At 40.7% G+C, this 121,973-nt stretch overlaps 2 non-coding genes and 1 pseudogene across 2 annotated transcripts; all 3 read left to right on the forward strand.

The window, feature by feature from the left end:
- The first annotated feature begins 4,196 nt into the window (after nucleotides 1-4,196).
- On the forward strand, nucleotides 4,197-120,386 carry LOC118556474 (annotated as a pseudogene).
- Nucleotides 65,178-65,259, forward strand: trnas-cga. Its single transcript has one exon. It is a non-coding gene; the product is annotated as a tRNA-Ser (tRNA).
- On the forward strand, nucleotides 65,742-65,823 carry trnas-cga. Its single transcript has one exon. It is a non-coding gene; the product is annotated as a tRNA-Ser (tRNA).
- Nucleotides 120,387-121,973: the final 1,587 nt, after the last annotated feature.

Consider the following 121,973-nt stretch of genomic DNA (forward strand, 5'->3'; position numbering starts at 1 on the left):
ATAATTAACTCTTTGTATACTGATCAACATTAAAGTCCTCACTGCAAAAACGGATCTAAAAATAAGCAAAATGTTCTTAAACATAGTGTTTTTGTCCTTGATCTGAGCAGGTACATATGATCATTTGCCAATGGAATGATTATTTTTGACCCCTAAATTAAGATTAGACATCCTGCACTTGAAATAAGATGATAGAGATGAATTGTTCCTATTTTAAGTGCACAAATCTTATTATATTGGCAGATAATCTTATTTACTTGCTCAAATCAAGGACAGATACACTAATTTTAGGAAATATTTACTTATTTTTAGTTCCATTTTTGCAGTGCTTTCAGTGTGGTTGACTACAAATCACAGGGGGGGGGGGGTATTTGATAGTAATGGCCCATGCAAGTACTCTTCCACATTTTTTCACTTCACTTGCTCAAACTTTGACATGTCTTATGGAAATCTTGGAATAACTCCAAAATTCAAAATAATTGTAAAAGTAGAAGGAAAATTATATGTGGTTCCTTTACATTTTTTAATTAGATTTTTGAAGTGTATATGTATTCAGCTACCCTGAGGAAACACAATGTAGAAATAGCTTTTGCTGCGTTTACAGCTGTTACTCTTTTGGGTTATGTCTCTTCAAGCTTTGCACATTTAAAGACTGAATTTTCTGTGCATTCTTATTTACAATATAGATTGAACTCATACTGGATAAAGTATGTCTAAACATCAACATTCAAGTCTTGCTACATATTATCAGGTGGATTTAAGATTTAAATCTACAATTCTCCATATTACTAAATTACTAGAGGAGATACACAATGCGATGTCATCTGTCTCTCTATCAACTTTGCATCAATAAACAGCAACAGTTGCTATGATGAATTGTGTATTTATGTTTACTTGAAGAGAGACAAAGTCAAGAGCTGGTTGTAGGGATAGTTTGAATGAATGTAAATAACAACACTGAAGTTATGCACAGATTATCTTGCAAAACTTCTCTTCTGGGTTCTCTACTTCACAACAAGAAGACAGTTCGTCTAGCTAGCACCAGAGCTATCCGGCAAATGTTTTCAGTGTGACAACAATCAACAGCTTTAACTCAGTTATTGGTTCTGTCTGCAACACTTGAAGTCTTAGTTCTTTGACGCATGAGCGCTTAACCTAATCACCTGTTAAATATGGCTTTGAAAGTGCTGTTTTTATAGATGGCACCACGGATACATCATATTGAATTTAGATAATGTTGGACTTCACTAAATTCAGAAAATGTTGCAAAGGTTTAAAAAATGTGTGATTATTTGCTGACAAACTTAGTAAAAAATTATTGTCTCCCAACCTCTAATACCTGGTTGTGCCACCCTTTGCAGAAATATTCTAATTTGGACACATGCCACAACATCTCAGTACTAAAGTACAACTGGTGACCACTCAAACATCTTCATTTTGTTAATTTCTTAGCCACTCAGATGTAGACTTTCTGGTGTGCTTTACATCACCCTCCTGCCGCATAACTAACGTGTGCTTGAGCTTAAGGTTAAAATGGCTGGACATTCTCCTGCAAGACATTCTAGAAGAGTGCATATTTTACATTAAAATTACACCAAGTTATCCAGGTCCTGCAGGGAAAAACAGCCCCAAACTCTTGTCCAACCTCCACCATGTTTGATTGATGGTTTGATGTCTTTTTGTCGAAAATCGATGTTTGTTTTACACCAGATGTAAGAGGAAACATGCCTTCCATAAAGTTAGACTTTTGATTTACAAGTCAACAATATGTTTTCCAAATTTTTTCCAAAATATGTATTTAACACATCTATTTTTTTTTCTAAACAAAAGAATGAATTTAAAATAAATGCAGTCGTGAATGCATTGTCATCGTGCTGCAATTTCACTCCCCTGCAGGGTCTCACTCCCCTTTAGTGTACACGTTCATGCTTATGATTTCTGGCACCCAATGAAATTAAGCTATATCATTATAAAAAGACATGTTTAGATATCTAGAACAACAAAAATTACAACTGATAGGATAACTGCGTTTCCACTGCTTTAATCGCTAAGACAACAATCATCTTTTTATCAACGTAATGAATCATCTTGGGAGTTTTTAGAATATTTTAGATTCAAAAGTGGTGTTTGATGTAAAGAACCTTACATATAGATGATTACATGCACACAAAAACAACAGAAATCACAACTATGAATGTCTGTATATGTAATGCAACTTCAGCAAAAGAGCTGCTCTGCTGAAGTTACAGAGGGACTGGGTAATTTGGCCTTTCACTCAAAGCTAATCAAATACTTAATCCAGCACTCCAAAACGTGCACCAGCACAATCAACAAGCCGTCTGCCTTATGATCAGTGTGATAGTATTTGTTTCACTAGTGCTTGGCGCTAAAGGTTGCTTGTTCATTTCAAGACAGCTCGAACTTTACCTTGAAATTTCAGTAAAATGAGATGGGTGGTGCACCCGTAGTACATAGAACTGCACATAGTACCTTCTTCCTCCAAGTCTTCTTATGGTAGCTGAAGTGTCCTTTTAGATGGGGGAAATGTTTGGGATGCTCACCTCTTTCAGTCATCACAGAACCTGAGCGGCTATATAAAGGTGAACAGCAGGAGGGGTCTTGATACTACGGTTGCACACGACCTGAAGGATTTGATCTCAACTTTCTCTCTGATGACACATACAAAAACAAAACACAAACCACCAACTCTGCAGGAATGGTATGACAGAGATTTTTGTGGTTTTGAAAGCATGACTTTTTCATATTGCGGTATACCGTGAAACCGGTAACCGACCCATGCCTAGTCGTAACTAAGTCAAGTTACGCCTGCCAAACTTTAGATGTTGTTCTCTGATATTTTTTTACCTCCTTCATAAGTAACCATGCTCTCTTGAAGTCACCTTTAGGAAGTGCATAGATTACCGCCCCCCTGTTGGCAGTCCTCCCAGTCCTTTACCCTGGACAAAGCGGTCTTCTTTTATTGATGACTTCTTCAGTAAGAAAAGCCCCTTGAGGCAGAAACTATACTTTAACACATTTAATCTAAACAAGCCAGAGAACTGGTACAGCTTCAGTACAGGACTCTCATATTGATCACGATGTAGGAAAAGGTAAAATGAAGACGTGAGAGCCCCGAACTGTTGGTGAGATCAATTTAAATATGGATCAGCAAGGACACGCCCCAGCAGGAGGCCTCTGAAAAGGCAACGTAACCCTCTCCAGACTGATGGGTTTCTATAAAATTATCTAAATGAAAACCAAAAAAATTAATTACTTGATCAACGCATCTCTATATCAAATTGTATAAGTTGCAAGCCACTTAGCAGTAAAAATCTGATCAGCATCTTTCTTTTCACACCTATGTTTGATACAATAGCGTGTACAATTGCTATTGATCCTGTGCTAATATACATTGAATTGCTGAACCTCTATTTTGTGGAGTACCTGAAGGGACAGTTCTTCATACCTTGCTTTTACCCCATATAATTACTCCCATTTGCTATTGATCTGTAAAAAAAAAAAAAAAAAAAAAAATCAGCTGGTCAGATCACCCCCCCCCCCCCTCCCAACCCCCATCGAAAAACAGAAAGATATTAAATAGCTTGATCAACATCTGTAGAGCAAACACACAAATGGTTGGTTGTGATCACATGGTAGAATCTCTAATCATCAATACCAACCCTTGTGACTACATAAAGATCTTGTTCAATTCAAATGTTCGAGTCTGTAAGACCAGGTTACATTAGATAGTGTTCCCGTCCCTGTGAATGGATCAAGAGGGAGTCAAAGTCCTGATATGTTTTAAAAGACAAACAGGAGGAGAAAACAGCTATCCTGTCCCAAACAGAGGAGTAAAAAAAGTACCAGCAAACCTTTCCCCAGCCAACCTTTTTTTTCCCCTCCTCATCTTGATGAAACTTCACAAACAAAAAGTGTGCGTTTCCCTTTAAGGAGCCCCCACCGTTCGCAGAACGGAGGGAGGAGGAGTAGGTCAGTGGAACAGCGACTGAGAAGTAGAAAAAAATCCAATAGCGGACGGTTTCAAGTCCCCCCAGTAGAAACTGTGCCTGATTTGTGGCCAATGTTGGAGATGTAAAAAAAAAAAAAAAAAAAAAAAAGAGAGAGGGGAAGGGAGGGAGGGAGAGGAGAGAGAAGGAGGAGGGAGGGGGGTGGGGAGGAGGGGGAGGAGGAGAAGAGGGGAGGAGGGGGGGAGGAAAAACACTAAAGGGGTAGCTATGGAGATGGAGCGTTTTCCTGGCTGCTTTCTTTGACAGGTGTTGAGTGGGGCAAAAGTCTTAAAACAGAATTCAGCATGTACGCCAAAGGTAAAGGAGCTGTCGTCCCTTCCGATAGCCAAGCGAGAGAAAAGTAAGTGGATTGTGTTGCTTTATTGCGAGACTTTTTATCTGCTTATCTGTGCGGGCGAGGGGGGCAGCGGAGGGGCGCACAACTTTCTAAACTAGGTAGTGTAATTTAAAAGGAGTGAGCTGGAGTAAAGTGCGCTCCTCCTCAACTCATCCGACCACCTTGGAGGTGCGTCTCTGAAACTTTTTCCTTCAAAAACGCGCCTCTCGCGTGTAATTATGCGCACGATATTGTCTGACAATGTGAGCGAACACCTCTGTAAGTTGTTGCGGGGCATCGGAAATGCGGACGGGTTGTGTTTTTTGTGTTTCTGGTTATTTTTCATAACGCGCACTTGTTCGGCGGCAAAAGTTGAGGAGGCATGGTCGTTGGGGGGTAAACGCGTGTGTCCGCGGATGCTTGGGCTGCTCGCTTGAAACTTTCAGGGATGAAGACGCCGGATGCTTTGAATGGATCCGGTGCTTTTTAGGGACGTGAAGCGCGCAGGCTGTGCGTTTTTTGGAGCGTAAAACACAAGGCGCAGGCACTTCAGGCGGCGAGGGGGGAAGCTCTGTCCCGTTCAGCAACCATACAATGGTGCTTAACTTTTAAACTGAAAAGCGCTGATTTGGTGTCAGAAGGAAACTTTATTCAACGTGTATGTTATCCAAAAAGATATATATAAAAAAACTGTGTTAGCAGTTCTAATTTTTAGTCTCACGCGAATTTGCTTCTTGGTGCGCTGCTCCACTTTTTTTGGTTTATTATGAGCAACTTTTAAATGTCACAGTCCCAACAGAGTGATGTCTGCCCTTTTCCTGCCAATCTTCAGTGGAGTAAAAAAAAAAAAAAGTTATTTCTTTACGGGAGCCTTCAGAGAGTTCTTTGGATCATCGTGGTGCTGTTTTGATCACCATTAGGACTCCTATTTTTACGCACCAAACGAGTGCGAGTTTGTGGAGCAGCGAGCCGGGCTCCCCATGGAGATGCAGTTGTAATCCCTAAAACAATGTCAAGTCCTGGGGGGCTGTGCTGCTACACGACCCCCGTCATACATATGTGATGGAAACCGAATTTCTTTTGAGACTCTCTTATTTGTTTAGATGCACCGTGGTGTCATATTCAATTGATTAAGCTTTCTAGTGATGTGAGTCGCTCATGCGCTTAGTGGAGGCTTCCTCGAGTACGACTTTGTTCACATTTGCTTGCAGGGAGCATTTGATTTCACCCTGGATTCACATGATTTTGTTGGAAAATTGAGTGTCGGTGTATATGCATTCGTGTTTGTGTGTGTGTTGATGTGGGGGAGTGAATCTTAAATGAAAACAGTCCCATGTGGCTTTATGAGCAGCAGCAGGCAGGCTGACCTTTGAACCAGCATATGATGCTTTAATATTGCATATGAAGCACTAGCATCTCCGTTTACACCTGTTTGTGGAGCGTGGGTTATTTACAGTATGGTGAAAAGCGATATATAATTTAACTGATGTGTCTTTAGTTAGTTTTTAGTTGCACCCCGCTTGTTCGGGGGACAGTGGATTATGTTGCATGTGTCACTGGGAGTGAAATCAGTGCAGAGGCAGGATGTATTTCAAATGATAGTGTAGGAGGAGGATTAATAATTTAACTCATAAGAACTACAAGTCTTTTGAGAAAAGCAGCAAATGATGAACGCGTCTGATTCTAGGCTGCTTATAAATTATAAAACCTCCTGTTTATTGTTTGCCCTCCTGTTTACTTCTATTCAAACATCTGTCACTTATTTGTAACAAGTTGCCTTTACTATTAAAGATTTCTGTCTTATCTTTACGTTTTTGTTTTTTTTACAGTGCTATGCAAAAACTTCCCATGCCTTTTTCAAAACTTTTTCCATGTTTTGTCACATTACAAGCACCAGTGCTATTTTTTTTTCTAAGAATTATGCAATAAGTAAGTAAGTAATAAGTGCATAAGTGTGAAGTGGAAGGAACACAATACTGATGAGAGTTTGAAAGGCAGGGCATACATACAGTATATCTTCAGACAGGTTTTTATGTCCTTTAAATTCTCAATTGGTTTCATGTCTGGACTTTCATATCTGGGCCATTCTAAGAGATGCATATGATTTGATTTAAACCAATAACATTGTAGGAATGTGAACTTCCTGCCCGGTGTCCATTCCAAGTCTGACCAGCTTCCCTGAAACTGCTGAAAAAAAAGCATTGCCACAGCATGATGCAGCCACCACCATTTATCACCTTGTTAGTTAGTTGTTTGGGATATTTTGCAGTATTTTAGTTTTTCTGCCACATCTATTATTTTTGCATGATCACCAAAACGAATGTTCAGTATTGAAGACCAGCGTTCACACTTGAAGATTTAATACACAGAACTGAAAGCTCTTTTACTAATACACTTGATATCATTTATAACCATTAGCATAAAGGGATTTGAACACAAGGTCACATTTTTCTGATTTTTACTTGTAAAACATTATTTCGATCTCACGTATAACTTTCCTTCCACTTCCCTATTATGCACTACTTCATGTCGCCTATTACGTAAAATCCCAACAAAATACAATCAGGTTTTTGGTTGTAACTCATCAAACTGTTTCGCAAAGCACTGTACTTGGTTTGTCTAAACGTTACAGGCCAGCAGGTAACGTCCACACATCGCAGGAGAGGCTCGGCCTCTCCCCTCACCTGTCTTGTCACCCTAGCTCGCCCCGCAGGGCTAACACATGTTCCCTTGTAACTGCGGAGCTCACAATGGTGGCCTCGTGGAATTATCATATTCATATTTACATATTCATTCAACTCTTTACATATTGGCCTAATGAAAGGTCGGCACTCCAGATGGACATATATGCCAATAAAACAAGAGCTTTGTATCAAAGCTGCTGCTCCTTCTGTGAGGATTCAACATCAGGTTTTTCTAATTTAATAACGCGTACGGAAATTTTTAGGACGCGAAGCCGAGCTGAGACCAGAGAGCAAAAGTAAGCTAGAAACACAATGCAGCTGCTGCACTAACATGTTTTTCTTGGTGTTGTTTTAATGAAGAACAGGTGATGCAATGTTTCAGGGAGAAACGCAAAACTTGTTGACGCCACCGTTTAAGAAATACAGCATCAGTGTAGAGAAATGTTTCGCTTGCACAGCTGGAGGGAGTCAGACCACATGGGTGTGGACAGAAGATGTGAGTTACACTAGAGCATTAATGTTTCATAGAAAAACTTGTGGAATGAAATATTAATGGTTACGTCTATAAACATTTTAATAAACTGCCTCCTTGTGTTGCTCTTGCAGTGCAGTTTTATAATTTTTCCATCTTTATATTTTAAAACAACAAGAAGTGCTGTTGACTTAATTTTTCATTTTTTATTTTTTTTCAGATGTCCATCTGTTATGTGCAGGAACTTACCTTTGCCTCTAAAAATCTTCAGTCGACTAGTTTGATAGTTTCTTTAATGTTGTTTAAAGTTTCTGTCTCCCTTAACAGACAAAGAACGTGACTAGCATGCAGTATGGTGTCACTCTTTGGGTTGTTGTGCAACTTTTTTTTTTTCTTTTTTAAATAACCATTGCTACCATATTAATGCTTAATTTTAGGTATGCCTAGTGAGGGCGGGGCAGTTGTTGGTATTTTGCAGGTAGTCTGGTGTGTGCAATGCGTAAAGTGGTGGATTTTGAATGTGAGGCGCAAGGAAAGAAAGGGTTTACAGTACTGAACGGCTCAGTTACATACTGTGGAGCTCAGGCTTAGTGTACAAAATGTTCCTAGATACAAGCTCAACTGTGTGCTTAAGTGTGTATAGGATGCTGTGCTTGACAGTGTTGGATTTTTACAAAAAGAAATCCTGTAAAACCTTGAAACGGAGTCTTGATTTTGTTCAGAAATGCAACACAACACAGACAGCCACGCAAACAATTAGATGGATTCCTCCACACGACCAAGGCCCCGCCATATAAGTGGAATGCAGCCGGCTGGCCTTGCTTTCCTCAGATCACAGGTAGCAGGAGTGTAGGGGGTAGGGACAGCTTTACACAAGATCCTTGTTTAAGGTTATTATTCATAAGGCCTTTTGTGTGAGCAGAACAGATTTAGTGTGATAGTAAATTGAGAGAAAGATCTGATGCATATAGTCGTATCAATTTATTGTTATTCTTCTCTTTTTTCTTAGCCTTTTAACTAGCACTAATCGGTCAACCAGAGATCAGAATCAGACGGTATTCCCTTGATTGGCTCTGATTAATGATTTGCGAGTCAGTTGCTGAGAAATGTGAGTTTTCTTTTACTATTTGCCTCAAAACTAAGAATTCCCACCATTTAAGTCTATAAATGCATCGACCATCAGCATTTATTCTGATTCAGTTTAGTTTGCTGTGGTAAGAATCTAATAAAAGTTAATTTAATTTAATGTGATGCGTAAATTAGTACAACCTTGTAATGCTTTAATTTTCTCTAGGATGCAAAACGGCTATATTTAAGAAATAACCTGCACATCATCTTTTTTTGTGTGTATTATTATTCATAAAAGCGAAATCAGAATCCGTCTAAACTGGAATCAGCAAGCCAGAACATAGAGAAAGCCAGTGACTGGTGTTGGCCAGGAAAAGTCTGCTCAGTGCAGTTCTAATTAAAGTGTATTTTGAAAAGAGTAAAAAACAGAATCATGTCAGCAGATGTTAAGGCAGCAACAAGGTCCTGGGTTTGATTTCCGGCTGGGACTTTCTGCTTACAGTTTGCATGTTTTCTCCCAGCCTCCTCACACCATCCAAAAGCATGTATGTCAGGTTGATTGGCCACCGTAAATTTCCCTGTGGTGTGCTTGGATGTCTGTCCTGTTTGTCTCTTTGCTGTTCTTTGATGGACTTTTAACTTGTTCAGTGTTGATCTTGCTTCCTCCCCCCCTATAAACTGCTCTGTATAGATCCCAGACTCTGCCAGGACCAGAAGAAGCAGGAAATGTAAAATTAAAGAGCAGCGTTACATTTTGTTTGTTTTTTTATATAATAAACTTTTTTCAACTTGTAAATCTGGGAAACTAAATAGAAGGTCCCATTCACAAAAAAAAAAAACGTTTGTTCAAAAAGCTTGATCAAATATGTTTTCTTCAAAAGGACCATATTTAGGGCTTGGTGAGCAAAATCATTTTTAATACTTTCCAGTGTTTTGGTGTTATTTCAAGTGATTCTAGATTTGTTTGGGTGAAGAACTTCAAGTGCAAAGTTAATCAGTTTGTTTTGAATGCCAGTTTCTTTACATCCTCCGCTCCTCCTCTGGCCCCTCCCACCTATTTACATGCCATTTAACAGGGATCTTCAGGTCTGAATGCATGGTTTTGAGTCTACACAGATGGCGCAGTCATCTGCATTTTAGTCTTTTGAAGGAAGCATAAAGAACAGCACAGGAACACGAGCAGAAACAGTATTCGCAAAGTAAAGAAACCCTTGATTTACCCCCAGCGCCCTTTGGGGTGACGGCGCTCCCATTCAGATGTGTCAACAGTCAATTAATGCCGCCTGTTGTCAGCCGCTTTTGGTGCATCCGCACAAATTTGTTGCCCTTCGCACTTGAAATAAAGTAGGCAGTATAAATATTGAAGCTCTGTGCCTGAAGTTGTTAATCAGTTTGGCAACACTGCACACAGAGCAGAACAGTTTGTCTCTTATTAACATACAGAGGAAAGCATCTGTGCGTACAGCAATGAGGTGAGTGTCAGGTGATGATAGGAAACAGATGAGTGTTTTGAATATTTGGACTAATTGCTTCATGGTAGGTTATGTCATTGTTGCCCTCATTAACTACTCGTTGATGAAACTCATTAATGGGAAATTTTTACTAGTAATATGAGAAAATACTTCTCATCTCAAATCTTCAGAAATGCCTCCGATGTGTCTCTGAGGGAGAAGGAGATTATCAGACTTGAAATGGGTACCAGTGAGATGATCATGCTGTATTTATGCGTTCATCTGAATGCGGATGCGTTTCATGCGCATGTGTGAAGAATGTCTGGATTAACCCGTGGCTAAAGCCGTTTGTGTTTACATGCTCATTGACGCTGATTTGTTTTGACAAAGGAACTGCCAGAACAAAGGCTGGCAAACAGAAACGGCGTGCGCGGTGGGAATAAGCTCCAGTGGAACATCTCCACAGCATCACTGGGGTCCATAACAGGCACCGAGCATCTCACTCGTCTCCATCTGACTTTATTTATCTCTTCGTTTCTGTTGCCCGCCTTATTATCTATGGTTACCTTTCCGCATTTTATCATTTTACAGATTAAGTTGTGTAGAAGTTTTAGACAAGGTCAGGTTATGAAACTGATATCTGCACTGTAAACATCTCACAGAGTATTGCTCAATTCCTTATTTAAAAAAAGAAAAGATGTGGGACACAGACAAGGAGATCAATTATTCAATTTAATTTTATGTAGATAGCACCAATTCACAACACGTCAAATCAAGGCACTTCACAAGGTTAAATTCAGTCAAATCATACAGAAGATGTATCAAAACGTTTCCCATCTAAGGAAACCCAGCAGTTTGCATCGAGTCTTGATGCAGCATTCACTCCTCCTGGAAGAACACTGAAGTCTTTGCAGCATTCCCTCATTCTGTGCATGCATTAAGCGACAGTGGAGAGGAAAACTCCTCTGTAACAGGAAGAAAAACCTCCAGCCGAACCAGCCTTAATATGAACACACTGATTCGGGAATCAGAAGACAATTGTGAGATGATCAGCCCACCTGCATGGTAGTGATCAGGGTGGCAGCCAAGAGGCCCTTTGGTAACTCTAGAGGAGCTGCAGATATGCACGGCTCAGGTGTGAGAATCCTGCAGTGTGTCATGCTCTCCCCAAATCTGGCAATTATTTCAGAATGATAAGAACATGATTAAATACAGGGCAACTTGGGAAGCAAGCATGTTGGAGGCTCACCTCGCAGTGTAACAGCAACTCTAAACATACAGCCAGAAACAATGGAATGGTTCAGATCAGAACACGGTCATGTATTAGGATGGTCAAAGCCTGGAGCTTAATACTATTGAGAATCTGTGACAAGACTTCACTTATGCATTTCTTCCAAGTTTACTGGGATATAAATATTTCTGCCAAGGAGTCAAAAACCTCTAGATGTGCAAAACTATTTGACACAAACCCCCCCAAAAGACTTGCAGCTGTAATTAGATGAAGTGGTGTGCAGGATATTCACTCAGGGAGTATCTAATGCAAAGTAACAATTAACTAATTTATTGACTTCTAAACACAGTTGGCTGCCCCTGATTTAATGATGGGGTAATAGAATAAAGCGTGTTGAATACCTTTATACATTATGTGGCGCTTTATGTCACAGTGTCACATTTAAAAGTTGACAAAATGTGAAAAAGGTCAAGGAATTTGATCAGTTTGGCAAGCACTGTGTCTGTATCCCTTTATTTTATCTCTCGCTAAAAGCAAAAACCGCTTCAGTTTATTGCTCCATCACCTTTTTGCACACCTTACCTCACTCCGACACTGTGATCTCTGCTGAATTATTCAAACCAAGACATGAAAGTTAATTTTCGAACTGTCTGTGCTTTAGCTGGCTAAACTCAGCTGGGATGCCCTCATCTCTGGAGGCGACTGAAGGGAAGGGAAGGTTGGCTGGGACGGCCTGAGGCTAAATGTCAGGTTTGCTCCTCAAGACGAGGCAGGCGGAGAGATCTTCTTGATGAATAGATGTGAAACAAAGAGCTGTCTCGCTTGCATGAAAAGGAAGACCTAAAAAAAAGGGAGAAGATCACAAAGAGGCTAGTAGATGTTTTTTTTTTTTTTTTTGTCCTCTGGCTACAATCCTGCTCAATGAGTATGGAGTAAAAATAGATGCACGTGATCCTGCAGCTAAAAGAGCATGACAGACAGATGTTCAGTGAACCTGCTATCATGGGCCGTGATGTTGAGTCAGTTTCAGGTCAAACGAGCCTCCTCCCACTCAGTCTGATCTCCCACGTCCCAGCATACGATTTGCATCAGCTTTTTTTCTTTGTTGCATTTCATCAGCAGATATGAGAGAGTGAAAGCCAGTGTAGAAGAAACGAGAGACACTGAGAAGGCTGCATGTGGCTTGTCTTGTAAGCATCTCATCTTTTATTCCTGAATGACACGTGTAAGCAGTAGCAGGGTCACTAAAGAGGAATTTAGGTTTATGGTGTCCGCAGAGGAAAAAAGAACCAGGGGCTAACCTTCGGTTTCCGTCTATTACCAATGTGGTACTGTACATGGTTCTTTAAAAAAAGAAAAAGGCATTATTGGCTTGCAAAGAAGCTCCTGTTCTGCAAAGTTACACTTACTGCTTCTGACAGAGTAACAAAAGGTGTCCCCTGAAGCCTGGATTGAATGAGTGTTTTTAAATAATGCATTGCAGCCGAGGCAGGTGCCCATCGCTGGTGTGCAGCGCCCCTCAGATCACACCGGCCTCCACCATGAAAATTTCATTGCCCCAGAACTCATGGGAATCTCTGTGCGATCCTGTACAGTGCAAAAAATGGGGTATATAGGAACTGACGCTCGCTGCTGGGTCCTTCACACCGCAAATAAGGGCTCAATTTTTCACATTACTGGAGTGGACTCCCCCTGCTTTCACCATAACGTCACTGCCATCTGAACTGTTTAGGCTGACACAATGGAAACAGAGGATAACATGTGAAAATAACAGAGGAAAGAAGGAGGGAAAAAAAACACAGATCACAAAAACAAAGGCCTATGTTTTCATAAGGCCTTGATTTACGTGGATTCAGATTTTCAGTCTATTTTCAGAAATAATAAGTCAACATATACATGCTGGAACACCTCTTACATACGTTTAATGCTACTTAATAGAGCAATGCATCAAGTTGTTTCACTCTTTTGCTCACTGTGCATGTAGACAGCAGCAAGAAACCTTTCTGAACATCTTTTTTTATGTAAAGACATTAAGGCATTTTAAAGCCAAATTGACAGTAAATGTATAACATAAACTATGTTTAAAAACACTTTAGTGCCAAATGTTTACAAGTTATTAGTAGTTGGAGGTGCATAAAAAAACCTATGTGTGCCTGCCAATTGCTATTCAGAACCAATTCAAGAAACAAATAAATAAATATCATGCAATAAAAATGAAGTTCTTTTTAAATACACTCAAAGAAGGCTCCAACAACTTTTAAGATTTGTTAATGGGGCCTTCGGCAGACTTGCTACTGTTGATACAGAAGTGCATGGCTCTACAATCAGAAAGAGACTGCACGTGTTTGACTTTTAAAGAGGTTGTGCAAGGAAGACAGAGCTAAACTTCTGGGATAATGTTCTTTGGATATTTTAGTTTAAAATTTAGTTATTTACAACACTAGCATGGAGGAGATTTTTGGCATAAACAAAACACAGCACTCCAGGAAGAAAACGTCATACTAACTGTGAAGGATGGAGGTGGTGGTGCCATAGTATGGGGATGCTTTGCTGTAGCAGGCCTGCTCACCTCATCATAATAAAACCCACTATAAATTCTGCCACATTCGAGGAAAATATCTGTAAGATAATCGGGGAAGAATTAGGAAATATAAACTCCTGGATGTTGATTTACTTGAGATGATGTGGGGGCGACTTGAAATGGGCTGAACACACAAGAAACCCTTTAAACATTTCAGACGGATGTGGAAGACTGGTAAATGAGTTCAAGCAGCATCTCAAGCAAGTTATTTCAACACTAGCTATTAAGTGGTAGGGTGTCCTAAAATTTCTCAGCTAAAAAATACATTATTGAAGCCTGAAGGAAAGTAGGAAGCAAAATGTAGTGGTAAAGGGTGGAACATGGCAATTCATACATGAGGTGCAGGACACGTTAAATACAAAAATGGCCCCTTTTTCCCCGATGCTGCTTGCTCATGTCTCGATGTCTTTTAGGCTTCTTGGGAAGCAGAGGCAGCATATCTCTCTTACGACATGTAGCCAGAGAGCTGTAAGGGCAATCATAAGGGGAAAAAATCACCAGTAAAATTTGGTAATTTAATGTAAATGTTTTTTTTTTTTTTTTGGTCTTCCTATAAAGATTTAGATAAGTGTAGTAATTGTTTGTTCCATATCAGTGTTATCCAACTCTGAGTTCCTCCCAGAACCACTCTCAAACCCTGAGGAAGGGGCTGATGAACAAAGGACTTTACAGACACCAGGAACGTAAAGCTGCGCCACTATCTTTCCTTTTTTTTTAATATATGTTGTAATGTTAATTTTAATTTTATTATAAATTGGCCGATTGGGGATGAAATTAAAAAGCGATGTACGTTCCCTGTGTGGTGAGATACTTGTTAGCCAACTTAGTCAGCTGCAGTTGCAGTGCTGCAGCACTGATATGGCGACATTTCTAACCTCCAAGGAAGACACAGGAGCCTGGCATATGTGGTGATGAAACTGTGTATGCTTCTGTGTCAAATAGATAATTTCTAATGTGATTGTGTCTTCCTGCGCCCTATAATGTCCGGAGCATCACAGGAACAGAGCAAAGGCTCCCATTTGTTTATACTTCAAGTCATATAGCCAAAAGATATCTATACTAACCCTAACCCATAAATGTACCACAAAAAAAACTAAGTACAATAAATATTCACGTGTTGTACATAATTAGCTTTTTTATAAATACTAAAAAAAATTACAACAAGTAGAACCAGTGGTGGGTAAAAGTATCGACTCATCAATGCATTTCAGTATATTTTTTCCCAGCTCAAATTTAAGTCAGAAAATCCTGTGAATCGATTGGATTCCCTGACCAGTGGATTTGCACCATGGTGAGAAACTCTTTCATGTGATTAAAAACAACATGGCGATTGAAGCAAGTCGCAGCAACATAAAGCCAGCACCTTCCCCTTTAAAAGCTGACATTTTGAGATTTTTTTTTTGAATTCCTGTGAAATCTGCAACCTGACCTTTGCTCCTCATTACTAACTTTGCCTGCAAGCTGAATTCTAGCTGTTTTTGTGCGCACAAGAAACCATCTGGTCCTGCCCCTGCCTCAACGGTTCACGTAGCGACCCAGCACGAGTCGGCCAATCATGTTGCAGTATTTTGGTTTAAGGCGGGACATACAGCTGTGACGAATGCAAGAGCTGCCGAACCCACAGCCGAACCAAATTAAACATTGCAGCGCAGTAGGCACAGATGTGTAGCTGCTGCTGTCATCACATCTGTTGTCAGAATCCTTTGTGCATTTTTATACCGTAATTGACTAAAAGCAACCTTTGGTAGGCGGGGCATTAGGTGTCGCTTCTACCAATCGGTTTTGAAATTTCTCCTGAATGTCGCTCCTATCCCTGAATGGATTTGATGGCAGAAGCCCCAGACTGATACTAAACTGAACTAAACCAAGAGTGCTACACATTATCAGCCTGGCTTACTTTTATAGTACCGTTTAAACCCTTATGTTGCACATTCAAAGCCAACACTCCTACCTGTTACTTAGTTTGATTTTCTATTTTGATTAGCTGTAGTAGTGATTAAATTTACTGAACTGAAACCACCCAGCTATTGCTTACAAACAGGGAGTCGTGTCAGAAAATCAGCTCATCTTTAAGGAGCTTATATTTTTGCAAATGATTAGAAATAGATGCTTTTGCGATTTCAAAAAGAGAAAGGCTGGTGATAATATTTGTTTAAGCAAATGTGGGCCAGCTGTACTAAATTGTTCTCCTTTCAGCAGGTGGATCTCAGTATGACTGAGTTGCAATAAGTCCTAAAGGTCCAAAGCAAATAAATAAATAAATAAACCTGGTTGTTCAACTTTTGGTCTAGATCAATATTGATTCATTCAGCATTACCCAGCATCCTCCCAAACAACATATCTGTTGGTGCTGGCCTGAATGCATGTGACCTGCATATAAATAGTCGTTCACTAAACACAAAAAGTATTGCAGCGCTGCTGAAATCAGAATATTTCTATTGCAGATTGTCATTGGGAGATGTGTCTGTACATGCTCTAAAACTATTAAGTTGTTTGTTGTGGTGTAAATGTGTTTTGCCCTTGATTGTTTGAAGAGAATGATGCAGTTTTGTTGGAGTCTGAAAAGTTCAGTTAACTGTGGGCGACAGCATTTGAGTTACTTGGGTTGATAGCCTTGAGCTTTCTGAAGTCTGGGCCAGCTATACTTGTCAAGATCCCTTCTAGTGACTCTGTGATGTGCACTAATAAGGAAAAGGCAGTGACAAGTAACATGGATGAGTCAGCTATAGAGAGAAAGTAACAATTTGTTCTTCTGGAAAAGGAGCGTTTGCATTCACAGGTACATCTCAGAAACATAGAATATTGTGTAAAAGTGCAGTATTATTTGAGAGTCGTCTCAGAACGTGAAAGTTTTCTATTATCTAGAATGATTACACATAGGGGGATCAATTCCAAGCCTTTATTTCTTGTAATTATGTTTATTATGGTTTACACATATTCGGAAAATTAGAGTGCTGTGACAAAGTTCATTGTTGTGAACTCATAGTGTCACGCCCTAATCAGCTAATCAACTCAAAACACATGCAAAGGTTTCCTGAGCCTTTAAACAGCCTCTCACTCTAGATCAGTAGGCGGCACAATCCTGGGAAGACTGATTGTTTGTAAAGGGTTATTAACACCCTTTCCAAACATGGGAAGCCACAAGAGGCCATTGCTGAAGCACCTGGTTGTTCACAGAGTTCTGTATCCAAGCATATTAACAGGAAATTAAGTGGAAGGAAGACGTATGGTAGGAAAAGGTGCACCAGCAACATGGAGAACTACAGCCTTGAGAGAATTGTTAGGCAAAATCCATTCAAGAATTTGGGGGAGCTTCACACGGTGTGGACTGAGGCTGGAGTCAATGCATCACTATGCACAGAGGAATACTAGACATGGGCTAGAAGCATCTTCGGCTAAGGAAAAAAATTACCTGGACTGAACTGTTGCTCAGTGGTCCATAGTCCTATTTTCAGATTCATGAAAATTTTGTATTATGTTTGGAAATCAAGGTCCCAGAGTCTGGAGGAAGAGTGGAGAGGCACAGAATCCACATTGCTTAAAGTCCAGTGTGGGGTGCCATGTCATCTGGTGGTGTTGGTCCACTGTTTTTTCTTTTCAGTATGGGACCTGCCGATCACTAGTATGAGCTGGTCAACAGTGGCTGAATGTTTAGTGGATCAAACTCAATACAAAATTGTCAGAATCAGATTGTAAAATAGATATTTAAGTACCATGGGAAAGATAGTCTTAATTAAATTATCTTCATGGTGTTCTATTTATTTATTGGAGGAAGATAACAGCTTTAAGCTATCCCATTAGTTCTTAGATGAACATCACAATCAGTTTTCTGCTGCATGAATGTAAGTTTGTTTAGATTCTTTTGAAAGAAAATAAACTGCACATTAGAAAGACGTTTTAATATTGTGGAACAGTGAGGTATGATTGGAACATGAAATGATGTTACAGAAAAAATATCGTGTGTTGTTTTGTTTTTTTTTCTTCACAGTTAAACTGTTGAAGTTGCAGGTCTAACGAACAGTTACGTTATTTCTCATCTCAGCTGCAATTTTCACCATTACTCTGTGTGATTACATCTCACAGCAAGACAGATCTGAATTTCATTCAGAGGGCTGAAAGGGGCTTGATGTGGGCAATTTGTTTGTCCTTCCTTACTGTGGGAGTCCCAATGCTTTGATTTGACTCAGTATAATAAAAACATGGTAAGGTCTGGCAAGCCAGCAACTTTTTGGCTCCATTCACACCGTTTGTGATCACTTGTGAGAGCACCTGGCTGACAGGATGTGTCTCCTTTTTGATCAACACTGGAAACTTTTAATCAGAGCTAAAAGGTTTTACTTTGGCATAAAGTATTACTCTTTTCCAACTATGAGACCAATTGTCATAGACTACTGACATGATGCTTCAGCATTTCTCATTTCCTATTTTTTGATTTGCTGCCAGGATTGTCATACAAAAAAAAATTATTAAAAGGCTTGTTTCCAGTATGCTTCCCTAACACTTTATCTTAATTTATCCTTATTATCCTAATAACCCTGAACCCTCTTTTTCCCCTGTGTTGTTTGTTGTCTATTAGAGTTTATCAGCATTTGAACTCAAATACAAACTGCACAGTTTGCAGGAGTTTGCATTGAAACACAATCCTGACAATATTCTTACAATCCAAAAATGTTTAGTTCACTCCCTTCCACAATTCTTCTGCCTAAAGATTCTGTGTCATTTCAAAAGCACCACCCGGTGTTTTCTTTGGTGAATTTCCTCCTTGGTGATCTGTTTTCACCTTGCTAAAAGCAGCAGAAACAAATGTTAATGGTTCTACTTCAGGATCATACATTTATGATGCGTTACACCAGTATGTTTCAGGATTTCCTGAAATCTGAAGTATTAATGAGGAGAACTAAAATGAATTTTTTTTCTTAAGTTAACTAATAAACAGCATGTAAAGTTTGGCCTTACTTCTTTCAGTGCACTAGTTTAGTTATAAAAGCAATTTCATGTTGTTCATGTTGTTTCTAGTTAGCTAACATTACATATTATAAACACAGCATCTTTCTCAATTGCTGATAAATAAAGAAAATGTCTTCATGGCAGGTATGAACGCTGTATTTGCCATGTAAATATAGGCATGATTTTGCTCTTTTATTAAAATTTTGTGTTAGCCCTTGTGCATTTTCACTGTTTTCGCATTGTATCTCTGTTGACATATGGCAAAAAGTTTAAATTTAAAGAGATGCAGAATATTAATTATTCTAAAAGGCTAAAGACATACCTTATATTTTCAAGTATTTTGTAAGGGAAAAGGCCTGAAGAATTTGTCTGTCCTTTTTGGGTTCTGAACCAAGTCAGAAATGAAATGGTAATTTTGTACGTTATGGTCAAAATTATTGATAAGGTGATACTAAAAGTTTGCTTTTTCGAGACAGAATGGAGACTTTACGTTAAACAATTAGATTACATTTATTTGGTTCCTCTAGCAGTTTTTCAGTGGTATGCCTAATTAAATACATGCAGCAAACAAAAGTAAAAATACTGTGCTACTATTAGCAAATGCTGCACTAAAAAGCGAAGATCCAATTAAGCTTCCAGTTTATAGCTTATGGTGTGAAGACTTACTGTATACTGACTGAAGAGTATAACTCTGATGATTCTACAATAGAAAGACAATGTATAAAAACACATGTTGTGATCTTACAGATCTTTTCTCTATTTGAGAAAACTAGAGCTGCACAATTTTAGCAAAAATATGTAACTGCAATACTATTACTAAAGTTTGAAATGATAACATTGTTGTCTGTCTGGCTGTTGTAAAGGGCTATATAAATAAGCAAATGAAGTGAAACACTAATAACGATTAACTTAGATTTTCTTGACACTTTTCTTTCTTAATCATTAAACAGTGTCCAGCCATTCTCCATGAGCACCTAGCCTTTAAAAACACATCTGATGTGGGCGTTGAAGGCAGAGAAAGTCTCTCAAACAAATGAAAAATATTATTGGCATGCAGAATTTGCATGCATGACTCTCGAATTCTGAAATTCTACCAAATATTGTATTCAGGCAATCCTAGACATTTGCAATATTAAACATTAATATGGCGATTAACATTGCAATTTGAGAAATTATGCAGCTTCAGAAGGGTATTTCACAGCAATTTCTAGCTTTCTTACTACCAAGATCCTGCTCAAAAACTAGAGTACTCAGAGAAATTAAACCTTAATTTAATTTCTCTGTGAACTCTAGTCTAAATTTATGAAAATTTGTGAAATTGTATTATTCTTTTTTTTTTTTTTTTGCCTTTTGTTGTGTTGTGCGGTAAAAGTATTGCTACAGCCATAGGTTTTGTTGAGCTGAACAGTGTCAAGTTATGGTTTTGATACATGGTTAGCATCAACCTTTAAATAATGCTACATGCATGTGATCGCAACAAAAGCTGCATGTGAACACAGACACCAGTAACAAGCACATAGCTATTGGACAATATCTAAAATTTGATTATGTTATGTCATAAAGAGGTAGGTATTTCACTTCCTGACATGATGTAGATGTGGGCCGACAGATCCCCGTTAACAAGCAGTGTGGTGATGTCAGTGTCATGTCCGAGCTCACAGCTCCTCTCCCCTGCCCCGTGTTCCTCAGAGTTTCTACACTGTTTTGTTTTCAGTGTCTCGACCTCAACGGCAGACGGCCCAAAACCACAGGGATATGGCCGAGTGCCACCAAAGCTCTTTAGCTCTTCGCTGCAGAGCCTTATATCATGCATTTACAACCTCGCCACAATGTATACGATCTTCAGACGGTGAAAGTCTTGTTCAACTGAGCTCCTTGTCACGCGAACAGTGAGGATTTTGTGGTGCTTTTATTCAAAAGTCGGACCGTCCTGTTTGATTGCTTTCTTAATGAAAGAAGTGTGAATCCTTGAATGAGCTTGTTTTCAACAATTTTGAGATGATCTAAAACAAAAACAAAACTCTGAATGAATCTGAGAAGTGACCCTCCCGTCTTTCTCTCTGCTTTGTTTTCCAGGTTAGCTTTATACGTCTATGAGTATTTACTCCATGTCGGCGCCCAGAAATCCGCACAGACCTTCCTGTCAGAGGTAAGATGCACTCCTAATGAAACTTCCTGCTTGAAAAGGATGAGTGTGATTCCCCTTCTATTGTATGAACACCAGTGGAATTTACATTGAAGGTTTTTCCGGGCTCAGCAATTATTGTTTAACCTACAGCTGACCTTTCTCACAGCCAACTGTGTACTTTAGCCTGAAGAAAATTGCAAACATTGGTCAGTCTACTTAATGTGATTAACTACCCCTCTATATTAGGTTTAACTTGCAATCATAAACTGTGTGATTAGAGCACTCTAATACACCGTGAGGACATCTTGTTTGTGTTCTGTTTTGATATTTGATATTTGATAAGGGAAGCCCTTGCATGCCAAGTTAAACCTTGATTGTTTGAAGGCAGTGCAATCCTAACAACTTGCCCAAGGTCTACTGGATATATTAGCCTCCTATTAGGCCTCCGCTCTGTCGAAGTCGTATGGCCTCTAATGTGTTGCATCCTTTTCCTAATGGACATCCTTCCTGCTAATGGTTCCATGTTCAGGCTTGCTGCAGCTGGAAATGTCTCCTGCACACTGGATTTTTTTTCAGTCCTATGAACGATACTCACTTGCAGTGAAAGCCAAGGCAGGTCGACTTCTGACCGCTTTAATCCAGGACAAATTCATCTGCCACATTATTCTGTTATCTCTGGTCAGAGTGACACTGACAGCGCTATTTGAACCCATGCTCCCTATTTGAATTTAGGCTCTAAAAAAAAAAAGCCTTGTACACACAGTTGACAAGAACAGTATTTATTGGACATATAAACTTATGTTATCTCAAGATTAAGATCAAGGATAATATGGAAACTTTTAAACGGCAAAACCTACCAAAGATTTCGCGATGCAAAATTTGCAGAACCTCAGTTGAGATCAATTTGGAAACTAGTTTGCACCAGTTCCACCAAACACTGATTTCTGTCCAAGCATGCTTTATGTTGCTCAATAAACTCTCATGCAGGCAAATCATTTCTTACAATTTAAACAGTAGGACAAAACTCTTTAAATATAGAATTAGTCCGTTTCTGAATATAAAAATCGATACAGAATAAAATAGTTCTGATACCAGGTATCAGAGCAGTGAATCTCTAAAGGTGATTGCACATATTGATCATTTGATGTTATGTTCAGATTGAGTTAAAATCTGCCATATAAAAACAGAACCAAGAAAGTAGTTGTTGGTGTTTTTTATTAAAGAGCCTATACTAAAATACACCTAAGTATAATCTGGATTAAATTGGCACTTGATATTATATCCATGAATAATGTTTTTATGGTATGTGAGGAAAAAGAAGGGGACCAAGGACTAAACCTTGAGGTACCCCACAATTAAGTCTGTAAAATATCAGCAGTAAAACAGTACAACTCATTTTAAAATGATCAGTAAGAACTAAGTCTGTTATTCTAACAAAAGTGGTTGCGAAAATCTTCTAGAGATGTGCTGAGCAGACTTATTTAGGACTGACCTTCTCAGTTGGATTTTCCTTCTAGATACTTTAACATAAAATGATTTGTTTAGATGCTGTTTTAAATGCAACAAACATCAACCATTAAAAGGAAAAGGGCAGTGAGTTCATTACTAGAGGTGGTAGTTTCAAATATTTGTTTTGATGCATAGATGGACCTAAAACAGAATTATGTCCATGTATGCATTGAAGCAAATGCCACTAACCCTTATCTCAGTTGTATGTAACTCAAAACAACATGCATCAGAGAGCATGCTGTGTGCTGATGCATTTACTGATAGAAAGAATACGAAAGACAAAAAAACATCTTCGTCCACTGATACAAATCAGAAACAACTATACAGTGTGAAAAAAACATGCAGCAGTTGCCAGTGAACGTACTTACACCAAGCTCTGTTAGAGCTTGAAGCAGACAGATGCGAATGTTGATAGCACTCTGTTCAGTAGATAGGAAGTTACGGTGGTAAGCTGGGGTAGAAAAGCACAACATTTGAACTAAAGAAGATAGTTACATTTGTTTTTGTTTCTGCATCACACAGAGAAACCATCTTACCCAGCTCTTAGGCTACTGGCTTTACATCTTGGTGTTGATCATAAAAACCTCAAAACATTATGTTATTTCTCATCTACCCGTAGCTATAAGAACGTTGCATTAAATGTTCCATTGTTCCTTCAGGATTCTGCACCCCTTGAAAATTAAAAAAGTTATTTTTTTTCAAATTCAATGAATAGAAATTATAATTTTTACAAACCAGGCAAAAATATCTGCTTTTATGTCAATGAAATTGAAACGACCATTGCTTCTTTTTTGATTAGGGGGAAAAAAGATTTTGATTTTATTTTTTAATATAAATATGAAAAACTCAAATCCATGTTATGATGGGGAGAGGAGCACTGTGAGATAAAACAGTCGGGCTGCAGAAAGCCTTGATAATTTCACACGCCTTACAGGTGAATCCTCTCCCAGAGATTTAAGTTTTATCGTTGGGGTGCTGGAAAGGGATTAAATTCATTGTGGTGGGCAAGCAGAAGCACACAAATACAGAATCAAAATTAAAACCACATATGCACAGATCAACTCACATGCAGTACATTTGCACACAGGGCATTTAGGCTAAGTCTGTTTGATGGAGTTGTCCCAAATGTCGTGCCTGCAACACTAAGCTCCTAAATGAGTCTGTTACCATCAACCATGTCTTTATTTTTATTTACGGTTCAGTTTGTGCACAGCAGCGCTAGGGTTCATCAGCGTCAAATTGTTGATACTGTAAAGCTTCCTAAAATATTTCCGGAGTTTTATCATTTGTTTAGAAAGGCTTTTGAGGCTGTGTTGCTGCTGCATGTAATTTGGAGTGTTTTAGGGCTTTCTAATAAGGTTTTTAACCTAATACCCCTGTCAAACTATCGCATATATCACATTGACATTGTAGCATAAACAAACTGATCCTCACCTAAACTGGAATGACACAGATTTTTTTCAACACTTTTAGAAGTTGAAAAATTGTGCCACAGCTCTCACTTGTCATGCACAGTTTTGCCAAATTGGGCGGGTTTCCACCCAGTTGGGCTTCTTTTGAACATGTTGGACTGGGAAAAAAATAACTTTGGGTGGGTTCTTAAAATTTGGCTGCTTTTTTCAACATTTTGCAGGTTTTTAGGAAGTATTCACAGAAAACTTGTCAATGAGTGGCAGGAAAGTAAAACACTGTGTACATTGTAATAAAATGCCATTTTATTACAATATTTTATTAGTTCATTTATTTTAAAATCTCTATAGTCTGTCAAACCTCACATCATCAATATTTAATTAGTCTGGCTAATCAAATTTCGCTGTGAACTGGTATCGGTCAGTGTCAATTGTAAACGGCCTAAATAAAGTTAAGAGTTCAACTGGTCAACTTGTTTCATGGTTGCCGTTATGTGTGAAAGAGAAATGTTGATCTAGAGCAGCCTTTTTGAAACTGAGAGCTACTTCATTGGTGTAGTCTCATACGAAGGGCTACCAGTACTGACCGTTGAACTAGTCAGAGTTCATCTTAACTTTAGATAAAATTAACCCATTTTTCCTGGTTTGTTATAGGTATTGTCATTTTTACATCTATATAAATGCAAGTGTAAATAAACAGGAAGAGCATCTGAATAAAATAAAGTTTTAGATGCAGCTCACTGGTGGATTGTGATTTTAAAACAGACTTGTGGCCGCCACATGGCCGCGGGGACCATGTTGGTGACCCTATATGAAAGAAATAACCTTTTTTTTCCCAGTTAGATGTACAACTGGTGTTAGGAGGCTATTGATAACTTTAGCCCGTTGCTATGAAAAGTGATTGTGAAAGTGATCTTAGTGTGTAGGTTATTTGGTTGCCTGATAGCACATTTTGTGGAGATACATATACATTTGCATAATTTTCCTTTGCTTTAGAGCTGTTGTTTGCTAATGGTGTGGTCTTTATTAAGTGCGTAATAGGTATGTCAATAATGCAATATTTCAACGCTTTTAAAACAGACATGTTTGAAATTTGGTCTGTTTGTTTATTTATTTTTTAGTTGGGCTGGGTTTACTTTGTGTTTGGGCTGGACACTGTCAGTCAGATCTTGCAACCATGGTCAGGTACACCAGCAACTGCATTTACACAGAATTGTTACAACTATTACTCAGATATCCCAGCAATGACCCAATAATAATATGACTTAATTTCATGCTACGTACTCCACTTAGTTCACTGATTGTGGCAAGGCGAACGCTTAAAACTGGACATGTGACCGAAGAGTATGACCTCCTTTTAAATTAATGTAGGTAATATTTACCTGACCACTTGGGGGACCTCATATTACATTGAAATTGTATTCCCAGTCAGTCAATCCTCTAATATCCATCTATACATCCATCCATTATCTACACCAGCTTATCTGTGCAGGCTCGAGGGAGGGTGCCTATCTCCAGCAGTCATCAGGCGAGAGGCGGGGTACACCCTGGACAGGTTGCCAGTCAATCACAGGATCCTCTAATATGAAAATAAACACACTACAAGATGGCGATCAGACAGCATAAGTGAACCTTGAACCCGTATAGACATAGACTATTCCGAACATATAAGCATCACACACACTTACTAACCTGATTTTTCACAGATACTAGTAAAGAAACCATTACAATAACCGATTTTATATTGTAGTTAAGACATAGATCTAAGTTGTCTTGCATTCTCTGTGGTCTTTAGCCCCATTTAGCATAGTTAAGCATTAATCTCTATCTTTGCATTTTTGTCTTATCTGCATATTATTATTACTGACCCACCTATTTACAGTAGTGGGCTTTGGTATTGTGGTGATGCCGGTATATATATACATACATACATACATATATATATATATATATATATATATATATATATATATAGAGAGAGAGAGAGAGAGAGAGAGAGAGAGAGAGAGAGAGAGAGATATAGATATATCTATATCTATATACATAGATAAATATATATATATATATATATATATATATATATATATATATATATATATATATATATATATATATATATATATATATATATATATATACTGGTATATATGTAGAACTCAACAATGTGGAGTAGGGGGATCATGTTGATGTTAAACAAAAGTTGCCTAAGAATGGACCCTTGAGAAACCCCACAATTGATTTTTATTTGCTCAGATTTATAATTATCAACTGCATGGGCCGCTGCTGAAGAGGCAGGCAGTGCATCAAGCTCATTCGATAGGGATGCGCAGGTGGCAGGATGATTAGCCGTTAACAGGCATACTACTGCAATGCCTTTTCCTGTGAGTGTTTATACCTTGGATCTCCATGGCAATGTCTCTAAATCCAGCTGGACATGCAAGCATGACATTTGCTTTAAAACCTAAATATGTTGATGCTGTGGTACACATCTGAACCCTAAAGAGGTATTGTGCTGGCGATTGCTGCCACCCATCAGCCAGGACAAGCAGCTGGGCGGAGACACATTGTTGACCGAGTCCACCTGTTGCTTGTGTGTCAGGAAATGTGAAAGTTGTAACTATGCTCTCAAGTGCCGTTTGTCCTACTGATATCTGAAGGAAGATTTTGATTCACCCAGACAAGAAAAACACACTTTTGTTTCATCATATAAACTCACTTTAAAGTGACAACTAAAGTATGTTTTGCTTACCTTGAAGCTAGCCATGCCTTGCAAGTTGCTATCACCGTTATTTGTATAGCATGTTTTATGAAGTCTTTCAACAGAAATGACGTTGTGTGGTGGCCATGTGGACTTGTACAAATATGTTTTTACTAGATTAGGGATTTTTATAGTTGCAGATGAACTTAAGGTCCCACACAGGTTCGCTTGCTCATCTAATGAGAACGCTATCACCGGGGCTCTCCGGCCTTAATTAGCCTCTGTTGGTCCTCTAGCGGGACGCGCACGCACTCGCTCACGTTTATAGTATCCACACAACGTGCTCCCGGTCCCTGAGAGGACTTCGCCGCACTCTGCTCTCCTGCACAGTGCAGCACTCAGCTCTTTAGCAGCATTAAATCAACAGGCCCACAACAACACGTCGCACATCACATCATTATAAGTGGCACTGGGGAAATCTGTAGGATAGACACTTTAATAGAAACCTGGGGCTTGTATCTGTTTTTTTTTTTTCTTATTTTTTGATACTGAGCACATATGGGAAAAAAAATTGAGAAATCTCGGCCCTGTCATGCTGTCTTCACACACTCTTAGACTGTATATAAAAGCCCTGAATCTGTGCTGTTTATGTGTGTAGAGTCATGTTAGTGGTAGTGTGTACAGCAGGCAGCTGGTGGGCTATCTCTCATTGGATCTTATCTCAGAGTCCAGATAGAGGCAGGAGCTCGGCTGGTTTTCTGAGGGCAGCAGAGAGGACTGCTGCTTCAAGACAGTCACACTTTCTTACCCACGAACTATTCTGCTCTGCGCTATAGATCATTCCCTGGCCGATTATTTCTCTCCCTGAGTGTCGCTCTGTCAGCCTAAAGTTGGGAGGAACGTTAAGCAAAATGGTTACATTATGAATAAAACATGCTGCGGTATCTAATTTTTCATTCTTCTCCTTTGTCTCTTCCCCTGAATGTTCTTCCTCCTTCCCTATTTTTCACAGATCCGATGGGAGAAGAATATCACACTTGGGGAACCGCCAGGATTTTTACACTCATGGTGGTGGTACGTGTTCATTCATCCTCTTGTCTTTTCTTCCTTTACTCGGCCACACACACGGTTCCTGTTAAACATCTCATGTTTATACTAAAGAGGTAGTCTACCAGGATTGAAGTAATGTGCAGGGGTGAATGGAGACAGTAATTGCAGGTACTGCTGGCTGCATGGCCTGCCGGTGCCCTGATTGACAACTGAGCTGTTATTTGAAGTTCTTTTCATAGCCTTCTCTCTATGAACTGTTCAATGTTTAGCCACTGTCAGAAATTAGCGACTGGTCTTCCGATCATTTTGGTGTACAAACTGTTGTGACTGAACCCCGATACCTCCCCAGACCCACCTCTGAAAGGGGCAGATGTTACATTACGGCAAATTTGTAATGAAAAAAAAGTTAATTGAAGTCTTTTTGCTTATAAATGCACATAAGGGCACATTGGTCACACAGGGATAGAGCACACGACCCATGTTTGGAGGCCTCAGTCCCTACAAGGTTTGAGTCCTGGCCTGTGGACGTTGTCCTCCCCGTCATTCCCAATCCCATTTCTAAGAAAAATGAAATGCACATAAAAACTACAACTAACACTAACTCTTAATCATATCACTCCTGGAAATGTCTATGTTTCACAGGAATTACAGTTTTACAGTCTAAGCTATACAAATACTAGGCTGTAGTAAAGTACTTACAGTATATTTCCAAAATAACCTGTTGTGAAAGCCCTGGTATGGAGCATGATTGCAGTATGTTGCATTAAAGAGGATCGCATATTTTTACGCATATTTTCATGTTTCAATCCAATCCAGGTCATTTATACATCTTCAGTTCATAACTAATGTCATATCAAGGCCAACTACAGCAACAAAAAAAAACCAAAAACAAAAACAGGTCCAATCATTTCCAGTCATGCAGAGTCATGTTCAGTCCAAAATCAGTTCAGATCAATTTAGTTTATTTATATCTAATCCAATCATATAGTTGAATTCAGATCTAATTGAAAACAGTCAAATTCTTTCCCAATCATCAGTCAGGCTCAATTGAGCAAAAGCTAAAAAGGTATCTATCTTAAGAAATCCAGGTGATTGCATTGATTCGGTAGCTTTGTAGCAATCCCTCGCCCTGAGAAACCATGTGGTGACAGTGAAGAGGCTCCCTTTTTACTGGGTCAATGGCAGAACCAACATGACGCTGATCTGTCATCTGCTGTGAAGGGTTGAGGGGACAGAAATGAGACAAATAGAACAAAACACCAAAGTACTAAGGCAGGAGTACCTTCAGTGTGAAAGAGTAACAAAACACACAAAGCTAATGGAAGCAATAGCTCGTTTATTCGCCCAGATAGAAAAGTTGTTGGACTACACTGTCCTGTTTCTAACACAAGGACAAAATAAACGTAACTTTTATATTGAATTAACTTACTTGGTTTATTGCTGCTAGCGTGTACTCCGGGCGCCTTCCCTGAATGCACGTCTAGTTTAGACATTACAATCAGGCAGTCTTGTAGACAGCTCTGGGGTCTGATCAGGTAGTGACACAGTGTACCGTAATGCTCCGAATATCCACTGAGCGGAGCGGCTTTGTTGCTTACCAATGTTGTACTTACACATTTTAACATATTTATGAGCTCATTGTACCACATTAAATCGGTCAGTAAGCATGAGTACGGTAATCATATATAACTTGCACCTGATTATAAGACGCACCATAAATTGGTAGTGTGTAAGAGTGATTAAGAGATCCTTCAGCAGCCAAAGCCTGCAGCAACCCAATCACAAAGATTACTAGGGAAAACCTTTAAACTTGATCAGAAAAGAAAGTTTTAAGCCTCATCTCTTTCATGTCAGCATCACAGACTAAAACCAGGAGATGATTCCACAGGAGAAGAGCCTGGTACCCTGAACATCTGCCTGCTATTTTAGTTTTAGACACTCTATGAACCAATATTTGGCTACCGTCAACCACAGTGTAATATTGCTCGATTCTTCTAATGGTTGCTCCTTTTTCTATCACTCAAAAGCCGACTCTAGTCTTCCTGGAACAACTCGAGTCCCAAGAGGTTTGAGTTTGTCTTCCCATTCAATTAAAACCTCAAGTGGCATGATTTTAACAATTAGTGCACGTCATTTGTAAGTGCAAAGACCTCTGACATGTATGATTGCTACCTGCAGGGCAACAAATGTAAGAAATAAGAATGGAAACACAGATAACCTTTAGTAGTCGGGAGAAAACAGAGACGGAGGTTTTAGAAGGATCCCAAATAGGGTAGCAAAGCTAAAAATAGCTGGGAAATCAAAAATGACTTGCTTCTCTTTCACTACTGCCCATCATCTCATGATGTGAAGTGCTTGTGAATACCAAAGAGTTGGTTTCTGAAAACAGTCAGTACACTAACCCTTTGGGATTTCTTTATGGTTTTGTAGTGGATATTTCATTTTTCAATGTTTTACAAGAAAATAATGCCTCCCCAAACCCGTGTGTCCAGTCCTTAATGATTGCTGTAACTGCTGGCCATGTTATGGAGGTTGCACGAACTGCTTAGTCAACCAAGGTCTGCTGTTGTTTGCAGAGGGTTTAACGCACCTGTTCCTGTCACTGTGTATTCCCCTCATGGCTGGAAAACCGCTGCTCCATCATCAGAGCTTCAGACTTTAACCCACAGCCCTGTCTCATAAAACAAAGCCTTTCTTGTGGATTTATATCTGTTCAGACTCTTCAAATAAATCTGTCAAACTGCTTAATGCTGCACAAACAGGGAAATGTGTGTTTCTGTCAGCTAGGAAGAGCCGGGTCAATGGACTTAAGAGACTGACACAAATGTTCATCTTAAGTGGGAGACAAAAAACACGCACTGATTCTAGGTTTTTGTAAAGTTTTGTCTTAAATATTGAATTTAGCAAATTATAATTACTCTTTAAGAACATCAATATAAGGATATAAAAGTTCAAGAATTTTGAAAGAAAACAAAATGTTTGTTGCATATATTTCAAGTTGCAATTGGCATCTTATGTGAGCATTCAGCATAGTTAGTCTCGCTATCACTAAAGTTCTAGTTTTTCTTTTATATTGCGTAGAGAAGGCAGTTTATTACGTCTGAAATTTCCAAAACGCTGCCATCATTTTCATATCCAGCCTGTCCTTTGAGGGGTGGACATCTCACAATGGTACTGGGCTACTTCTGTACGCCCAACATTTTGTGAAAAACATAAAAAACATGTTTGCCATATCCATGTCTGATATGTGAATAATGCATACAGGTGAGGTTATGCTTAAAACATAATCTAAACATGGATATGGCAAACGTGTTCTGCACAAGGATTATAAAATGTTGTCTGAACTGTAGTTGCCCTGTAACATTTTGAGCTTGAATAAACTATTTTATCCATATCAAAAAAAGTGTAGGCTGCATGGCGGTGCAGTCGGTAACCTTGGTGGATTGCAGCAAGCTGGCCCTGGGTGTGAATCCTGACCTGGACTCCTTCTGCATGCAGTTTGTTTGTTTATGTAGGTTCTCTTCCTCCCACAGTACAAAAACATGACTGTCAGGTTAACCGGCCTCTCTAATTTGCCCTTGGGTGTAAGTGGTGTGCGTGCATGGTTAATTGTCTCTGTGTTGCCCTGTGATGGACTTGTGACCTGTCCAGAGTGCACCCTGCCTCCATCTCCATCCATCTCTATATGTATTATCGAATTCTGCTTGACTTACAAGATTACAGCTGATTCGACTAGTATAGTCAAGGGCATACTTCACGCAGTTGTTTTCCTGGTTTTACATGATCATGTAAAAAACCTGTAGAGAATTACAGCCTTAAAAGAAGGAAGTTAAAAGCTTATTTTGTTGCATAGCTGTTAGCGTTACATGACCTGATCACGCTAGCACAATCGTAGAGCTCAAAAGGGTAAACGTCTAATTTAATATCGAGCATATTTTACTGTGGGGCATCCTTACTTAATAAAACATTGTACATTGAAGTGTGTTTTTCCCCAGTGTGACCTGGTAGCACTTCTGTACGGTGTGGAAAAACATTTCTGGTTTGTCTGACTGATCTGAGAGGAGCTGAAAATCGTCCAGTTCTGGTCAACACACCATTTCTCAGAGCAAAAGAGAAAGTAGAAAATGTATCTGTCAGATTGAGAGACAAGTTTTTTTTGGGGGGAAACAGAAGAAAAACAGGCAGGACAGAAAAAAAGGAGCAGGAACTGGTGCAGACAAAGAATCCGGCTGGCAGAAAAGGCAGGGAGCTTGAATCCTCCGCCAGGCAGCACGAGAGCCGAGGAGAGGGGATAAGAGCTTTGACAGTGTCCGCTTTGTTTGTCATTCATGCCATCCCGCTCATCCCCAAAGCCCCCCGGCCAACCCTGTGTAATAAACCCGGACATGCGGCTTCATTCATTCATCCTCTCCAGCCCCCGTGTGTGTTGTGATTGTGCAGCCTGTTGACACGGCTCATAATGGCCCTTAAAGAGCCTGGCTTCTCTCAATCTGACAGCTACCAGTTATACTGACAGAATGACATTCGCAAACACACAGCGCAGCATTAGTTTGCTCTCGACTCTGCCGCACACTGTGTGCGTGCGTGTGCGTGTGTGCGTGCGCGTGTGTGTGTGAAAGCAGGAAGCAGAAAGGAAAACCAAGCGCTCTGCGCGTGTGTCCTGGCTGTAGTGATGTATTTCATCGGTGTGGGAGATGACATTGGCCTGGGAGTGGATGGAGAATAGGCTGATGATTATCTGGGCTATAGAGGGCAGACTCCAGTGTAGTATGACCTAGCTAAGGGGCATCTGTCTGGACCACAGAGCACGTGGACCAGACTCCGTCTTGGGCGTGCGTGGGGTCTGGGGAGTGGAGGGTTGCTTGCTTGAGGAGGACAGGAGGCGGAGCCCCCTCTCCACCTCTGTGCCACCCGGCTCACCCCCTTTCAACCTCCAGCATCCCTCAAAACAAAAGCTCCAGATGGCAGAAAAGCCACCAACCTCCCTCATCCCTCACCCGCCGCTCCTCCTCCCTCAACCTTTGTCTGAAGGCCCGTCCCTTTGTTTGCGGAAGAGAGACCCCCAAACGGATTAACTCTTTGCATTCCAGCCTCTTTTGTGTTAAACAGTCAAATCTAAGAGGCCGACCCCACCATCACCCTGGCCCCACCCCCACTGTCTCCTCCTCAGCTCCTTGGTTTGCGGCTTCTTTTCTCAATCGCTGTTTTCTCCAGGACGGTAAAGGTGGGTGGGAGGGGTCCCACAAGAGAGAAAAAGTGGAGACCTTGGGAGAGGGGGTGCTGGTGGGGGGTCACTCATCCACATCTGTTGTTATGGGTGGAGGGATAAAGGAAAGGCTCAGTTAGGGCTGCAGGTGTTGATTGTGTCATTAGCTCCCTCTCTATTGGCCGATGCTGGTTGTCTCCTTTTTATCCCAGAATCGATCTCTTTAACCAGTTTCCACTGGATGGCCTCTGAATCTTCAACACCCTCCCCCCCTCCCTGACCCCTGCCCTCGTAAACACTCACTCACAACCCTCCACCATAAACCACAGACCAACAACCGTAGGTAGATATCTCTCTTTGATTGCCTCTCGCAGACATTCTTACTTGTGAGGATCAGAGACATCAGTGAGCATTCTCTGCTTCCAGGTGTCTGGAAGAATTGGACTCCATGTCTTTCTCCTTGCCCAATTTATTATCTCATTCTACTTATTTTTGCGTCTTTTTGTTGTTAAATAAGTGGTGATCCCATCTTAGAGGCGGATCAGCACTGGCTGGTCCGGTCCCACAGCGTTCCTGTATTTTGCTCTTGTTAAACACAATCATCAGAAAATATTTTGCCCTTTTTTCATCTTTACAAACTAAAGGTACAAATATTTTTGTACAATTATATGAACAAAAACTATTTGCCTCTTTATAGATTTCTGGTTTTAACCATTTTTTCACAGGGGGATTTTTTCAGAACCTCTTTTAATAAAAGCTCACCTGAAAAATAGAAACATTTGTTTTAAAATAATTGTTTGATTTATTAAGAGAGAGAGAAAAACAATCTAGCCAGAAATATTGTGGCCCTATTTAGAAATGTAGGGTTAGGCTCTTCTTGTTAAATGTAATTAACTAGATTTTTGGGCTCTGCTTTGTAAGCATTTATGTCCCATCTGGTTCATAAAAAACTAACTCAGCATTTCTGAAAAACAAAACAAAAAAAAAAACATCATAGGGACACTGAGACATGGTGGTAGTAGTGGGATGGTCTGGCATTAGCAGAAATGTCTCAACATAATTTTGCAACCATAAGTTCACAGGTTTAAAGCTTTACTTCCACCAAATATGAATTAACCAGCATATAAAATAAATTAGGAAAAATACGTATTTCAAAAATGTTGTTTTTTTTAAATCACATTTGTACCAGGCGGTGAAAACGCTCATCCTTGCCAAATCTGGAAAACAAAGATTGATCTTAAATATCTCATGTGACTGCAACTTTTAATACCATCAGTTTATGTGCATAGGTGCGTGGTTTCAAATTGGGTAAACCAATTCTTTGTGCATTTAAATTATTGTATCATATTTGAGTTCTTGGAATATACCGCATGCTTGGACATTCAAAAATGTTGATAAAAGATACTATCAGGTGGAATATTGTCTTCCACAAACATACAGTGACACTACTGGGTAATGAAATATGAATTTGCATGTCATGTTTACTAAATATTGCAACAAGAGACACAAGAAATGAGCTGATAAATTAGCCATTCCTGAACACTTGAGGTGTTTGAACCAATTCTGAATTTGACTGAAAATGAGTAAATAAATAAAAAAAAATTGAGAAAAATGCAAATGCCAATATTTGAAAGAACTCCAATCTGTTGCCTTGTGCCTGCTGTGATGTCACCACAGGAAGATGGGTTTGTTTTTTGGGAGGCGTACATCTTATCTTTATTAGACAATGATTTACTCCAGGATAACTATGATAAGCTATAAATAAAGTACATTTTTATCACAAATTATAGGTATTGGCTTTAAAATATTTTCTCATTAGTGCTAATTTAAATAAACTATACAATACAAAGCCCTAAGCATAACCTACAATGTCTCCTTCTTTTGTTATATCACCACCTCACCAACGTTTGCTCATTTATTTTAAAGTCGGCAGTTCTCCCGTTGTGTCATTTACTGAATATATTACCTAAAATGTAACGGTAGTTTCCCCTTATTTTTATGTTACAGTATTGGTATTGCTTCCACCTATGTCCTGAATGATATACCAGCAGGAGAGTATTGGCTGTTCCGGCCTCTGAGAAGAATTGGAGGGGTTGTGTTTCTCCACCTCCTCTCTTTGATTCGAACATTTTGTCCCATTAAGAAGAGTCTGTTCTGATAAGATGAGCTCCGTTGGCTCCGTGTAATTTTATTTCACTGGTTCTTCCATTCATGCTCTGCCTGCCTCCTTATCTCCATCTGTCTCCACCTTCCTCTTAATGTCTGCTTCTCTTTCTGCTGACTGACCAGCTGACACAGACAGGATTATCATATGCACGCGCCTGCTTGACTGTCCCTTTCCATCTTTGTTTATTCTCCTTGTTATAATGGAAAAAGTGCACTGTAACCGCTGGCTTTGACAGGCCGCAGTTAATTACCAATAATTATCATGATGGCATTTCATTTCCAGTAATTGTCTTCTCCTGGATGCACGGACGCTAATCCCCTTCTTCCTCTGTCCTCGAAGCAAAGTGCATATGTGTGCGCTCACTGACATAGCTATCTTATACTTAATTTTCATCTGAATAAAGGAGCCGGATTCCAATCTCTCCCGTAGCACTTCAAAGTAAAGAGCAGTTAAACTTTTCACCCTCAAAGCAGAGTTGTGTGGCTCAAACACCAGTTACGTCCCTTAAGACCAGAGAGAGCTTCCCATGATGAGATGATTAGATTGAGATGATTAGATAATTGGATAGAAATGTTGCCATTACAAGGGTGTGCAGGAGTACCAGATTTCTTGTTGATTGCTGGTGCTAATTAACTGTGAATGTTGACTTCCCTGATAATTTCTGCAGATTAGCGTCTCTTTAAAAGGATGTGACAACAACTTTGACACAGGTTCTCCCTCTCAATGTTGCTGCCATTGTCAGGTTGGTGGTGAAAGGATTCAGGCCCTTTATAGAGTCTGACATGCACTGGAAAAGTATTAATAATGCTTGATATTTTTGCTGCATTTTTTTTTTTTTTTTTCCCATTTGTGTATTTTAATGGGATTTTTTTCAGGTGATAGTGCTGAATTGTGGAGAGGAAGGAAATGGATTTGTGGTTTTCAACTGTTTTTTTGTTTTTTTTTTAAAGAATAAAAATCTGAAAAGTGGGGCTTGCATTTATATTCAGCTGCTCTTGGTCATTGCTACAATTAGGCTACGTTCAGACTGCAGGGAAATGCGACCCAAATCCAATCTTTTTGCACATATGCAACCCATATCCGTCTTTTTCATGGCAGATATGTATCGGATATGTAAGATCACCGTCACGTCGCATTTTATCCATGTTTTATGTCACTGTCCTGTCTCTGACTACACATCCACACACAGCAGTAGCAGCTAGCGCTCCATAAAAGGCCGCTGTTAATAGCTGTGCTGCTTTCTTCTTACCTTATTTGGTCTTGCTATGATGTGGTTTTAATATTGTTGGTTCCCATTGCTTAACAGCTGTCTAATAATAACAAGGAGAGACGCTGGCCTGTATCCACATTTGTTTATTTATTTATTCTTTTACAAAACTTTATTGAACACTCCTAGAAATAATTACATTCACCATTACTTCAGCAAACAGTGCTCTGCTGTGCGACATCTCCTTCTGTTGTTTTCACTTGCGGTCTTGAACCGATCAGACTGATGACGGTCACATTTAATGGTAGAATGAACAGCCACCTAAAAAAAAAATCTAATTTCAGCAAAAAATCGGAATTGGGCATCAAGACCCGCAGTGTGAATGTAGCCTTATAGCTGCAAGTCTTTAGGGTTTTTCTTCACCAGCCTTACACCTGTAGAAACAGAAATGTTTCACTGAATCATCTGTTTTCAAATCTATTCCCAGATTCTCCTTCAGATCTTTATTTTCTAATACTGGAATATGCTTTAATCTCTGTTTGTATGCTTGATTTCGCTGTCCTGCTATGTGAATATTTTGCAGTCTCTAGCAGGTTTACTTTCAGGATTGTCTTGTATTTGTGTCCATCCAAATTCCCAATGAATAAAACCATCGCCAAAGCATGATGGTGCCACAACCACATTTCACCGTAGGGCTTAATGTGGTCAGAGCAATGTTGCTTTTCTTGAGATACTGTTCTGCATATTGGTAGGAAAGCTAAGTTTTTAATCTTGTGTAAGCATAGCGCCTGTTTCCACATTTTGCTGTGTCCACCACATGGTTTTTGTCAAACTTTAAACTAAATTTCTCATCTATTTCTTTCCACTTTGGCTTCCTTCTTGCATTCTTCATAAAGTTCAGATATCATTGAGTGCTGAAATAACAGCATTCTTGTCATCGTATTTTCCAACCTGAACTGGGGATCTCTGCAGCTCCTATGGAGTTACAATGGGGCTTTTTTTTTGGGGTTACCATGGGGCAGTCTTTGGGTTCAGCCAACACGGTTCATGTCTTGCTAGGGTTGTACTTGATGGTTTGAACAGCGACCCAATAGTCGTCACAAGCTCGGGGTCTTGTTTCATGAGCTAACTCTGCTTTAAAGTTCCCTACAACTTTATCCGTGACCTCTCGGCTGTGGTCCTTTTTAGATCGCAATGCCGTTTGTCGACTAATGTTCTCGTAGATGGGTTTTATACCGAGATTAAGTTACACACAGCTTGACTCTATTTTACTAATTAAACGGGTTCTAAAGGCAATTGGTTGCGCTGTACTTTATCTAGGGGTATCAGAGCTCTGCAGCACTGCCAGCGCTGCTCAGGTCAGCTGCAGTTTAGAAATAGCTGAGTATAAGGCCTAAGGCGGTTTAACCAAAAGCTGAAGATCTCCATTCACTAGTCCACTTATGTTCCAACCTTCCCTTATGGACATTAGATATGGATCATGACCGAAAGAACAAGATCCTAAATGCAAACAACCGAATTGAGCTCGCTCTCTAGACTGGCCAGACTCTGGCTTAGAGGTGGAGGAGGTCCAAGTTCAGCCTCTGCTCCTCATCATCAAAAGCACTCAGCTGAAGGTGGATCTGTGTCTCACAGGGAAGAGTCCCCAGAACTGTTTATCCCCTCATGCCTGTGGGATCCCCCGGAGCTCCTTGGAGTTTTTGTTACTTTGTTTTGGTCTCATCCCATTTCAATACACCAAGTGTAGAGAGGTTAAACTTTCGTTAGGCCCTTTGATTTCTCCTCTCCCCTGAAATCTCCTTTCACCTCCCTCACTTCCCATTCTGGCTCTGTGGAAAAATGTCAACCTCTCAAAACAATATCAGAATAATGAAAGTCTCGGTTTGTCCGTTTACTCTCATTCTAACAGTGATTCTTCCTCAGATTACGCAGAGACGTGCGGCGTGTATGAGATTTCCCTGCGAGGCGTAGAGGCACTCAGGTCAGCTGTTCAAATTGCAATATATTATCGACTTCACAGGCCAGGAGGTGTTAAATCACCTTACACTCCGCTGCACCACCGACCCAGTGGTGTCTTCCCCGTAACAAACTCTAACCCGAGTCGCATTTCATTTCCCAGAGAGCCGATTGGATTTGCGATGGTCGCGCCTCCTCGCCGTGGCTCGTCTCAGACGGAGCAGCAATCTCTTTAACGCCGACCGATAGATATGATAATGTACGCTGGCTTTATTGTGCAGTGACAGGAGAGCAGCGCAGCACACAATGCACGCTCTCGCTCTCTGTTCTTCAGCGTCCCTCGTTGTCTGGAAAGGTCTCCGGTGCCCGCTAAGCACCCAAGGGCAATAACTCTCTTTTGAAATCTTTAAATACTTTAATGACACGTGTCTATTTTAGTTATTTTTGAGACGTTGGTATGATGTGCTGCAGGGTTAAGATGGGATGTTCATCAATCTTTTATTGACAGTTATTGTTGCTTCTTTGTATTTTTGATGCCTTCAAATAGCATAAAAAAAATCTAGACAATAAAGCAAAGTGTAAATCAGCCATCTTTGTTTTTATTACCAGTACGTCAAAGAAAGATAATAAGAAACAAATGTTAGAGTGTTCCTGAGTCACTCTCTGACAATTATGGGTGATTGATTATTTTCTCTCTTTTGTCAAATATCATGGCACCATCTTTCCCTCAGCAGAGATAGGACAGCTAGCAGCTTATTTGCACCTTCAAGACACCATGTATTCTCCTAATTCATGGTCCATAAAATCAATATGGTGAGGAAGGAGATCTGCTTTATATGGACTGCCTTACCAAGTACTTAATTTCAGTGCAGTAATTAAGGGCCCATTTGGAGTGGGACCTTGTGGCCCTTGTTGCCCTGGAGGACTGGACCTGCTCTAGTTAAATTATATGTGGACGGCTGATTGGGCAGTAAGTAACGTAATCAGAGCTGATTGGTCAGTAACCTGCAGGTCGGCAGACCAGGCTGAGCATCTGGAGGTCCTTCATGATAACGGCTCTTCTGAGCTCACTCGAAGTTTTTGAAGTGAGAAAAATTGGAAATGGAATAAAAAAAAAAACAGATTGGCATAAGATTCCGGTGTTTGTTAGTCAAACTTTTCAAAACAGACTTTAATGTACTTTTAGATGGAGGTTTCACACACTGTGAAGATATGGAAGCAGGAGTGGAGAATTTCAGAGATTGTATGCTTAAACACATGAAGCATGATTAAAATGCTGTTTTTTGCTGTTATTACCACTGTTGCTACTATTACTACTACTACTACTACTACTACTACTACTACTACTACTACTACTACTACTACTACTGCTACTACTGACTATTGCTATTCTTACTACTGTTACTGGAACTTTTCTTTTGCTATAACTAGTATTGTTATACCTATTTTACTGCTACAGTTTTTAGTACTGTTATTTCTCATAATATAACTATTATAACTACTGTCACTTTTATTGCTTCTAAATGGTAAATAGTACATTTTCCAGGTCATATTGACCACACAGTCATACACTCACAAATTTTCTATTATTACAAAATTATATTTATATTTCTGAAGTCATCACTATTAATACTACTACTATTACTACTGCTATTAGTACTGTTATTGCTGTGTCTGCTAATATTGTACCTATTATTACGATCATTACTTTTCTACTTCTTCTATTGCTTCTGTTAAAATGCTACAGTTCATCCCAGTGTTATTACTACTACTAGCAGTGCTGTTATTCTATTATTATTAACTATTAACTATCTAACTATTACTAACACTATTCAGAATACTACTGATACTATATTGTTACTCTAATTCTTATTATATAGAAAGCTGAAAATTCGATGAGACACCTTTGTAAGCAAATTAAATTAAACAAGTTTGGTTGTTTCCTGATTTCAGTTTCCTGGGAAACAATTTAATGTGTGACTGAAACAATTAAGACTGTTTTAGAAGATTATTACAGTCTTAAGTAAAAACAAACTTTGTTTTACCTACAAGAGGCTAATGCCAACTGCAGATTATCTCTTCCTCCTGGATAGTAAATCAACAGACAGTATTTCGATACAAACTAAACCTTTGCAATCTAATGAAGTTACTTTTTTCCTTCCATGTTCACTCTACAATTAATATCATTTAGATTGAGTGAAACACCAGGTTTTAATAATTTCTGGATTTACATTTTGGGTTTCTTTTCTATCAGAATTATACAAAGTTAGACAAATGTAGGTAAAAAGTCAAATCACAGCAACAATTTGTAAATTCATGAACTTTTTTGCCCAGTCCTGAGTCTTCTATGCAAATTTCCATGATCATTGAGGTTTGTTGCATCTTCCTGTGGTTTATACACAGACTTGTCTGCATCAGACACAGGAAATGTGTGTAGATGTTCAGAGCGGTGTCTGACTGTTGTCCCTGTCTTGTCCCGTGTGCACAGTGTATTCTGGGATCTGTACTGCGCCGCCCCAGACCGGAGGGAGACATGCGAACATTCCAGCGAGGCCAAGGCTTTCCATGACTATGTGAGTGAACGCCACTAATACGGTTGCAGCAGGACCCCCACGCATACAGACACATGTTTATACGCACACATGCAGAGTTTTGCTGTAATTGTTGTCATGATGCTGCTGCTGCTGCTGCTGTTTCATCTTTCCTGACATGTTTATAAGGCGCGGTCTTGACGTTGGATGGGACAGACTGTGAGACAGACGGCTGAAATATTCCGCTTTTAAAAATGTATGACCCAAGATCACCCGCTCCATATTTCATGGAAAAACCCTCAGAGTCCCATCTTTGAATGTTTGCCACTTCACGAAAAGCATGCCGCCATCAGAGCAAATTTTTTCCCGCTGCTGCTACATCGGCGTAACTTTGCCGCTCAGCTGTTGGCTGCTCCGGTGCCTTTGGTCCCAGCCACTATCTGCTTCCTGGGGTGAAAGGCCGGGGCAATGCCCGGCTACTTATTGTCCCACCCAGGGCCTCGGTAAAGGTCGCGTCACACAAAGCAGCTGGCTGATCACACAACCACGTTAACACCCACCGTCACACACACACAATGCATGAGACGCTGCCAGACCGCGCCTGTTATGGCTACAGGGGTTGGACTTGGTGATGAGAAAGGTCAGCGTCCGCATCCCCTCCTTGTCCTCACATTTTTCGTAGAGTTACACCTTGAAGACCTTCTCAAATATCGTAAAATGACTATTTTGATGTAAAACTCGTCTTTTATCTTGAGTGTCTTCTCTGTCAGCCTGTCAGAGAAGACAGTGATAAACATTTGCTGTATGCTACCTGGTGTATGTTTGATAGTGGATTACATAGGTGTGCGGATGTGGACGCAACGATCTGCCTCAGCTGTGAGATTATCATCGTATGAGGGCAGGAGTTAAAGCTGAAATGGATTAAAGGTGCTATTCTTACCACAGGCTCCTCATTCAGGCTGTTTTAGCTCGTAGCCATTCACCCATTCAGCTGAACTCTCTTGTGAGGTTTGACAGAAAAAAAGTGCGAGCCGCTTGTCGGCTGAGCAGATTACATTTGCTGCACATGAACTATTCATATCTATGTGGGCACTAGTTGAGTGTATGCGTTTGCCTCCGTGCCTGTCTGCGCGTGTACATGTGTTGGACCACCATAAGATTAATTACATGGTTAATTAAACCGAGTAGTTAATTAAATCTGACAACTGTGTCTAATTAATCTAAATGCCATATAATTTCCTACACCTTTCTCCAGAGGTAGGCCAGCTGGATTCCTGCGTGTCAGCTCTTTAATGGCTGCGGTTTGACAGCGCTGGTCAGTATATGGCTTAATGTGTAGGTTTGAGTTCTGCTGTTGTTTCAGGGCCCTTAGATGTGTAGAAGTCCTCCACTGCGTAAAATTAGCCAGCCAAGAGACACGTAAGATTTGTCAAATTAAACTTTAGGAGGGCCTCTCTCACGCCAGAGCTGATTGTCGATCTTTAAACGGTCTGTCGGAGTTAAGATGAGCTCTGGTGTGGACCAAACAACCAAGCTCCAACGTGAGATCTTCATTCGATTACAAGGTAACACTGGTGAGGTTTGGTTATGGGAAAGCATACAGACCCACTAGTGAACCAAAGAAAAGAGCTGATGGATAAAATGTGATCTGAAAACATTGCAATCCTTGCAATACCTGGCTCTGCATCTGACGTCATGCTGTGTCTCGCTTTTCTGCTGCCTTTTTCTGTTTTGCTGCATTTGACTGGACTGATGTAGGCGAGAGACTCAGAGGTCCAATTGTATTCTATCTATACAGACAAACACGGAGGTGACTGACTAAGTATAGCTTGACCTGTAATCTGGTTTTAGTTAAGAATGTCAGAGTTGTCATATGTTTGACTTGTGAATAAAGTGATCTGTCAAAACTGTAAAAACTCGTTTGCCTTACAGCATGAAGGTCCAGTGTTTGTATCCTTGCTTGGAGGTTTCTGTGTGGAGTTTGAACATTCACCCTGTGCAGGTTTTGGGTTTGGGTTGCTGCTTCCTCCCACAATGCAAAATCAAGCATCTTAGATTAACTGACTTGTAATTGGCATGATAATCTACCCTGTGTGTTGCCGGACTGGCGACCCGTCCAGTGCGCACCCCAACCCTCAGCCAATGAGCGCTGGAGTTGAACACCATCTCAGTGAAACCTTGCGAGGACTGAATGGGTTTCATGAACGAACGGATGTTTGATTTTCATCTACTGAGAAAAAAAAGGTGAGGTTAAGATTGCTTGTATGATGTGAATGACACAAGTAATCTTAAAAGAGGGGCTGGAAATGGGATCAGAAAGAGGGGCTTCAGTTAAGCTTGATTTTCTCTGGTCGTCTGCTGATTTTTGATGTTGAACTTAATCTGAAGTAAGAGCTCAGAGGGTGAGGCAGAGTTCCTGCTGATGGCAAAGAGAGAAGGTGAAGGTCTGAGTGAGCATCCGTGCGTTTGCAACTGTGTGTCTGTGCGACAGCCAGAGATGGAGAGGGAGTCAGGGTCACAGTGTGTGAATCCTCGGGGTAATGAGGGGTCTGTCGGTCTCTGATTAACTTCAGCTCCCCGGTCCCTGCAGACAGGCGGCCTGATCGAGTCCCAATCGCGGGCCCCTTGCTGATAACGGATCCCCACGTTCCCCTGAGTCTGCCCGGATTACAGAGTGAAAAACAACACGGCTCCCAGGAGCTGCACATGCTTCGCTCTGCATGTGGAAGAACGGCAAAAGGAGAATGTGTGCAGGAGAGATCAGGACTTGTCCTTTAAATGTAATCTGGCTTCTTCTCTGGGAAATCTGCATGAGAGAATGGCGAGGAAATCTCAGCGGCGCGCTGTAAAATGAACATTTAGATCCGCAGTTTGTTTATTTGTTCCCCTAAAACTAATTTGGTTGCCAGGGAACATAAAGCCAGCGTACAGTCTTAGTTACAGATCTGGACTCTCACGTCTCGGTTTGGCTCAATTCGCAGCCCTCGTCTTACGTCCCTCACTGACAACAGCGACGTAGACTTGATCCAGACTCTCCAGTTTGGGTGAGAGATACTGGAAAATAACTTGCTAATCCTCAAATCTGGGGGGCTGGTTGACAACTAATCCAGGCGAGTGCGCTGGAATTGGATCTCTGGCCGCAGTCCCAGAGCTAGAGCCCTCTGACTCATTGGGGAGCTGGTGGGCTTCACCTTTAAATCAGGAATTTTGTGTTTACCACTTTACAGGTTGCATGTAAACACTCCCACATGCAGCAAGGCTTATGTGTATATCACACACCCACACTCTTATGCAAATCAATATGCACACTCAACGTGAGTGAGGTAGTGTATCATAAAGAGCCCGAAGTCTTGTAAAGTAATCTGTTCCTCTCCTCTTTAATTGTTGGATTTGTATTTCAGGCTTCCTCTTCACATTGCCTTTTAATCATGTTTATTTCCTAAAAGAGATTGGCACATCTTGTAGTCCCCTTTCTCTTTGGGAATTTGGACGATCCTCAAAAGAGTGCTTTGTGGAGGAAATGTGTTTGATTATAAGAGCTTGTCTTTTGTAATGCAATATGAGTGATTAAAGCGCGCAAAGCTTTGTGATGAAAAAAGCAAACATGTTTACGATTGAACAGGAACTCGCGTCCGCGCGCGCACACGCTCCTGCAGTCTTGTCCGCATTAAAAGAAAGAGCCTCTTGTTTTCCGAGCGCTCGCAGTCCAGGACAATCCGAGTCTTTCAGGAAGCGTTGTTGCAGACTTTTTTTTTGCTTCGCCCCAGCTGGAGGTCGCGACCCCAAACATCTGCGACTCACGCAAGCCCGGGTTCAGCGCCCGCGGAGAGTCACAGATTTAGTGCCACGAGTGCGTCACAAACGTCGCAGCACGTTACTGACTCCACTGAGCTCTTGGTCGACTGATGAAGATGATGGCAGCTGGCAGAAAAGTCATGAGGAAATCAAAAAAAGTGTTTTCTGTCAAGCAGAAATTTGTCTCACATGTTTTGTTCTTTTATTCAAGCTTAAAGGAAATACAGATTTACCCATAACTTCTATAAATGTACGGACAAGAATGTATTTCCAGTATTTTTCCAGGTATAGATGTATACGAGTATGAAAAACAGAATGCAGAAAGGCTTTCATGACAATTTTAGTCTTTGAATGATGAAAATCAGATTTTCTAATTAAGTAAATTGCTCAAAGTGTGTTTCACAATGGTTTTATAGGGGTTTTATTATGATGTCACTTATTGGATCATCAACCACATTAAACCTGGAGTTTCAGGTTTTATTTTTTTGCTGAATAGAATTGCCTCGATCAAGTATTTACTAACTAATAGTTATTTCTAGTTATCTTTGATTTTTAACGCAGTTGTATTTTGGTAAATAAATCTTGTTCTGCAATGTTTTTTTGTTCTTCATTTAATGGCAATAATTTGTTATATCTTTACTTTTTTTCATTAGGAAAGCCCAACTGTGGAATGGAAATACACATTAGCCGCTAGCCAGAAGGCCGATGTACAGGTCAATAGTTACTTTGTAACAATAATAAACCTGAAAAAAATTACTTCAGATTTTCTTTCTAAGAACTATAACACAAACAAAATGATTTGCATAAGCTTAGCACTTTTTGCAAGAGTTAAACTGACCGTAAATAGAACAAAAGCAGCTGCAAAATAGATGTAGGGATTCTGAATCCAACAAAAAACGAAGGAATTAAAAGATTAGCCGTATTTATCTGTTCATGCTTAGGTCTCTGACCTTGGTCAGATTTTTACAAAACTCTGAAAACAAGGTGCAGCAAAGGACATACTGTTTGTTGATGTGTTTGCTGGCATACAAAAGTCTTACAATTTTCAGTTTTAGTGCATTTAATAAAAAGGGAAATACAATCTGGATTTTTAGCATTTGACCTGAAGTAACAGTGAGAGGCTATCAAGTAAAATAGGCTGATTTCAATCACTGTCGAAAGATCAGTACGAGCTTTATCGAGGTATACCAAGGATTTTATAGTTTAAAGCCAAGAAAGGTGCTAAAGTAAGCAGAGTTTTCTCCATCTTTATGAATCTTAGAGTAATACGGTTCTTACCTTCCCCACACCTGTTGCTGTCTCTGTGTTTGTCATTATGTCTAAGTTCTTTTGTCAAACGTTTAATAACCATTGAATGTTGGGATTAAAAGTAAAACTAGTAGTGAATATTTGCCATTGATCTGTTGAAAGTGTTTTTAAGCTTCAGTTTCATATAATAGCAATTAGATTATGTTTTACATTTTCTGAATGTTTCTGAAAACAGTGTAATTCCCTCTCATCCATTTTTCAAACACAGTCTGTGCTTTTCTAAGTAACATTAATTGAATTACTTTTAAATGTTTACATTTACTGTACGTGTTTATAATGAGACATCAAGAACTGTGTAACACTAGGACATTTTCAAGCAAGACATTTTAAGAAAGCTGAAAAATTAGATTTTACTACGGATTATTTTCTTCAGATATTTACCAGTCCAATGTTTGTTTTTCAGCGATAATATAGAAGCAAGAGAGGTTTTTTTTGTTTTAGAAGATGTCTTAAATATCAGAAAATGTTTAATATCATAACACAACAGAAATATTAGTCAAGCCTTTTAATTAGAAAAGCCCGTCTGGCACGTTCACCTGTAACTAAGCCGTAAAGATGAAGTAGTTGGTGATATATGTTCAATTAGTCGACCAATTGATCAAGCAGAAGCGGTGCAGCTCCTGATCAATTAGTCCATATAAATAGATAAAGGGAAATAGGTGTGCTGAACGGCCCCGGGCTTAGCTTCTCAGCGCTGACAGACTGTGGATGGATGGAGATGCTCTGCTGGCTGTTGCTGGGGGACTCTTTGAGAGGGTTAAACATTTGTTCGGCTCAACCACAGTAACAGGTGGCAGAAGGGGAGGAGCCGCGCTCTGTAAACAACCGCTGATGGCCGAGGCTTTGTCTGGACGCCGTGTGCAGTGTTCTGTGTGTTTTCCATCAATGCCGCTCGCTGTGTTGCTGCGCCAGGTGCTCAATTTCAACCAGCCTCGGCTTTTTCTATGTCAGCCTTTGCTCTTCTTTCAAAGACACAATTTACTCATCCCACACCATCTTCCCTGCCTCACTTTCTCTCAGGTCTTTTTCCCCTACCCGTCCTCAAACCCTCTCCTGCTGCTCTTTCTTTCTTTCTTTCTTTTCTTCTCTGTTCCACGCTCTCTTTCTTACTCCTTCCAGCCTCCCTCCTTCTCGTCGGAGATTGATTGGCTAATCTGGCTAGATGCCAGCGGTACCCGCTTCCTCGCTCGAGGGAAGGAGCGAAGCGGCATGACGACATGCAGGAATAATAATAACACCCATACTGCAGGAGCAGTGGGTATGGACAGGGGATGCAACCTGGAGTCGGCTTGTTTTGATATCTTCTTCATACAGATTCTCCTGGCTATTTTCAGCTTAAATACAGCCTTGGACGCAAGCATCTCGCCACAATGCTGTGTCCGTTCCCATCCGTCCTCCGACCGTCCCCTCTGCCACCTCTCCTCCTCCATTCACGCCTGTTTTGTCTTTTAATATCAAACAGCGCGTGGAGTGCGGGCTGCAAGCAGAGCGAGAGGACGCTGCCTTTGTGCGGCGTTGTTTACCGTTGTTACAGTCTAAATGAAAAAGGCCAGTCGGCTCCTGCGTGTGTGTGTATACCTTCCTCCATCTGAGGAAGGCAACAAAGCCTGAAAGTGCTGCCCTCAAGCTGTGTCTGTGTGCGGAGGTCTAGAAGTGACAGAAGCACGAGATCAAATATTGTTTACGGTTGCCTCCCCCTTGCAGGTTCATTCTGTGCAGGCTTACACTGAGCTGTTGTTTAGCATTTGATCTCAACCCTGGGAGGACAAGCTGCTGGATCTCTTTTTGACAGAGACAGACATGGAGATGGACACATGAAGATCGCGGAATGACACAGGGTGGTAGGGAGAGCGAGGGAAGCGAGCACAAAAAAAAAAGGAGCAGGAGATGTAACGACGTGCAGGTAGAAAATAGAGTCCGAAGATACCGGGGACTCCTTCTGAAGTCTGCGTTTTTTCCTACTTTATCTGACTTTCGGTGTCAGCTAAAGTTATTACGCCGTTATTACCAGCCAAGGCAAGGTTATTGTGGAGGCGGAGTCCTGCAGAATTTACTTACCCCATTCCCGTTTCATTTCCCTAACCCAATTATCCATAAATACCTCCTCAGATGCAGCTTCATCAATCCATAACGTTTAAACTAACTATTTGAATGAACGCCACATTTTGGGAAACAGTACCAACTCATTTGAGGGCTCCCATTTCCACTTCAGTTTATTACTTTCAGGAATTAAAGTGAGCTTAAAAAATGTAAAAAAAAAAAATAAAAAATAAAAATGCAACCTTTAACAAATCGTTGCTAACTGTAATTATGGAACACTAACCTTCACAAATGGCAAAAAATTACTCTACTTTTAAAGCTTTATTTCTGTTCTTTGCACTTCAACTTTCATACTTAAATTGCTTAAAATTGCACAGCGTCACCAAGTAAATTTCTTTTCAGTGAATCAACTTTTTTCAGCTATGAAGCTCAGTGTCTTTTATCCTCCCTGTGAACAAGAAACGGGCTTGGTGCTTTCTATTACTGCCATTCCGTATTAGATCTAAAGCTATGATGATAGTTAGAGGGATTGTCAGTCAAATCCCAGGAAGCAGAAACTATCTTTAAACATACACTCCTGTAGGTTAACTCCCTCAGACAGATCAGAGGCCATTTCCTTCGTTTACGTCAGGTTCCTAAATTAAAATAGCTCAGCCTGGAGCTCATATATGTACATAGATATGAGAATTATTTGACTGTTATTTGAAGCAGATCTATAATTGTTCTCTACTAAGAATTTAAAGAATGACAAATAAAACAAAGGTGTAGTTCTCACACATTTTGTGAATAAAATATGTCCTTTTATTCCTCTGCTCGTGGTTTTTCGCTGCTGTACGTTTAGCATCCCTATTTATTGTTTTATGGAGGGCCAAAGAGTCTGCAGAAACGTAGGACCACTAGCGTCGGAGAAATCACAAATTAAGCCAGCAATATCCTGCGCAGGGATGAGCTTTCAAAAATCAAGCTGGCAGTGCAGAACCAAAGGAGGACCAGAGTCCAAATGAGTGTGGTTGAAAGAGAGCATTTCGTGTAATAGTTTGGACAGACCTTTTCGAACCATTTTGAAAGGGTTAAACACAACCATAATGTGACACCATTTCCAGTTTTGTTTTATTCTTAAGTATCCCCCTTCTGCTAATAGAAACCCAAAATAATTCTGTAATGTCCCTGATGCCCACCCGTAGTGAATATGTTCTTTGAAACTTGTGCCATTGTAAGAGTAAGCGCGTACCGCTTTGACGTACATGAGATGTAAAGAGGTCTAAGTCTTCACCTTGAAGTGTTTTGGAAAGGAAGCCATTGTTTAGAAATTATATTTGTTGATGAACAAACCTATAAAAGAAAGAAGAGTTGTTTTTTGTTACAAAATAATCCACACTAATAAATCAGGTCTGATGCAAATTTGTAGCTTCTTTAGCTGAGTTTTTCTTCATCGTGTTTTGTGCTACAATAATTGCGTTTCCATTGACCAACAAATTGCGAAAATTGTAATTACGAAAATAAATTAGTTTAATGGAAACACGGCAGTTTTGAAAATACTCCTATTTTTCGAGAAAAGGTCTTTGCGCTAGGATGGGGTGGTTTTTCAGCCATATAGAAACTGGTATAGAAACTGCAATGGAAACAGTTTTTACGCTTCACACGAGTCCCGTGATCAACAACCGGACGTTGGTGAAATAGGCAAAGAAGACGACAGGATTTAAATTCTAGAGGAGGCGGCATATTTTCTACATTTAGTTTAGTTTGTGACAGGGATATTACCAACATACTAGATTCAAAACAGCAAAGAAATGTGGGCATTTAACAAGATCTTGAAGCGGCCATGAAGGAAGCGGGGCTCCTCAAGCCGTGGCAAATCTTATGTTCAAAATGGAAAACTCTGAAATAAAAATACCTGGCGGAGAAGAGAAAGCTAAAAGATAAAACCTGTTTCAAATACTTCTCCCTCACGGACGAGATACTCGTGTGAATAAACGTATTAATGTATGATCTTAATTGCATTTCTTAAATGGAAACACCGTAATTGCAAAAATGTGTTTTATCGAAATTAACAGATTATCGATGATTTTTTGCGCACATTTCTAATGTAAACGCGACTTATGAGATGCACAGTGAGAAAGGTAAACTGGCTCATCTGTCTGAGTTGAGCTGTAGAAATGAGGTAGCCAAAGTAATAAAAGTTATCCTTGGAAAAAAAATATAACAAAAAAAAAAAATAGGACTAAGATGAAAAACAGTCTGGCACCTCATCCTTTTCCTTTTCTTGCTCCGCTCTTACTTTGCTCCTCTCCCTCTGTTAAACTCTGCTTGGCCCTCCTCTTTAGACTGAGTCTGTTTTCGTAACAGTGGGCAGGCTTGTTGTTGGCAGACGCTGCAGCCTGGCGCTGTGTGTCCCTGGCACTCAGCATGTGTCTGTGTGTGAGAGCATCTTCTGTCTGCCACTGCTCTGCCAGTCCACCAGTCTCAAGTACCAGCTGGGCACCCAAACTCACCACCAAAATAAACTGGCTACCCCAAGCTTTTCAGTTCAAGTGCTGTGTAGGAGTGCGTCTACCAGTGTCACTGCATATGTATATGTTGACGTGTGTGTCTGTGTGTGTGTGTGTGTGTGTGTGTGTGCAGAAAGCTAGCTGGACCCCTTATTCATTAGTGTCATTGAACCAAGATGCTCTTCGCATTACAGTGGGGCCCTCCCTGCTTGGATTAAAGACTAAAACAATTACAAAGCCATATTTGCAATTTAAATTCTGCTAAATGCAGACCTAATCCTCCGATTTTCTAAAGGCAGCTATGCTGAGAGGCAGAAAAAAAATGTGTGAAAGAGATCCAGTTGAGGCTTTTGTTGGGGTTTCTGTTGCTAAAATAACACTTATAAGTTTTACGGAAGGGGTTGAGGGGGGTGGTAATAGTTGTGCTTTGAGCTATTTGGATTATATTCGGAGAACAGCATATTATTATTATTATATTATGGTAAACGGCAGCTAATCATCAGGTAAGGCTTGGATCTTCTCACCATTTGTGCAGAAAAATCCCAGCCGCAGAAATGTTTGCATTAATGTCATTTGCATATGTGCGTATTTAGCTATTCAACCATGTGTGCTTCACGGTGCACGGGCCACCATGAGCGCGTTTTACTGCCGCCCTGGGCATATTTACAGACAGTGACTTTAATGCAGCGTAATGATTATTTTTATTCCAGGTACTTTGGCAGCGCACTCGCCATGAAAGGAATGACTCCCCGTTGGTGTACTCATTACCTCTGCGACATCCACCACACCTGGCTCCTTTAGTTCTCCAAACTACTCCCTATTATAACCTCAGCCCCCAGCTTTCATCACCACGCCTCCTGTTCCTCCCTATTTGGGTACTTATTGACTGAATCCATCTGTAGGCTGAACCTTCATCTTTTTACAGTGGCTTTTTAATTTAAAAACACTGTCATCATCAAAACTGGTATATATATATATATATATATATATATATATATATATATATATATACATACATATATATATAAAGACCAATTGTCTCACCAAGCAGCTGAAAGTAACCATCCACCATTTTCACACTGCAAAAATGGATCTAGAAATAAGTAAAATGTTCTTAAAGTTAGTGTATTTATCCTTGATTTGAGTAGGTAAATAAGATTATCTGCCAATGGAATGAGTATTTTTACCCCTAAAATAAGATAATTAGACATCCTGCACTTGAAATAAGATGATTGAGATGAATTGTTCCTATTTTAAGTGCAAAAATCTTATTCCATTGGCAAATTATCTTATTTACCTGCTCAAATCAAGGACAAATACACTCATTTTAGGAAAAATTTACTTATTTCTAGTTGTGTTTTTGCAGTGCACACCCATAGTAGCAGAGAATATAACATGCCTCCTGCAAACCACCTGTCCTAATCTGTATGGACTATTTGGGCACCCAGCTAGATAGGACAAACACCCCCAGATTGTGCATAGACTGATTGAGGTAACAAGTGTATTTTTCAGGCTGCAGTTAATTTGCTAAATAAATTTCTCAGGCTGTTAAAAAAAAGGCCCTTGTGCTGTAGTTCATAATGAGGACGCAAACTGGGAACAACAAAAGACAGAAAGAAATAAATAACTAAAAAAGGTTCTAGCAGTAATTTAGGGAGTTCGCAATATAGTTTTACAATAGTCTCAGCATAGCTCCTGAAGAACAACGTGGTGTGATCAGCTCACAGTGAAGAATGAAAACAGATTTTTTTGTGGGGGTCAAAAATCCAAACATTTTAGCGCGGTATTTGCTAAATACAGCACAATCAACTGTTTTTGCAAGCATGTGAAACTGCAGTTACTTGAGTCCCCATCCAAAACATCAAGTGCTGGTATAGAGAGAATTAAAAGCTTATACAATGTAAAAGAGCTTGTATAGAAGGGACATTGTGCAACTTTCTCAGCTACTACCCCAGTTAGGCTTCTGTCAGAGGTCAGAGGGGGAACTGAGTTATAACATCTGACACCTCGGTGAACGATAGCAAAAGGCTTTTATAGCAATTCTGCCTTTTTGAAACTCGGAGCACTTGTTGAAACTTGAAGAATACAAAATAGCAGGCAGCAGGTCTTGAAACATGGCTTTTTTTTCTTCTTAGTTTCAATCAAACCAAATACTGTTTGACACAAAGACTTATGTCAAAACAGACTTTAAATGTTTCATTTCATTCCTGAATAGTAAACTACAGACTGTCGCCTCATTGCAGGGACCTCGCTGTTTTGTTTACAGCGTATTGGCTATGATGAATGAGGGTATACTAAATATCACTATATCATTGACTTTTAGGAATGGAGGGATATTACGACAGTATACATAATAGTAGGGAAAGAAAATTAGACAACAGAATAAAACAGTAAAGGTCAGTTTCTAATTAGTTTTTGTATCTTCTGTGCTCAGATTACAATGGCAAGTCAACACCTTTTTGTTTGCCATTTTCTGTCTATGATTATCTTCCTTTTTGAGGTCCTTGTTCTCCCTCATTTGTCTTGTTCCATTTTCTGTCTTTTTTGAACTTTCTCTCTTGTTTGGTTGTAGAGGAATGGGAGTTGTTGAAGCAACGTTGCCCTTGAGCTGCTGCTATTTTAAGCTTTCAGTACTTGAGTGAGTCCAGGCTGAAAGTTGGGCTTTTAGATTTACTGACGAGTGAAATATCTAATAATAACCCTTGTCATTGTTCCTCAGTTGCTGGTTAAGGAACATTTTAGAAACCCATGTAATAATTGCATATTTGTTTGGACGATCTTCGAAGTCTCATTTCAGACAAGCCTTACAATACAGGATCTTGTATTCCACTCATGGCTGAAATAATTTGCAAAATTAGTTTTTCTTAACCTCACATGTTGACAAACCATCTTTAGCAGTGATCAGTTCTTATTAAGGAACTGTGGTAACTTTTTCTAACACATAACAAATCAATTTGATGAATTGTTTGCAAAGCCCCCTTTTAGGTTTTGTCATGCCAAACTCTTTATGACCCAACACAGCGGGGTTAAATTCTGTTTTAAAGATGATATTAGCAGATCTCTTTATGTTTCGTAACCTGGTCCATTTTTAAAGCAGCAAAGCCAGTGGCCAGCCAAAACACTGTAAAGCTGAATGCATAAGTCATGCAGCCTTAAATGGCCATCTCGGATTGTTCCCACAGTTTTAAAGCGGCTTGTGAAAAGCTGCTAATGGCTCAGACAGTGGGTAGATGTGGATGAGCTGGGTTTATACTAAAAGGACAATAAGAATGGGTTGTTGCTTCTGCCTGTTGAATGTGCAAACACTAATGTGGAGCTCAAAGACATTATAACCAAAAACTTAAATGTGGATTTTAATGTGATAGAGCATCATATATAGAAACACATTGTGCAGCATTTGCTTTTGTAGATATGTCTCCATTAGTTTTGCAAATCTACCAGTAGAAATATTTACCTATTCTTCTTTGTAAACGAGCCCAAGCTCAGTCACATTGGATGAAGAGCATTTGTTAGCATCAGTTTACAAATGTTGCTACGGCTTTTCAATTGTATTAATGTCTGGACTTTGACTGGGCCGTTCTAACGCATAAATATGTTTTGATTTAAGCCGTTACATTGTAGCTGTGGTTGCGTGTTTCAGTTTTCTCCTTGAGGGACAACTTCTGTTGTAGTCTCAAGGCTTTAACAGCCTCTTGCGGGTTTTCTTCTTGCTTTACCTTCAAGGGTTGTGTACAGAGTACAAGTTGGTGTGTTTGATTTTGCATCAGACCAGAGTAAAGTGTAAATTGGATTTCTTCTGCTTTTCTCTCAGCAAACGACTTTCCTCTTCCCTCACTTAACCAATGGCCGGATATTTAGTACTGCTTAAGACTTAATAGTTGTCCTTTTCGACAGATTCCACCTGAGCTGTGGAACTCTGCAGCTCCTCCAGAATTACCATTCATTGCTTGGCTGCTTCTAAAATAATTGCTCTTGTTGTCCAGACAGTCAGTTTAGGTGGATGGTTGTGTCTTGGTTAGTTTTCTTACTCTTGATTTGTGGATAATGGAGTTCAAAACTGTATAATATTTCATAACTTAACCCCTGCCCTAAACTTCACTGAGCAACAAAGGTGTGTGTCCTGGTTTTTGTTTGACTGATTGCTCACTAATGTTTTCTCTAAGGTCTTCAGCACAATTTATACTCAGTTTAAAATCCACACATTCAGACTCTATTCATTTATTTAGGGGTGTCAGATTAAAGGGAGTAGAATACAAATGCACTAAAGACCATTCAGCGCTGATTTTACCGTTTCTGTATTTCCCACAGCTACAATCGCTTAGAGATAATGATTTGCTCCTTAAAATTTGAGACGAGTGTGTGTTTGTGTGCATTTGATGCCGTTCCACTGAATGAGCTGTGAAGCAGCAGTCAGACAGCCCTGAGGTCAGCGCATGGGCGTGCAGGCTGCCCTGCTGCTGTTTGGGGTTAATAACTCTAAAAAAAAAATCACAAAAATCCACCTCGTGTTCTTAACAACTGCACTCTGTGAACTTCCAACCTCGACTTGTCTGTCTGGATGTAAGCCCTCAGATCAGTTATTTATATCTCTTATGATTAAGTTCAGCGGATAAATAGGGCACCACATCTGCTTCGGTGTTGAGTGGATGTTTGAAGTTGTTTTAGCTCTGTTTTTTTTTCTCTGTTCATGGATGCATGGTGTGTATGCAAAACCACATTTTCAAAAAAAAATGAAATAAAATAGACTGTTGGTTAACGCGGCACACGAGTTAGTCCCCTCCATGAGTCCGGTCTGCTGTGTCCCACTGAGCCCGATCACATCTTCAGTGTGAAAATTGACATTTGGAATAGAGATGCACTACAGCGAACTGCTCTGCACGCTGTTGCCTCCTGAAAAGGTCAGCTTGCTCTGAAGGATCGTGTGCTCCCAGCCGTTGTTCTGTGAGTTTGAGAGAAACAGGAGGCTTCGGCTGCTCGCTTCGAGTTTTTCTCGTTAGGCTGCTTTGTGTTGTTTTGGCCGATCACCCAGGGTGCCCCTCTCCCTGTCAGAGAAGCAGTTGCTGAACCCAACTGAGCCGCTCTCCTGTTTGCCGAACTGTTCTGCTGGATGCTGTAATCTCTTCAGTGCCTGGCCAGATTACTGTCTGCTCCATATTGTCTGGTGGCCGGCCTCAGGATGGACGGGGAAGGGAGGCTCTCCTTGGATCTGCTGCTACAGATTACCTTTTTATTAATGTACCCATCTGGGCATGTTGTATATTTGGTTGTTTGCCGCTTCCATTTTTGGGAGAAGCTGTAAAAATGTTATAAGAATTCGGTCTTAATAAATACAAACTGAGATAAGGTAGGTGTGTTGTTTCTTAAGAGTGGTCTATCGGAGGCCATAATCACACAATTACATGTTAAGATAATGCTCCTGTTTTAGTGAGGAATACTTTCTAATACGATAAATTGTTGTGCAATTTTGTTGTAAATTATTTTTGGGAATGGAATAATTTTCAATAAAGAAATTTCTCTATTCATTGAGGCCTGCCACCCCCCCCTCACACACACACACACACACACACACATCCACACATCCACGCACACACTTCCACCCCCCTTCCATGCTTCTTCCTTTCCGTCTCCTTCTGTCTCCTGTGCACGCCATGCAGAAATGATTTCCATTCCTGCTGAATTAATGAGGTTCTGCTGAACTGAGAAAAGGCAAGGGAAATGTGTATACACACACACACACACACACACACACACACACGCACACGTATATATATGTCCACAGTCTTGTTTCAGTCTGCATTCACACTCACTGAAGCTTGGCCACTTTCTCTCTGTTTCAAAGCGTGAACGCCGCATTGTTTTGTTTTGTTTTGTTTTAATGTAACTTTCTAGAAATGAGGACTGGGATGTAGCTGGGCACCAATCAGATCTGAATGTGTTACATCATCACACTGCTGCATATCTGCCTTTTTATGGCTTGTAAAGATGCACCGATAAAATTATTTAATGCACCAGCATTTCCTTTCTAAGCATGTGATAGTGTAGCATATGTAATGTGATCTGCAGCTAAGCCCGGCTACAACAAAATTTTGAGAACATGTCGAAAAATAATACAGTGTACAAATCCCCACTCAGAGAGGCAAAATATAGCAGACATGCACATACACCACTGCTCCTTAATTTGTATTATTGTGACAAAAAGTGGTAGCATTTCCCTGACAACAACCTCATTTCATCTCATGCTACGCCATGCAGACACTCAGTGTACCCCAATAAAGACTGACTTGCGACGGCATCCCGAATGACTGGAGTGGCTAAGACGGCTGGGCCGCTGCACTTATTTTCTGATCGAATCAATCATCTTGGGGCACCCATTAACTCGATGCATCCTCAGTTATGAGCCCGGATAATATATTGATTTAATATATTTTTAATGTTTTTTATTGACATTGTTGTGCAATGCAATGTTTAAATATGAATGTTAAAGTTTTTGAATAATCAGCTGTCAAAATTAATACTTTTAGCTGTTCAAGACGTTGCTGTTTCTATTGGCCCTGCACAATAGGTTGCACATCTGTCGTCATCGCAATGTATCTATGCCATATGGATATCGTGAAGAACTAATTGGACTGCAATAGGTGCTTATCGCCTGCAATATATTTGGTGACACTTGTTGTTCAATGTAGGATAAAAAGGTTTTAGAAGACAAAGAGTGGGTGAAGTCATTAATAAACCACAACAGCAGACGCTTTTGCAATAAAGCCGAGTTGTTGAGTTGGAATAGTCTATATAGAAACGTATAGAACTGGTGCTGTGCACGTAATTGGCCAATCGCTGAAGCAAGTTTGGTGGAAAAGTCCCTTCTGAAGCTGAAATAATTCCACATGTGGCTTCTGAGTGTCGCACAACCATAAAGGCACACTCTCTGACATAAATCACCCCCAGGTCTGGCCCCAGCCACCATGGAAACACTCCAATGTGTGTATTAAACATTACAGCACTTTGGGATTGTTGATGTTCTCTCCTTTATACTCTTGAATCAAAGAAAGCCATTCAGAGGTTGGGTGTCTCCCACTCGTGAATCAATCTCCACTCCCTGAGTCTCATTTTCATTGACTGAAAAGCTCCACGTATAAGAGCCCAACAAACACGCAGCCCGACGTGACTACGGCCAGCTCCAGTCAGCCTTGTTAATTATGAACACAGACAGTGGAAAAAGGCACATGAAGGAGGATGCAGTCAAAGGCATGTAATTGCGGTACGAGAAGCTGTAGTTTTTTTGCGCCAGTCAGCGCGCTTCTTGGAGGCTCTGTCGAGAATCCTCCCAACAAAGACGAGCAGAAAAGCGCTGGTTGATTTCTGGTCAGATTCTTTCTCTCTGCTTCATTGTGAAGTCTTCAGGTGTGCAGCAGAGACATAAACACAAAAACTGACTGTATAGTGGGGTATTTTTCTTTCGGTAATACCGCTTTTTCCGCCTTTTTTTTACTTCCCTTCTTCATTAAATGCACATGATCATACACATTCATCTCAGGACTCTATACGAGCAACTTTTCTCCTCCTCGCTCTCTGCTGTCTCAGTGTTTTTCTTCCCCATTTATCATCACCCAGCTTAAAAAAAACAGCTTTAATGTTTTCTTATTTTTATTCCCATTCCTCTATTTGCTTATTTCTTCGTCGCTCTCTTTCTCCCCCCTCTCTCTCTCTGTTTTGATCCCAGGCAACCAGTCAGCAGTCAATAATCTGTTAAACAGCATTGATCTCCACCATTTAGTTTCCTGGCCAGCTACTTAGGTTGGAAAGCTGATCAATGGCTTTGAATGGGAACCACCAAGATAGACGATTGACTGCTGGGACGCGCTCTGCAATCATATCATTTGTCTTCATTTGCTGTTCAATTATTTGTGGTAATGGCTGCTGTCAAAAACGGCTTCATGCTGGTCCCGCAATGGCATGCCTAGTCTGAAAGTGCCAGCATGCCACGCTCACCTTCCTCCTTTTGTCTCACCCGTGGTAGGAAGACAAGGAGGAAAATGCATTATATAATAAACAGCATGAGAGGAGCCGTATCACATGTCAGAAGTATGGGATCAAGTTCCTGTGTGTGTGTGTAGGAGGGCTCTCACACACACTGACCTCATAGAGTGTGACCTATGAGTGCATACAGATGGTGCCATGGATGGATGTGTATAAGAAGTCTGACCCAGACTGGATTTCCTCTTCCCCAGAGCGCCTTCCTGAATTCATCAATCAACTTCTTGTAGGATGCAGCAGTGTGTGCCCTATGCATGCAGGGATTTTTTTCCCAGTTTTAGTAAGTTTTAGCTTGAAATACTAAAAACAAAATAGGGTTGCAAAAAAAAAAAAAAACTTCAGCTAACCTTTTAAATCTTGTTACATTGGAAAGTTTTTCTCTTGTTCAATTCTGTCCACTGGGACAGTATGAAGTACTCTGAGATGGAGAAACCCGAAGGGGCATTTTGTTGTTCCAAATTATCGGCCATTATATGCACAAGATTAAACAAGCCGTTAATGAAACAGTCAGCATCCTAGCACAGAATCAAAAGGTTTGCGAATTAACTTAAAGGAATTAACTTATATTTCTGATGCGGGAAAGCCTTTTAAACAGGCGTCACGGTATCAGGAGTATTTAGCTTCACAGATATTTTTCACTGTTACGTACCTTAAAAATGTGGAATTTCTCCAATAAATTATTCAAGTAATCTAAAATTTCTTAGCTTTTCACGTTGATTATCCATAAGAAATGTAGCGTGCAGGGTTATCCTTCATCCACCAAGTCAAGGCTTGAGTTAAAAATTTTGTTTGCAAATCTTGAGCCACAGATTTCTCCTGAGCCCCTTAAGGGTCATTGAAGAGCCATAAAAAATAAACATTCTTGTGCGCACCAGTTTCTTTCTGTATCTGGCGCGGCCGAGAAGGTATCCAGAGCGCACCTAATACTTTTAAAAATTTCTCTTCAATGTCTCTTTTGGGGCTCTGTACATTTCTTCATTTTTTTTAGCAGAAAAGGTTTGCCATCTTTTGAGCTCAGCCTGTGCTATTTTTGTTTTCAATTTGAAATTTACAATAAATGTGTGTATTTGATCCCCAATAGGCACCCTTTAATATTGATTAAAAATAATCTTTTTTTTATTTATTTACATTTAGTCACATGAGCCTATTTAGCAATCATAATAGTTTTTTTTCTGATTTTGTGATTTATGTGCACCTGATAAAAGTAGTTGGGACACAAACAAAGATTTGTTTGAAGAATTTGAATAATAGTACAGAGTATGGATTGAGCACATGCAAGTCGATAAAATAGTGCCTGTTGCCAGACTTTCGTAGAGTAAAAGATCTTGCTAAAAAAAAGATAAGTTACATACATAAAGAAATAAACAGAATAGATTAACAAATTATTTGTTGTTTCACCATCTTTCTGATGTGTTTTTCTCTTTCTCTTTAAGTTTAGGTTGCATTTGAACATTAAAGAAGCCCCCCTGCTGATTTCTGTCTGCAGCACGCAGGTTCACTCTCAACTATTTCAACTTTGGGGGGGTTTTATGATGCTCCATCAGAGGAGGAATCCCACTTTACACCCTGCCACTATATGGATCATCATCTGGCACCATTTCCCTCCAACTCTCCTCCTTGCTACTGTAACTCTTTCTTAAAGTCTTGCTCTTTTCTTCTCCCTCTTCTACCTCCCCTGGTTTTATTAGGGGAAGGGTGTACCCCCCACCCTCCCACTTGTTTGAAGTAGCCTGCTCATATATCACAGCCTTTTCCATCCAGGATATCCTCCCTCTTCCTGTCTGTCCTCTCTCTTTCTCCCCCCATCTCTAGGGTGATTAACCGGGGGGTCAGTTTGGGGGTGGGGGAACCTGTTAACTCTATTTTGTTTCTACACTTTAACACTCTTCCCATACACCCTGTAGACCAGCTCCCCCTCACACACAGTCTGCAGGCTCTGCGTGTTTTACCACTGGGATGAGACCTCAGTTTTAGTAATCATAGTTGTTTTAGAGTTTGATGAAATGAAGTGCAAGCGTTTTTCACAACGTAGTTGATTTTGCTGATCATATTTGGAATGAAAAAGTTTGACTTTTTCATTCGTTTGACTTTTTCAACGTATGAATCGTAGCTTAATGTGTTTGCACTGATTATTTTAATTTCAGCTGGCTGAAGTGATCTGATGTTGCTCCACTTTACACTTTTGTCCTGAAATTCAGCAAATTCACATGAAATTAGGCTTTAACTGGCAGCAGGCAACTCTCTGATTATTGAAACTGTCATATGCACAAATTGACTTGATTATCCTATTTGCATAAAGGTCGTAATTGTAGCTAAACTCGATTAAAAGGATGAGATGCTCATCAGTGAGGCGAATAACTCTTTCTGTCATTGCTTTAATTTTGCACTAGGCCCCCCGTGGCCAGAGCTGATGGCAAGAAATTATTATTGCTTTCATGTAAGAGTGTTTATAACAGTCGTCCTTTTTTAAGTTTACTTTTGTGGAAAGTTTCTTTGTTGCAGGTATTTTATTGCATATTCCATGGTTGTTGGTTTTACCAACAACTGAAAAATTAGCACATTAAGTGTAGGAACAGACCTATATTGAATTTTTACCTTTGTTCTCCACAAGCAACTTCTCTTTTGCCAACATCTACTCTTTTTTAAATCAGCTTTACTTATAACTGAGTATATTGTTCTATTCTAAGATTTATAGTTATAATAATAGTATAACTATTATAAAAATAAACTATACTAAAAATACTATATATATTTTTCCTGAGCAAAAGGGGGAAAAAGAGCAGATTGAGCGTGTTCAAACTAAGCATCTGCTAATTGAAGGAAGAATGAGAAGCTCAACACATCTGGCATTGCTCTGTTTCCAAAGACAGCATTCTGACAACGTTGTGGTTCCATTTGCATTAACTGTGGTCATTTATATTCAATAAATGGTAAATGGACTGAATTTAAATAGCGCTTTTCTAGTCATACTGACCACTCAAAGCACTTTATACTATAGCCACATTCACCCAATCGCACTCACAGTCATACACCAATACGCAGATCGTAGGCAACTTGGGGTTAAGTGCCTTACCCAGGGATACATTGACCAGGTGATAGGGGAAAGCTGGAATCAAACTCACAACCTTCCAATTGCAAAATGAGTACTCTATCCATTAAGCCACAGCTGCCCCAATAAAGAGCTATAATAAAGTTATGTCAGTGTATTTACTTCAGTTTATTTAAAATTGGGTTTGAATGTCTTTATCAAGACCAAAATTCAGTTCACACAGATTAAAACTGAATTCATTCACGTGCCGTGTTCTCCACCTAAACATTTGAACGGATTTTTAAAGTATAACTCCCGTATGATACATTTAGAGTTTGGGTAACGGTCCCACAATGAACAGTTTCTTAGTCAGGAAAGAGAGAGAAATACATACAAACTGGTCTAGGATTACTTTCTGTGGGAATTAGTACGCAGAATTAACGGCAGCAACAGCTCCGTCAATGACTCAGTCCAGGAAGGAGGTACGACTAAACACAGAATCACTTGGCCGGTAGTACTTTGAAGGAAAAGTAAACAAGAGACTACACAGAGTTAATTGCAGCAGTATTTCTGTCAATAGCCCTGTCAAGGAAATAGATACAGTAAACACAGAATCACTGGACCAGGAGTACTTTCCCAGGAAGGTAAAACAAAGAAAGGGCCTCGTAAATTCAAGCAATAGCATTATCAAAAACTCCGTTCAGGAAAAAAATCAACTCCCAGACCCCGAAGCTTTCTGGTCAGGTGTACCATCTATGGAAAGAGAAAGAGTGAGAGAAGACGTTAAAATTAACAACAAATAGAGTATTTAATTCAATTTTATTTGTATAGCGACAATTCCCAACACATGTCATCTCGAGGCACTTTACAAAGTCAAATTTAATCAGATCATTCAGACAGATTGGTCAAAAAGTTTCCTCTGTAAGGAAACCCAGTAGATTTCATGAAGTCTTGACAAGCAGCATTCAATCCGCCTGGATGAGCGTAGAGCAACAGGGACGGTCTCTGCATTGTCCATGGCTTTGCAGCAATCCCTGAAGTGACAGTGGAGGGGAAAACTCCCCTTTAACAGGGAGGCAAACCTCCAGCAGAAGCAGGCTCAGTGTGAACGGTCATCTGCCTCGACCGACTGGGGGTTAGAGAAGACAGAGCAGAGACACAGAAAGCACAGAAGCACATTGATCCAGGAGTACTTTCTATGTTATATGGTAATGGAAGAAGATCTTTCCTCCTGGATGATGTCACAGCTAATAGAACGGCAGACCAGGTGTACCTACTATGAAGTAAAAAATGTTTTAAGTTGAAATAACAACAATCAATGCAAATTGGAGAACAGTAGGAGAACTCAGCAGAGTGAGAGAAATAGACCCTGATGTCCTCCAGCAGCCTCAGCCTGCAGCAGCATGACTATAGAGGTAGCTCAAAGTAACCTAAGCCTCTCTAACTGTAAGCTTTGTCAAAAAGCAAAGTTTTAAGCCTAGTCTTAAAAGTAGGACCTTAGAACATGTACTTGTTATTAACACCCACGTCGTCTAAGCCACAAATCGATTCTAAAATTTGCTGGTGTTGTGATTGATTATCCATCACGTTGCAAAGCACTGCTATGAAACTCACTGGCAGCAGAGCATTTACATTATTACAACTTTGTGATAACGCCCACTGATGTTTCAGCTGTGACCGGACAGTTTAATCTATCCCATCACAGTCCATCGTTCCGACTCCATTGATGAGCTCCAAGCACGACTTCCTTTCATCTCCCGTGCTTTTTGTTGTTAGAGTAAATGGTCGAAAATAGGGGAAGTCAGGGAGCAGCAGTTTCAGGTCAAAACAAAACAAGGTAAATGATTCGAAACTGATGAGCCATGAGGGAAATGAGACTTTTTTCCTTGAAATTTCATACAGAATAAATTTCATCATTGCAACAATACAAAGGCGTACTTTGGTGTAGCTTCCTGTTTATTTGTAGCCAGCGTTGCCCCGCTGTCCTTCATCATTCCCTCTTGTAACACAGTTTATTTGACTCTCATTCGTCCTTATTATCTGGTCCTTTATGTGATTCATTATTCCCGTCACCTCTTTTCATTCTCCTTTAATGCAGATGCCTCTCTCCACTTTTTCCTAGTTTCCCTCCTTTTTTCCATCTCCTTGCTTTTCCTCTCTCCATGCCCTTGTTGTCATTTAGCTACTTCCCCCAGTCTCGCTGCCTTACTTATTTCTCTTCCCTTTTCGCTGTCTTTTCTTTGTCTTCATCATTCTTTTTATTCCTCCACCAAGCCCTCCTCCTTTTTCTCCTCTGCATCCCTCCATCCCTCGCGCTCTTTAGCTCAGGACAAGGAGGTGAAAGCCAAGCGGATTACAGTGGCAGTTTAATCTGGCTGACCCACCAAGGGATTGCTCTCTACTTTGCAGGGAGGTTGCAGGGCTGGAGGGCAACAGGGCTGGGTTTGTGGGTGCACAGAGGGGAGGGGGGCGGGTGGGGGGGCGTTGGGGGAGAAAGGAAGGGTATCGGGTAGTGGGGCGAGAGGGTGGTAGAAAAAAAGGTGTAGGAGAGAAGATGGGTTGAATTTGAATAACTACCCTTCTAGGGAAATGCTTTCCAGTACAGTATTATTTGTGTGTGTGTGTGTGTGTGTGTGTGTGTGTGTGTGTGTGTGTGTGTGTGTGTGTGTGTGTGTGTGTGTGTGTGTGTGTGTGTGTGTGTGTGTGTGTGTGTGTGTGTGTGTGATGCTGTAGAGGTGGGGGAAGGGCCCTGGTTGTTATTAAGAGATGGAATATTAATGCTACTTTGCCTCTAATTTCTTTCCATCTGTCATCAAGTTGTCCTCTACATGGTTGTGCGTGTGCGTGTGTGTGTATGTGTGTGTGTTTGAGAGCCCAAAGATGCTCTTCAGATATTAGCAGACAATTAGTCTGTTCTGGGTTTCAAAGACAAGCTACAAAAATGTCCTTGGTGTTTTTTTTTTTTTCTTCTAAAAGCCTCAAAATCTTATTTTACTCCGTCGTGTCAAAGTCATTCAGTCTCTCACGGCTTTGATTTACATTTGGAGCTCAGGCTGAGGTCTCGAGAAATTTATCAGCTATGGGTCATTTGTGTGTTTTAAAGCTATTTTTAATCTCATTAAATTTGAACATGAAGCGCAGGCATAAACAGTATGGGTGCATATTAAGCATCTGGTTTTGGTTTTACATCTGGGTAAGGGTCTGGGGTTCAGATGTAGTCAGAAAATCTTCACATTAAAAGATACAAAAAATCAAGTTTTCTACAGTATAGTGATCTGAGAACGCGCTTTTTTGTTGTTGACTAAACACGTCCCCCTCCGTTAACTGACTGGGTTAGGCTAGTAAGTCTAATTAAGGTTTTATTTTCAAAAGTGGTTTTATATATTTATTTTATCAGCCCAAAACACTTATAAATAAACAACAATATACAAAATGAACTCAAATGTTTTTGCTGAGTTTAGATTTTTAAACGAAAAACTATTTTTTAATATATATATATGAAACCAGTACCCAGCCAACAACTGTCAGAAACATATTCTGAAGCCACAGTGCGTGGTAGTGCATAGTGGTGAAAGCTACGTTTAAATAATAACTTCTCTGTAATTCAGTAATTGCTCTGAAGTTTTAACATTTAACATGGTATATATATATATATATATATATATATATATATATATATATATATATATATATATATATATATATATATATATATATTTATTTATTTTTTATTTATTTTTTATTTTTTTTCCAACAGTTCCAACAGCTGGAACCACCCAAGAGTGGCTTCCTTTGAGCGCTGACCTAAGTCCTATTGAAGAACCTGAGACAACTTGAGCAGTTTGTAGTCACGGTGGCCGAGAGGTTAAGGCGTTGGACTCGAAATCCAATAGGGTTTCCCTGCACAGGTTCGAAACCTGTTCGTGACGAAGTTTCATTTATTGATGGGAGTGGTGGCCTTGTGGCTAGTTCTGGGTTCAAATCCCATGTACTGGATCCTTGAGCAAGACCCTTAACCCCAGGTGCTGCACAGCAAAATATAAGTAATGGGGGAGTGGTGGTTGAGTGTTTAGAGCAGCGCGCTTGCGCTCTGAGAAGGTTGCAAGTACCCGGTTTGATCCCCACAGGGCATGGGTTAAGATGCAGAAGTGAATTTCTTCAATGTGAGATCAATTATTATTATTATATACAGACAACTCTTGCAGGATTCACTCAAGGCATTCTGGAGAGGAATGTGCTGCCTAGTGTAAGAACGCTTGGTCTCAGTTGTAGGTTATGGGTCTTCCAACAGCATAATGACCCAAAACACACATCTGGAACCACCTAAGATTGTCTTCCTATGAGCTCTGATCTAAGTCCTATTAAACATCTATAGGAGGAGCTGAAACAGGAGCAACAGGAGCAGTTTGTAGTCACGGTGGCCGAGAGGTTAAGGCGTTGGACTTGAAATCCAATAGGGTTTCCCTGCACAGGTTCGAATCCTGTTCGTGACGAAATTTCTTTTACTGACGGGAGTGGTAGCCTTGTGGCTAGTGCTGGGTTCAAATCTTATGTACTGGATCCTTGAGCAAGACCCTTAATCCCAGGTGCTGCACAGCAAAATATAAAGTTACAGCTGCCATAATGTTTGTCCAGACCTGTTTCAATGATTCTGTCGGACCCCAATTCAAAAGCAATGTCTGATTTTCATTCCATTGGTTTATTTTCAGTAAGTCTTTATACTATATTTTGTAATTTCAGTGGTCTTTGTGGGATTTTCTTTGATTAACAGAGGGGTGCCGACAATTTTGTCCATGACTGTATCTATAATAATCAATATCCTTCTGCTTGGACTCCTGTGAAAAAAAAAACAAAAAAAAAACTAGGGAGTATGTTTAAGTGTGACGCCTTTTTCAAGAGCTATATGTTAAGTCATTTTTCTTTTATAAAACCAATTTTTCTTCAAAACTCCTGGTCATTGAACTAAACTAATGTATCATATTTACTATACTAAAACATGACAAAGATATAAAATCCAAACTCTTTTAAACTAGGCTTTTAATTGCGGGAAGTTTACTATCTCCATCAATAACTTTATAACTTTTAAATACAGAAACAATAATAAAGTGGTTCAACACAGTCGGCTGGAGACATTTTAGATATAAGTTTTGCTGCATGTACTATTCACACCAGCTCCAGAGTAGATCTGTGTTGTCGAGTGTACACAAAAAAAAGTAACCTGCCTGTATGGGGAAGCCCTGGCACATGGGCAGCATGACTGCAATCAGTAGAAATTAATGCGCACAGTTGAACTTCGTCGTATGACTAGACATTTGAGTCCCTGCCATATTGAAAGTTTATTTAGTTAGGATGTCTTTTAAAGCAGGGAGTGTTTGTACACATGCACACATGTCGGAGAGCATTAATGAACATACCATCTACTTGTAGATGTGTTAACAGAAACAGAAAAACAATCCTGTGTTTAATGGATCGTTGTCGTGTCCACAGGGTTTAGAGCGTAGAGCTTGGCTGCATGCTGAGGAGGTAATTCAAGCATTTGATCCAGGTATGTTGGAACAGATACGCATCAAAAAAGTTGCAGGACCCGGCCGGCCTCAAAGACTGGAGCTTGAGTCCCCTGCTGTCAAGGCTTTGTTGTGTCATATAAATGTAAACGGGCATGAAACCCTCGCTGATCCAGTCAGTGCATCTACCCTAACAAGCCATATGTTTCCTAACAGCTCCACTAATGCACCCCAGGCAGCTATTTTTAATTAATCTATGATGTTTGGACAGCTTGAAACAAAAAGTTTACTCTTTTTGCTCCAACTGGAGCTAATTTTGTCTCTACACCTCCCTGACCAATAGAGAGAGAGAGAGAGAGAGGTGTCCCAGTCAAGGGGATTGGCTTTGATCAAGCAGGATGCTAGTTAAGCAGTTGTTAGAACACAAAGTGATCACGGTTCAGACTTAAAGTGTCTTAACCGGCGCGTCAAGTGGCAGCAGACAAAACGCGGCAGCCTTTGGCATATAGAAGCGGCTCTGACGACCGTGCGGTTTTAATGTCTTAAATGGCTTCTTGTACAGTGCTGAACGCAGCGCGGGGGTCTCAGGCAAGCTGTGTCTGCAGCTCTGTGTGCCTCGACAATGCCTTTCATGTCCCTCATATCAGCCTGCCTTTCATCAGTCCACCCCCTGCCGGGCTGTTTCAGAGGAGGGGTCCAGTCGGCGAGCCGGATTAGCTTCTGACTGGTGCTTGTCCAGATTCTGATTCTAAAGGGGGGCTTAAACTGAGCTTGCCTCAGAAAAAAAATGAGAAGAGTGAACGGAGGGTAAGAAAATGGCTCTTCTGAGGGGAAAAGAGGGGGGGGGCATTCATCTTGAGTTGTTTACCTTGCAATTAATGTGCTGGATTGTCTTGTGAAAGAGAGAAAAAAGTCAAGTGTGTTGAATATTAGGCCGCCACTTATGAAGATCAAGAATTTGTGCGGCTTATTACAAGTCAGTAAGGCTTAAAGAGCTGCTCACCGCCTTAAATATTGATGTAGGCTCGTGCTGAAGTTTCCATCGCAAAGGTCAGGATTAGGATTGGGTGAAAATTATATAGTGATATTTGAGGAAAACTGGTAATAATGACACCTAAACCAATTCGCCTGATTGCAGCTTGCAGGTCGCATCTTATTATGCTTATTGCACATGAATGACTGTTGTCTTTTGTTTTCTGTGTATGATGAGGTTATGAATATTTTACTTCATGGTGTTTTGAAAAAAAAAAAGTAAATCTTTTCCTGCTCGGTCCACTGTAAACACTGAAGTGTTCCTGATGGTGTTTGCCCAGCAGATCTTTGGAAACGCAGAAATCATTTAACCTTGCAGCTGTACAGGAGAATGCAAAGTACCGTCAGCTAGTAGAAGCTGAACTGCAGTTTTCACAAATAGAATACACAAAGAGTAACAATACAAACAACGCTCTCTCAAAAAAACAAACACGACTTCATAGGTGTAATAGTCTTGGCCAAACAACATGAGTAATTTCCATAAACGGCTTGGATTTTCTGTTATTCAAATGCTGCTAACAGTCGCTGCTGTGATGCTTTGTTCAATCATTGAATTTGTTACCCCACATGTCCTTTTGACTCCTTGTTGGATGCTTTGCGAACCGTCTGGTTGTTTTCGGTGGACTCAAGGTTGATTTGCTCCTTTTGTTCTCTCACCTCAAACCCTACCGTTGACATTTTGTCCTCACCTAAAACCATTTCGTCCCCGTTTCCTTACCTCTGGACAGCCATGTTCTCAGAAAGTGCTGAAATCAAAGGTGTGGTGTGCGTGTGTATTCAACTTCCTTTGGCCTTGTATTTGGGGCAGCTGTAAATGTGTGGGAAGAGGAGTTGAGTTGCAGTCAAAAAGTTTTTTGGTTAAAATCCACATGCTCTGTCTCCCCGTGTTCGCTGTCAATTTTTGCTTATGGGTGTATGAATGTTGGTCAGTGTGGCTGGATGAGGGGGTCGTAGAGCAAAAGTGCCTCGAGTGGTCCGTGTGAATCGTATAGACCACGTATGTCTATGTAAGTCTATACCCCATACTAAAAGTCCGTCTTTGTGTCATTTAATCTCAGTCTAAATCCAGCTGTTCCATGAGCGGCACAAATACACATTTCAGGCTCAACAGTGTTGATTGCGCAACTTTTCTTTTTCTCAACTTGTCTTCTCCACAAATTTGGCCTTGATGGAAGAGTGTCTAGATAGAGGGAAGCCTCTTTTATACAAACAAGCCAAATAAAAAAAACACACATTAAGACATACTGCTTGCAGTTTGCCCCACATAGAAGAAGAGGCTCTGGTCTATAGGGTTAAGAGTGATCATTTCGGCCTGCGTCCTGAAACACACCATCATGCAGTGGAGATGCCTTCTTTCAGCTGGGACAGGGAAACTGGTGAGAGTTGACAGGAAGATACCTTCTTTTTTGGTTAAAATTTGCCAATTTTAAAACTATTGTTTCTGAACATGTGAGACAGGCCAGTTTTAAATACCCTTTTTTAACAATGAACACGTTGGAGTCTTTTCAGTCTAGATATAAAGTGTCCATCTGCTCTCTTAGAGAACGAGCAGTTACAGACAGCAGTTTTGAGTTTCATCACTCTCTCGCTTATAGTTTTATATTCTCAGCTCTGTGTGTGTGTGTGTGTGTCTGTTTGTTTCTGCAGACTGCCTTCTCTCTGCAGGAACAGCCAGCCGGTGCGCCGACTCTGGCCGTAAACGACAAATACTGCTGCAGTGCAACTGTCGTAAAGGCTGGAAAAGCCGCACCGCTCAAAATGTAAAAACAGAAATATTTAGCTGAAATCAAACAGCTGAAATGAATCCAGATATTATCCACGGTGAGTTATTTGGTGTGAGAGTGGCACAGTGTGGTTACTGCTGAGGCTCTGTCACTGTTTCCCCACTCCGTGGCCGCCCGAGGACCTTATTTTAGGTCACGCCAGGTGCAAGCGTTTTGGGTTGGTTACATGATCTTAAGCCAATGCGCGTGTTTGTTTGTGCATGCATGCATGCTTATGAAGAGCCGTGATTGTGTACGGGGTCAAGCCTGTGTGAGTGTGCCTGCTGGGGTCCAGGAAAGGTCAGAGATTGGGTGGAGGTGCCAGGAATAGGGGTGTGAGATGCCTGGGTGTCTGTAAGGCCATGTGACACACACACATGGACACAGAGGCACACACCCACAAACACATGACTGAACACACTAAAAACAAAGCTTCTGAACCAAAAGACAAAAGCTGGTTAAAGTGGAAGAATTATTATAATTTTTTTAATCGTCTGTTTTCTCCATCTCCTCCGTCTGCTGCCTCTGACACACATCTATCCACAGCCCTGTTCTCTCCTCTCCTCCGGTCTCACGTAAACACCACGGCGTTCTCTGGATCTGGGATGCCTGAGGGACAGAGTGCAGACAGGAGCCCCGTCACCATGACAACAGCTTCTCTGAGATGCCATTGGCTGAAGGCTGTTGAGGGAGGGGGAGGAGAAATAGAGTGAGAGAAGTGGGAGTAAGTTAAGCAAGGGGTAGAAAGACAGAAGGGGGCATGGCTCTGTGCGTGTGTGTGTGTGTGTGTGTGTGTGTGTGTGTGTGTGTGTGTGTGTGTGTGTGTGTGTGTGTGTGTGTGTGTGTGGTAGTAGAAAGGAGATAACGGAGGCAAACGACCCCATTTCTCCTCATGGGGCTGTATGCGTGTGTGTATGTGTTCATGCTTGCATGTGTGTGTGTGCGTCCAGGTTCTTGTGCCGAAGCAGAAATGGTAAAAGGGGGTGGGAGAGAGGGCAGAGAGGAGATGCGGGGAAGGGGGGATGAGGAGAATGAAGGGGCCAGTGGGAGTGTTAAAAGGGCGTGGAAGCATGTGTGTAAATGATCTTTTCTGGGTCGTATAATAAAAGCTGCTGGTCCAGGTTGTGTGTAAATGGGTGCATACATGCGTGCATATATGCACGGCTGCATGCTTCACTCTACTCAACGTCTCCCACACCGTTAGAATTTCTGCAGGTCTCTTTTGCATTGGCGCTGTTTGTCATCGGTGACGTTTTACTGGTAAATTACATACTGGATATTTGAAAATATACAGCAAGGTGGTAAATACACGTGGTTGCATAGGAGGAAAATGTTTCCTTATATACCCCGAAAGGCATTTACACAATAAGCATATTTAGGTCCTGAAACTCGAAACTGAAATGTAAATGCTTTTATTTTATTGTTTTAATCGGCACTTGAATTTAGTTGTCTTTCAGTTTGAAGACTGAAGGTTTGATCTCTGCCCCTCCTGTGTGGCAAACTGTCTTGGAGCAAGATGCCGATGCACTCGTTGCTTGTGAGATTTTCTTACTTGTTTCTGAATTAGTGAAAAATCTCTCATATTTTTTTTTTAAAGAAGATAGTTTTTTTTTTTAGAAGTGTCGGAGCCAAACGGCTGTTTCTAAAAGCACACTGTAGTATATCGTGTGACTTTTTAAACAATCTCAACTACCGCGCAGCGAGAGCGAGCTTTTGTTTCCGCGTCGAAGGCTCAGCTCGCTGCTTCTGCTTTGTTCGGCTGGTGGCAGAGAGCGACAGCGAATGAACACGTATTCAGAGCTTTTTTTCTATCTCATTACTAAGACAATGGAGGCTGTGTTGGGAAAACCACAACAAAGGTTTCATGTAACATGTAACATTAGAAAATATTTAAATTATTTCAAAGAAGAAAGCAAAGTGTGGTTTTTACCCTCATTTGTGAAATGTAAAATTTTTGACAGGCTTCGTGAGCACTTGGCAAGTCTTACTGTTATCTACTGTATGTCGTTAACACAAAAAAATTGTATATATATATATATATATATATATATATATATATATATATATATATATATATATATATATATATATATATACATTGGAAAGCATAGGTTATCATAGATGTATAACATTAAGGAGTCACCCGCTTACCAGACACGCTGCCTAAAGCTTGCCAGCGGTTGTTTCCAAAGAGTGTCGCCTTAGCAAGACCTATGATTGTCCAAAAAATGTCATAGCAGGTAAATTAGTCTTTCCTGTAAGTGCAGGAATAGTGCAGGAGCTTTCCTTCAGCAAGCTGATTGGCAGGATGAAGCAACAGGTGGGAGAGGGGCAGTGCTGCTTTGCCTTATGCATCCATTGAAAAAGAAAAAAATACACACCTGGAAGTCAAAACCCTGACCACTGTGCCCTTTTCCCGGGGACCTTATAATTATGACTTGTTGGAAATGAAACTTTTAAAACCTTCGCTACACCACTCTTTATGGGAGAATGCACTGTAGCATAATCGCACGTAGTGATGCAATGTAAAACAGATGAACAGAAAATCACTACAGACCCGACTATAGACCATAGACCCCCTGATCCGCCCTGCCAGCCCCTGACTGGTCTGAAATTTAAAAATCTGATCATTTTCCAACCAGCGAACACACCATAGCAAAGTACTACCAGCTCGAGGTGACAACGCTCCTCAGTGTGGATGCTGTTACTGCAGGAAGGCTTACAATTAGCTATTTATCAGTATCACTTAAGCCAGAGGAAGCAAACAGATGTAAAGCGCCTTTTCAAAGGGAACTGTGTTTTCTGCCAAATGTATCCACAAGGAACTTTGCAGCTACCTCAAACAGCATCATCCCTTCAAGTCTGTTGGGTTTGCAGCTGCACCTATCCACAGATACATTCTTCCTATCTAGTATGATCGTCGTGGATAGCTGTAATTGAGAAGGTCAGACATCTATAATTTAAATGGGGGTGGGAGAGACAGATACACGCTTGCTGCTCATACTGGGCAGCCACTTGTAAAAGTGCCCCAAAAGAGTCACTGTTGCATCTCCACGACTTTGTCTAAGGGGTTTGGTTCCCGTTTAACAGTGCGGTGTACGAGTGAACCATACCAAAATCACTTAAACTAAGTCCCTAAGCCTATCCTGTGTACAACTGACTGTTCAGCGGTACCTGCATGTTGTAGAGGTTAGCTTTGCTGTCCTCTCTTAATTAACCTCTCAGGTTGCTTTGACCGCTGTCTACTGCAGATAAGATACAATCTTGTCCACACAGTGTCTCCTTTATTCATAAATGCTTTTAGCTCATATCCAAATTTGCCTCTTTGGAGCTTCACAGTCTCGCGCAGCGAAACAACATGCCTTTTAGACTCTGAGCCTGGATGGAGAAGAAAAACTCCCATTAATGGCCAAAGATGGAAACATGGAAATGAACTGCAGTTTGACTGGTGGGCGGAGGCATGCAACCGTGAGGCGGTAATTTGAGTTTACAGTATGAAGCGTCTGCTTCTTCGCCTTGATTGGAGGACACACAGCATCCTCTAATGTTTTCCCTCCTCGCCCGTGTGATTTGTTACTGAAAGCGCCGGATCTACTGAATTCGGGGTTTGCATTACTGTACCTGCAGAAGGGCTGCGAAAGGCACTGCACCAAATTTATGTGAAGCTTGGCAACCTGCCATCTTGGGAGACAGACAAATGAAAAATGTGTGATTTCTTTTTCATTTCTTCCGTGTGTGTGTGTGTGTGTGTGTGTGTGTGTAGCAGAGGGAGAGGAGAAGGTTTGTGTGTCCGTATCCGTATCTGTAGCTCCGTGTGGAGTGGGTCTTCCTGCTGTTCTGTGATCACTGGCATATTTAGACTAATCATGGAAGAAGGGGGAGCGTGAATGTGATCTCGGGTGCTCCACGCTGCTCGTTCATGTGTTTGTGCCTGCATACGTGTATTTGTGATTGTGTTACCACAACTCACACAGGCTCTGGGTGGTGTTGGTGTTGGGGGTGGGAGGGGGGGGGCTAAACGTCTCAGGCTGTGCTTGCACATGTGTCGGTGTGAGGAATTTACACACACACACACACATGCTCACACAAACATGCTGAGTGAGGGAGAGCGAGGTGTGCTCAGGAGGAGGAGAAGGAGAAAGGAGGTTGCTTCTAAATGAGAACCAGAGGTTGGGACTGGGTGATGGAGCGGAGGCTCAGATGGAAATGGGGGAGTTGGTATGTGTGTGTGTGTGTGTGTGTCACTGTGCTGCTCTGGTCTGTGTGTCTGAGTGTCGAGGTAAGGGGTGGAGGGGAAAGTTTGGTGGGTGGGGGAACAGGACGGAAACCATAATCATGTTTCACCTCGGCCGTTAATTCTGAACTGGAAGAATGCCGGCACCGTCGTCGTCTTTATTGTAATCGTTACATTTCCTTCTCCCTGTTTCTCAGCCCTTTCTATTTATTTGCTCTGTTTCCCTCCTCCTTGTTTCTATCCTCTCGCTCGCTGTCTCCTTCAGCCTTTATCTCCGCGCTGTACGCTCTCCCTCCCTCTCTCTGTGCGTGCCACTGCTGGCGGAGTCTATGCTGGGGATATTTCTGTCAGTCCCTGTTTATTTATTGATGGCAGTGCTGGTGAGAGCGCGCCTGCCCACATGCAAGCTTCTGTCTGGAGAAAAGCGAGGTGTTCTCCGGAAGTCTTTACCTCCTTTTCCTCTTCCGTTACTCCGCCAGAGTCAATATTTGACAAGCTCTGTCCTAACGACATCCGCCAAATCCGACCCCGTCAAGTGTTCGCTCTCTGACCTCTCCGGGGTCTCTGGCTTTTGTCATGAGAGGGAGATGAAAGGCCGGTGTCACTGCAGTGGAAGTTTAAATCATCCTTTAAAGTGCTTTTCTCCAACACCGCAGTCTCCGACGAGGAGCCATTTACCAGCCGTGAACCGTGCAGCCCTTCTCCAGCGCGCTTCTGGGGAGCAAAAATGCAAATAGAGAACATTAATGTCAAATGTCACTGTATTTTAGACCCCACTGAACTCTGGGAGTCTGTCAGCTGGTGGTCCAGAGGTCAGCACCGAAGCCATTTATTTCCTGCCGTGTCTCCCAGGATCATACAGAGCAAGGAGTGTGTGAAAGTGGGATGACTGGGAAAGGGGAGTGTTTAATGTTGCAGAGTATCCCTGTTGTGAACGACTGACCTTCTGTCAACTATGTTGTTCAAACGGCGCCCTGTCATTATGTCCAATGTAGTAAGAAGAGTGTGTCTTGGGTTTTTATACATTTTTCTCTATGGTGAAGGGGTAAAGTTAATTAAACCCTAAAATAAATTAATTTCGACAAAGCTATTTCAGAGACCTACCTGTTTTAAAACAATAACTCCCTTAAAACCTGCTGCATTAAGTTACTATGCTGCTAAAAATGCAAATGCGCGGAAAACAGGAAATATTGTTTTAAAAAAATGTAAAGGTGCTAAAAACTGTTTAAGTGTCCCATATGTTTTTTCATAATGCAAACAAAATGCAGAAAAAAAATATATATGTATATATATATATATATATAGATAGATAGATAGATAGATAGATAGATAGATAGATAGATAGATAGATAGATAGATAGATAGATAGATAGATAGATAGATAGATAGATAGATAGATAGATAGATAGATAGATATTCCCCTCATGAAATGCAAATGCAAAAATCTCTTATGATCCAATAAATTAAGAAAAAACAGGCTATTACTGGAATGGATCCAAAATATGTTGATTTTAGAAAATGTATCATGTATCTGGCAATAAACGTTTAGGTGTAATTGGGGTTATTCGGGTGGCTCATTGGTAGACTGTCTATAACACATAGACATAACAGGACGTTTCTCAAATTATTCCATATTTGGACCAAAGACAGCCCAGTTGGTCGGACAAGCTGAGTACAAACTACAGTGGCAACAACCACGATACCAATTAATTTTGAAACGTGACGACGTCCTAGGAGCTTCATTTCAACATGTTTTAAGCGAGAAACCCAGCTTAGAACAGGTTAAACGTTGTTTGAAATGTAGAAGCCTCAAAATGAGTGGAAAGAAAACAGTATTAATATAAAGGGAGGGGAGGCTGTCCCATCCTCTCTCTCGACTGATCAAAGGTGAGAAAGAAATCCGCTGAATCCACATAGAATTACAGCTAATACTAAGAAAGAATATATTTATTATTACAGCCTGTTTTAAATCATTATTGGGCTTATTGCAAAAAACTGACTTAAAAACAGCTTCTTTTGTAAAGTTGCAGTCAGTCATCACGCTGCAATCACACAATATCTGACACACACACACATATATATAACCAGAAAAAGGGGTTGAGTCGGATAAAAGCAAAGCTGCTCACGAAAGTTGCAAGTGACTTTAGAGAAAAACAAGCTGTGAAAATAAGCTGTGCAACACTGAATCTCACATAAACACCCTTCATGGATTGAATGATGATTTCATTCCGCTGAGAAAAAGCCAAATAGATGTAGCCTACCTGCACAGACACTGCAGTCGCTGGTATTAGTTCAGGACATCCAAGAGTTGGCTCCTTACCACAGAGGAAATGTAGACAGCACATAGGTGTCTTTGGTCAGATTCCACATTAAAGTCCTCCCACTTCCAAGCTCGTATCCAACATGGACATTTCTCTGCAATCCTTCGGGGTTTTGGAAAATCAATGTAAAAAAAAAAAAAAACTCCCTCTTTGTGATCACCATTGTCGTTTCAGCAGATACCAACACAGTAGCGTTTTATTGTTGCTATAATATGTATCTTGAGACAATATTCAGAACAGATCTGTTCATGATTTGACTCATACAAGTAAACTTTTCAAGCATTACCGCTCTGTGCGACCCCCAAAATGGCCACTACACGTGCGCACTGTGCTGTTCTAAATTTAGCAATTTAACATCATGACGTTAGGCAGGTGTTGAGCGGTCCCTGTTGTTCTCGAGAAATGGTACTTCAGTGGAGTTTAGGCCAAAAAAAAGTACTCTTTTGGTTTCTAAAGACTACCGGTTGAGATTTTTGTCAGTTCTGGTCTGACCATCTCTAAGATTTGTTACTGTAAAATCCAAGCAGACCGTAGTATCCTCCTGGACACTACAACAACAAGGACTTATTTATTCAGTGTGTTAGTGATGGTTGACCTACTGGGTGACAATAGCTGCATTGTTACAAGCGACCATTGGAGCTCCATTTAGTGACCATTCAGTTCTTGGTCACCTTTCAGTGATTTGCAAAGGGAGCCAGATCTACGGAGGTCATGGTGGTTCTAGACCTCCTCCACTTCCAGTTGGTAGAGACCACAGGGTGTTTTGGACGTTCAGTGTTGCCGTAATCTTTTTAATTGATTCCCCCCAAATTAGTGCCTTCACAAAGTCTAGTGAATAAGTTTTAAAGCAATTCCTTTGACTTGATTGCTTATTATCTGCTCTGATATGCAGAGTAAGACCAGCCGATTCTGTCCGTCCATTTATCCACGTTCAAACAGCTGAATTTACCAATCAGGTTATGAAAAACCTAACTATAATCTTGCTAGATGTTATAATAAATTTAATGTCTCTTCTATGGTGAGAAAAGTTAAATATATAAGCTTTTGTTTAATAGTGGTAATTTGTGTGCATGAAACAATCTCCAAACAAAGCACACCTCATGAAGGAGAGGGGAGGAGTACAGCTCAGAGTCTCACAAGACTTTCTTTAGATCAGGACATTTTGTGTGGCTTTCTGGCATCTTTTAGCCAACTTCATGTTGTCATGCTGCTAAATAATATTTAATTATTATTTAGCAGCTGCTAAAAAAAAGATTGAAAGGCAACTGTTGTTCAGTTCTGATCGTTTTACATCCACTAATCATTGTGATATTCTCTTTTTCACACATGGCAAAAATTATACCTAGGCCCTCACTAATATTTAGTGAAGGCTAGGCAAGTTTATTTCTATGGCACCATTCATAAACAGGATAATTTACAGTGTTTTACAGTAAAAACACAGGAACAGAGATAAAAAAAAACTACCTCATACCTCCAAAACATGAATGACGCATCACATAAAAATATGAGATATAAACACACAGAGGACAGAAATGTTAAAATGACTATATTCACGCAAATAAAAAGCTAGGTAATAATAGAAATGACGGAGACATGTTTAAAATGAGAAAAGTTTCTGAATAGATCAGGGCTTCAGGCAGATGTTTCCAGAGCTGAGGAGCATAAAAAGGAAATGCTGCCTCCCCGTGCTTACTTCTCATCATAGGAACAAAGAGTGAAGCGGTTACTGATAAGCTAAAGGATCTGCAACATTCATAAATGACCAGCAACTCTAAAAGGCATCTAGATCCAAGACTATTTGGTAAAAACACACCTTTTCCTGAAAGGCCCCAGAGGCTACAGCACCACTAAGCAGGAGGCATCGCACCATGAAGACCAAGGAGCTCTCCAGACAAGTCAGGGACCAAAGGAAACCCTGAAGGAGCCGCAGAGCTCCTCAGCAGAGCCTGGAGGATCCGTCCATAGCATCACGATAAGACTTACTCTCCATAGAGCTGGACTTTATGGTAGAGCGTCCAGAAAAAAGGAACTTCCTGTTAAGAATAGGAAGAACAAGATGTGGCGAGCTCACAGAGACTGATTCAGAGCAACCTGCTGCTGGTGTTGCTGCAAAAGTTGGCTTTACAAAGTACTGATTTCATAGGGGGGGTGAACAGTTACTTGTGCTGAAGTTTTCTGTTAGTTTGTTCTATTTGTTGTTTGCTTCACTGTAAAGAAAAAAATCTTTGAAGTTGTTGGCAGGTTCTGTAAATTAAATGGTGCAAACACGCAATCCATTTTAATTCCAGTTTGTCAGGCAACAAAACATAAGCATCCCAAGGGTGGGGTGGGGGGTGAAAACACTTGCAGGCTGCTGTACCTTTAAACTGTACGGACCTTAAATGAGTTGAAGTCACGGCTTTGGGGAAGGCTGTTTAAGAGTAAGCGTTGACGGGTTTTATTTATTTGAAAAGTTTCGTTTTTTGAGGGGAGGTGTCGACAACTGGTGCAGCGTTGCTCGGTTTAATGCCTTACCTTTGCTCCTTCAAACATTGTTCAGCTGACCAATGAAAGTAGCTCATACACGGTTGCTTTGAATCTGCTTGATGAACAGCGGAGCTCTATACTTTTGAAACGTGTTCAGCAAAAATAGAGCGTCCTGTTTTCACCTGATCGGTTTTCTATAATGTTTCCCCAAATCTCCTTCTTACACCGCCTCCCTATCGTATGTTCTCCCCTCCTTTTACCTTCCTGTTCCTCAATATTCTTTATTTTGCCTTTCATTGCTCCCTTTTCTTATTCTTGAAGCCTTCTTTCTACCCTGTGTCCTTCTTTTTTTTTCTCCCCCCCTCTCCCTTCTTGTTTTCAACATGCCTCTGGGTCCTCAGAGTTTCAGTGTGCTCCACAGACCATCCATTGTCTTGGGAATGCGGTTTGGCCGTCTCCACTCACCTCCGCCGCCTCCTCCCGTCTGACGTGAGACAATGTAAGGTGGTGTTCGCCTCCTGGGTCCTCAAGGCCACTTGGTTTAAATGTTCTAACCTTTGTGACCTCGGGACCCGGGCCAGGACAGCTGATTGGTCTAAACTTGGCTTTGACCAGAGGCTAAAAGCTTAAACACTATTTAAAAAAAAAAAAAAACAGCAGGTGGCACTCTGCATCGGTGTTCATCTTCTACTAAAGTACGCTTTAAATATTCTTCTTAAAACATACTGCTGATTGCTTCTGTGTGAGAATTTCTTAAATACAGAAGCATTAAATAAAGACACATCCTGTACAGATCTGCACAGGGCGCATGCGAGGGCCTCATGGGAATTTCTATATTTATCAAAATATTGGAAGCCGATCTCATCGGCTGTGACTCATGAGGTGGAGGTGGTGTACATGGTGGTGCCTGTGGGATGCAAAATGAAAATTGGTAGCGTGTGCCTCATTTGTGTGTCTCAGAGAGAGGCTGTGTGTGTGTGTGTGTCTTACATACCTCCCCCCTCAAACCCCCGCCTCCCAATGTCTGGCACTCAGGAGGACTGCTCCTTTGGGAATGCCTTTCCTGCTTGGCCCTAAACACATGAACACACACACACACACACACACACACATAGAGGCACACACCCAGAATCATGTATGCTTTAAAATAGAAACGGGGCGAGTGGATCAGACCGGCTTGAGATGGTTTTAAATGTCTGGATGTTTCTGCTGGTTGCTAAACATAATCGCGAGATGCACGGATTTAGCGCCGTAGATGGGTGTGAATTTGGGCCGAATGTCAAATGTTGCCTTACAACACTGGCTGTGAGGCCGGGCTTCATCGCCCTCTTTACTCAACTCAATTTCCCCTAAGACCACATTATGCAGAACATTATATGGCAATTCTTTTAACCGTCGGCAGCTAAAGACGTCTGGCTTTGAGGTCCGTGGCGTTCCTTTAGGCATTATGGCGTGCGCGTAGCCCGGCTCTACCTCTCTGTCTGCTCCGTATTTTTCGTTTTCATGGTACAAAAGCACCGGCGCTTCCCGCTCCTTTTCATCTGGCACCTCCTCAGCTCGGCAGAAATATATAGTTGTCTGAGCGCAACAAGAAACGAAGAAGTGCGCGGAGGAAAATGAAGAAATGCCAAAGAATTAAGGAGGAGGTAGATGTTGCTAACGGGGTTACCAGAGAGTCTTTTCATTTTTAATAGTCCCACAGGAGGTCTGGCTGGTAAAAAAGGAGTTAGATTTTATTATTAAATCTTGGCAAAGTTTGAAGTGCAATAGACTTTTAACAGTAGCTGCTTTGAAGTGTCTACTATCTTTGAAAACACAGGTCTGATGAGCTTTACATTCAAGTATAAATGTAATGGAAGTAAATCATTTCTTAATTGGCAAGCGCTCTAAGTAGCTTCTGTGTTTTCATACGTTTCTGTCGAGCGCAGACTTTTTGCTGTAAAAGTTACAGGTGAAATTACATTTTAAACACTGAAGCTTGAACGTTTACCAAAACATGCCAGGACAAAGATGTGCTTAGCACTGAGCAGCAAAAATGCTTTTTATTAATTAAAACAATAAAACCAAAAAATTAGCTTTCAGATCTTTTTTTTATAATTATTGCTGCTGTTAACTAACCTCAGTACCACTCCTGAAACTTGACTGCAATGACAGTGAGGTAGCTCAGCTGTTGAAAGCCCTGGTCTCATTAACACTGTAGGGCTGAGTATCTTTATATAAGGTGATGGCATGTGTAATTGTCTTTAAATGAGTGGATCCACCCTTATATAAAGTTTCTTACCACGTTTGTAACATTTGGTAGGATATTATGTTTCCTGTGCCATACATGCATATTCTACATGCCAATTATACTGTATATTTAGCCTGCCTCGACGCACACAGTGGCCGTCCAGTTGTCTAAAGATAATGTTGATCGCATTGTGATGAAGGAAACATAGAAAATAGAGGTTAATCATAATTGAATCGATTTGTCTACAATATTCAGCAATAGTATCACAATTACATGTTCTGCTAAGATCCTGCAACCCTACTGCAGACACACATAAAATGACAAACATTCGGGCTTTTAACCGTACATGTTTAAACATGTACTGTCCCCTCAGTCAGTGGAATAAGTGATGTGTGGGTTTTTTGCACACTTGAGGTTAGCTTGTAGGCTTGTAAAGACCTGATCGGTTATGTTAAAACTCTAGGATTGACAGTGGTCATGTTTTCTTTCTACCATCACTGCATAATGTCATTTTGAACTCACAAGAGATTGCTATAGTAGATGTTCATTTTATAAAGAGCTTCGGCCAAGGACTCTTGGTTATTTCACGTTTTTGGTAAAAGGAAATGATCATGTTTAGCTTGTCGGGTGAAGACTTATGGTGACTCTAATCTAATTTAATATTCAAGTTTTGCTATGGGTTTACACATGCATACCTTCAGTAACGCCATTATTTTTTCCTCAAACCGAAGGATTGGTGTCAGGCGATGGAAATGTGACCCACCAGTAAACCTCACCTTCCATGTTGTTGCTACTTGATGATCCCTTTTCAAATAAAACCAAGCATTCTTCTTCTTTTTTTTTACCCGATGTTCAGAAACATGATGAGTATGTTGGTTAAGATTTGGCGCTCTCACTGCTGCGGCCTGGGTTCGATTCCCGGTCAGGGAAGCTGTACCATTTCTTTAAGGGGAGTGGTTAGAGCACAGAGCTTCAGTCCCAGAGGTTCTGAGTTCAACTCCCACAAGCTGCCATTCTGGGTCCCTGAGCAAGACCATTAACCCCCAATGGCTCCCCAGGCTCCGCACAGTGGCAGCCCACTGCTCCCCAAGGGGATGGGTTAAGATGCAGAAGTGAATTTCTCCATTGTGAGATCAATAAAGTTCAATTATTATTATTATTATGAAAGACACCATGTTGGCTGGAAAATTGCATCATGGCCACCGTTGTTGCTGTTTGATGCATATTGCTGCTCCATGTTGTTGAAAATAAACACTGTTTGAAATTGAAACAATGGACATGCAAACAATTTTGAGAATTACGCTGAAATTATTGCACACACCTAAAAAAGGTGAATTTGCAATGCAGTGTCGCTCCCTTACGCAGTCCCTCTAAATTAATGCTATTAGCGGAAACCACCTTAATCGGTTATCAACAGTACGCAGAAACCAGAACAGAAGGTCTCCCTCCTTACCCACCAGTGCATAGATGGTGAAGCCCCCCACACATCTCAACACTTACCCTCCAATCTCAACTTTTCTCCTGAAACTTAGTCTGTGGAACGCTCTCCCGGACCATGAGAGGACCCCACAGACAGCGGAGGCTTTTAAACGTGGCCTAAACCCACCTTTTCATGATTGAAAAGGTGGGTTTTGATTGAACTTTTGATTGAACTCTTGCTCCTTTTCCTTATCACTTCTGTTTATTTTATCTTTTTATTTTCATGCACTCCATGTGTTTTTATTTTTAGACTTTACCTGTTTTATCATGTAGCACTTTGTGATTTGCCTAAATATAAAGTGCGTTACAAATTAAATGTATTACTAAGAATCTGTCTCGTAACATTTATGAAGCTTGGCATTAACAGCACCTGGAAAGATAAAACAGAAAGTTGCAATAAAGAGCCTATACTTCATAAGTTTTAAAAGTGCTTCTTGCATCATTTCCACTGAGCCGTGCCGTCTTTATGTCGCCATTTAAAACTTCTTCCTTGAATTCTTGTAAGTTCAGCAGTTTCTCCAAAGTGCGTTTGATTGGAATGGGTGAGGATTTACCCATAAGAGGAGCACCAGTTGTCTAAGCAAGCAGAAGTAACTCATAATGTATTAAATCCTTAGTATCTGCGGTCGAGTTGTGTCAATGACTGTCAGAATGTGAACATAATTGTGGCGAGTAAATATTTAGAGGCATGTAAATGTCAGTTTTACTCACTAAATGTCAGTGTGCGGTATGTTTTCAGCAAAGCTGCTTCAGATTGTTTTCTGTTGTTTGTTTCTGTGCAATTTACACTTGCTCTAGATCCCTCAGTAGTTTATGTTGATTTTCCATATTTACATACACATGTACGTCTTTGAGTTACTCTTCCTCTCGGCTTCCCTCTGAAAAATGTATTCTGCACAGCCCAGACAGAAGCTGTGAACCTGTTGTGAGATTTCTCTTCGTGTAGGTGGAGGAGTTAAAAGTGTGAGTTGAGGTTTTGTGGCTGAAAACAAGGAGCATCTCGCCCGCTCTGCGTTTCGGCTGCGTTTGTGGAGGCTGAGGCGTCTGAGCCTCTCTTTTTCTCAGATTTCTCTTTATATTACTGTCGAACGTTGGTGTAAAAAGGAGCGGCCGATGAAAGACGGTCTTGCCGGTGGATTCTGAGTTACCGACATAAAACACCTGACAAGGCTGATGTGTTAAACTGCTGAGCATTTATCCAAGCAACAACAAGAAGGAAAATACATTGCAGTATGCCTGAGAATGCCGCGTATTTCTCCATTTAAAGCTTTTTTTTAATTTATTTAAGCGTTTGAAGGTGTTTTAGGGTGTCTGCACAGGCTTTTAGGTCATCACCTGTAAATTGGCTTTTTTTCAGGGAGTTATCGACTGCCTCAGTCTCACCTGAGTTGAGAGTCTAGACTGAAGAGCGCGTGATTAAATTTCCCTTCATTCTAAACAATCATGTCGCTCGCATTAAGTTTTGTTTCCAAGCATCGAGCTTTCTAATATCCTCTAATTAGCACCATTTATAATTGTGAATTAGGCATGTAACATTATGCATGTGTAGGTCTGCGTCTTTCTTTCAAAGCGTGCGCGCGTCTGCCTGTGAGCTGCACACGCCGAGACCCCTGTCGTCTGGTTCTTGTGTGGTTTTCCACCCCAACATCGACTGTCTAATGAAGAAGTGAAAGGCCACGGGCGGAAGGCGGACAAGGGATACATTTCAGTGTCTGTGTGTGTGTGTGTGTGTGTGTGTGTGTGTGTGTGTTTGGGTGTGTGTAATTAAAGAGTATTGCCGGCAGGGGGGACCTGTGTTAGGAAGGGTCACTAAGAGAGCAGCAGGCCATCACCGAGCTTTGGTCATTAACTACCGACACAGCCAATAAAGGCTGCTGGGTGTTGGGGTGTGGGTGTGTGTGTGTTTGACATGTATGTGTGGATGTCAGGGGGTCAGCTACTAAATTAACTTTGCATCAGTATGAGCCTTACGCAGCTTGTAGATGTTTGCGCCTCCTTCGTTTGGTTTAAGCCGAGTTAGGGTTGAATTAAAGCTTTTCCTGCTAAGCGTGGTAAGCATTAAAAGAAGGACAGCTTATAAAAGATAAGTTACCCTACCAGAGCATGAAACACGGCGGTGGCAGCATCATGCTCTGGGGGGGGGGCTTCTCTTCGGCAGGGACAGGGAAGCTGGTCAGAGTTGATGGGAAGATGGATGGAGCAGAATGAATGGGAGCAAGAAGCTCAAAGAACTTGAGACTGGGGTAGAGGTTTATCTAAAATTGCTTCATGGTATTTTTTTATTTTTTATTTTTTAGACAATTAAAATTATTTTGAAACAAAAACTTTTAATTCAGTTGTGTGTAGTTTGCCCCATCCTACATCAATTACAGTGCATCCAATAGTGCTAAAGAGATGCTAATTGTTGCATTAAGTCATATTTTAGAAAGTAAATCTCAGCAATTATTGCCGCTCTCATTGGATCAACAGTGAAAGAAGTAGTTCAAGCTTAAAAAGTAACAATTTAAATCATGTTATGAGTTTTGGTAAATATGATCTTATTGTTATATCGGCTGGATGACTAATTCTTATCAGAATGTTTATTTTTCAACAATAACAACAAATCATGCAATAAATGTCCGCTTCAGTCAAAGACTAAACCTAAATCCAACTGAGAATCTGAAGTCCAGTTTATTTGAGCTTTTTTTTGCAAAGAAGAGTATCTGTGTGAAGCAGATATACCCCAGATAGAGATATAGCACCTTTTGCCACTGTAATTATTGCGAAAGACAGTTCGACAACCTTTTGACTCTGGGGTCTGAATACAAATGCATTCCTGATACTTTTTTCCCCGCTAAATAATTAGAAAACAATGTATCCGTTTTCTTCCCCTTATACATTTTCTGTTGGGCCATCATACTGAATCACCATGAGTTAAACTGAAGTTTGCGTTTCCAATGTGAAAAGGTTCAAGATGTCGGTATGTATGCAAGCTTATGCCACCGCTCTCATGTGGAATAGCTGCTAATCGAGGCAGCAATTAAAAAAAAAAACTCCTTTGTATCATTGTACGATACAAAGTCTTGAGTCATCCACAGTTTCTTTATGCTTCGTTCCTAAATCCAACTATCTTTTAAGCTTCTGAAGTGAAGTCAGTATTTTTTCCAGGCAGTCTTTGGACTTCAACGGTTTTGTCACCTTTTTCAGTCACCCACCTGAATGCTTTCAGAGTATTGTTTTATTTTGTCTGTTTAAGCCACTTACCTCTGGTCTTGGAGTCGGTGAGGTAATAAAAAAAGCCTCCTGAGCGGAATGAACCAGTTTTTTTTGTTGACACATAACAGGCAATTTAGCAAAGAACAACTTCAAATTGGATCCTGAGGCACTTTGTAACTAGCTGACTACCTGTCACAAAGACACAAATTGCTCTCATGTCTTTTGCTGAATCTGTGAAAAATACCAAAGATAACAGCGCTTGACAGGCATAGAGTTGTATTTTAGCTCCAACGAGGTGATTCCCGGAAAGCTACAGTATGAGCTAAAAACTTTCCTCCTCCCACTTTCCTGTCCCCCCCCCCCAAAAAAAAAAAAAAAAAAAGAAAACATGACTTTCAGATGCTTTCCATCAGCTGTACATTGTTTCTTTTTTAAGAGCTGGACTCATTTAGTGCTGTACATCTTCTTTTATTGAAAGACAGCAGTTTTCTGGTGATACATACTGATATTCTTTTGTTTTTAAATGTTCTTTTTTTTACATCAGATTGCATTATCCCTTCCTTCTCTCATCCACCTTGCTTTACCTGCGTTAAGTTGTTTCATGTCACTCAGAGCGGCCCTCTCAGGTGTGTGTTTTCCCACGTGCGCGCGCGCATCCGTGCACGAGGAGGCCGTCTGCACGCAGCTATCAGCTTTCTTTCTCTTCAGGAGCTTCGCAGGTTGATTGGTTAGCCTTGGAGGTAACAGTGGGAGCCAACGTGGGAGCTCTGGAGCAGAGAGGGGAGATCCGGGCGGCGTGTTACCAGCCGCATCGCCTTCCCTCTGGGCTTCCACCTCGCAGTGCTCCTCAGGTAGCTGGGAGGCAGCTCCAGGCTCCCGGGTGTTGGGAGGAGATGCTTTAGAGACAGAGGCGGAGCGAGGAAGAGGGAGCTGTGTGTATGCGACGTGCGTTTGTTTGTGTGTTTTCTGTTGGGGATGGGAGGAGGGGGGGGGGGGATCCCAAGCAGATTTGTTTACTGGTAATTAATTCACCTGATTGACATAACAGCTGCCGGAGCCATGGGAAGGCAGGAGCATATGTGCGAGTTTGCTCGCGTGTGGTATATGCAGCCTGCATACTCAGCATGTGTGCATGGGGAATGTTTTTCTTCTTCAGACCTGTTACAGGTTTCGGTGAGCGAGAGACAGACAGAAGCTTCAGGCTCCGAGGGCATTTCCATGTCGCAGCATCGGGCGCGGGGATCCCGGCAGCGCGGCCCCGGCAGCTCCCTGTCTTCCATCGATTAGGCCCGTCTGTCAGCTGGCAGCCCTGCTTACACACGCCTGCCTTTGCGCTAATCTTTATAGAGTTGACTTCACTGACAGACTTATTGGAGCACTTGAAGCTGAGGAAAGAGGAGGAGAAGGAGGGCTTTGACAGAGGGACAAATGAGGGAACTGAGAGCAGGGTTAGACAGCGGTGACAGTAAGGAGCTGCTTGAAGGCTAATTCATGGTCTGGCTCACGGAAAACGTTGCAAAGTAGCGTTTTGGCTGCAGGTCATAGTACACTTTACATACACACATTATACGGGATATTCGTTCAACAGCAAGACAATACTCCAACCTGTGTTTTAGCATCTACAGGGCGCCGCAAAATTATTCAAACTCTTTTAACTTTTTCACACATTGTGATGTTGCAGCTACAAACTTTTTGTTAGGTTCAACACAAAGCAGTGGATAATTATAAAGTGTGCAGAAGAACATTGCATGGTTTACAATTTTTGTAACATTGAAAACATGAAAAAAGTTGTGTGTATTTGCATTCAGCCTCCTTTACTCTGATACTCCAAAATAAAATCCAGTCTTGCCAATAACCTTCAGGACTCATCCATATTTTAGTAAATCCACCTGTGTCTCAGTATTTGTGTGAAGGCCTGAATTTTTTTTTTTTTTAGAGAACATTAGTGGAAAAAACAGCATCATAAAGACCAACAAACATAACAGGGAGGTCTCGGATAACGTTGTGGAGTAGTTTGAAGCTGCTTGAGTTTGTAGAACAATATCCATCATCAGTCCAGAGAATAGCACACAAACCTACCAGGACATGTCTGTCTACCTAAACTGACTGCCAATCCGAGGAGAGCATTAATCTGATCAGTGACCAGTTAACTTTTGAGGCGTCGCAGAGATCAACAGCTCAGTTTTTTATCCCAAATATTCAGCATTTATTTTGTTAAACAGATGTGAAAACTATGCATCACTTTCCTTCCACTTAACAATTATGTGTTAGATTCTGTTCTGTTGTACAAAACCCCAATAAAATGCACAAAAGTGTTTTTGTTCATGGTGTATTAATACTTTTGTAAGGCACTGCATTTCCTTTTCTTCAGTTTCATCTTATCTCTGAAACCGTCGCTCATTAAGACCGAATGCCACACATGAGCGATTTGTAATTTTTTCCCCCCTTGTCAGCAGGTTGGGTCTTTCATGTCTGTGAACATTGCCTGTGTGTTTTTATTGTCAGGGTTAGGGCGATCCTTCACAATCTGAAAGAAACACAGATATATACACGTATTCACAACGCCAGCGGGTCGGTATCAGTGTTGTTGTGGCCAGTAGGTAGCCGTGTGTTGGCCTGCTTGTCTGGAGCCAGATAACAGCAGATCCATTACCCCCTGGAAGCCGAGGTCTGATCACCACGCAGATATAGCTGCTCACTCACAGCCTGCGTGCTGCAGCCAGCCTCCTGCATGGAGCAAAAGAGGATCACAACCGGGGGTCAGAGAAAAGCAGAACCCCCTTCTGTATGAGTCAATTATAAAATGCACAGGCCAGGATAACGCACCGCCGGTGGGAAAGTACCTAAAGGGAAAGTTTAACATTTTGTAACTCGACTTATTTATGACTTACAGCCAGGCGTCGACCAGTATGAAATTCTAGCGACGCGATAACTTTGAGTTAATTGATAATAAATTAACATTTTTTCACGGTATTATAATACATAAAAGTCAAATATAAAAATGTTTAACATGATACAATTGCTATCATGTGAAACAGAAATGTCATAATATAGCATTGCTATATTTAGTGGAACTGTTTTTTGAAACCTGTTTGGCCAGAATATTATCCTTTTTTACCGTTTCCCCCTCTATAGAGTAACACTAGGAGCTGAAATGTACTGGTTAATTAGTTGATCCTTAACACATGCCACTCATAGCTTGGCCACTGTAGTTTTAAAACAACGTTACATTAATATGAGAGACGGGTGGTACTCAATTAGTTTAAACACCACAATTATCAGTATTGTTCACAATGGTAGAAATTAGAAAACGTCTAAAACTGGCTTTATTGTAAGTCAGGAGAAAGTGTGGGAGACCGTGCACAATAAAAGGTGTGCGCACGAGGGGAGGGGGGGGGGGGGGGGGGGGGTTCCATACCACGAGGTAACTCACCTTTTTAAAGAGACTTTAAAATAGCAGTCTTATGATGTCACATTCTAGCATCTCTGAAACTTCCTTACTTTGGATGATTAGCAGATTAAAATGGATTTATGGAGCAGTACAGTCACATTTCTTGAGGAGTGAGGCGTAACTCGTTGGCCAGCAATGTTTGTCCACTAGCCTGCATTCAGGCTTCCTGGTAACCAACTTCTACACTGGCTAAGGGGTTGCAGTACCCTTCATTACCTGTATTGCTGCTTCAGGTTTTAAATAAGTCATTCATCACAAGACCAAAATGTCTCACATTAGCCCTGTCATTTTTGTTTTTTTAGATTACAGAATATTACAAAATGACAAAAATGACTGTGTTACTTATGGTAGTGCATGCTTACAGCCTCTGTATGCTCACAACTGTATCAGAATCAGATCAGAATCAGAAATACTTTAATAATCCCAGAGGGAAATTACTATTTCTTTGCAACCTGAAATGGATATCTTGTCCAAATGATGAACCTGAGAAGAGAATAACATCTTCTCTTAAAGTCCTGCCCAGCCTCTGTCTTTAAACATACTGCAACCCATGCAGCTTTGCCTGAGTCAGCTCAATTAGCTAGCTGGCTACCCCCTCAGCAGTTGGCCATGCATCTACTCCTCCGCTACAAGACTTCTGTTGTCTTCCACGCATCAAGAGTCGTTATCCTAAAGTTTCATTAAAAAAAGAAAAGGAAACCTGGATTTCAGTGGGTTCTGCCAAAAATACACGTTAACTGCTGCAAATGTGCACATTCTCTATCATTCTACTTTTTCTACATTCAATTTAAAAAAAAGAGAGGAGGTGCATGGGATTAATAATATTAAGTTGCATTAGAGGACTGTAGTCGCTACCATGGCTGAAGTTTTTTTTTTTATGGATTCCAGTGATAGTGTTTGTCTGTTTATGCTTCATGCTGGCTGCGGCGTCATGTTTATCATATTGCCCTGACAGTGAAATCAATGTCCCGGTCTAACTGCGGTATATTTTAAGTAAAGTGGAAGTTAGGATCTGACTAAATCCCTCAGACATATGCTGGTCCCTTTGTTATCATGGTTCTGATGATGAATAGTGAGTGTTCCTCTAGAGACCTTCTTACCATCAGGCTCTAGTCGTAAAATGTGTCCTGATTTTCCCCCACTAAGGGACAATAAAGGATTTTTCTATTATATTATATTTCTTCATAGGGTTTGCTAGATAATAAAAATATTATGTAAGTTGTCTCACTTATTGCTTTTTGCCACAGAGTGCGTGTAAAAAAGGCTTTAGATAGATGATAACGTGTGTTTATTTCCCATAGATGTCCAGGATGCCGAGCTTTTACAGTTTGTCGTGAATGACTGGCTGACGTTAAACGGGGAACAAGACGAATAATAATTAGTTGAAAGACGGAAGCTGGCGGTGAAAAATCTTGTGCAAGACGATGATCTTGAGAAGCGCGCGTCCTGAAATGCAGCTGCGATTTTTAGCGGACATGTTTGTGGAGGTGCTGGCGTGTGAGGAGGGGTTAAGGCTGTGCAGGTATTGTGCTGATGGTTTGTTTGTGTGCAGCGAGAAAGAAAGAGGGAGATAGCTGTGGCAAACAGGGCAGCTATCAAAAGCCACAGGATGCTTTAGACTGTGTCTTTTCTCTTCCTTTCTTCTTCTTTCTCCTTTTTTTCTCTCATATTTTTCCTCTCTCTCTCTCTCTCTCTCTATCTCCATCCCTCCCTCTCTCGCTGCTCCCTGGCCATGCTGATGATTGACGGCCTGAGGGTTTTAATGGGCGCTGGAGAGCAGGAGCTGAGGTCGGGGTTGTCATGGCAACTAGGAGAAGGGGCCTTTTGCTGCTGCTTCACCTGCAAACTGTGGAGCGACACACACACACACACACACACACACACACACACACACACACACATGCTGGCCACACATATCTCCATGCCAGCACCACCTCTTCCATTCACTCTTCCTCCTCTCCCTAATATCTCTCCATCTCTGCTCGTTTTCAGTTCATCCTCCTTTTCTTTGTCTTTTCTCTTTGTTGCTGCTAATGCTCTCGGAAGCGGCACACAGTTGGTGAACTGTGTGCGCTCCGTGTGTGTGTGTGTGTGTGTGTGTGTGTTTGTATTAATTTCCAGAATTTAGTCCACATTCTCTCATTGGACGTGGGACACCTAGTCTGCCCATGAACCCCAGCCAACATTTACTTATGGGGGCCCACATAGGTAGGTCTGAAACTGGGCCCCTGTTGGTGGTCCTGCTATTTTGCCTGTATCCTTATGATCTAGCATAACTTGTTGTATTAAGGGGACCTATATGGTTCCTTTATGTGTTGTGGAATTTGAATAGCATTTTCTCAAAAACTATTTCAATAGATGCAAAGACCTACGGCTTTCCCCCGCTTGTTTTCCTGATATGGGTTGCAATAATTTCATCCATATGGGTCTAATTCATTTAGTATGCAACCAGCTTGAGCAAAATCCATGTGGGGCCCACATACACACACTGGCTGCAGGCTTATAAATTCAAATAATATGTGCTGTTTAACTATAGACCTGGTTTAACAAATTTAAATATATTAATTATCTTATTAAAACATGTCTTTCAGCATGCAGTAAACTGTTAGAAACTGCTATAAATTCTTTAGAAACCTGATAAGGCACCTACACCACTAGATGTACAGAATCCAATGCTGTTGACAGTAGAAATGCGCCCATTAATGGATAATTTGTGAATGACTCACACAGGAAAAGATTTTTATTTTCAAAGAAATGTAAGCGCCCTTGTACTGACATAGTTAACACCTTGAAACCCCTAGATTGAAATTGTTCTGACTTTTGCTGCAATGTACACTATAGGGTAAATTGGAGGCTATAGTTCTTAAGATTATTACGAAAACATGTCCTACATCTTAATTAAAGAGGTTTTTAATCTAAATTAGTATTTTACCTGGTTAAATAAAGGAATCTATCTGTATATTAAAATGTCGAGTCTGAACAGTTAGCATGTTCCAAGGTCCATTAAGGACTAGGCCACACGTAGTTGGATATCTGGGGAAATGAATAGTCTGCGACAAATAATGCGCCACTGACGTCAGGTGTGCTGCGATTGTTAAAAGCCTGGCTATCTGATAGCATACATTAAAAAAATGTATGCTATCAGAGAGGTGCTGATTTCTACGTTGGTGTTGTGCTTGACTTTTTACAATATGTGTCTCATCACAGCTAATCTACAGCATCTCCAGTCGTTTATTTCCAACTGACTTTACCTTGGTACCACACAGCATTTCCTGTCTTCGCCTCGGTATCAAGACTTCAAAATAAAAGCTTACATGGATCGTTATAAACGTCACAGTTCCAATATGTTGAGGTGCAAAGGAGAAAAGGCGCTTGGAGGTCAGCAGTTTTACATCAACCCTCCTTCCCAATACGGAGGTAGCTACAATGCTGTTCAACATCGCCATCATTTTTAAGGATTCTGATTGGCTGACAAAGGTTTAGCTTTGCGGTACACTGGCATGTTTAAAACAACACTCAGTGGTGAATTTGTACGGGGTTGGTGTGGATGAAAACTTTTCTAAAAACAATGTCTTGTGTACAGTATTTTTTTTTTTTTTTAAAAAGATGTGAGGGAGAAATTTGTTTTTATAAAGACCCAGCTAAGTGTATACAATGCCTAAAAAAAAAAAAACTAAAGAGAGAGGGGAAAAAGTTGTAAGTGAAAACTTCTGAATAAAAAGATAAAAGTTCTTTTATTTTGAAAATCCAGAAGTGTTTTTGTTTACAATGATGGTAGTCCATCACCGTCAACAACATTAAAGCTAACGTAATTGGGCTGATATTAACAAATAATAGATTATAGTCCACATATGTCCCTGACTAATAGATCAAACATACCTTTTAATAAAATAATGCTCATGTAAGCGTTCAGTCTGAGGCGTTCTTACCCGTGCTTTTACCCTCGATAACATCAAAGACGTTGACTTGAGTCTCGGACCTTGTGTCCGTAACATAACTGTCACTCATGTCTAAGACTGAGACTCGGGTCACCATCACATATTCGCTGGCATTTAATTCAGACTCACAAATTGTAGCAGTTCAAATATTCCGCTGCCAAATGGGAAACCAGTTCAAGAAGCTGTGTGATACATCAGTTATTATCCACTCCTTTTGCATAAACAGACAGAATGTCAAAACTGCCTTTATTTTATGGGAACCCAGTTACTTAGGCTGTATCATACTTTAGGAGAGTCATGTGTAGGAAGTGGGGATTCCCACTTCTGCCCCACCAACTTGATTTAGTAGATTTAGACTGATAATAAGAGGATGGAGAATTAAAAACGGAGTTGTTCTCAGTGAAGAATTGTGTATATTGAGTAACTGCTGAAAAAGACTTGTATTGTACAAAGAATTTGTTTAGCATTCAGTAAATACACTCAGAGCTTATAATGGGCCCACACAGATCTACTTAGGTAGCACTGGCAATAAGACACGCCTAAACTGTGCCACAACAAAATACAATAAGTCCTGAGGATAGAGTCCAGCTCAGATTCTGGTTTGGATCGTAGTTACTAGGAATTTAGAGATTATCCATGTGATAGATGTAAAGTGCCTAGATTGGCACTATATTAATGACCTGAATTGGATTTTATTAGATTTGGTAATATCAGTTGTTGTCACGCTTCTCAGAGGACACAAGAAAATCCAGAAATTGCAGCAACTCCTCACATGGGATCATCAGCCTACCATGTTTTTTTTTTCTTCTTCTAAAATCTGCTTTTAAAAAAGCAGAGTTAACTCCTGTTCCCCTTTACTACTTACTCTAGTAGAAACTCTTGACCTCTCCCTCCTCATGTTTCTCCACTGTTGAGTTCAGAAGGAGCTGAAGGAGTTAACAGCATGACCTGAGAGTAATACAGTGGCACCTTTGTTGGGCTGTTCAACACTTTGCAACCTCTTGTCACCTTTCCAGAGGAATCTCAGTTTATTTCTACATCCTCTTCTTCTTCTCATACATGCCTGCTTTCTTTAACATTTTTCCCACTGACTCTAGTCCCACAGAGTCCCACAGAATTACCCCCCCCCCCCCTCTCACCAGTTTTGTTTGTGTCTGGCCCAGTGGCCCCGGGGCCCTCTCAGTTAGCCCCTGTGCCGTGCAGGTCAACCCCAAGGCACGCTGGGATTGTTTGCAGTGGAAGTGAGTGGAGATCTCAGTGGGGTTGGGGGGGGGGGTTCGTATACATTCTGTGGAAACAAGTCCATGATTGATGAAGTAGGAATGGTGACACCATTGTAAAAATGATTCATGGGAGACTTATCCTCATGTTAAAGGTTATGTTTAGGCAACCGAACCTTTGTGGTCTGTGGTAGAGTACCAGACTCTGACTGACAACCCGTCTGAGGGCAACATCAAGGTTTGTCAGAAAACCGTAACGTTCGCATTGAGAGTAAAGGAAACAGTCAACATAGTTTGCCATAAATGTGTCTCTCTGGGTAAACTTTTGTTCTTCTTTGACCCTAACGAAGTTTGAATGTCAGGGTATGACAGGACCGAATGCTGAAGGTCAGTTTTACCATCTCAAGAGACAATCAGAGTAGCGAGTCTGTCCTCTCGTTACTGGTGAGAATCATTATAATTGAGAGACAAGATGAAGGAAGTAGTGCCAGAAGATGGTCGTAACATGTGACTCATTGTGCGTATTCGCTACAACCTTTGATGCATTTATTTGAGATTTTATGCAATAGATCAACTCAGATGCTCCAATGTTGGGTTGAGCAATACTTTAGACCTGTGGCCTTTATGGTCTGATCTTTAAGAGCATACGTCTAACAATATTTCAGATCACTTGTCATTGGGTATTTGTAACTGCGTTGTTTGTTTCTGAATGTGCCAATGAAGTTGGACTTTTTCTCACTTTCTAATAATTTAAGCGATTCCAAGAATATTTTAACACCTTCCCTTTGACACTTTTTGTTGCTGTATTTAACAAGAATACTGAGAAGAAGAAAAAAAAAACATGGTGTTATCTTTTGTGTCTTCTCAGAGTGCGGCCGCTGCTCCCAGTCCAGTGATGGGCAACATGCCACCCAACGATGGGATGCCAGGAGGACCAATGCCCCCTGGCTTCTTTCAAGTAAGAATCTTTCCTGAGATTTCATCTCCCGACCCGCCGTCAGTGTTGCTGTTCATCTCTCGCGCACACACACCCCAAACAGACCCTGCCCCCCTCACTTTGCCTACATTAAGCCCATCCTTCTGTCTCCTCCTCCTTTTTTTAGCCTCTTTAGCCATCCTAATCCCTGTCCAGATGTGTTCCCTCCTCTGTCCTGCCTCTGTCCCATATGTCCATGAGTCGTTGGGTTTTTAACCCCTGGTCTTTTTGCTGATCTTTATTTCTCCATAGAGTTTGCTTCAACACAGTTCATATTGCCAGTATCAATATATGGTGATTGTAGGGGTTTATTTGGGAGGAGGAGAGGAAGCTGTTCCTACTCCTGTTTGTTTCACTAATTCTCCAGTGTGAGATTTTTCTTAAGCTGGTGAGATCATTGATCCACTTTCTAGACCTTTTCTCCTTTGTTTCTAGTATGTGCACTCGTCTACAAGCTTTCTCACTCGCAAATTAAACTTGTAATTGAAAAAAGGTTGGTCAGTCACAGCAAAACACACATAGATGTCATCTGAAGGAATGCTTTTAAATACATAGTACACAATTTTAGTGACACACTTGTTCTATAAGTAGACTAATACAAACCTTTGTCAACGCAAAGTCAACCAGCTGTTGTTTGATGGTTTGTAATTCAAAAACATGGAAAGGAGCAAACTTGTTTCTATTTCATTTTGAAGACGGTAATGTACAAACAATAGAGAGGCAGGCTTCTCTCAACTTTATGTAGAAAACATAATTAATGTGGTGTTTGCAAGCTTCTTCCTTTAGAAACAAATATTCCAAATGCATAAAGTTGTTGTCATGACATAATTAAATTAATAATAATATAAATTGTGGTTTTAATTAAGCTTTTTCAAAATAATATTATGAAATATTTCTAGACGTTTAGAAAATTTGATCATAACGGTCTGTTCAGCTGAATTTATTTGCGCTGATAAAAATCCTGTGGTTGTTTTTGGATCTCAGATTTTTGTAAGCTTTGGCACACTGATGCTGATTTCTGTTTAAGAGCTATAATGAAAAGCAGATATAAGTATAGCATTCAAACCTGTTTCATAACAGACAGAAGGTGAAAGCTTAAAAGGATAAAACAGGAAAACTTGGCGGTACTTTGTTCAGCTTTCCTGTTATCAGCTGAAAGTCATGCTCTTTCTCCCAGCCCAAATTAAATAACAAGTGTTAACAGGTTGTTCTAAGACATTTTCCTTCTATGTGGCCTCTAACTTCCTTTTAAAGAGCTGAGACTGCAACCAGCTAGCTACGAGTCCTCTTCCCTCTGTAACAGCGTCCACACAGAACAGTATTGTTGTCAGCGGGAGCTGGTAGCACTTATGTTGCATTCGCTGGTTCAGAAAGAGAGTGGATATTTGTGTTTTCGGCTTGCCGGTCACCAGTCAGGCCAAATCAAATGGAAAACTGTCTGATTTTGGTCACCAGTGGATTTCATGCTTTACCTTTGTATATATACAGTATGTATACTTCATTCTTTTCATGCATATTCATCCTAAACATGTTGCACAAATTTCCCCTTACTTAATATCTACTGTATGCACAATATTTAATGTGACACTTTAAGAGCTTTCGTCCTTTGTCTTTTTTTGTAGCTGCTGATTGGCAGCCCATCGTGCACTGTGCAGCCTCGTGTGTGCGTGTGCGCGTGCAAATGTTAATGATGTATGAGTTGTGAGCAGGCCGGGGAGAAAAGCTATCTGATGGTGTTGCGTGAGTGACATTGCTTTCCATAAATAGATGCCGCGCGCATGGCAGACAGGCAGATAGACGGGCAGGAGAGTGGGCAGATGGGTACAAGGAAAAAGGGAGAGGGAATGAAAGGATGAATGGATAGATTTACTGGCGTGTTCTTGGCTGCCTTTTCCTCTGTCTGCTTAACTCGGTTATCATAAGCAAAGGTGGCAAAAAAAAAAAAAAGGAATTGAAGTGGAAATGAAAAAGATAAAATGTTCGTTCAAAACATCCATAAACTATGCAGTATGTCTGCGTCTTGTTCACATTACATCATTTCACTGGTGCGTTACACCGTGCTCTCTGCTCCGACAGCCGTTCCCCAGTGAACTAATGGCTGCGGACCAATCCGAAAGTGCAGACTCCTGAGTTTTCTGCAACACATCCATTCATTCAAATGAAGGGGGAAGCAGAGTCTTGCCTCCCACATATTGTGGAGGTTTTCCTCACACTCCCATCGCTCCTCCTCAGCTACTCCACGGATACAGCCGCTTGACTGTGGATGTAGAATTGTGAATGGATTATATGTCGTGAACTGAATTTTGCTGCTGCTTTAGTCATTTCTCAGCTGAACCCTGGGTCAGCTTTCCTCTCCCTCTTCCCCGCGTCTCTCTTTCTGTGTGTCTGCCATCCTTCTCCATGACATTTCCACGCTTCCTCCGTTCCTTCTTGTCTTTGAAATTATTATTTTTTTCTCAGACTGCCTCAGGGACGTGTGCAAACTCACCAGCATCTGTGGGTGTGCTGCTCATGTATGATCTGTCCGTGTGCGCATACTCCAGATATGGGTAGGAATGGTGTGACAATTAACATAGATGACACAAACTCTGTTACCGGCTTTGATCCCGGGTGAAATTAGGAGCCAAAGAAGGGGAAAATGAGTTGGGTAAATGATTAAGGATGTCCATGTAAAAAAGAAATGTAGAAATTTCTTGAACCTTGATTTATGGTTAATCTTTTATGGATGCTGTCCCTTTGACAATAACCTAAAACCTTTCCTACTGAGGTAGGTGGTGCGCACCTGAAGACCTGTAGTTGTCCACATGATAAATCTAACAATTACAGGATTCAGAATCATTGAGAAAGGTTGTGGGATTATTGTGGGAGTTGTAAAATGAAATATAATATTTGTATTTCAAGACTTCATTTCCATCCTGCTGTTTAATCCATGCATCCATACACATGTGTATTGATGATATAAACATTCACCAAAAAAATTAAGAACTCTGGATGTTACAATCAGGAAAGATACAAAATTTCCTCAATCAAAACCTTGCATTTAAACTTAAATGTACTTACTATAATTTCAGAAAAACAACTTGAAACACCCAGCAGCCTGTTGGTGGTTATCAAAGAAAAAGAAAAATTATTCAACACTGCTTATGTCGTACTTGTAGGGCTGAGGATAAAGCTAAAAGGGAGCCTTTGTTTAGAGAGGAAAACAGGGGAATTATTAGCAAAGTATACATTTGGACTGACATCCTCCTCTCAGTCAAGGACCATTCCTGCTGCATCATGGCCCTCTGGGGAGGACAAGAAAAAAGTGCAGAGGCCAGGAGATGATAGGGGGTTTGAGGGGTGGCAAAGTTAATAAAAGGCAAGAGGAAAAAAGTGGCAGAGGACACTCAGGTCTTAAGACTTTAAACAAAAGAAAGAAACAAAACAAAATATAAGCTGTGCTTTCTAGATACAGACTATTGTCCAAAAGTGCTGCATTATCTCTTATTTCATTCTACTTTCCAACGAAGGAAAAACCAAATTTTTGTTTGGATTCCTCATTTTCGCTGCCAAATGAATTAAATGTATCTTAAAAGAGGCTAGTATTCGACTGCCCTAGATATTATATATATATATATATATATATATATATATATATATATATATATATATATATATATATATATATATATATATATATAAAGAAACAAGAAACTTTTTTTCTGTCTGTCTGACATTAGACTAAATGTTTGCTGTGTTTGGGTCACCAAAATCTTTCCTATTCCCCAATTGCCAGAGTGATGGGGGAAGACTATTTTTATTACTTTCCCTCAAATTTAGAACAAATGTTGGGTATTTTCAAAACAGTGTATGCAAAAATTTGGTTTCAGTTATAGATGTTTAGGCCAGACAAGTCTTTTGCCACATTTAACTAATTTTAGGTACTTGTGCTGTCAGGCACAGAAAATGTGTAACCCCTGAAGTCCAAACCCTTGAAAAAGCTTGAAGCATTGTTGCTCAAAACCACTTTAAGGATATTGAAAGAAGGTTTGGCTGCTTGGAAGCAAATTATAAAGAAATGAGGGTCATTTGCAATTTTTGCACAGAAATTTATTTTCCCTTTAAAGCTGCAGATATTTTTTCCATGACCTGGTTCCACAGTCTTCTAGTGAGACGTCCTGATCAGTTAACAAAACAATATTTTCCACGAAACCTGTACATCTGTTAATAAAATGTACTTTTTTTTCTACTTAACTACAGCAAAATCAGTCACTGATATTAACTTGAAAACGTTCAGCTGTTAAAAACCACAACAACAGGATGTACTTTGATTTTTTTTTTTATGTGAGCATAAGGACCCAAGCTGTTTAAAAACAAGTTCAGGAACTTGTTCAAAGCGAGATATTTGAGGAGCACTTCTGAGATTCATGTTCTCTGAAAGAGCATCGTTAAATGTAAAGGTCGTAGGCTAAGTCTCAGTATTTGTTTAAAGCCATTGTTGCTTCTCTACTGGAAGACTCTTTGTTTAAATCCTGGATGTTTCTTGAACTTTAAATTTACCTTACCTTAAGTGAAATATAACAATGTTTAAACTCTTTCATCCATTGACAAAGGATTTAACCAGCACTCACAAACTGAATTTAAATACTCCTTATTTTACCTCAACTGAAAGAGCACTTGGAGTCATAATCTTAAAAAGGACAAATGCTTGAGGATCAACGATAAGAGCTCGCTGCCATGTCTTCTCCCTGCTGCCTGAAATAAAGCCGTCAAGAAGAAGGACCATCCTTTAGTCTTATCAGCTGTGCTTATCCTTGAGAAGACAGCAACAAAAATGACACCTAATGATTCTCTGAATGACAAAGTCCTAGAAATAAAAGTACCACTCGTCTAGCCGAAGTTTGTCTCTTTCAGTGTTTGCTGTTGCTTCTCTCGATAGCTCAGAGCCGCTGATAACAGCCACTGCAGTTAAACTGTGTTTTGACTGTAGTCTCTGTCTCCCACTGTGCATGTGTCATCCCTATCAGTGCAGTGTGTCCGACGCGCTGCGGTTTATCAGCTTGGAGACAGGTGTAGGAAATCTCTCCATACGCACACAGATGCACTCCCCCCACATGGGTTGGTGAAACTTTAGGTGCTCAGAGCGCTCCAAAAGGTATCGCCGCTGGAAAATTGGAAATTCTGCTACGATCTTTAATTTCTGGTAGCCATAGCAAATTGCTTGTTTTATATAAAGACAGGAGTGTGTGGTACCCAGCAAATGTCCTGGCCTGAATCTCATGGTGAAACTATGGAAACTATGCAATTATATGCAGGATCTGACTTCTGCAAAGCCAGTAATGATTGATAGGTGCCTGTCTTGTCTAATATCAGAAGCAATCTTCTTGGTTTGTTGAAAATGCTTTTAAATCTGAATCTGCCAGGCATATAAATAGTTTTGGGCTTAACTGTATATATTTTTGCTTAAGTTGTCAACAGTTCGTTAAGTTAGATTTCCAAAAATGAATTAACTGTTTAGCATGGCTGCATTCAAACGGGTGCATTCAGGAGTGGTGTGAACTCTTACTGTGTCTTAAATTCAGATATAAATATATGGTTCAAAACTTGAAGAAAAAAAGCCCATTTTGTGAAACCTCAACTCCAGCCAAGTATATAAGTTAGGAGTGTTATTTATGATACAACTTCTTTTCCTTTAGTCCAATTGTGTTGAAATAAAGGATGTAAAACGAATATTGTGCTAAAGAGTTGCTAAGAGCAAGTGTTGTTTTTTTTTACCCAGCAATGTCAGGGCTTGTTTTCTTTTGTTATGTACTGATTGCCTGACAAACAAGCACCAAATTAAATTTACTATACATAGACTATGAGTGTCCTCTAGTCATCAAAAATTTGCTGAATTGATCAGAAACTGATGTCAGACTGCCACCAGATTGAGCTGCTTCAGGCATTCTGTATTATTCAATTATAAATCTTCTTCAGTGCAGACAAAGTATCTGCATACAATAGCACAAGATTAAGTAATGTGGTTGAATCATTGGCTCACCATTTTTGCAGCACTGATTAATTCAACAGCAGTGGGATAAGCAGTGGGATGTCCTTCCTTAACTCATGTCAGAGAATTTCTGAATGTCCAAAGTAATTTAGTTGGAACCTAAATTATTATCATGAAGCTAACTGTAGAAATATGAAACAACCTTGATCTTAACTTTGGACAAATTTCAGCTACTGACCAAAGATAAATTTGCCAGTTCTAGTTGTCTGCAGGTCCTAGTTGTCTGCTCCCTGTGCAAGCAGGCTCTTCTGGAAAGGCACTATGGAAACAAGAACAAGAGGAAAAACTATGAGACTTTGCTGCTTTCTGTCCATCATTATAAATGTCTAGCTGAAATAATGGCATAGACATTCTTCCTCATTTAAGATAGTAGAGGTTATGTCAACAGACGTTGTGCCTTATAAAGATTTTAATTGAATTAAGACTTGGGATGTTCAATGGGTAAGTATTAAGTGCATCCTGTTTATGCAACCACAGAAAATGAATGGGAAATATAGATTGCACAGACTAGATTTCTAACCCTATATTATGATGCTAACAAGCAAACTGACAAACGTCTCCTACAAACACTGAAGTTTTTGGAAACAGGATCAACAGCTAAAAAATTTAGCCTGTGTAAACGACAAACTAGTTAATGCGAATGGTGAGTAAGAACTACATTAGACTGTTTTTCTTCTTATAGTCCTTAAAGTGCACAAACGCGATCCTGTTTTTATTAACGCAAAACCTGCTTGCACTGGCTGGATGCAGAGTTTTTGTATGCCACCATTGCCACATTTATTTGATAATGAGAGCCAACATAGCCTTCAAGAGTCCAAAGACCCATCTGCATTAAACCTCTTGTTATGTAAAGTAGTTTGAAAAATAAACTTTATAAAGGAGAGTAAATTATTAGGTTCATCGGTGTATTTGATGTCCAGCTGCAGAATCGATGAATTAGACAACTCCAGCGTGAATACTGCTTAACACCTCTGCAGAGTAGCGCTTATATAAATCATTTTGGTGCCATCCTGACGCGTTTAAATGTCTGTCACCATTGCACGTCTCTCCTTGGGGATAAAAGTCCCTCCTCCTGCACCGGCGGGGTGGCGTATTCCTGTCTGTGGTATATACCATGAGCAAGCAGGAGACCTAAAGCTACCACCGCTGCTCTCTCTGGAATGTTAGCAAGGAATGACAATGAGAGTGCATTCAGTGTGTGTGTGTGTGTGTGTGTGTGTGTGTGTGTGTGTGTGTGTGTGTGTGTGTGTGTGTGTGTGTGGTGCTGTTCCTCCTGGCTTTGTTTGTTGTGTTCAATGATGCAGGCTGCTTTGTGTTCTCTGTCCTCGTGTATTTGTGTGTGTGTGTGTGTGTGTGTGTGTGTGTGTGTGTGTGTGTGTGTGTGTGTGTGTGTGTGTGTGTGTGTGTGTGTGTGTGAGAGAGAGAGAGAGAGAGAGAGAGAGAGAGAGAGAGAGAGAGAGAGAGAGAGAGAGAGAGAGAGAAAGAGAGAGAGAGAGCAGTGGTTTGAAGGCAGCTACACACTGCCCTCTAGTGTTCACTGCTTTACACAGAAAGGGAAAGAAGCTGGTGTTCTTCCATCTCTTCCTCCCACTCCTCTCTCTGTTAGTGGTCCATCAGGGGCAGTGGTGTGGGTCTTCCTTAAGCCGAAATGGGTGGTGGGGAGGCGAGGGTGGCTTGTGTTGATGGGTTTGTGGTGCTGTGCCAAGCTGTTATCTCCTTAGCCGGGTAGAAAATGATTTTATTAATTGCTTCATTTAACGCTCCCCGTGTCCCCCTCCTTCTTCCCCTCTGTTACGCAAACACACAAATAACATCACACAAGGGCTCGCGTGCTTGCACACACACACACGCGCGCGCGCGCAGGAGAAAAGAGACTTTTAAAAGTCGCCCCGCGTCCACCTCTGCAACGACTGAAATGTTCTCTCTCGGCGCGTCTCAGTGGGGACCTGTGGAGGGAACAGTACGGCTGTAAAGGCCATATGCTGGCCCATTCACATGTAATAGCAGGAAAATCTGGGGAGGCTCAGCCAAAGGAGCTCCACTCCATTATGGCACATTATACAGCAGAACAAGAGAGGAGATCTGTGCATGTTCGGGTCTGTTCCTATCTGGGAAAGCGTGTGGGACTAAAGTGAAAGGGCCAAAGAATGTAAATAAAACACGAAAAGATAATATTCAGTGCACTAGTTTATCTTTCATTAAAAAAAATATGTTTTCAAAAAGCACAGCAAAGGAAAAATGTTGCCTACTCTAATGTGTGTGTCTTTGGGTCGATAACATCAAGAGGTGCATGAATCAAGCTGGTCAGCGGAGATTTGTTAAGGTTGCTCGTCCAGATTAGGGTGGACAAGCAACTTTTGGCGAATTCTGCCCATAAGGTTCTGAAGCGTTTGAGCTGGAAGTGCTTCAGCCTTTATGAGTTGGATGTTTCAATAGATTCTGAAGCCCAGTTTGACAGTGACAATGACAAACATTGCCTTCTAGGCTTCTAGTCTAGATGAGGCTGTTTATATCACTGTTTAAACTTTGCCACTCCCAAAATGAGTAAATAACAATCACCTTAAATAGAGCAAACTTTTTTCAGCACAGCTGAACTGCAAGCAGCCAAAAACCATAGTCGTTTAACTTATTGAACTACTATGGTTTTTATTAACTTCTCTCTTTCTAACTCTAGAGTTTTTTCCCCTCTTATAGTCCCCACTGGTCCTCTTCATAAGCTTAGGTTATTGTTGCTAAAATTCATTGACATCTTACATGAGCAGCAGTCGTATACTTTCTAAAAAAACACTACTGAGTAAAGAATAAAATGCTAATAAGGAGGGTAAAAAAATCAACAAAAACCTTCAAAAGAGCTCTGATTCTATCTTGATTGAACACTAATTCACATAGCAAAATGGCAAAACATGTTCCGCAAGTGATGAACTATATCTAAAAGGAGTTTCACTGCTTTAACAGCAAAGTCTGGCCTGCAGCTTTAAAGCCAGCGCGATTCGGATTAGGTCAAGTTTGTCGCCGGCGTAGGGGGCACGGCGTGCTGTGCTCGTGTTTACTGTCAAGGATGAGTAAAGCCACCGCGACGTCCTACTAAGTGACTAAAACTCAGCTGTGCGTGCGCGCCTGTGTGCAGAGGAGAACCAGACTGCTGCAGCTGGGTCAGTGCAGTCGGCGGACCCCCGCGGGGCTCCTTGTTAGACACACACACACACACACACACACGCAGGCTGGCTTGGCAACAACAATAACCTCTGAGGTCAGTCGGAGCCAGCGCTGCATTAGCCTCAGTGTGAACCTGCTGAGAGACATAGCGAGCCAGTACAGCTGGTGTTAACCATCCAAAGCACACACACACACACACACACACACACACACACACACACACACACACATATGGTCACAGGGAGCAGCAGAGAAAAAACACTGGCTCTGATACAAATGTCAGACTTGTGCCAACACATCCAGAATGCGCTATATGTACGACTAAGTAAACATTTCCAGAGCGTCGGATAAATAATTGACAAGCAGCACATTGTGTGGCTTGTTAAGAAGTGGCTTTAGTGACGACTTGACTGCTTCTCAGATAAGCCTCTCTCACGGCGAGGAGATAAACAGAATTAATGCATAAAGAAAAGTGTTTTCCGAAGGATGGGAAGCGTGTCTCTCAGCGGCCGTGCATCCGATCTTAACGCCGCCGTCGACCTCAGGAGGAGCGCGGTGAGACGTCACCTGTTTCAGGCTGTCAGTCAGTCAGGCGCGTTCGTTTTCCCGCTGCAGCGTCACCCACAGGTTCCCCGGTGCTCGGCTCCCCCGGCCGCGCCGGCAGGGCACTAACTCTGGACGGGAGGATCCACGGGTGGTCTGGGAAGGTGAGAGGAGAGGGTTGCAGCAAGCCAAAGGAGTGCGTCTCATTTTATATAGGAAAAAAGTAAGGAGGTAAACTTTTCTGGAAAGTTCTGCATGAAAGTACCAAAGGTCCCTCGGAAACAGGGCCGTTAAGTGTAGCTATTGTGTTCAAGATGTTTGAATGACACCTTCAGCAACTCTGAAGTTACGCCCAAAAAAAAATGCAACATCCAGACTAATAAGTGTTAACCAGTTAAAAATCACTATCTGCCTCCAATAAGGTGTTTTTCTAAACACAACATGCGGCGTCATAGGGCTGTACAACGTACCGCTATAAACATCTGCTTGTTTGTTCGTTCATCCATAAGTGTGTGCATTGATGGTATAAAAATGACCTCCTTTACATGCATGCGTATCTGTTTTCCGTCCTTTATCTGGCATTTGCAGGTTTGGTATTCAAAGCCTGGCCACTGTAGAAATGTCTCCTGTAAGTTAACTGTGAGTGTTTTTATTTATATTACATACAGAAATGAGTGTAAGCGAATTTTATGCAGGGAATCGTCTAATCCTTCACCTTCTCCTTTTGCTTTTAGATAAACTCATTGTATTTAGCACACTCAGCATGGAGGAGAAAAAGATCCTGATGTTCCTTTAAGGAAAATCTTGTACACTCCCCCATTCCCCCCCACCACCCCTCCCTTGGTGTTGCGCTTATATTTAAACACACCTGTAATCCTACCTTATAGCAGAGGAGAAAGTTCACACTGATGTACCGTACAGCATCTCTTTTTGTAGCTGCCTTTTTTCTTAGACTTACTATAAAAAGTCCATTCAGTCTCTAAATACAAAGTGGAAGTGGGTTTTTTTCTCAGCGGTTGTGTCTTCGGTGCAGTTTTGCTGAATGATTTGGACATTTGGGACTTCTTTCTAAAATAAAAACGGACCCACAAAAATAAGCTTAGGCTGGCACATGATTCTGTATTTGAACGATTATTAAGTAAATCTCAGTTTGAAATTGGCTAAATTAATAGCAAGTTAGAATATGGACTGAATCCTCCTTTAGCCACAATACTGTAGCTGAACACTGATTACAGCATTCCCCATGAATTGATCTGACCTCATCCCGCTCATTAATAATTCCTGTTCATCAGAATTACTCTGGTCTTTTGTAAATGTCAGTGACAAATCTTGTTATGCACACTCCCTGTTGGGCTAATAGGTTAGATATAATAGTTGTCTGGTAATTATAGGCTGCATATGTAAATTGGACATGCCGTGGCTATGGGGGCTGAAACTAATTCACAACTATGGAGCTAATTTTGCTGAGGAATCATTCAAATCTTTTCTGTACGCTATTTCATTAAAGCTGTATGTAGATCCCAACAGCAAACGGTTAATTTGCCTTTAATTTTACCTCTTCATTTGTGCTTAGTGGCTTTTTATTTGTCAGTTGTTATAATATGATATGTATTCAATCTTAAGCTTGTTTTGGTTTACTTTTGTTGGGTTCGTCTATCTTTTTTAATTATTTCCAAGTGAGAAATCAACAAACAAATCATGAAAAGTAGCATAACTATTTCTATTAATTTGACTAATAGTTTTATATATTTTTAGTGTTACAAAACATCTTGGAATGGGGAGATGTTTGTGCTCATAAATGTTCAAATAAGGAATTTATTTAGTAGCATGGTGGGTTGATACCAACTTCTCAGGGCTCAGTTTATGATCTGTGGGTTTTGTGATTATTTGGTGTGTTGTCTCAGATTTTGATGTTATGTTTTATAAGGGATAGTCAGCCTTGTGGTTAGGGTGGGGAACGTGCACCTTAGTGTCTACCATGAAATAAAGTGCAAATAAGCAGTTTATTTCTGCACCTACCTCTACAATATGTTCATTTGCACGGCCACCACATTGGATGGTAAAGTTGAAGTTGGAAAGAAACGGATTGGGAAAAGTCCACAACAGACTTCTGGATGGGGATTGTATGAGGCACCATTCCTGGTTTTACCGTAGAAGCTTGGCTCTGCAATAAATGTAATCTGCATTGGAGCTGACTGCCGTGTTGCTTTGCAGTTTATTCACAATGATAAATAACTTACTGTTTTAAACGTGGAAACACTCTATGGATGTCAGCAGAATGAGGGTGACTGGGTTTGCTTAATCCCTTCATTCAGGACCAAAGCCCATCTTCTGTCTATGTTAGTGGGGATGTGAACACAGATATTTTGGACAGGGGCTCATTGTTTGAAATAGTTTTGTCAAGATACTGGTCTGATACTTGTCAAGCAAAGTGCTTCTGCCTGCAGACAGCTCTACCTACCAACAGTGAAGCCTGGCTAACCATCTCAGAGCTGGATCATTGCTTTGGTACAGCGGATGCTCTTGCGTCCCTGAAAGGTATGAGTGTTTTGTACGGGGCTGCGATGGCTGATCATACACCTCTTGCACTAACACTAAACATGAACCACTTGCCAGCAGTGATTAGAAATAGAAATAATAGAACTTCAGAAAATCTCGAGTGGGCCTCCCCTTGCAAAGGATGACCTCATAGCTTATTCTAATTATACAGAGATAACACTGTGCAATATTCAAATACCGAAGGATATGGTTTTGTGTAGGGATGTTGAGGGTACAATGGTAGGGCACCAATCAGCTCTCTCCTCTATGTTTAATGACACAGTGAATACAATGAATGCAGCAAGTAAAGCTTTTACAAGTGTAAAGAAAATAGATGTGTTTAGGCCTGTAAGGCTGCTTGGACTGTTGCAGGTAGACCTAGGTAGGGACCCTTGTTAGAGCAATAGAAGGTCACTAATGTACAATTTAAATATGCTATTCAGTTTATTGAGAAGAATGAGAAAATGCTGAGGGATGATGCTATGGCTGAGAATCTGCTTTGTGACAATGTTAACGATTTCTGGAAGGAAGTAAAACATTTTTTGAATATGTACAAGTTGACCCAATCCTGCACTACAGAAGGAGTTTTAGGCTCAGACAGTATTTCTGTGCCATGGCATTACAGTACTTTTATTTAACTGTGTCCAAAGTGTTGTGTATAATGTGGACAGATGGTTGAATATGACCGCTCAATGATGAAGGATGATGTCGCATGAGGTGTATCAGGCAATACACATGCTGGCTGACAACAAAGAGTGTGGGCGAGGAGAGCTGAAAACCCTAAACTTGATTGTGCAAAGCTTGCTCCTCTTCTTGCCATCTGCTTCGCAGGTTATATGTGCCACGGTTTGTTACCAGTCGATGTTGTCCATCCTGCTAGTTCCGGCTATCAAGGACAAAACTGGTAAAGTGGGCAGCTTGAAGAACTACGGGCCTGAGCAATATGTCAAAAGTACTAAAAATAATCTTGCAATTTAGGATAAACAATTTGATCAACTCTCTGAAATGAAGCCTAATTTCAGCACTGACCTTTGTATGTTGCATGTTTTTGCTTAAACAGTGAAAAGAATGCAAAGAAGAGCTCTTGATCGTGTGAATCACAGTAAGCTGTTTTTTAAACTGAGTCATAGACGCATAGACCTCTTTAAATTGTGAGACTCCTGGCTTGGTGGTATGCCCACCAGACTATACAGGTAAAATGGGTTCTTAGTGTTTCATCTGATGATGTGTCAAGAAATTTAGGCAGATTTTTTGCAAAGCGTGCATTGTGGCTTGTGTTGATGACATAGGAGGTGACGTTTGAAGCCTCGAGTGCCAGCCGTACCACATGACTGCTTCAAGATCTGAGTCGCCAGGTAGTGCATGATTTAAAGGGCCAGCTAAACGCTGCTTATCCCCCCCGTCACATCTCCTTGTCTTAGGATCATTTGTGATATATTTAAGTGTTATTTTTAGCTTTGAAATCAGTAAAAAAAAAAAGAGGAGAATGTTGGAAGAGGCATAAAAATGTTAATCCCCACAACCCGCTGTCACTCTGTGCCCTGTTAAAGGACATATTGACACACGTTGTGACCGGTATGATTGGGTGTTTTCCGGTGGTCTAGTGGTTAAACTCTGCCACTTTCATTGCTGGGTCATGGGTTTGGCTCCTGCTCAAGTATACAATTAAATTTTTTTTTTTTTAGCTTGAACTAAAGATTTCTTCAACTCGATGAGGCTTTACTTCATCCCTTATTTGTTTCCACTTCCCTTTTCAAATCAGTTATTGTATCATAAAGACCGATTAAGATCATAGCAAGATCATAGTCAGAATTTGCTCATTCAGTTTAAAACTTCTCACATCGAATTCATATTAAATCACCACTCTGTCTCTTATGCATTTATTGTCCACTTGATGGCACAGCAGAGCAAATTGAACCATCGTCCTTATGCCTGTTTTGTTGGAGATCTTTTAGTCAGTCTATGTTACGTACGCAGATGATATTGTGGTTTTAAGTCCATCAAGTGTGCGCTGTAGAGCATGATATCAAATGCCTATAAGAGTGCTGTTATAATCTTTTGAACTAAAAAGGTAAAACTAAATACATTAAAATTCCATAATTCAATAATTCAAACTGTCCGATGATATAGCTGGTGTCACCAAATAAATGACATATCTTGGTCATTTTAATACAGAACACCAGTCCCTGGTATGAGCGCGTATATGTGCTGGATGGATGGATAACGATGATATTAGTGGGCAGTAGGCAGTGTGCTGTAGGGCAAACATTATCTCACTTAAATTTAGTTTGTGCTTGAATGAGGTAAAATCTGACTATAAAAGATGTCAGGTTGCAACGATGTATTAAAAGTACTTCTGAAAAGATTGAGATGGTGCGGTGCAAGCGAACTGTTTGTGACATCAGGAGTCAGCACTCTGCAGGCTGTGCTTAGAAACCTCATGTCTAAGTTTCTGTCTGTCTGTCTGATTTACATATTAATTTCAGTTTACTCCTAAAACAGTCACATTCCTCTGCCTCACATATACTCAGTATTATGATCTTTTTTTTTTTTTTATTTTAAAGATGACTATTTATAACGTTGAGATGTTGGCTCTAACCTTCATACGAGCTGAACCAAAAGCTATAGTCTCTCTGAGCTCTTCAGGTTCTGGTTGGTAATGAACTTTACGTTTGTCTTGTTGTTCTATGGGTTTGTGGAAAAATTGTCAGTTGTCTTGTCATTGCAGTTGGCCTGTTTTACAGCTGACATTTTGTTTTGATATAGACAATCAAAGTGCGATTACATAACAAGGGGCTGCAATGGTCTCCGAGGAAATTCTGCTTCTACTAGACAACCAAAGGTGTAGAAGTTGAATACAGTCTTTGTTGTTTCAGGATGTCTGTTGATATCTTTGTGTAAATGGCATCCTCGGTGTTGAATGGTTGTGGTCCTGCAAATATGTTGCCTTATTAAATTTCAAAAGCCTGTAAATAGTGATATAAAGGACGTTTCAGCTCGCATTCACTGTGCTGGATTGCACATAAATACATTACAGGCAAAGTGGTTGTATGGGCTTGATCTGAGGCATACATTTCTCTCCCATAGCATGAACCCTTTAGGCTTTTTGAAGCCCCCCCCCCCCCCCCACACACACACACACACACACACTTTTGTCACATGAAAAAAGTATAAACTTAAATTTTCTTTTTGTTTGTTAGTTTTTAGATTTGATGTGATAGGCAAACACAAGGTAGGGCAAACTATTGTACAGCAAAAAATAAGATTTAGATTTTCAAATCTAAAAACCTGTAAAATGTTCCCTTCACTTGTACTGACCCCACTTTTTTTCTGATCCCCCAAAATAAAATCAACTGCAACCAATTATCTTCCCAAGGCGCCTACTTGTAAATAAAGTCCAGTTGTGTTTGATTTCAGTATAAATCCAGCTGTTCTCTGACAGTTCCTCTTTAGTTGTAAAGAGAAACACAGTCTCAATGAGACTGCCTGTATAGACAAAGGTTTAATAATATAAAAACAGTGAATAAACACCAATGACGACCACGGAGCACAGTTGATAAGTTAGGGCTAAAGTTTTCAAGAAGTTTAAAGCAGCGTTTGGATGTGAAACAGCACATGAACACCTGATGGAGCTCCGTTTAATCCATTGTCTGAAAAAGGAAAGAGTATGGCCGTCAACATATCAACCCCATGGAGAAACATGGGTTGCTTTTAATCATGCGACAGACAGGGAATATGAGCACCATTGGTGGGAAGATGGATGGAGCTAATAACTGAAGAAGACAAGGTGTTAGAGCAGGGGATCCCAGGGCGTCACTGGGATACCTAGCGCAGGTTGATCCAAATGAGGGTGCAAAATTTCTGACTTTACAATGTCAGAGATGTGATATACTTCTTTTTATATAGCAAATGTATGCATTTAATCATGGAAGATGATTTTTGTCTCGAAAATGTACGACTTTTCTTTCTTTTTGTTAAGAACTTTTAATTTAACCATTTTGAGAAATTTTACATGACATCTCCTGACAGAAATGCAAAAAGTAGACATCACGACAAACACAAAATACCAAAGGTCTTCACAATTATGACAGCAGGTAGAGCAGACAATGTACACAATCTGTAATCTGTGGCCAGGCAGGAACCTTTCCCAATGAGGAACTCCATTAGACCCCTCCTTCTAGTAACATCTCGTTCCATCATCTTCTCCATCAGACACCCAGATATTCTGAAATACAAGTCCACCTTTGTATAAAGCTGTCCATATTTATCTGCAGGCTTGCAGTCATTCGCTCCATTATGTAAACATGTTTCAATCTCTGGGCCCACTGATTTATAGTTGGTGGTTTTACATCTGAAAATTTTACGACTTTTCAACATCAGAAAACGTCTTTTCTTGAAAATATGTGAAACTGATCTCAAAATTCCTGAGGTTTTTTTTGTGGAACTTTACTCCTCTGTGGCAAATAATTGATTTTCTTTAGTCTGGCCTTATAGCCATAATACAAATTTATTTCTTTTTGGAATTTACATGAATAAAGTCATAACATTGGGTGTAGAAGAAAAAAATAATATTATGAGAAGTCACACAATTGTTTCAAAGTCCTGAGAGTAATAACAATTTGATGCTGATTTGCTAAAAAGGTTTAATATTTCCTTATTTGTGAAATCGATACCAAAGTATGACTTTACTAGAAGCTCGACATTCCTCACTTTACCACAGGGGGAAGACTGCACTTTTTTGTTCTACTAGTTTATTCTCCCAATTTTATGGCTTTAGTCATAGTAGTAATTTCAAGAATGAATAAAAGTAACCCACCACCCTGTCAGTCTCTGCCGCTGTTATTCAGGGGGGTCACAGGTTGAGAAGTTTGGGAAGCCTTGTGTTAGAGAATGCAAACAGAAGGGTGGATCAGATCAAAGCACATTGATGTGTTGTCAAAGTCTAAAATTTAAATCTGGGACTTGAAAATTGTCCTTCACAGACGCTCTCCGTCCAGTCTGACTGAGCTTCAACTGTTTTATAAAGAAGAAAGGAAACATGTCGGTGTCTAGATGTGTGAAGCTGTTAGGCACATACACAAGGAGTTGCAGGGGTGATTGCAACAAACAAATTCAGGGATGCTTGATAGAAAATCCCCTCAACACTTTTATGATTATGCCTTGATTTTTTTAGTCTGTCACAGAATCCCATTAAAGTACATTACAGCTTATTGTTGTAACATGACAAAGCACGGAAAGGTTGAAGGAGCACGGATGCTTTTGCGAGCCACTCTCATCACAAGAAGCCTCTGAAAACTTAAAAAACGACCTGCTTTCTTTTATTTACATGTCGATATGTCGTCTTCTCCAGGGTCCTCCAGGATCTCAGCCTTCCCCTCACACACAGCCCCCACCACACAACCCCAGCAATCCCATGATGGGACCCCACGGACAGGTAAGACAACTTCCTTTCACTTCCCCCCCCCCCCCCCCCCCCCACAGTTGCGTCTGTGAACACTCACTCATTCACTCACTCATCGTAACACTAAAGTACAAACAGCTCGCGGGTCCCCCGGTGCGTGGCGTACGCCAGGGATTGGCAACATCCAGCATGGTGGACCGAATGAATAATTTAGCTGTGTTGGCCTGATTGTGGGGAGCGGAGGTGCATCTGGAGGGCCTCCTCTCTCCCCTCAGCCCAGCACTCACCAACCCATAGTCCATCAATAGAGCATTAATATTGCAGCACGGGCTGACACTGCGTGGCTCTCCGTGTGCAAACCCACCACAGTGTGGGAGGAGGAGGAGGGCGGAAACGGGAAGTGGTAGAGTGCAGAGTAAGAAAACAGTAGTAAGAGGGTCCATCACATCCAGCGTTGAGTGTAAATACATACGCTGGCCTCCGCTTGCCCCAAACGCGCACATTTAGTCCCCCCTCCTTAAACAGAGTCTCCATTTATCTGCATTTCATGTCGCTAGCACGTTGTTCTTCCAGTTGGCATTCAACTCTGCGTGTTTCCCCCAGGTCGGTTTTTGTTTGCAACCGTTTCTTCTCGTTTGACACTGAAAGACGGCCCCTCAGGATGTGGGTATTTGTAGTTGCAGCAGGGTACTCTCATAGGTAATACTGCCAACCATCTGTCTGCGATGCTTTACATTATTCACTAGTTCGGTAGCGCTGGCTCTCGTGTGCGCGTCCCGACCGGCCTGTTCTTGTCCCCCGCTCTGCTGAAACGTCCAGATTTGCCTGTGAAGTTGCTCAGACTGCGCGTCAAGAATCGCCGTAGCTCTGCTCTCTGGTTTCCAGGAGATGGGAACAAAGTGTTCGGTGTCTTCTTTGTTGCACTTTTAAGTAAACTGCGTATTTTTCTCTGACCGTATTTGTATGATCTCTCTCTTTCCTGTGTATCTTCTCATTCTTTGCCGCATTTCCATGTCTCCACATTGTTTTCTTTGCCGTCCGATCTGTCCGCCTCTTCCTTTATCTTGATGCCTTTCACCACCTGAGGTCTTACTTTCCAAGGCACAGACAGTGACAGCCTTCTCGTTTTTTAGGAACTATAACAAAACAAAGGCACGGTCGTTGTCCAGCAAACTAGCTCCCCCTGCTGACCAGTAGAGAAGACACCTTTGGGTCAGAAACACCTCTAATTGTTTCTGACCCAAAAAGGCCCCCAGTCGGGCTGCGATGAGCCCAAATTTCGATCTGTTTTACATGAAAAAATTCAGCGGATTTGCACAGAAACGTGTAGCTGAGAAACCTGTTAGAAATAATTATGAATTTTATAGTTATTATAATTATTTTAATTGTTTGAAGAGAAGATTAATTAAAATGCAGAGCGTTTAATTCAAAGTAAGTGCCCAGAAAAAATATCAGTCCATCTTAAAACAGCAAGCCAAGAACAGGGTGAGAATGGACTGTGTCTGGATGCAACTGGACTTGGTTGTGACATTATTAAATTAAAATCTCAGGCCGGATTTTTAGGACCGAGAGCCCATAATGACCGTGGCACGCTGAGACACGTTATGGTTTGTGTGTGTTTTTTATTACAAGCTGTGATTTCTGTCACATCTCATCCTTTTTATGGATAATGTGTCCCGCTTCGTTTTTTTTTTTTTTTTTCAGCTGGTGTGGATACAACTCTGGGCGTAGTGTATTATCATATTAGTGACATCATTTTTGCTGCATTCAAATCTTTTATTAACAAGTCTTGGGCTGCTCTTCCCTTACATAACGTTTTCAAAAATGCGAAGAGGAGAATGAAAAGGTGCTATTTCCCAAATGAAATAAAGTTAATAAATGATATTAGAAATCTCCTTTTAACCTAAGCTAAAACATTATCTGGGGGGAAATAAATTATTGTATTTTATGAGATTAAATATACCCAGATTTCATTGTAAAGCTTAACTTTATTTGTTTCAGTAATATATCCATAGCAAATTTACTGGGTAGTTTTTGTTCAGTGCCTTTAGCTTCTGGAGTTTAAAACACAATGTCAAGCATACCCTTTTTACAATAATTGAAACCCTTTCATTAATGAAACACAAACATGTTTCCTTATGGGGTGTTCTGAAATCAAATGTAAACTGTCTTTTTTTTCTTTTTTTTTGTCCCCCTGTCCATCCTGCAGCCATTCATGTCTCCACGGTACCCAGGTGGCCCCAGACCCTCCCTCCGAATGCCAAACCAGCCTCCAGGGAGCATCCCAGGTTCTCAGCCCCTCCTTCCAAACAGCCTGGACCCCACTAGACCTCAAGGTGCTGACTCGAAGAATGATGTTGTGGCGCCCTCCACAGTTAATGCCGTCCCTGGTAAAGATGTGTCAAAAGCCTTAAATTAAACCAATCTTCTGTGGTAGAAGCATAATCTCACATTGTTGATGCGGTTCTCTAACAATGAGCTTCAGTGATATTCTTTTTAAATCTTCCTTATCACCGTCTTCAGTGTGCGTGCTAGGAGGATAAACTCTGCTCCTCCAGTCTGGCCTGTCACACATGCAGTTGTTTTAAGTTTTGAAATGATTGTTCTGGCTGTAGAGTTGAGCAAGTTTACCTTAGTAACCATTTTAAATTAGCTTTTCTCCAAACTTCTGAGAATCAACACATATCCGCTTTACTTATATGGCAGGTGCTCTTTTCAGGAATGTCTAAGAGAATCAAATGTTCCTAGAAAATTATAAAATAAGACACAAATTACAGCAAAGATTCAGTTGCAATTGGTTTATAGGAGCTGTTTGGTATATTAATAAATCTGCCTACAGTGAATTTTGTGAAGAAAATATATTTCTGTCCCAATTTGTCATTTTCAGTTAAGTACATTAAATAAATGTCTTTAATTAAAGGTTATTTATTTTTACCCAAAAACAATTTTCAGTTGAGATCATCGTACCTTAAAAAAGGGGATTTTCTTTCAAGGCTTTTAAACATCTTTACCAGAAGTTGCAATAAATGTGGCATGGGTTGCATTTTTTTTTCTTACTTTGAAGAAACATCTTCATCATCTAAATATGAGCATTTTGTGTAATTATTCTGGTTCTAAACCGCGCTCCTACTCCAACATCCTCTGTGTGCCACAACAGGACATCCAAACATGGGAGGCCCAATGAGAATGAACCCCCCGCGAGGAATGGGAGGCATGGGCCCACAGGTAATTTACAACACGCAGAACGGACATCATAGCTGTTAAGGATCAGCAAAAGTCTTGCCAAAAGAAGTAATGACATGGGACAGTGTGTGCTCCAGCAGAGCCCATTCTCTCTCCAGCTGCTCTGCAGTATCATTTCTGTGCGGTTTCCTGAGTGCGTCCATAAAAAACAGTGATGATTTTAAAGCAGCCTATAAAGAGAGGGTACATTTGGCTAGACCAGCCCCATAAGCTCAGCTTCAAATATCACAAGAGCCCTGATGACTACCTTGGCTCTGAGCAGAGGTCACACTCTGCAAACACCAATTATACGTGATAAATGTAGCTGGTTATGTCAGATGCACTGGTATGAGCCCAAACTGGAGCCAAGGTTAATACTCGCCTCTTATGACTTTGATTTCACTCAATGGCTTGTTATATTGTAATACTTCAGATGCTCAAAGAACAGTTTCCCTTTTGTATTCTCATTAGCAGACAGGCACTTCAGTCCCCTCACATTTTAAAACATTATCTCAGACAAAGACACACACACACTGTGCCCTTCAGCCCCTCTGTGTGCCACGCTGGCTCTCTGACTTTGGCAGCGAGCGTGGCAGCAGCTGGCATGGCATCTGCTCGACAAGTGTAATCGTCTGCTGAACAAAACTCTTCCTTTGGTGGAACAGATCTGTGGCCTCACACACACACACACACACACACACACACACACACACACGCATGCATACCCAAGTTTAAACATGTATTGGCAGCCAAACCTCCCCACTGGGCATCCATGAAAACATACATGCAAATACAGGGAGGGGAGTGCAGGCACACTGAAACACACACACACATACACACACAGGACATAATTAGACCCTCGTTAAGAGGAGACATGATCCTCGCTGACCTTCATCAAGATTCAAAAACTTTCGACGGAGCAAGTGTGGGACTCTGTACTGACTGTGTGCCGGTTTCTTTGTGTAGAACTACGGCGGAGGGATGAGGCCTCCTCCAAACTCCATGGGACCGGGGATGCCAGGGATGAACATGTTAGTAGGCGGAAGAAAAGCTTTTTTCTTTTCTTTTCTTTTTTTTCTTTTTTTCTCAAAACTAATGTTTAGTGGAAAATAAATAGATGTATTTAGTACAGTTAAAATCTTGTTTATGAGTGTCAGTGTAATGTTGTATAAAGATTTAAATTAACAATAGACAAGAGTTGTGTTGTTTACTTAGTAAGGCCCAGCATTATTCATACCCCTGGCAGAGTTAGATTTCAAATTAGTTTCATTCAGCCAGCAAGTTTGTTTCTGTTTGCAAATGAGACAATGCAACATTGTAAAATTGACTTCTTTTTCTTTACATTTTGTTTAAGACGGTGTGTTAAATTGTTGATACCCTTCTCAATAAGCAATGGAAAACTCTTTTTTGTGCGTACATAAATCTGATCCTTTGTTAAGATACTGAGCAGCATTTTTGCATGTGTCCACTTGTATTTTGGTGATTTATCTTTGGTGATGAGCTCTAAGTCTAACCCTAACCCTTTAGCTTAGAGTTTCCAATACATTGTATTTGGGACTCTGGCTAAGCCAGTCCAAAACAATAATATAACTTCTGTTAGAAGATACATGTTGGTAAAAATTATTTTAGAGGAGCTATCAGTAAGATATTAGCTGTAAAATCAACCTAAATCATTCTCATTTGTCACCCGGGATGGGAGTAACATTCCCTATAAACAAATGGTTGTCTCTATCAACAATGTCTGAGTCACGTTTTTCTCCTTTCAAACTTAGAGGTACGATCCGGAACTACTTCAGTTCAGAGTGTAGCTCGTGTTTACTTCCTGGTTCCTGAGCCAATCACATGAGAGTTCCCAGGGTTCCCAACACAGAGCGCAGAATTTGGTATTTTATTTTGGCAAAAGAGCAGCACTCTGCAAACATGGAAGCCAGTAGGAGAAGTGGACCAGAAATAAAACAGAATACAACATTATATATTGTAAACATATCGTATTGTTTAAATAAAAAGAAAGAATAGAAGAAATTAAATTTCTATTGAGAGGAATAAGAATGTGAGCTGTTAAACAAACTCTTTTTGAAGCTAAACAGTTTCCAGTTTTTCTATAACCTTAAAATAAAAAAATTCTATACAGTTATGTTTAATTGAAATTAGTCTGAAAACATAATACAGATTTCTGGGATCAAATCCTAGCGAACATGTTTTAATCTAGAAAAGTTGGGATTCATAATACTCACATGTTTGTCTTTTGTATTCTGTTATTTATCATCAAGACGTATTCTAATTGTTATTACTTGTTTGTTTCATATTGTTGAGTATCATGCCTTGAGTCAATTTAAATCATGGTTTTTGGGTCGTGACCAGCACCTCCTGTGATCTGTGAATCACAACATTATTCCCATTTTGTAACTTTACCTCTCTTGCTCAGGGGTCCTGGTGGAAGAGGTCCATGGCCGAACCCCAACAATAATTCAGTGAGTCACTCCCTCTCATCGGTTCTCTCAGCCATGACTGGTTTTCTTTTCAGGAACCGAGCTTCATTTTTCCCCCTCTCTTCATGTCTGTTCTCTCTCCACAGATAGCTTATTCATCCTCATCTCCAGGAAACTATGTGGTAAGTGGCCCGTCGTGGGCTCATGTGTGACAACGGGCCATAAATTACCTGTTACACGGCGGTGTCTGACTGGTGCACAGCACTCATCCTTCCTCTCATCCCTTTAGGGCCCTCCAGGGGGAGGCGGACCACCAGGAACTCCAATCATGCCCAGTCCTGGAGGTGAGTAGCTGACTTTTATTATCCAAACTGGATCGGTCTAAATTTGTTCTCTGACAACTCATCATCTCTCCTTGAGATATATGGAAACTTCACACTCAAAATATTTAGCCAAAAAAATATAGAGATATAAATAGTGAATAATGTGATGTGTATGTATCCAGCTTTGACTGATTTTGTACATTTTCCTCTCCTGAAACACTGAAATCCAAGCACTCTTTACTGTGTTTATAAGAGTTCAGACGCGTGTGGTAAAGGATGCAAAGACACGTGGGTCTACAATCCACGGACTGATCCATCCCAGCTTTAGCCCATCAATAAAGTCAATGTGGAGGATTGGCTGAGAGGAAAACATTGATGCCTGTAGCTGCTCAGTTCCTGTGTGCCTGTAGAGAGCTTATTTCCTCAATTCATTATATATTTATATATATATATACATATATATATATATATATATAGATATATATATATAGATAGAGTAGAGAGCTAGATAGATAGATATATATATATATATATATATATATGTATGTATGTATATATATATATATATTTATATATCTATATATATATTTATATATATATCTATATCTATCTATCTATATATATAGATAGATAGATAATATAAATATATATATATATATATATATATATATATAGTATAATATATATATATACACATCCATCCTTCCATTTTACGGCACATGCTGGTGCCTATCTCCAGCGGTCACATAACAGCTGGATTTACACTGAGCCCCGCACAGATGACTCTGTTTAGTTATTAGGGGACTTCTACATACTGACAGTTGAAATGTCTTAACACAACTGGTGATTAAAACTGATTCTGATTCTTGATTTTGTAGCACAACAGCTTAAACATCTTCTGCGCACTAAAATATTCACCTGCTTTCTTTCCACAGATTCCACAAATTCAAGCGAAAACATCTACACAATGATGAACCCCATTGGCCCAGGTGGAAACAGACCGAACGTAAGCGCTCTAAATGTTTATTTACTCGCCTTTTATAGGAGTCGCTTTGTGCCTTGTTAACAAAAACAAACTGAAATAATAATTTATTTATTTTTTATGTAGTTCCCAATGGGGACCGGGACCAGATGGACCCATGGGTGGAATGGGAGCGATGGAGCAGCATCATATGAACGGATCACTAGGTGAATCTTGAGTGTGTGCAGCAGATACCTTCCTGATGAAAGTGCTTCTTTCTTTGCTCAGAGGCTTTTTAGAAGTAGTACACTGCCCTCTCATGGCAGATTCAAGAAGTGTTTTTAACAGTGTATATTCATTATTATTGATTAAAGTTTAAACAGATTAGAGGGGGATGAGCAGGCCTATTGATCCCATGGATGGGATGTGATCAGTGAACGCTGCAAAGTTCTTGTTTATCCGTATCAGTAACAAACCGCTTCATCAGAAACCTTTACTTATTGGGGGAAACTAGTTACCTTACTCACTTTCAGCTCTTCTGGATGTCCTGGTAATGATTTTGTTTCCTGTACCTCCAAACACAGGCTCTGGTGACATGGATGGGTTTGCCAAGGTAAGACCGTGTGCCTTGTCACGCAGCTCCTGATCCCTCTTTCCCACGTGTCTCTTTATTCATTGGCTGCTGTTGGCTTCCTTCCACCTGGGTTGCAGAATTCGCCCAACAATATGGCAGGCATGAACAATCCTCCGGCACTCCGCGGGATGACGGCGAGATGGCAGGCAACTTTTTAAACCATTCCAAAGTGAAAGTGTGAGTAGCACTTGACCCCTGAACGCCTCCTTTCTCCTCTCACGCCTACTTGCAAGTAAAAAACAAACAAAGCCAAAAAATTGACACCACTGCTCAGCATGTCAACGCTTTATTATGGCCCTGGGGATGTCTTCTTTTGCTCCTCCTAAACCCTGCTTCAGACTTTAAACTCCACAGCTTTACCGTTGATCTGTCTGCTGTGTTCCTTGGTCTTCACGATGCTGTCTGTTCACTAATGTACCCTAACAGATCTCTAAGGCCTTCACGGCCACAGCGAATAGAACAGCTGGATTTGCGCTGAACTTACAAATAAATGGACTTTTATTTTACAAGTAGGCACCTTTGGAAGGTCTGTGGGAATCCGTTAAAGCGGGCTGAAAACAAAGGAAGGCAAACACTTTTAAAGGCTACTTTACACCCATCGGGATAAGCATCACGCTTAAAACTCTTGCCAAGTCTGTGATCAAGTTGTAATGACTTGCTGTAGGGATGAATAATTGAGCGATTGAAGGGACACACATAGGTTAACTCTATATTTACTGATTAAGCAGTTGGATGGAATTAGTTTTGTTTTGGAGCATCAGAGGTAAAAAGGTCTAAATATAAATGCATCTCCCCCTTAGATGTTTTCATTTTAAAGAGAAGTATTGGAAACCATACGCACTGCAAAAACGGATCCAAAAATAAGTAAAATGTTCTTAAAGTTAGTGCATTTGTCCTTGATTTGAGCAGGTAAAAAAGATTATTTGCCAATGGAACAAGTATTTTGACCCCCAAAATAAGATAATTAGACATCCTGTACTTGAAATAAGGTGATGGAGATAAATTGTTCCTATTTAATTGCAAAAATCCTATTCCATTGGCAAATAATCTTCTTTACCTGCTCAAATCAAGGACAATAACACTAATTTTAAGAACATTTTATTTTTTAAGTTTCGTTTTTGCAGTGCGATGTCTATTAACAAATCCACAGATTTTGTGTTTATAGTATGAAAATCTTTGAAGAAGTGAGGTGAATGCTTTTGCCAGCCAAACAGGCCTTTATTTCTATATCTTTTTTTTTGTTTTTGTATCCATATGGGCAGATATCAGAGCAGCATCAGAAAATGGGGCGTAGGATCACAACATATGAAAAATAGGATCTATCAGTTGCGCCTTGAACATAAAATATTATTGATTTTTGCATCTGCAGTCACTGGAGAGTTGGAGCTCCTGTTCGATGCAGAGAACAGGGGGTTACATGCTTTGTGCGTAAATGCACTGCATTTTGTTCCGTCCCACAATCACAGATTTTGATTAGTTGAGGGGAGGCAGAAGGAGGGGCTTGCCCAGGACACTATTACTGTAAGAGACACCCCCGCCTTGTTTTAGCTTGTCCTAACATTAGAAACGGGAAACCCAGAAAAAAAGCTTGCTGAGAGA

This window comes from Fundulus heteroclitus, chromosome 9 (genome assembly GCF_011125445.2).
Source record: "Fundulus heteroclitus isolate FHET01 chromosome 9, MU-UCD_Fhet_4.1, whole genome shotgun sequence".
Lineage (NCBI taxonomy): Eukaryota > Metazoa > Chordata > Actinopteri > Cyprinodontiformes > Fundulidae > Fundulus > Fundulus heteroclitus.